Consider the following 121,896-nt stretch of genomic DNA (forward strand, 5'->3'; position numbering starts at 1 on the left):
AGGTAAAGATGAAGTAGTAGAGGCACCTATTCCCTACCCACCCCCATCAACAAGTCCTTACTGCTTCTTCTGATGAATCACGAGTGCTGGACTTGGCGTCAGAAAACTTCAGAGATCCCTTCCAAATAAAGATCTGTGGGCCCATGATTCTATGACCTGTGTTCCCAGTCCAGCTCTTCTACTTATCTCTATTTGTGAAAGTAAGCACATTTATTTACTTGTCTTGGCCCGGGTTTCTTCATCTATAAAATGAGAAGGTCATGCTAGATAATGTCTGAGGTAGCTTCTAGCTTTCAATCAATGTGTAGCAATCATTTGAGCTATCCATCCCAATTTGTTCTTTTAAATGGGTTCTCCAGGAGAAGATCCTCTGTGGATTTGCACTATAACTGTAGCTCACAACTCCCCACCAGTGAGTTTACCTTTAGTTAGTCAGTAGGGGTGTATGGGGTGTTCAGGGAGGACTAGCACCTCTGGTGTGAGGGTTTGCTGAACCTTTTGGGGGGGGGCTGCTCAACCACCTTTGGTGTCCAACCGGGCACCCAAATCTCACCTGTAGCTCCAAGAAGCTGTAGCATGCATAGCAGTCGCACCCAGTAAAACTCTCTCCAGATGAACTAAAACCAGGATGAGGGTAACTAAGTGGCCACAAACCTGTTGGTGAATTAGGAGGATGTCTCCGAAGACTTCTCCAGGGAGAATGGGCACATATGGATAATTTGTCCTAATGGTCGTGAAGGTGGCTGAGGCTGGCACTGTGGAACACTTAGAGTTTGGTCAGATGTCAAAGGCACCAATGTTATCCACTACATCTTGGCCCATTGCCAGTCATCCTGATTTTTGTCTTACCACCGGACTTAAACTCTGGAAGAGAGCGTAAGGCTGACAACGTTGTGCAATTCTGCCTCACTTCAATCCATTTCACACAGGAGTCAAGGCATCACCCTGTGAAGCCATTGGTCCTCTTTGAAAACAAAGGACAAAACAACAACTACAGTCAGTCAGCTGATACTATGAGATCAAAGCAAAAGCATTTTTTTTGAAATTGCACAGTATGAACAAGAGCAACAAAACGTCCTCCCCATAAATCTGGGACATACTCTCCAACAAATAAACACTGATAGTGGAAAGAGTGAATACACAGACTAATAGAGAGAGGCATGCATAGGAAATGCATGTGGCCAAGGCAGCTCACATCTACAAGGTCCCAATATCTTTTTTTTCCTCCATTATATTATCTCATTCCTCCCTGCTGAGTGCAGCATCTTGAGTGGGTGTGTCATTCTGATCTAGTATCCCCAGCCTCTAGCAGTACTGAGATCTTGGAATAGGGTATGGCTACCCTGCTTTCACATTGTCTCAGCTCTGGGGCCTGCCGTTTCTTGAGCATCACAGACCAAATTTCCAATTCCTTTTACTGACTAACTGGACTCAGCTTTGCATCTGGATGCTCTGAAACTGTTCTCTGCCAGACATGGTATCTCTTCTGACTATGTGTTTCTGCTGTAAGACACCAGTGCCAATGACAAGTGGGAGAGAAAAGATTGTCTTCTCTGCCTCCCCCTTTCTCCCCTTTGCTATACTGTGGGAAGGAAAAGGTGAGGAGCAAACTCCTTCAAGAACACTCACTGTCTCAGATGACTCCAGACCAGGCTAACCTGCTTTTTTATATAGGCTCAAGAGGCATGGCTGATCCTCTCAGCTAATCACCAGAAGCTCCCAGTGTGACATCAGTTGCCTCATCTAGTCTTAGACTTTCTATAATCCCATCAAGCCAATTGAGAAACTTAGTCATGCCTCTGAAAGTAGTGGAGTGTTATAACTCCTATACATTTGATGGGGCAGCAATGACAACCCTACTTTGCAGCCCTGCTTTCTGTCACTTATGGAAAAAGAAGCTATCAATTAACAAATTAATCACTTAGGGACTGTGGTATATGATAGATAGATAGATAGATAGATAGATAGATAGATAGATAGATAGATAGATAGATAGATAGATAGATAGATAGATGATAGATAGATAGATAGATAGATAGATAGATAGATAGATAGATAGATAGAGAGAGAGAGAGAGAGAGATGGATAGATAGATAGATAGATAGATAGATAGATAGATAGATAGATAGATAGAGTGCCAGACCTGCAGTCAGGAAGACTCATCTTCCTGAGTTCAAATCTGGCCTCACACAGTTACTAGCTGTGTGACCCTGTGCAAGTCTCAAACCTGTTTGCCTCACTTTCCTCATCTGAAAAATGAACTGGAGAAAGAAATGACAAACCACTCCAGTATCTTTGCCAAGAAAACCCCAAATGGGATCATGAGGAGTCAGATATGAATAAAAGAACTCAACAACAACAAATACACACACACATCCCTATATATGTGTATCACTATATGGTTTGCAAATATATGGTGGCCTTTATCCATATCAATAGATCTATAGATCAGAGATCTAGATAGATATAGATCAACAAACTATAGATAGGTACAATATAGATTGGCCACCAGGTGGCACTGACTTCAGTCCACCAGCCAAGTTGCTTCCTGAGTGGGTATTCATTATATGTACTGGTTTTCTCCAAGGCTGCAGTATCTTCACTACTCCCAAGAGACTGCTCAACCAAAAAAAAAAAAATCTTAAACTGTATAACTTATTTTGAATTTCTTGAGTTCTTGTGGGTGGGGGGTGGGAATGGAGGGGGGAAGAGAAGTTGGAACACAAAGTTTTTTAAAAATTGATGTTAAAATTTTGTTTTTACATATATTTTGGAAAATAAAATTCTATTCAAAAAATAAAAAATAAAAACTACTCCCTGTTCCCACTGCCCTGAGCTTATACGATTGATCAAAGCTGGACACTGGACCAGTTCAGTGTATGTCTAAGAGGAGTGTATAGAACATGATCCCAAATAACTAAAATAAAAAGCTCTCACCTCCTCTCTAGCTACCACCACACATCTGAGAAATCTGCTCTCAACTAATCAATTTCATTTACAAACTCAAGTGACTGACTTTTTTTTAAGGCCACATGGTTTATTAAAACAGTCAAGGAGCTATAAAAGAGCTGGTTTGTGGCAAAATTGTTAAGAAGCTGTTTCATCCAGTCATCTCCCCTTCCAACTCTCCCAACCTCCCTCGTTGGCCAAGGCATGTGGGGAGGATTAGGGAAAGGAGCTGAATGAAGCTCACAAATATCAGTTCAGTGACCCACTGAAGAAAATGGAGAAGGGCTGGATTTGGGAAAATCCTTCTACTTAATGTCAGTCACTACAGCTGTGGTTTCAGAGAAGCTAATTTATCCCGTTCACTTTGACTATATCATCATGCATCTAAACTCCTGATCCCACCTCTGCTTCCACATCTCTACCATGACCACCATGGTTCTCCAGGATCTGTCCCAACTCAGAAATTGTGGCACCCAATTTGGGATCTAGCCATAGTAGCTTACATAGTGGTAGAAACCACAAGTATCAAGTGGCTCTAGGCTGCCTGCCCCACCAAGTGTTCTCCCATCTCTGAAACCTCTTGGTTCCTTGTTCTGTGGGTTGGGGATTGAAGTGGGGGAGAGAAAGGAAGACCAGATGTCTTTTCAAGGTCAAAAAAAGAGAAAAATTCAAAGGCATTGGGAAATAAATACCTGTTTACATCTCCTACCTTTCTATGGCTTTGATGACTCATTACTATTTCTTCCCAGGCAACTTCCAGAAGGAGAATAAACATTTTTATATAGTTCCTACTATATGTCATGGCACTATGCTAAGTGTTTTTACAAATATTGCCTCACTTGATCCTCTCAACAGCCTTTGGAGAAAGGTACTGTTATCATCTCCATTTTCAGATGAAGAAACAGAGGCAACAGAGGTTGTGACTTGTCCAGAGTCATACAGCTAGTAACTATCTGAAGCTGAATTAGAACTCAGGTCTTTCTCACTCCAGGCCTGGTGCTCTATCACCTGTACCACCAGCTTCCTCTAAAAAGGTATTAGAAGAACCTGTAACACTATGATATTATGTCTATATTTATGTTTATATATTATGTTCCAACACCTCTCCCCCCACACACACATGCACCATCACTACTGGAGTAGAATATAAGCTTTTTGAGGACAGGTGCTGTTTTAGTTTTCTTGTTTTGTTCCCCAGTGTCTAGCACAATGATTGGCACATGATTTGTATTTAATAAATGCTTGTTTGATTAGTTTTGATTATACCTTATCACTAATTTTATATTCTTTCTCTTGTTAGAAGTTCATTATCATCAATTATTCAGGTTCGATCCTCCCCTCCTCTCCTCCCCTCCCCTCTCCTCTCCTCTCCTCTCCTTTTCTCTCCTCTTCTCTCCTTCTCCTCCTTCCTCCTCCCTGCACTTGCCTTCTGCCTTCTCTCCCTCCCTCCTTCAGACAGTGGTATGCCTGCAGGGACTCTGGGGATTTGTGGTCTGGATAGAAGAGGAAGTAGGAGATAGATCTGAGACACAAAGTCTCCTCTTGGCCCCACCCTTCCTAAACCCAAGGCCAGCTGACTTCCAATGTAGCTCTTTTGTTGATCCTCGTTGGAAATATGCCCCCTTCCAAGACTGGAACTTGCCTGTGGTTTGATCAGCACTCTTCTTCCTGGACTGATGCACCCCTCTCCTTTCAAGAGCACTAAATTCCTCTTAAAGAAAGCAGTCAGTGCACTCCTGTTGATGGTAGAGAATGAAGTGGGACCCTCTCATACCCCTAAGTTGGTAAAAGGCAGCAGCATTTTAAGGGAAAAAAAATCCTTGGCAAGATATATAAATACATTATCACACTGGCATGCTATTAAAATAATCTCAAGTGAGAGCAGAACTCTGAGATATACTTTTAATGAGGCAATTAATGAAAACCATAGGGCACAGCATAGAATATAAAATACTAAATACAGTTCCTAAGGGGGGTTGTAGCCAAAGGGCAACTGGATTGTAGTAGAAAGTGCAGCCACACTAGATGCTATACCATTAGGAGCTCAGAGTTGTTTTCAGCCCTTGACCCACAGCTGGCTGCTCTCCAGTGGTAGGGAATCAGAACTTAATTATTTCATCTCTGTAGGTCTGAAAATATTTAAGGAAGGAGGAGATAAAATATCATAAAGATAAAACTTGGGGCCAAAACCATGAACTAAAGTGACTTTTTACAAGTTGGAGAAGTAGATTTCTAATCAGGAAAAGGTTGACGGTTGCTGTCCCTTTTTTCCTAATTTCCAGATTTTGTCTCTGTTTTCCAGGTCTGGAATTTTAAAGGTCAAGTGATCCAGGGTTGATCAAAGCCTGGGAAGAACTTAGCTTGTGCTATCCACATTTCGCCAAGTCAAGTCAACAAGCATTTAGTAACTCTTACTATGTGCCAGGGACTATGATGGGAATACAAATACAAGTGAAAACGAAGACTGTTCCTGCCCTTTTAATGAGAGAAGGCAAAACATAAAAGGGAGCTGAAAAGGGCTGGGGGTAGGGAATAGATTGACATGTTGGGCAGAGGGTTGGTAGAGAAAGTCTACAGTGTCAAGTGTATAGCCAGGAAAGGAATGAAAACTGAGGTTCTGGGAGCAACCAGTCCATCAGGGGAAGAGGCCACAGAGTTGTACTGTACATCCAATGTGAGAAATAGTCTGAGGGGCAGGGCGGGGGACGGGGACGGGGGGGAGGGAGTGAGCTTCCAGGGGTTTCTAAGGCATGGCAGAGACTGTCCTGTGGAGATGAGTCAGCAGTGCAGCCTGGAGAGGAAAGGATTGATTTACATTGGAAAGCCAATTTAATCGTTAATGATGAGACCTACAACTGCCAAGTGAGTGAACCAAAAATTTATCAGTGAGCACATTCTCTTCACAGCAAGGGAGCCCATCTGGGAACCCAAAGTAAGGTCAGAAGATTGCCAAGGGAGGATCTTGAATCGTCAGTCTCATCAATAGCAAACATTTATTGAGAACTTACTATGGGTAGGGTACTGGGCTAGACCCTGGGACTAAATGATGTGTAAGGTGTCTGTCAGGTGCCCATCTTTTGCAGGGCTACTGTTAAGTTGGGAAGATGGAACAGAGACAGGAAATGGAAAGGATCTTCAAGGTCATCCAATCCAATGTCTTATTTTATAGAGAAGGAAACAAACCTACAGGTATTAAATGACTTGCCCAAGGTCCCACAGATATTAAGGAACAGAGTCAGTATTTGAACCCAGATCTTTTAACTCCAGTCCCAGCCTTCTTTCTATTTCACTAAGGAGTCCATAATCCTTCACATCTAAATAGCCTTTTTCCTACCCACCCTCTCACTTGATCCACATTACACCCCTGTGAAAGACTGCCTGAATAGTATCCTTATGCCCCTTTTATGGAAAAGGAAACTGAAGATTGGAAAAATGAAATAACTTGCAAGGACATATGGCTCCTAAATGACCCAACTCATAATGGGTAAATATATTTCTACTCCATCACAAAGCCTTAAACCAAAGAGTAATGCTTGTCCATCTATTTGTTTCTGTGAGGTACCCAGTGCTAGGCCCAGTGGACCTTGTGCTTCCTCCATGTAATACTCTTCCTTCTGGCTGGTTCTGGATCCAACCCCACAAGCCTACCACAGGGTATATCAAACTCACAGCGATTTTTCAACTCTTATAATAGACACTTCTGTCTTCTCCTACAAAGAAAGACTCTTTATTGTGGGATTGAGAGGAAAGCTCGAAATCGTCAATCTTTATGTTCACTCAAATTTGGGACCTCCCTGGCCTTTTCTTTAGCTTCAGCCTCTGGGAGGGAAGGAGTTACAACTGCCTGGGGTGATTTTCCCCTCCGGAGACATCCCATTAAAATGTCCAGCTCACTTCCCTACCCCCCCATCAGTTCTCACTCCATCCAAGCTAGCTCAGGCAACTGAAAACCGTAAAACATAGCGGAAGGGCTGATTTTTTTTCTGCTAATTAAAATCCATCCAGAAAGGGCTTTGCTGGAGTTATTTTAGTTCTATGGCTAAAGCATATGCATTAAGTAATGCCAGGCTTTCCTTCCAAACAAAACCCAAGGGGGGGGATATTGATAATAAGGGCAAGCAAATAGCTATTAAATTTGAAGCACCTTGGAATAGGTCCCAAGTGGGTGGCTTGGGCTTGTTAATAAGTAGGGCATGGTCAGCGACCTCCTTGGAAGGCAGTGTGCAAACATTAATTGGCTTTCCATGAGAAGATTATGTTCCCATTCCTTCTGCTAAAGACTCACTTGCTTGGTCACTTTGTTAATAACCCTTTGTCCCATCCATCCCAGCTTGCCCAGAAAAAATGGAGGCACAGGAAGGAAATGCTTTACTACAGCGGGGCCCATTTCCTTTTGCTGAGGGACAACTCAAAAAAAGAGCAAGGCTTGGAGAAAATTGCATCCTTAGGAGAAGACATGGAATGAGGAAAAGGAGGAGAAGGGAAGAAGAGAGAAAGAAAAATGAGAAGGATGAAAAGGAGTGAAGGAAAGGGGTTGAAGTAGATTTGGATGAGGTTTGGGATCAGAAGAGTTTGGCTTTGAATCTGCCCTGCCATCATGAGTAGAGAATGATTCCAGTAGAGAGAAGCCCCTGAAGAAGGACCTTTTAACTAGAAGGGGTAGGGACACAGTTGTATTTAAAGAATGGCTGCAACTTATGAGTTCAGGCCCTAGTTCTGCCACTCTTACCCTGTGACACTGAGTAAACCACTGCAACTCTGTGTCTCAGGATAAGAAAGTAGAAGGGTAAAGAAAAGAGGAAGAGTGAAAATGAAGAATAAAGGGAAAAGGAGAGAAAGGAGAGAGACAGAGACAGAGAGAGACAATTTGGGGACTCATGAAACACCACAATCTCATAAGAATTACAATGACCAATGATCTAAACAAGTGGAAGGGGTAAATAGGCTTCACCAAGCATATTTCCAACGCTGACTTTTGTTAAGAGAAGTGGTATGGAAAACACCATTAAGGAGGATGAGCCTGGCCAGAAAAAGTGTGCCAACCACATCACAAAAGTAAAGATGACAGATGGCCAGCCTGAGGTTTCATGGGTATCTATGAAAAATTAAAGGAACTAGAAGAAGGCCTACAGCACATCCCAAAGCTCCTCCATAGAGGATTCCTACAAAGACATGGTCAAAAGGATGAGTAGGTATGGGAGGAGGGGAAAGGGGAGGGGCAGGTGATAATAATCAGCATCATTGGGAAGAATGCCTAAATGGATGGGCTTGCAGATCCATCAGAGTATCCAAGAAAGCAAAGCAAAGGGCATTGGGCAGAGTTTATGTGTGATTTGTGTCACATAAATGTTAAAGATTTATTAGGCCAACTCTGCATTTGAACGCTTCACAAATTCACGTGTCATCCTTGTGCAGGGGCCATGCTAATCTTCTCTGTATCGTTCCAATTTTAGTATATGTGCTGCCCAAGCGAGCACCCAACTCTGCTTTTGGAAAAGTATCCAGATGGAACATAATATAGAGTTTTGAAGTAAAGGGCTACACAAGTAATTAGATAGACTATTGGACTGGTGCTCTTTTTTTTTGTGGGGCAATGAGGGTTAAGGGACCTGCCCATGGTTTGGTGCTCTTCATGTTTCTGTTTCTCCATTTGTAAATCAATCAAACCAAAATATCTCTTTATATATTATAATAAAACAGATTTTTATCAAGCATGCATTATGTGCTGGGCATCCTTATAGGCACCAATGATATGTGGTACACTTGAAAGAGCGAAGACTTTGGAGTCAGAAGACCTTGGTTCAAATGACCCCTCTTATACTTATTGCTAGTGTAATCCTGAACAAATTGCTTAAACTCTCTGGGCCTCAGTTTTCTCATGCTGTTAAACTAGACATGCTCTGAATTGTCTTCTAGCTTCAGATCTATGAGGTATATGCTATGAGAATAAAAAGACAAGATATATTCTATGTGGGGAATAACGTGTGTATATTAATATATAGAAATAAATATGAGATAATTTGGAGGAGGGGAGTTGGGGCTATGATCTTCACCCCCTTCCCCCTTCCATAGATGCTGTGAAAAGTAAGAAGGGTTTCTTCTTTCACAACATGACTAATATGGAAATATGTTTTACATGATTGCACATATATAACCTATAGAAAAATGCTTACTGTTTTAGGAACATGGTGGGGAGAGAGGGAGAAAATTTGAAAATCAAAATTTTATGAAAAATGAATGTTAAATATATAACCTATATCAGATTGCTTGCTGTCTTGGGAAGGGGGGAGGCAAGGGAGGGAGAAAAATTTGGAACTAAAAATCTTGTAAAAATGAATGTTGAAAACTATCTTTACATGTAACTGGAAAAAATACTATTAAGGAAAAAATATGTAATTGGGAAATATTTAACAAAAAAATAAAAAGACAATACAACACAAAAATGAAAGTTAAAAATTGTCTTTAGGGGCGGCTAGGTGGCGCAGTGGATAAAGCACCGGCCCTGGATTCAGGAGTACCTGAGTTCAAATCCGGCCTCAGACACTTACTAGCTGTGTGACCCTGAGCAAGTCACTTAACCCCCATTGCCCCGCAAAAAAAAAAAAAAATTGTCTTTACATGCAATTGGAAAAAATAAAATACTATTTAAGGGGCTAAAGAAAAGTAAAATGGGAGGGAGCCCATTGTATTGAAAAGAGCACTTCTTTGAGAGTTGGGAAATTGAGGTTCTGGGCTCAGCATTTCTATTAACTGAGTGACTTTGGAGTGGCTTTCTCTTTCTAAGTCTGGCCTTAGTTTTACAGTCTATCAAAGGGTGTGGTCCTTTTCTAGAGCTAGTATTATACAAAGGAAAGGATGCTGGATTTGGAATCAGAGGCCCTGGGTTTAAAGACAGGGCTTTATCATTTACAAGGGGGAAAGAAGAAGCTTTGATTAAGTATATAGTATGTGCTTGGCATTGGTCATGTACAAACATGACCTTGTTCATTCCTTACAATAACCCTGGGAAAGTAGGTACTATTATCATTTATCTCCATTTTTACAGTTGAGGCAAACAGAGGTTAAGTGACTTGCCCAAGGTCATACAGCTGGTAAGTATCAGAGGCCAGATTTGAATGCAGGTCTTCCCAACTCTAGGCCGAGCGATATACTCATTGCACCACCAGTTGCCTCTTTACTACCTGTATAAACTTGAGCATGTCCTTTAATTGTTCTGATTCCTTGGTTGTTTCTTCTACAAAAGAAGGTGAATTTGGTCTAGATAAAAGCTTCTTAAACTGTGGGTATCCACCCCATATGGGATCACATACCTAAATGTCATGAAAAATTTGGCAACAGTAAAAGGTGATGTATACCTATTTTATATACCTATATACCTGGGGTCGAGTAAAAATTTCTCTGGTGAAAAGGGGTGGCAAGTAGAAAAAGTTTAAGAAGCCCTGGTCTAGATGACTTCTAAGGTCCAATTTGAACTCCAAGGTCTATGATTGCTTCCAGTTCTAACCTTCTGTGGGCTTATGTTTGAAGATGGTCTAAGGCTTGGTTTCATAGAATCAAAGTCCCTAAGAGATAAAACAGACTTTCTTTTCACACAGATGGAGCCAGTGTTGTCTCCAAGACATTTTGGTTGTGTGGATGAAAGGACAGCTCTTCGATGCTCCCTCTCCCCCTATCTTCCTGACCCCTCCCATCACCCTCAAGGGAAAGGGTTAGTGTCATAAAACAAGCTTGCTCACTGCTTGAATCTGTAATGCCCACAAAGGGCTATGAGATGGGAGAGGAGAACCCTTGTACCCTAAATCCTTTTTGCTCATTCTCATCATCCTGGAGGCTACCCTTTTAAACTCCTTTTTCTCTATCTTTAAAAATCTTTCCACTTCAAAAGGGAAAAATTTTTTTAAAAGACTTTTATTCTGTAAGGTTTTTTATCCCCTCCCTTTTTTTCTTGGCACTGAGTCTCTGAGTAATCTGAGGTAGAGAGATATGGTAGGCACAAATGAAGGGAAATACTTTTTTAAAAAAAATCTAATCTATAGTGCTATCTTTTGTTTTTACACCATTTTCATTTCTAAATATATTCTTCCCCACACCCTTACCCAACAAGACCATCATTTGTAAGCAAGATTTTTAAAAAAAGATTTTACATAGCAGTTAAGCAAAATCAACCAACCCATCAATTTTATTTGACAGTATATATATTAAACACCCATAAGTGCCTCACATCTCCAAAGAAAGGAGGGAGGTACATTTAAGAAAAGGATTTTTTAAATTGAAATGTCTTATTAAAATCCTAATATTTAACACCAACACAACCAAATAAACTCATTATTATCTGCTTACTTTTAATTTAATTTCAACATATAAAGTATCATAAATTTTCTAGTCACTCTAAGTCAAAAAATAAAGGTTTTGTTAATGGGGGAAAGCAATGTAGTACAATGGACAGTGAACTAGAGACAATGTGATAAAGGGCAGAGCAAGAGTACTAAGAATTATGAGACTTGGTTTGGTGTGGGAACACCATCTCTAGAGTATTATAGGAATAAAACTAGCAAAGACCTTGATGGCCATCTAATCAATCAATCAACAAGCATTACATACCTGTTAAGTTCCAGGCTCTGTGCTAAACTTTGAGGATACAAATACAGAAACATAAAATAATTCTAATAAAACCCATTTGTTTTGCAAATGAAAAAATAATTGAGGTCTGGAGAGGTAAAGAGATTTGCCCAAGGTCATAAAGGTAGTTGGCTGCAGAGGTGGGAATAGAAGGCAGGTGCTCTAAATAAAAAATCAAGGCTTTCCACTGTACCATACACCTTGACCATGTGCTTGGACAAGACATTTCCATTTTCAGGTGCCTCATTTGTAAAATGAGAGGGTTAGACTAGATGATTTCTAATGCATCATCCAACTCTAACATTCTGTAATCCTGCCCAGGTGAGAAACATGAATGGCAGATGAGGAATTTTTAGGGGAGGAAGTGAGAGAATGAGAATGGCAGCTTGAGGCTAGGAGTGTGGGAGAACTCCTGGTGCACCTCACTAAAGGCTCCCTTCTTTGGCCCTTGAGAGTTCTGAAAAGTCATTTAAGAGGGTTGGGCTGGAAAGACCTGCATGCATTGATGCTGAGTGAAATGAGCAAAACTAAGAGAACACTGTACACAGTATCAACAATGTTGTGTGATCAACTGTGACAGACTTAACTCTTCTCATCAATACAATGATCCAACACAATGCAAAAGACTTATGGTGGAAATGCTCTCCACATCCAGAAAAAGAACTGTCTGTGGAATCTGAATGCAGATGGAAGCATACTCTTTTCACTTTTATTGGGTTTTTTTGTTTTTTTTTTTTGTTCTTGTTCTTGTTTATTCTTTCTTGTGTTTTTTTTTCTTTTTGTTTGATGCTTCTCTTTACAACATGACTAATGTGGAAATATGAAAAAAATTAAAAAATAAAAAAGAAGGAAAAAGAGGGCTGGGGCAGCACTGTTACTTTCTCAGTGAGAGAATTCTCTTTTCTAAAAGTGATAGATGGAGACAAGGGGGGAACACAGGGGTTGGGGGCAGAGTGTTGGTGGTTTAGGAGTCAGGAAAATATCAAGACGATAACTTACTTTTTAAAACAATAATTCAAAATAAATTAATTGTCTGAGGAATGGGGGTGGGACCTCAAGATGAGCTTGCATCATTGAATCTTTGCAAAGAGGAGCTCAGAAAATTTAGTATCTTAGTGCTGCAAACCAGCCCCTGCACTCACTTCCTTCTTTACAGGGCAAAAGATGCAGAACAGATGGAGAAGGTTTGGGAACAGCTTTTCTCTAAGCTGAAAAAAACAACAACCTAAGAGTAACACAGTGAGAAAGAAGCTGCTTAGGGGAAAGGGGGAAGGAACAGGCACTTATTAAGCACCTACTATGTGCAAGGCACTGTGCTAAATGCTTTACAAAAGATATTGTAGGAGCAGCTAGGTGGCCCAGTGGATAGAGCACCGGCCCTGGATTCAGGAGGACCTGAGTTCAAATCTAGCCTCAGACACTTGACACTTACTAGCTGTGTGACTCTGGGCAAGTCACTTAGCCCCAATTGCCTCACAAAAAAAACACCAACAAAAGATATTATATTTGATCCTCACAACAATCTATTATCCCCATTTTACAGTTGAGAAAACCAAGGCAGACAGAGGTTAAGGAACTTGCCCAGGGTCACACAGCTAATATGGGTCTGAGGCTGGATTTAAACTTCCTGACTCTAGACCCAGTGTCCTATCCACTGCACCACCTAGCAGCTCTAGCACTGTACCATAGTATGTTACAGGATTTGGAGTCGGATGATTTGGCTGCTATTTATTGTCTATACCATCACGGATAAATTACTTTACTCCCTGAGCCTTGATTCATTTCCTCATCTGTAAAATGAGGGGGTGAGGTGGGGTTGAACTAGAGAACTTCTGGAGCCCTTTCAAAGACTCAATCTATGATCCTATAACTATAGGGAACTAATACTGATGGAAGTGGGGAATGAAACACCTACTACTGCATTCTTCTGCAGAGCTGCTTAGGACAGGTGAGTCACTGTCTGGAAGATATCACTGACACCACAGATGCAAAAGATGAAATGGAAGTGGGGCAAGGGAAGGGACAAGAATTTAATTTATCTCCATCCTTACCCTCCTACCCCATGGCAATTGATTTATTGATAATATTAAAAATAATATTAATATTGATAATGTTAATGAGGTCTTCCATAGTGACAGTTACTGCCATTCCTGTCACTGATCTATAGTGTCCAACACTTTGACTATGTTTCCTTCTCCAATGTTGTCAAATCTTGGCCAGAAAATGTGCTTTTCCAAATATTCTTTCTATAGTGAGATGCCAGCTTCCATTCTGTCCCTTGGATCCATTCCCATGGGCATGAAACATCTTTAGTTAGAGGACTGGCAAGAGGGAGGGAGAGGGAGGAGGAGCCTTCATAGCCTTAAGTTCTTTAAAAATGTTTTTAAATGATTTCTAGCAGTGGTTGGAGGATGGTGGTAAAAGGTGTTGGGCAATGACAATGACTAGCTACAGATATCTTTTGTCTTTGCATCTCTCTCATTTCCCAATATATCCCTTTCCTCCCACTCTCTGGGAGCCATCTCTTATAATGAAGAATGAAAAAGAAAGTGGGGAAAAACATTTCTGCAAAATTAATCAACACATCAACCAAGTTTGACATTATATGCAGTGTTCCACACCCACAGTCCCCTATTTCTGCAAAGAAGGGAGTGAAGTGCATTTTGATAACTCTTCTTTGGGTCCAAGCTTGGTCATTATAATTTTACAGTATTCAATTTGATTTGTTTGTTGTTGATTTTTCCATTGACATTGTTGTATTTGTTAAGCACTTTTTTTCCTCAGTTCTGTTTACTTCATTTTGAATCAGCTCATACAAGTCTTCCCATGCTTCTTTCTATCATTCATAATCATCCTTTTTTTAACAGAGCACTAATATTCTATAACATTACTGTACCATGATTTGTTTGGCTGTCCCCCCCAGTCTATGAGCTTCTGATTTGTTTCCACTTCCTTGCTGCTACAGAAGCTGCTATAAATTTTTCATATGTTGGGTCTCCCTATCTTTGACCTTCTCAGAGTATATGTTTAGCAGTGGGTTCTTTGGGCCAAAGGCTATGGATATTTTAGACACTTTTAAAGCATAATTCCAAACTACTTTCTACAAGGGTTGAACCAATTCACATCTCCACAGTAGTATAATAGTGTACCTATCTTTCTACAACCCTTTCAACATTGATAACTTTCATCTTTGTCGTTTTTGGTAATTTCCTATGCATGAGGTTTTGGTTCACTTAACCTGTTATTAGTGAGTTGAAGCAATATTTATGTAGGCTGTTAATAGTATGCATCTTCTCTTGTGTACTATTTGTAGTTAGGGGTGTACCTGATGCTGATACCCTTTTAGTTCAGGTTCATGTTAGGTAGGAATTAGGCAATTGTAAATCATTGACAAATTAACAAAAGGAAGATTATCTAGCCCCAATAGAGCAAGGCTACATAGTAAGAATACAGTGGTACTTAATGTCTATAGGCATGCCCCCATTTTCACCCTATGGAAACATGAATAGAGACAGCAGGACAGATTGTGGTGATTTGAGTCATTTTTAGATATCCACCAAACTGGAAGGGCCCTCATCCCATATGGGTAGGATCTTTTATGTCCTTGAGTGACCAGGAAACCAGATCAGCACAACCAGAAGTCACCAGGAAGTTGTATCAAGGGAAGCACAGTTTGAGCCTTGCTCCAATCAATCAAGGTTTAGCGTTGTCATTTTTTCCTAACCTATGTTTGTGGAGAGGGAGGGAGTAGACATTAGTAGGTATTGATCTTCTCACATATATTCATATCTTTTGGCCTTAATGAATGCCTATTGACTTGAGTTGACCATTTATTCATTGGGAAGTGACTTTTCAACCTTAAGTTTTTTGTTTTTTGTTTTTTGTTTTTTTAATGAGGCAATTGGGGTTAAGTGACTTGCCCAGGGTCACACAGCTAGTAAGTGTGTGTTAAGTGTCTGAGGCCAGATTTGAACTCAGGTCCTCCTGACTCTAGGGCCAGTGCTCTATCCACTGCGCCACCTAGCTGCCCCCCAACCTTAAGTTCTTTTTTGTTTGTTTGTTTGTTTTTGTTTGTTGTTGTTGTTGTTGTTGTTATTTTTTTGCAGGGCAATGGGGGTTAAGTGACTTGCCCAGGGTCACACAGCTAGTAAGTGTCAAGTGTCTGAGGCCAGATTTGAACTCAGGTACTCCTGAATCCAGGGCCGGTGCTTATCCACTGCGCCACCTAGCTGCCCCCCCAACCTTAAGTTCTTAATGGTACCCTGGTGGTCCAGGTTCCCTGAGGTTAGGGAGACCAATTTATGAGACAGGTTACTATATGCATCAGGAAGAAACAGAGCTACCCAGAAGGCAAAAATAATCTACACAGTTGGCCTTTTTTCAAAATTCAATTGAGGAGTGATCTGAGCCTCTCTCCTATGACCTGTCATCTTGGGAATTGTCCTAGATGGGTTTATCTTTCTCAGGGGAGGTTAACCTGCCTTGTGAGAGTATCTCATGGATCCTCAAAGCATCTCTCATGTCATGAGAGGATAATGTGGGTGGTTTCAGCAAATCTTTCCTGGGAGAACCTATCTTACTCTGTTTTTTTTTTCTTTTGTTTTTGTTTTTGTTTTTTGTTTTTTTTGGGGGGGGCAATTGGGGTAAAGTGACTTGCCCAAGGTCACACAGCTAGTAAGAGTTAAGTGTCTGAGGCCAGATTTTAACTCAGGTCCTCCTGAATCCAGGGCCAGTGCTCTATCCACTGTGCCATCTAGCTGCCCCTCTTACTCTGTTAAAATATGTTCCCTTACCTCTCTTTTTTCAGAGAGAAGTTATCTTTTTATTGGGCTGGAGTAAGGACTTTGATATCCAAGTAGAATGTCAACTTTAATAGTAAATAATATAATAAAACAAATATCTATTATAAATTTATTCATAATAAACATGAATTCATATTTATTATAAATAATATAGAATCAATATAAAAGAACAAAATGGTAATTTAATAAATAATAACAATAACTTGTAGTGCATTTAGATAGCACAGTTAAGGTTACAGAATATTTTTCCTCAAAACAAAACCTCTGGGAATAAGAGTTTATTATTACTTATTCACATTTTATAACTGTGGAAACTGGGACTCAGAAAGTCTAAGAACCATCCCCATGATCACAGTGTTAAAGCTGGGAATAGAATCTAAATCATTTGATTCCACAATTTAAAATTCTTTCCACCATATCTTGCTGTCTCTAAGTGATGCTATGAAATAATGGGAACCTCAGAAGAAAGAGGAAATTTCATCTCAGACTTTGTAATAGTAGATCTAACCAGTTTTCCAGGAAGACTGACCCTTTTTCAAGCAAAAAGGGAAGGTTTTCAGTGAGTATATTTTGGAAATGAGGGTCCAAAGGGACATCATAGTTTCTCTCACCTGAAGGGGAAAGGATTGGAGGAGAATGCCATGCTGAAATGTCTAAGCAAGAATTGCAGCTTGGAGAGAAGCAAAAAGGTACTTTGAATAAAGACCAACAGTGAAGTGTTTTCTTTCTACTCTGTGTATTTAATATCTGAGACCAGTGAAGGGACAGAAAAGATTTAACTTCCCTCCCTGCTTTCCTATGTCTACAGTTGGCAACCATTTTCTATACTTTTAAAATTCTTTAAGCTGTTTCTAATTCCTGATTTTGTCTCATATAAATTATATATGGATATAAATGCTCTGTGACTCATGTCTGTTAATTTATTGCAAACAGACGGACTGTAATGGAGGAAGCCAGTGAATAGCTTAGAATGCATAGAATTAAGCAGGACAGAGGTCTGAACCTCAGTCTGGAAAAAAAAATAGCTCAAGTTTAATATTGCTTTTGGGTGTTCTGAGCTGAAATCATGAGACTTTTAAAAAAGTGAATAATTCTCAAAGGCTCCTAAATAACATGTGGCTCAGAAGAATTCATCCTGTATGGTACTGAGTCATGAATAAGCAAGATTCAGGTGGAATCCACCAGTAGACACCTCAGTGAAGTTTACAGCCTCTGGAGTGAGAGGCAGAGTAGAGGTGTGGACCAAGAGAAGGTCCCTCCTGCTGGGTTACTTGTTGGGAGGAATGGCCAAACCTCAAAATTCCAAATCTGGAGACTACTCTTTCAAATATATAATCAACCTTAACAGATAGTGAAACTTGCTGGTTATATAGAGAAGGGATATTTTCATAAAAGGGGGAAAGATAGACATTAGAAACTACAGATTGGTGAATCTAATATTGATGGCTAAAAAAAGTATAGAAAGGAAGCCATTCATTCAACTATCATTTTTTTTTATGAGGCAATTGGGGTTAAGTGACTTGCCCAGGGTCACACAGCCATTAAGTGTTAAGTGTCTGAGGCCAAATTTGAACTCAGGTCCTCCTGACTCCAGGGCCGGTGCTCTATCCACTACGCCACCTAGCTGCCCCATAACTATCATTTTTAAAGTGACTAGCATGTGCCAGACCCTGTGTTAGACACTGGGGATAAAGTATAACACAGTCCCTGTCTCAGTTGATTATCAAAGGGACCCATGGGTGAATGATAGTTCAGGGTCATTGTAGCTGGCTGCTGTTTTAATAGCTCCAAAGCAGGTTCCTCAAAGAAAGTTTTAGATTTATTTTCTATTGTTCCAGATGACAGGACTAGGGTCAAGATAGTGGACTTGCTGCCCCTCACCTCATTGGTCAAGGTCAGAGAATTCAAATACTTCTTGCTCCTCTTTACTGCTTCCAGGTTTCCCCTTAGCTCCATCGATCTGAAACCTCTCCTCCTTTGAGGTTCATGCAATTCATATCTATCACCTGGTTACAATCCTGGCAGCTACTGTCTACAGACCCCCAGGGAATCCCCCTTCTGTCCTCAATAGGTTAAGTACCCGGCTCACAATTTTTTTTCTCTTCCCCACTCCTCCCCTCATACTTGGGGACTTTAACACACACATACACACACACACACACACACACACACACACACACACACACACACACACACACACACACACACATATTGGCTTTCCCTCAATCACCCTAACCAATGACTTCCTATTCACCTCCCAGGAGCTACTCCTCCACCCCACCTCATCTACACATAAAGTTGGTAATGCCTTTGATCTTGCTATCACCTACAGATATACTACCTCCATGTTCAAGAATTCTGAAATTTGTATCTGATCATAATCTACAGGCATTCCACCCTTCCCTCTGCCTTCTCTTACCAAATCCTGCTTTGTCCACACTATGACCTTCAATCCCTTAAACCCAGGTGATCACCCATGCACTAGCCACTCCTTTTTTTCTCTATCTTGACCCCTTTACACTGTCCTCCTCTCTTGAGTCCCTAACCCCCTTATCATTTCACCAGTTTTACTCTGCCAAACCTCCGCCATGGATCAATTTCACCACCTACTGCCTTAGCTCCTAAATACTTGCTTCTAAATGAAGGTAGAGAGAATTGTGCAACTGTTCTGACTGCATCCACTCCAAATTTATGTTACAATCTCAACTGAGCCCTCACTGCTACTAGGCAATCCTTCTACACCTCCCTTATAAACTCACTATCCCATTTCCCAAAGCAGCACTTCCAAATCTTTCCAACCCTCCTCAAACTTTCCTGGCTCCCCCTACACCCTCAGTTAATAACCTTGCTGAACATTTTACAGAAAAACAAAAATTGAGAGCATTTGGCTGTCAGCATTTTCTCCTCCTCTCTACTTCATTTCATATCACTCAGAAATACATCACTATCTCCTACTATTTCCCACTTTCTGCCACTGTCTCCTTCACCCCTCTTTCACATGAAGAGGTAGCTTTATTCCTTACCAAGGCTAATCCCTCTACCTGCACAAGCAATCCCATCCCATCCTCTGTCCTCCATCATATTGCCCTCTCCATCATCCCTACTCTATCACTTATTTTCAATCTCTCCCTATTGGTTCTTTCTCTACTGCCTACAAATATGCCCATGTCTCCCCCATTCTCATAAAAACTCTCCTTTGATCCTCTCATTCCCATGATCATCTCCTATCTCTTTTATCTTTTGTGGATAACTGCCTTGAAAAGGCTGTCTACAACAGGTGTCTCAACTTCCTCTCCTCCTATTCTATTCTTATAATTTGGCCTCCAATCTTATCATTCCACTGAAACTGCTCTCAAGTTGCCAATTTCCCAATTGCCGAATTCAACATCCTTTTCTTAGTCTTTATTTTCTTCAACCTCTTTGCAGCCTTTGACAGTGTTGATTGCTCTCTTCATCCTGATACACTCTTTGCCCTGGGTCTTCAAGACACTATTCTCTCTTGGTTCTCTTCCCACCTCTCTGTCCACTTCTTCCCAGTCTCCTTTGCTGAATCCTTATCCAGACCACATCCTCTAACAATAGATCACCTATTGTTCTTCCTGGGTCCTCTTCTCTTCTCCCTTTATACTACTTTCCTTGATGATCTCATCAGCTGGGATTTAATTACCATCTCTATACCGACGATTCTCATATCTACCTATCCTGCCCATCTCGGCTGACCTCCAATCTCCCATCTCCAGTTGTGTTTCAGACATCTTGAACTGGATATCTAGGATTCATCTTAAACTTAATTTTGTCCCAAACTGAACTCATTATTTCCCCCCTTAAGGTTCCCCCCTCAACCTTCCTATTATTGTTGAGAGCAACATTCTCCTCTTAGTTCCTCAGGCTTGCAAACCCAGATGCCACCTTCCCCTACATTGCTAAGACCTATGGACATCACCTTTACAACATCTAATGCTCACCCTTCTCTCCTATCACATTGCTGTTCCTCTGATGAAGGCCCTTATCACCTCATGTCTATACTATTGCTTATGGGTCTGCCTGCCGCAAGTCTCTTCCTACTCCAATCCATTCTCTATTCAGTCACAAAAGTGATTTTCCTAAAGCACAGGATTGACTGTCACCTCTTTGCGCAATAAACTTCTGTGGCTCCCTGTTGCCTCCAGGATCAAATAAAAAATTCTCTATTTGGCCTTCAAAGCCCTTCATACCCCAGGACCTCCCTCCTTTCCAGTCTTCTTAAAACTTTCTCTTGTCATGTACTCTTCAATCCAGTGACACTGACCACCTTGCTGGTCAATGAACAAGATACTCTATCTTGCAGCTCTGGCCATTTTCTCTAGTTGTCCCCATTGTCCCCCATGCCTGAAATGCTCTCTCCTCATCTCTGCCTACTGGTTTCTCTGGTTCCTTTAAGTCCAAACTCAAATCCCATCTTCTTCAGGATGCCTTCCCTAACTACTCTCAATTCTAGTGCCTTTCCTCAGTTAATTATTTCCTACTATACTGCATATAACTTGTTTGTACATATTTGTTTACATTGTCTTCCTCATTGGATAGTAAGTTCCTTAAGGACAGGAACTGTCTTTTGCCTCTCTTTGTATCCCCAACTTAGCAGAGTATCTGGCACATAGTAGGCATTTATTAAATATTTGTTGATTGACTGGACAATGTGGCATCAATGGGAAGAGCACAGACTGGAGAGTCCAGAGACCCAGGTTCTAGTCCAATCTCTTCCACCAACTAGCTGTGTGACCTGGTCAAATCATTTCACTTCCTCCGAGTCTCATTTCCTCCTGTTTAACATGAGTAGGTTAGACTAGAAGATCTTTAAGGTTCCTTCCACATCTACAATTCTATGGAATTATAGGGAGGTTAGTTAATTCCAGCTCCATATAAGGAAGAGCATTTTAATAATTAGTGCTAATGGAATGAGTTGCTTCAAAAAGTAGTGAGTTTCCCATTAATGGAGGTGCTCAAGCAGATGCTGGATTTCTTAGAGATAATTTAAATACTTTGTTAGGGATAATATAAAATGGATTCTTGCACTAGCTGGAAGATTGATTAGATGAACTCTAAGAGCACTTCCAATCATAAATTTCTATGACTCAAAAGGACCAGGTATTTACTTTGTTGTTGTTGTTGCTCATCCAGTGAAAACAGAATGGCGTAGTGGATAGAGAGCTGACCTTGGGGCAAGGAAGGACTGGGTATAAGTCCTACCTCTGATACAGAAAGGCTGCATAACCTTGAGTAAATCATTTCGCCTCATTCCTTTAGGTAATTCCTTAAGACTAAACATTATGGAGAAGCTGCCAACCTGAACTGGGAGAGGGAGTTCCCTTTATCAAAGAAATACCAGGTCTGATCCCTCTCCCCATCCAATCTTGACATGTGTTTGTAGATGATTCTTGTTACTGCCACAGAGCCTTCTGACCAGTTATCCACCTATTAAAGTGAAATAGTAGAGTGAACATTTTGAATTGATTCACCAAATGATGAAGGAACTCATGGATGAATGAATGATCTTTATAGCTGCCCACTGTTTTGTTTGGGTGGGGCAATGAGGGTTAAGGGACTTGCCCAGGGTCACACAGCTAGTAAATGTCAAGTATGTGAGGCTGGATTTGAACTCAGGTCCTCCTGAATCCAGGGCCAGATATAGCTGCCTACTGTTGCTAGCTCTGCAGCAAAAGAGTTCAGGAGAAGGGGTGTTGGGGAGACAGTGACCTAGACAAGGTAGGCTACACTGATAGGCTATACTGATAACTCCCATTTACACAGTGCCTCAAGTCTTTAAAAGGACTTTCTTCACAACAACTCTATTAAATAATGCAAATATTAATATCTCCACATTACAGCAACAATAGACAATTGTTCATTGTCATAAGAGACTTGCCATCCCTCTCTTGGCTCACACTCAAAATTGTTCCATCTAAATAGAATCTGAGAATCAAGGACTCCATCTATGGCATAAGAAAGCATCAGAAGAAGTCTTTGGTGGAGATTAAAGTCCAAGACAGCTACTAAAAAGGACAAGTAATGTGTGATTTGGCAAATGGGGGAATGGGTATGGTATATGGAATAATTTTAAATGAAAGACAGAATAAAAGATAGTGAATAAATAACACTCTCAAAATATATTAACAAAGATCAAGAGAGAATTTGAAGGAATGCAAATAGTGGAGTTCACTTTGTTCTTTTGGGGCAGTATTTCCCAAATTCATAATAATTTTTTCTCAGGGTCAATCTTTCATTACTTTTAGATATATCTATGAAGATAATGTTGAGAAGCACTATGGTATAATGGATAAAGACCTGACCTCATAGTCAGGAAGAACTGGCTTCAAGTTCTGCCCTTGGTCAGATACTTAGCTTATCAGTCCTCTAGTCAACTTATTCCCTAAGACTATATAGGCTTCAGAACAGGTGCCAACCTGTTAAGATATCTGGGAGTTCCCTTTGCCAATGAAATTGCAGATCAGGGCACTATCTTATTACAACAATGGTCTAAGAAGTTCCAGCATGATCTGAGACCAAGGACTTGGCAAAATAGTGATTCTTTGTATATTTAACATATTCCAAATTCAATTTGGAAACATATGCTTGTGTTGTGGACATACTTTTTGTGTTAATTTGGGCCATCCCTTAAATAGAGTTGTGACCATTACCTAAATGGACTCTTACAACCCACTGAGAGCTGTAGGCATTTACATAATGAGATTGTTTCTTCAAATAAATAATGAATCTACTGTAATACAGAACTCATCAAAACTAAACTGGATCAACACAATATTTACTGACTTCTCTACTTTGAGGAAAGAGTCATGTTAGACACTTCAAGGAAATTCACAGAGTTAATAGATAATAGATAATAGTTTGGGGCATTCCACTACCATTAAGCAGGGAAATCTTGTACATCTATTCTCCCCCATACAAAAAAATGGAAATATTGTGGCTTGAAGGTCACCATACTTTGGCTTTTTGAATTAACCCTCTGAGTGGGAAAGAAGCCTAGGCCTAAAAACATTTTAAAAGCTGGAAAGGACCTTAGAAGCCATTTATTTAGTCCAATGCAGAGGAGGAAACTGAGGCCCAGAGAGGCAAGACATGTCCAGGCTATAGAGGTAATAAGCAGCAGAGCTGGAAATTCAACACAGGTGCCAACTCCAAATCCAGTGACCTTTCCACTGGACCAGTACTACCATCATCCACCTTGATGTTCATCCAATATGTAGGTAAGTGAAATAGGTTCTTCCCTCGTCGATCCATCCTCTACACAACTGCCAAAATGATTTTCCTAAGTCACAGGCAGGGCCAGGGTGGCCCTGATTAACTCAAATGCCAAGTAGTTCCTTATTTGGGATGGTATAGTGGTTAGAGAGCTGATCTTTGAAATCAGGAAAACCTGTAAACACTGAGAACATGAAGTTCATTTGTTTGTTTTGGACAGTATTTCTCAAATTTATAATTCTTTTCTAAATCAATCTTTCATTCCTTTTAGACATATCTATGAAGAAAATGATGAGAGTCACTTTGGTGAAATGGATGGAGACCTGGCCTTGATCAAGAAAAAATGGGTATGTCTCAATTCTGATACAGTGACCTCAAGGCAAGCCACTCAGCTTCTCAAAGGTCTAGGAAACTCTCTAAGACTAAGTTGTAGAGAAAGTGTTAACTAGTATTAGTAGAGTGAGTTTCCTTATCTGAAAATTTCTATGACCAATGAAATCATGGGCCTAGTCCCTTTCCTCATCCTAAAATTTAAGGACCTCTACAATCTGTCTTTCCAAACTTATTTTACATTACTTTCCCTTCAAGGACTCATTGTATATTCCAGCCAGATTAAACTGTTAATATTCTCCCCATATTCCATGTCCTAACTCCATGAATTCATGCAAATTGCCTGAAATGTACTCTCTCCCTCCTCATGTCTGCTTCTTAGACTCTATACTTTCCCTCAAGGCTTGGCTCATTCTTTTTCTGTTTCCTCCCCGGCCCCAAACTGTTATACTATACTTCTCTCTATACATGCTGTAGCTCTTCCCTCTACCCCCCTCCCCCACCATTATCCAGCACAGAGTGCAACTGGTCAAACTGCCCCCGTAGGTGCTGGAGCTCCCTCCTCCTCAGCAGTGGTTAAAGACTCAGGAGGGAAAGTTCTCACCACCTAAGTCCTTGGATCCATCAAGTGGTTTAGCATCAGAAACCAATATGATTTTATCAGCAGAAATGGGTTTTGCTACAGGACAAGAAGCATGGGGTCTTTCCATCTGCCTTGTAACTGAAATCTGTGCTATCTCCCCCATCAGAAGGAGAGCAGGCATTGTCTTACCTTCCTATTTGTGTCCCATGCATTAAGCACAGTTCTCTGCATAGTGCAAATGATTAATGAATGCTTTTTCCCCATTAATTCATTTGTTCATTCATTCAAATCTGGAAACTTCAGTGAGCAAGAAACTAGTTATCACACCCACTCTGCCCACCTTCCTTGCCTCTCTGGCATCCAGGGACAGGAACTGATGGCAGTTGATGAGATATAGACAAAGTACCTGGGAAATGATCCTTAGAAAAGATGAAGTTTTATTTCAAACTTAAGTCTCTAGAATCTGGAGTCAGGAAATAGGGACTGTATGGAGCTCAGAAAGGTTGGCTTTTTTCAATTTCTCTTCTATTTCTGCAAAATATTTTTTTCCTCAGTAGGTCATATGCATATGCCTCTCTCTATATATACATATGGAGAGAGAAAGGAGGAGAAGGGATGGAGGGAAGGAGAGAGTGAGAGAGGAGATTGTGAAACAGAAAGGGGGGAAGAGAAAGAAGAAAGAGGAAGATAGAAAAGTGAGACAGGGAAGAGGAAGAGGGGAGAAAGAGAGAGGGAGGGAGGATAGAAAGGAGGGAAGGAAAGAGAGAGGGAAAGAGGAGTGTATATAAGAGAGAGGGAGGGAGGAGCAGGAGGAGATAGAGAGAAATGATATACTTTATCAAGAGATCATTTCCTAAGCTCAAAGGGATAATTTCTTGGCTTCTTCCCTATAGCCCCTGGCTAAGATGCTATAGCTTCTTAAAGGCCTTAAAGGCAGGAGAGGCTCTTCAGTCATAGTGTTTTTCAAGAGATGAAATGAATTTGCAGACAGAAGAGGAAGGAGGTTTCTATACGGACCTTAAAGGGTCTGAAGTTTTCCTTCTTCTCTTTTTTAACTTGCAGGACAAAGACATTTGACTACCGAGAGCATGTGATAAGGCTACTCACTGTGCAGAAGTTCAGGGAAGCAGACAACAGGCTCCAGGTGGGTCAGAAATGCCTTGCAGGCAGGAACTCACAAGGGGACAACTAACTCCTATGTTTTATGCCAGCATTTAACAGCTTTCCAAAGAGAAAATGAAACTTGAAAAAAAAACCTGCCTCACCTTGAGAGGGAGACAACAGAGTGACAACAAGCCCATCAGACCTGGAGTCTGAAGGCCTAGGTTCAAATTTTGACCATTTATTGCCCATATGATCTGTGGCAAATTGTGTCCCCTCTCTAGGCCATGGTGTTCTCATCTATAAAAATTAGGAGGTGGGATTAGATGACCTACATCTATGTTATCTTTCAGCTTTAAAGCTTATGATCCTTGAGCAAATAATAGCCTCACCTTAACTCAATATTTTCTCTGGATGACTAGAATTTAATGTTTAGGGTAGTCCAATCTAACCTGGAAAGGAGGCTGTTTTCTGAGGAGGAAAAAGCAGGATTTTATTTTCTCAAGTAACTTCAATGAAAAAAAGTTTCAACCTAAATTGGGAGCTACCACCCAAATAGATGCTCAGACACCTAAATTGGGAGCTACCACCCAAATAGATGCTCAGACACCTAAATTAGGATCTGCCACCCAAACAGACGCTCAGACACCTTACCTTCTGGAAGTATACCTAGCTTAGGGCCTGCAGCAACCATCTCCTGAGGTTAAGCCCACCTACTTCCAAGAATATCCAGGCAAAACATTTAAGGTTGTGTGGGAAGGAACAGAAGAGTCATAGAATTATAGATTTGGACCCAGAAGGGAGCTCAGAACACATTTAGTCCAATCCTCTCATTTTACAGATGAGGCAACTGAAGTGGAGAAATTAAATGAGGAAATCAAGAAATCAAGTCATACAGGCGTTAAGTAATTGAACTGGGAAGTAAACTTGGGTTCTCCAACCAGAACTCCAATGTCTTTCCACTGTCCATCAGGACATCTGAAGGTTAAGGTGAGTCACACTCTTCGAATTAAGATTTGGTTTAATAATGCCTTCTTCATTGACTTCCCTGTAATTAAGTGGGAAGATGTAGTAGTCTCATTCAATATTTCCTCAGGCCCCCTTCCTAATGGAGGTCAAGTTCACTGCCTTGACAACAGATCCATTAGTTAAGGCCATTTCTTTCCACAGAAATCCTATTCACCTTCATGGCAAAAGATTATTTCATCCATCCACCTGTCTTCAAGCACCATACCACAGTTGCCACTTTTCTTAGTGGACAACCTATATCATTCTGATCAACTCACAGGCCTTTGGTGAAGAATTAGGATAGGGAAAGGGATAGGACCTATGATGTCATTGATGTAGAGATTTCTCAGGTGAGGAAATTCCATCTTTACCAATATAGGTTGGCATCTTCTGTGTAACATCTAGTCTTATAGAGTTGACTGGGACAGTGAGAGGTTAAGTGACTTGCCAGGGGAACATAGCCTCTATATGTCAGGGATGGTACTAGCATCCATGTATTTCTGCCTCTGAGTCCAGTTCTCCACTCACCACTTCATGCTGCCTCTCATTTGGTGAAGAACATGCTTAGAAAACCTCTAAGCTCTCTATAAGTATAGGTGATGATCATTATTGAAGTGGAAGGAGTCAGTTATAATCACTGGCAAGACCAAAGTATGGATACATGGAGGAGAAGACAAATGTTCAAAGTTTATTAAACATTAAGAATAACAGACAAAGGTTTGGGTTGAACAACATATATGATGCAATCCTGTATCATGACGCACAGTTTCAGCTGATCACCTAGGTGAATGCAAGTTATTTAACAGATGCAATCTTGTGGTGTTCCCCAAAATTACAATGGTTGATCACTGAATAAAGTTTGGTCTGGTGGTCTCAAATGAAAGGTCCCAGTGTCCCTAAGTATCATAAAAGAGGGGATTTAAAAGAACAAAAGGGCACTCATTTTTCCAGTCAAATACAAGCCACCAAGCCTACAACAAGACTTGTTTCTGTTGACTTTCAATTCACTCCCAGATGCAGAGAGGAGACCTTAGCAGAGACCTCAGGTCTTATGGAAATGTAGGAATGGAAGAGCCGTAGAGGGGAGCTGGCAACATTCAGGGAAGAGAGTGAGTACCACCTATAGAGCTGGCAACTTAGCCTGGACTCAGTCTTGTCACCACCTGATTAAAGTCCTAAATCTCTGACGTTGTACATGGGCAAAACTCCACCTCCTATGGCATTGCTCTAATAAGAAATAATGCTTTCCCCTTATAAATAAAATTTAAAGTACACTATAGCCTTTGAGGCATCGGTACTTCCTCTACCAGTGGAAATTTGAATCCATCCAAACCTTGGGTGACTGATGAGATCTATTATATAAGTTCTTACTTGAGGGAATGCCTATTATTCTGCCCTGTTGGCTCCATTCACAGTGACTATCTCAATCTGGTCAAATGTGCTTTTCACATGGGCCAAAAGAAGCCACAAAAATAGAATGAAGAGTATTTACTTGTTGAAGGAACTTATTGGTGTCCATAAATATCCCCCAGTGAGAGAGTGGTCTGGCTGCTAACTTGGTCTGGCTGATAAATTTTGGAGACTTCTCTGCAAGTCTAGTCAAAAGGAATTGTCCAGGGATGCTGCCAGCAAAGTTTCTGGTCTGTAGACTCCTATTTCAAGCTTCAACTTGATTTGTTTTGGGGTGATGCAATTCTTCAAATTAATTCTAATGGCAATTAATCCCTGGAAGGTGTTGGATGAAAGTGACAATGTGATTTTTGTAACAGAACAATGTTCAATCAACATTGTTGTAAGGGCAACTGAATTGAATCTGCCCTGTCCTGATTGCGCTAGATCTCACCGAGTCAAAGCATGGGATTACTTTTACTTCAATGACCAGAATGATTAATCGTCCTGGCATGATTAGCTCAACTGGGAGGTAGAGGTGGGAGGAAAGACAGAGAAGGTGAAGGTAAAGGTAAAGGAGAGGGAGAAAGTGAGAGTGAAGGTGAGGGAGAAAGTAAGAGTGAAGGAGGGAGAGGGGGAGAGAGACACAGGGAGAGGGAAGGAGAGAGAAAGGAAGGGGGGAGGGAGAGAGGTGGGGGCAGGGAGGGAGCGCAACAGATATAAGGCACCTGTGCAGACTCAGAAGTGTTTAACTGTAAAGACGAGGTAGCTGCTTTAAACCTCTCCTGGCACACAACAGAAAGAATGTGGTGGGTTATTTTTTCCTTTTCCATAGAAAACATCTGTGATGTTCATTCCTTACAAATAAGCCCATTCCAAGAAAGACCAATGTTGTTTGCTCAGCTGCCTTTTTATACTTTGATAAGTTAGGATGGTCCAAAATGCAATCCACCAACACTTTTCCACTTGCAAGATATAATTTCTGTCACTGACTTCACAACTGTTAATTACGGCCATTTAAATGTACCCATATTACTAAGAATATGTCAATTACTAATTCCACTGCAATTAACCACTGCCTCAAAAAGAAAAAATGTGAGTTCATAATCATTGGAGTTTGAACTAATATACTATCCCATTCCATTCTACCTTTGGGAAGCCAAATTTTCAGATGCTAGTTAACATGAATTTCCACTCTACTCCCTTACCCATCTCCCTCCATGAACCACTGCTTGGGGACAGAGTGAATGTCAGTAGAAGGCTAAGAACCTAGCCAGTTTATCCGTTTTGCCACATTCACAAAGATGTTAGTACAAAGACATTACTAAAGGATCGATAGTGAGACATCACTGAAGAACTGGGTACCCAGGAGGCAGGAAATTAGAAAATCCCATTGAATAAAAGAAAAATTTAATCTAGAACAAAATGTTCCATCTTTTTTTTCAGTAACATTGCAATCTGTTGACATAATACACTCCAGTGAAACAAGGAACAATCTTTGTTAAAGAAGAAACATCTAGCGAATTATGGACCAAACACTTAGCACCGATATTCACCCCACATATCAACACCGTATTTGAGACATGTGTCTGCAAGGGAGAATGGGACTGTTCCAAATACTTGCAGTAGGAAACCCATCCCGGCAATATGTCATTCTAGAGTGAACATGAAAATTTTGTGGCAGATGCTTTTCCTAAAAAATACTGTTATCATTCAATAAATATTTGACTAAAATCCATTTTGTGCTTCTGGGTGATATTGACTGACTTACTTTTTAATTCCTAAAAGAAAATACGAAAGTTCCTTATGTGTTTACAAGCATGAAGCATTGTGGCAAGTCTCAGTACTGTCAAAAATTTTCATTTACAGCAGAAAACATGCTGATGAGTCAGTGATTGGCTTGAAATAGTAAAGATTTCAAAAACCCCAAAGCATTCCTTCTCTGTACAATAATGGTGAATATATATATTTATATATATATATATATCTTTGCTATATAATTTTAAAACATGGAATAATTTTTTTTCCTTTTCTCTTTGCTATATATAATATATGTCTTTCAAAATACATGGTCAGTATTTGTATCTGAAAAATACTGTACAAAAAAAACCTTCCTATAATTACTCTGTATAAACATTAAACAACTTTTTAATAATTTCTCCTTTTGGTCTAGAGTAAACATTCAAATCGATTGGATTAACCACAGTTTATGACAACATCATCCCCTTCTGAGATACACCAGTGTCTTTACATTCATTTTTTTCAGAAGTCCACTTTATAACAGAACTTACATCCTAAAGCAAACAGCAATAAAGCAACAAAGGAAATTCCAGAATCGTCATTATTTCATGAATAATTTCAAAACACCAGGGTAGGGAAGAAAAGGAGGGGCAGGGTTTAAAAAACATCTAACTTACTAACTTAATTAAAATCATTTTTAGAAACAGCAAGAGAGAGAGAGAGAGTTCACAAAAAAATATATATGTATATGTATTTTACAAAAGTGAAAAAAACAGATCTGAAACCATTGAATTATGTTCCGGATATCTGTCATATTCAACTGGAACAAGGGAAGAAAAATGCCAAAAGAGGTGTGTGTGAGGGAACAAAATTATACTCCTTTTGGTGTCAAAAGCCAATGAGAGCAAGACTTGTTATTTGGCTCTGATACCACTGAATCGCCCATTTTCTCATAGACCCAGCATCTTCCTCGGCCTCTCTTATTTGGGGATGTTCTGGGCATGCTCAAAATGCGTCACTTTCCTTTTTTTTTTTAAGACAATGAAACTCTCAGGTAGAGAATGATCCTACATCCACTTAGTAAGACTCAGGCAGCATGCTATCTAGCATACAACAGGGTTATTGCTTTAGGAACAGACAGTGCAAAAAACACTCTGTGTGCCTTAGTAATGGTGTTCTTACATAGCCGGGGCTCAGAGACTCAAAAGGAAACTTAGCAGATACAGAGAAGTAAATTGGGGGGGGGGCCCTAACGAATCTAAACAACACTTGAGATTTGTAGACAAGTATTCACCAGAATTTTAAAATATGAGGAAAGCAATCTCTAAATTAATATTTCTGCAGTGTAGCACTAAGTTATCCTGTGCACCTTATTAGCATGTTAACGTTTGATTAAACATAAACAATAGCTTGTACTCTTAAAAACTGAGATCTACTTTTTTTTTTTAACTGGGATCTTTCTGTCTAAATCCAAGGAAAGGGGTCAAAAGAGTAATAAAGGTAGAAAGGGAAGCAGCACTGACTGGGGTGAGAGGGTCAGGGTGCAGGAGACAAAGAAGAGAGAGAGAATAGCCACCATTGTTCTCAATAGTCCAAGTAAAAATGTGGCACTTTTAAAAAATCAAATGAAAAGTCAGGGCGGGGGAGAGGAATAAGGAGGGTGTTTCATAAAAATGGGAAATGCACCCATACTCATTCTCCCACCTAGGTGCATACAAGGTACACGCATGTGTGTTTGCACACACACGGCACACACATACAGATACACACACATACATAAACACACACACACACAAATGCAAGTCAGTTTTTGTTGATGCTTCTAGTAAAGTGCTGATGACAGCAAGGTTGGTTTGGATGTGGTGTTATCAAACTGTCCATCTATTCAAATGCCAACCCACAAAAAATGCCATCCTACAGGGGGCCATGCCTGGCCTCATACTTGGCAAGTATGTTCTTGCATTTACCCAACTCTTTCCGCAAGTCAGCCACCTCCTGGCGGAGGGCCGAGTTCTCTTTCTCCAAGAATGAAGCCCGGATGGCAATCTGATTCTCCTTCAGCCTCCGGGCATCTCGGGAGCGCTTGGCAGCCATGTTGTTCTTTCTACGCCTTGCCCAGTACTTGTCATCCTGCTCATTAGTTACAGAAAGAAAAGAAACAAGATATTAGATTTCAGCACAACCACAAGAGACCCAGGACATCCGATGGGCAGATTCCACCCAGGACTGAGGACAGTGGGGTCATTCTTCTTGACGTCCTAGTGTGTGCTATCAGAAACTCTTAGGACTTCAGGGTTTATCTAGTCCAACTCTTACCTAGAGCTCTAAAGAGGAGTTTTTGAGCCTAGAACACTTGGGAGCAAACAGCAAAAGAGTGTCCTTGTGATGAAGCAAGGGTGGGCATCAGGCCATTTATTGTAGTTTATCACAAGTCCTGCCTGTGCCCTAAGCCAAAGGATCAGTTGTTCAACCCTGGTTATGGTTCTGACCTTACATAATGTTTTCTTCCTGTCTAGCGGGGAACAAGGCACCAGTCTCCTGAAAGGCTATCCTTCCTTCTTCAGAGATTCATGAAAGGACTAGGCATGTGCCCATAAGGGAAGGGGTCACAGTCCAAGCAAGAAAAAGATGTTACATACATTTTTTTTATCTGACCTATGATGTCACTGATGTAGGGAACTCTCCGTGAAGAAACTTCTTCCATCAGCAACCTTTCTAAAACTTAGAGTCTCAGAGAATAGCCTGGGGGCACTAAGGGGTTAAAAGACTTGCCCAGGATCACCAATATGTATCATAAGCAAGACTTGAACCCAAGTCTTCATGATTCTAAGGTCAGTTCCCTATCCACTAAGCCATGCTGGCTCTTTATCTCTTATATGTATACATGAATATGAATATATACAGAACAAAGATATAGGTAGCTATAAATATAGAGATATATGGATACATAGATATATGTATATATGCATTCTTCTTTTTTTTGCGAGGCAATTGGGGTTAAGTGACTTGCCTAGGATCACACAGCTAGTAAGTGTGAAGTGTCTGAGGCCGGATTTGAACTCAGGTCCTTCTGAATCCAGGGCTGGTGCCCCTATGTATGCATCCTTAATATCACTTTCTCTCTCTTCCTTTCTCTGCCCCCCTCTTTTTTCCTCTCTCCCTCTCCTTTGTTCCCTCTCACTCTTTCCTCTCCTCTCTCTCTCTCTTTTAACTAAACAAAATGTCAGAAGGGTGATGAGGAAGGTCTTTCATAAAAACAGTAAATGCACCCATACTCCTTCTCTCACCTAGGTGTACACACCCCATATGGGCACATACATACACACACAGAAAAGCAAGTCATTTGATGCTTCTGATAAAATGCTGCTGACACTCTCTATCCGTATGTATGCATGAATAAATGTATGCATATATACATGTATGTGTATATATTCCTAATTCTATATATAGTTCCATCTCTAAATCTGTGTGTGTATTTCTAACTCCATCCACATTAAATATAGCATTAAACATTACTGACAAAAAAGTACAAAGTGAATGTTATGTTATGGATATGCAGGGGCAGCTAGGTGACACAATGAATGAAGCATCAGTCCTGGATTCAGGAGGACCTGAGTTCAAATTCAGCCTCAGACCCTTGACACTTACTAGCTGTATGACCCTGGGCAAGTCACTTAACTCCAATTGCCTCACCAAAAAAAAAAAAAAAAAAGGATATGCAAGAGTTGACAACATGATCTTTCCACTAGGAACCTCAAAGAGGTACACTATATTGATCATCACCCTAATGTTTCTGTGAGATTCAGAGTGACCAGGGAATATTCAGGTAAACTGAGACCCAAGGAGATGAAGCAACTTGTCCATGGTCCAACTTTCCATACTCATCGTTGAAATTCTTATCACTAGGATCCTTTTCCTCTCTCACCCAACATTAGCAAACATGTATATGTACACATGCAGATGCGTATACACACACACACACACACACACGCATGCATACACATATACAAATGATTCTCTACTTTCCTGATAGACCTTTCTCAAGGACCTTATTTAACCCGGTTGATACTTAGATACTGTAGTGGTGGTTGATATGGAAGCAATCCTTCTTTCCATCAAACAAAAATAAAAGAAAATCCGCTTAGTTTTGAAAAACACCCTGCATAAATCTTGCTTTAGAACTTTCCATCTAGGTCCCCCCCTCTTCTCAAAATCAGCTTTAGGCAATTCATTTATGATGCCACCTGAGCCCCATCCCTCTTTATTTTAACAAATTGCAACAACAAATCTCTTAATCCGAGACTGAAAGGGGGCAAAGCTGATGTCTGCCATCACATGCTATCCAGGAAGCCCTGAGGGACCTAAGCTTCTTATTCTCTCCTGGGACCATAAGGGTCATGGTCAATGCATGTGATTATGTCAGAAGGGCCCAAATTATCCCTAGGTCTGCTCCCAGTACTTTGGGATCTGTTTTTCATGCCCAAAGCCTTAGGGGAAAGAGAATTATCTTTGAGGGGCATGCTATAGAAACCACAGCTGAGGCGGCTGCTGCCACAGCAAACAGCATTGATCTGAAACCAGGAAGACCCGAATTCAAATCTAGACTTAGACACCAGCTATATGATCCTGGGCCAGTTAGCCTCTGTTTGCCTCCGTTTCTTCAACTATAAAATAGCGGCAATAACAGAACCTACCTTGCAGGGTTGTTGTGAGTATCAAATGAGATTGCAGTTGCAAGTAAGTCTTACCAGGGTATCTGGCAAATAGTAGGTGCTTAATAAATGTTTATTCCTTTCCTACTACTCCCTATATACACATACCTTCTGCTTGGCACATAGAAGCTTGCCACAGCTCCCATTCCCGCCAATTGCCCCAGGTACCTTATATACATCACCATGAGGTGTGCTCACAAAGAATTTCTTAAGTATGGTCAGTATGGTCAATATAGTAGGGGATGGGGGGCAGTTAGGTGGTGCAGTGGATAGAACACCGGCCCTGGATTCAGGAGGACCTGAGTTCAAATCCGGCCTCAGACACTTGACACTTACTAGCTGTGTGACCCTGGGCAAGTCAATTAACCCTCATTGGAGAGAGAGAGAGAGAGAGAGAGAGAGAGAGAGAGAGAGAGAGAGTAGGGAATGAAGGGGAAGAAGGGAGGGGAGGAAGCTGTTGCTCTGGGGCTAGTAGCCTGTCCTCACTCTCCATCCCAGGACCACAGGATAGAGGTCCAGCTGTCAGAGAGTTCTCACCTCCCTTTCTGGAGCTCCTTACTGAGCGTCTATCTTCCTCCCCCAGGAAATCACTAAGTTCAGGCTTCCCCAAACCAGCCCTGCTCTGTCCCAGAGTGCTTCACATTCCAAAATTACCTCTGTGCCTCCCACCCTCCAATCAAAGCTCTCATGCCCTTCTCTGCATTAGAATAGTTTAAGCAGCTTGCTTTCCTAACCAAACTAACTGGCCGAATGCTAGCCAGCTTCTTAACTTTCCCAGGAGCCTTTGCTCATTCATCCTTTAGTGTTGTAACTGGACAAAGACTTTGGAATAGGTTTGCCTTCAATTAAACTATCCTGCTACTCACTAGTTGAATGACCTCAGATAAGTCACTTCATTTGTCTGGGCCTTGGTTTCCATATGCAAAATGGGGGTGTTTGGATTAGGTCGTCTCTAAAGTCCCTTCCAACTTCTGAAACAATGATTCTATGATTCATTCCAACTGCCTTAGAGGAAGATGAGGAAAGGAAGGGTGGGAATAAGAATATGGCCCTAGGAGGGGAAAGGAGGCAAAAGAACCAGACTTAGGCAACATATCCACATGTCTTTGCCCCCTTCCCACTTTCATTTCTGTACCCCCTTTCCCTTGTCATCTCTCTTGGCTTCAGGGTAAAGTACTTCTCCTGCTGCCCAAAGCTCTCCCTTTAAGGGTCCATGTTCTTAAATAGTTGCTGCCATTCCCCAGCCCCATCATCACACTTCTTGTGATTTCAGTTGGTGTACCCTGGTTTCATCACCTACAAAACAAGGAGGATGTAAGATGGTATCTCTAAGATTCTTTCCCAACTCTAATATTCCATTTAAATGATGAAATTGATTCATACCAATGGAGAGTCTCCTCCCTATGATGTTTGCTCATCAACTCAAATGAATTCATAATTAGTAGAATACTGGTAGGTCTCATAACCATGGGAGAGTTATTTTCAGTTTGGGGCTCATAAATCAAAACACATAAATTTTTCTTGAAAACTTCCTAACCTTATTCATTCTCTGAAAGTAGCTTAGAACATTGACCCACAAATTCTCCTTTCTGGGGTTCCTGATTTCATCCCCCTTCTTAATGGGGAGGAGGGTTGAATCCCACTTTTTAGCACAGAGGGTCAATAGATCTCATCCAAAGCCAAGCTTGGCCTGCTATAGTAGAGGCTGTCCTATCCTGACCTCTTCTGCCTTAAGGACTGAGCTTCCCAGAACCACCAGCCCTCAAGTATCTGAAACCTTCCAGAAAATGGTTAAGACCTGGCATTTTTGTCCTCTTGAGTTAAAGGCTATGATTCAATTATTCTCTAATGCTATCCTCCTCTCCTCTTCATGACCTTAAAAGTGTGGGGCTTTAGGTTTTGTAAAAGTATTAGTAATTAGCCATTTCCATAAACTGCTTGCCATTTATGCCTAATCCCCACCCAGTATAATAAAAATTATGCATCTATTAATTAACTTTATTCTAAGTTTTATCTGATTACAACATTTGTTCTTGTTCATATGTGTTCAGTCTTCACAGTTTTTTGCTCACATTGCCTTATTTGTTTACTTTTAGTTTTAAACAATTACAAGAGGGAGGGGCAGCTAGGTGGCACAGTGGATAAAGCACTGGCCCTGGATTCAGGAGGACCTGAGTTCTAATCTGGCCTCAGACACTTGAAATTTACTAGCTGTGTTACCTTGGGTAAATCACTAAAACCTCATTGCCCCCCCCCAAAAAGAAAAAGAGCAGATCAACAAATTAGATATGCAATTTAAAATTTAAAAAAATAAGAAAAATAATATACTTTAAAAAAAAAGACATCTAATAAAAAAAACAAAACAAAAAGAAAAAGAAAAAATGACAAGGGGATGGCAGCTAGTTGGCATAGCAGATAAAGCACCGGCCCTGGATTCAGGAGGACCTGAGTTCAAATGTGGCCCTCAGATACGTGACACTTGCTAGCTGTGTGACCCTGCACAAGTAACAACCCTCATTGCCTCACAAAAAAAAAAAAATTAAATTACAAGGGGCAACTTGTTTTTGTTGGGAAGAGGGGTATAATATGTGACAAGGAATCATTTTACCATCAAGAATACTTGCCATTGGGGCAGCTAGATGGCGCAGTGGATAGAGCACCGGCCCTGGAGTCAGGAGGACCTGAGTTCAAATCCGGCCTCAGACACTTAACACTTACTAGCTGTGTGACCCTGGGCAAGTCACTTAACCCCAATTGCCTCACTAAAATAAAAAATTAAAAAAAAAAAAGAATACTTGCCATGGGGGCAGCTAGGTGGTGCAGTGGATAAAGCACTGGCCCTAGATTCAGGAGGACTTGAGTTCAAATCCAGCCTCAGACACTTGATACTAGCTGTGTGACAGTGGGCAAGTCACTTAACCCTCATTGTCCCACCAAAAGAAAAAAAATACTTGCCATCTTTGGCCATTACTTCCTTTACCTACCAAGTCATTTGGGTCTTAGGAACTCTCTTTAGGGTTTCCCCAGGGGTGGGACATTCCTACTCAGTAGCACTTTGGGAAACTTTCAAAAATGCCTTGGAGAGCTGTATTAAATGGGCTCTCCTGCTTAAGTGCAAAAGATAAGGGCCTGAGATATAGATGGAATTTAGGTAATAAGAAAATAAATTAAGGAACAGCAATCACTTGGAAGAGGACATACTACCATTTCAAATATCAGCCCCACTAGACTGTAAGCTCCTTGAGAGTAGGGATCACATTTTATCTTTGTTTCTCCCTCAGTACCCATAACAATTGACTCATACTTATGACAGAGTAAATATCTGCTAGAAAAAAATCAATATATTAATGTATTAATGACTACAAGTTTCCAATATTAAGTAGCCATCATTTCGCCTTGCTTTTTAGCAGATTCACCTGTGTACCTTAATGTTTTCTATCTTGCCCTAAGGATGGCAGAAGCTGTCTTCTCTGTCCCTTCAAAATCTAGTTTTCAACCTGAGATTCAACTTGAGATTTCAACCAAGATTCAGCATGGTCTTACACCTGAAAATGTCATGGATTAAAACGAGCCCCTTATAGGAGTTAAAACTGTTATTTCGCCCCCTAGCCCCCACTCCCCAGAGATCATTCTAGACATTGAAGGTGGAACTATTAGCATAAATCAGGCCTGGAGAACTCACAATCCCCCTTATTCCAACAAAAGAGTTTTCTACTTTGTGTACCATATTTGGGTTTGGATAAGTAGGAATGGGGAGGAGGGGGCAGAGAGCTATTTTTATGGATCTGAGATCTCATTGCTCTAGTTATTCTTTCCAGTGATACAAAAGATTACATTCCCCTCCATGGCCTGTTTATTCTATGTGACTCTTGTACATTTCCTTCCATAAATCCTCCAAGGGAGGTCTATTCAACATGGTAAGAGCCCTTCTCCAGATTGTCTGACTCTGAATGCCATGCATCTCTTGCTCTCAGTCCATGACCAGCCCACCAATAATCATTAATTAAACTGCTTAATGTCATTATTTTGAATTTATAGAAGTCAAGTATCTTAGAGCAACCCACATGTAGGCAAGAATGTCTGGTTTCCAAACCCCAGATAATTGAAAACGTCATTTTATTTGGCTTTATATCATATGTATTCCAGGAGCAGATGTGTTCTCCTCATTCTATTTTCATGCAGCAAGGCAGAGATAAACCAATTTGGGATTAAGCATTCCTCCAGGATAAACTATAATGTGAATATTATATAGTAGATAACAAAGTGCTGACTTTATTATCTTTCTGCCAATCAGAAAACTGTTTAAAATGTTGCTGATTCTCCTAACTTTTTTTGTGAAATACAGAGTGACTGGGGGTTTTCATGAATGGAAGAAACTGAGGCACAATAAAATGAAGTAATCTGCCCTCTTCCCAAAGGAAGAAGAACAATCAAAAATCCATGCCTCCCAACTACAATATGTCATCACCTTCTTCAGGTAGCCCTTTGAATTTTTCTTTTTGCAACCTAGTTACCAGTTCCAACTTACCTTCAGATCTTCGGGGATGAAGACTTTGCGAGCTTTCTTAATCATGGGCTGTGGTTTGAGTTCCTCTTCTGAGAATTTGCGTTTTCGAGGGTCAAACATTTCCTGGCCAGGGATGCTGGAGAGAGCCAAGTCAGCTGGGTCTGGTTCATAACCCACGGGGACCTGGATGGTCTCAGGGTCAATGGGACTTGGCGTGTTGCGGTTTGCGGATAATATCTGACCTGAAATGATATAAGAGGAGTTTTGAAGGAGAAATGGCCCACTTTTCTAGGAAGAAGCAAAATTTATAACAATCATACATTTTGTTTCTTTGGTGCTTGGGAATCTATTTTGCCTGTCTCAAAATATTCTCATGAAAAGGGCAAGATTAGTAGAACTTTAACCATATTAATGATTACAAAACTAGGGTCCATGGAGGGAAGTTGACCTGCTAAACTTCACACAGTAGGTCTAATCCCCTGTGTATCTACAGAAATTTAAGATTCACAAATCTTGACCCACAACTTTATGAGTGAGCTAGGGGGACCAATGCATAGACAGATGAACCTGGATTCAAATCTGGGAATAGAAACTTACTAGCTAAATGACCCTGAGTAAGTCACTTAATGTGTCTGCCTCAGTTTTCTCAACTGCAAAATAGGGGTAATAGTATCTACCTCCCAGGATTGTTGTAAAGATAAAATGAGATGATATTTGTAAAGAAAGTATAGTGCCTGGAACTTAATAAATGGTTATTACCTTTCCCTGAGGTAGGCAATGCCAGTATTATCTCAGTTTTAGAGAAGAGTAAACTGAGACTCAGAGAGTGACTCATCTAGGCTCAAACTACCAGTAAATGTTAAAGCCAAGATTGAAAACCAGATTTATTCTGAGTCTTAGTCCATAATATAAATAGGAGTTTATAACTTTAGGGTCTGTAAATGTTTCAAAAAATATGGTGGAGAGGGGAGACCAGAAGAGCACTGACAACATCTCTCTCCCAATTATACCACCTTGGAAGCACCCCAAACTTGCAGAGCCTCCCAGAACTAGCTCTGAAAACAGAAGCACAAGAAATCCTAAAGCTTGGGACAGTGCCTTCCCAACTCCCAGTTGAGTAGAGCCCAACTTTAATATAAAATTCAAAGTTAAGAAATAGGCTGGAAAATGAGCAAACACCAAAAAGAGAATTTGATCATAAAAAGCTACTACTGTGGCCAGGAAGTCAAAGACATAATCTCAGAAAACAACAATGTGAAAAGAGTTACAAACAAGGCCTCAAAAAATTGCTAACTGGACCCAAGCCCAATAAAAATTCCTAGACAAGTTCAAGAAAAGAGATGAGTGGTAGAGGACAGATTGGTTAAAGAAATGAGAGTGATGCAAGAAAATTATGAAGGGAATGAAAAGTAAAAGAGGTCCAAAAAATATACTGAAGAAAACAACACCTTTCAAGAAAAGCACAAGCTAATGGCCATCACCACTTCCACTTTCTCATGACTATCTTGGAAGAATATGGAAAATTCCAGGGGTAGTTGTCTCCTCTCAATGTGGATATAACAGTCAGTCATACTCCTCCTGACCTGTTTGTAGGACAAAGGTCTCAGATCCCCTCCTCCCCCTCAGGTTAACAAAATCTCATGGTTCAAGGAGCCCTGGTCTCAATAAGGTCCGCTCCTGAGTTATGCCCATACAAGGAAGAGGGGTGGGAATACTGCGTTCTGATTAGCTAGTTTTTGCGTGCAGATTGTAACCCTTGAGTAATCAGACCAGTGATGAAAAAGGGGAGGGTCCATTCGCGTTAGGGACTAGGGTATAAAACAGGGCCTTCGAGCCCCGTTTTGGGGCACCCACTAGCTGCACACTAGGGTGCCTCCTTCTCATGAGAAGGAAATAAAGAACCTTTGCCACATCAAAAAAAAAAATGGGAGCAACTAGGTGGTGCAGTGGATAAAGGACTGGCCTTGGATTCAGGAGGACCTGAGTTCAAATCTGGCCTCAGACACTTGACACTTACTAGCTGTGTGACCCTAGGCAAGTCACTTAACCCTCATTGCCCCACCCTCCAGCCCCCCCCCCCAAAAAGGGAAAAAGTAAAAGAATTGGCCTAATGGTAAAAAAAAAAAAGGAGCAAAAATCCACTGAGCAACTACTTATAAAGAATGGGCTAAGTGGAAAAGGAGGCACAGCAATTCATTGAAGAAAAGAACTCCTTAAAAAACAGAACTGGCCAAATGGAAGATATACAAAATCTCACTGAAGAACATAATTCTTTAAAAATTATAATTGGGCAAACAGAATCTAATGACTCCATGAGACATAAAAGAACAATAAAACAAAGTCAAAAGAATGAAAATAAAAAAAGAAAACCTTAAATATCCTCATCAGAAAAACAACTGACCTGGAAATAGATTCAAAAGAAAGAATTTAAGAATAATTGGATTATCTGAACCCCATGACCAAAGAAAGAGTCTAAATATCATATTTCAAGCAATCATCAAGGAAAACTACCCCAATACCTTTGATCCAGAGGGTAAAATAGAAACTGAAAGAATCCACCAATTATCTCCTGAAATAGATACTAAAAGGAAAACTCCAAGGAATATTATAGCCAAATTCCAGAGCTCTCAGGTCAAAGAGGAAATACTTCAAGCAGCCAGAAAGAAACAATTCAGATATTGTGGAGTCACAGTCATAATCACACAAGATTTAGCAGCTACTACATTAAAGGGGTGGAAGACTGGGAATATGATATTCTTTAAGGCAAAGGAGCTGAGATAACAATCAAGAATAACCTACCCAGCAACTACATATAATCCTTTAAAAGAAAAAAAATGGATATTTAATCAAACAGAGGACTTTCAAGCATTTCTAAGGAAAAGACCAGAGCTGTATAGAAAATCTGACATTCAAGCACAAGACTCAAGAGAAGGATAACTAGGTAAACACAAAAGAGTAATCATAAAGGTCTCAATAAAGTTTAAAACTGTTTACATTTGTATATGGAAAGATGATACATGTAACTCCCAAGAACGTTATTAAAAGGACAAAGATATGAATCATTTATGTCGGAATTATCTCTGAAAAAAAGGAAGGGGTGAGAAAGAGGGATATACTGAGAGATGGGAGGAAATAGATATAGAATGGGGAAATTTTTCTCGCATAAAAGAGGTGCACAAGGGTGAGTTTTTATAGTGGAGGGGAAAATAGGGAAGAGGATGGCAGGTGATGCTTCAACGTCACCCTCATCAGAACTGGTTCAAAGAGTTGGAAGAATATAAATACACACTCAGGTATAGAAATGTAATTTACCCAACAGGAAACTATAAGGGGAAGGGGATAATAGGAAAAGGCAGGGGATAATAAAAGAAGACAGATTAAGGGATGAAGCAAAATGGTTAGAAGCAAAATAGATTTTTGGGAAGGAAAGAATAAAAAGAAAGAGAGAAAAAGAAGAAACAGAAGAAAATGGGATGGAGGGAAATACACAGTAATCATAACTGAATGTGAATAGGATAAGCTCACTTATAAAATGGAAATGGATAGCAGAACAGATTAGAAACCAAAATTCAATATGTTGTTTATAAGAGACACACTTGAAATAGAAAGATATATAGACAGAGTTAAAATAAACAGCTGGAGCAGAATCCAATATGCTTCAGTTGAAGTAAACTAGGCAGGGGTAGCAATTATGATCTCAGACAAAGCAAAAGCAAAAATAGACTTAATTAAAAGGGATAATCAGGGAAACCAAATTTTGCTAAAAGGTACCATAGACAATGAAGTTATATAAAAATTTTTTACAGTAAGTTTCTCTGATAAAGTATACACCTCAGTCAAATTTATAAAATAAGAACCATTCTCCTCTTGATAAATGGTCAAGGATAAGAATAGATAATTTTTAGAAGCTATTTATAGTCATATAAAAATACTCTTAATCACTACTGATTAGAGAAATGAAAATTAAAACAACTCCAACATACCACCTCACTCCTACCAGAAATGATAAATACTGGAGGGGATGAGGGAAAATAGGTACACTAATGAGATCTGTAGCCACCCCTCACCCAATTCCTCCAGTCACTACCAGTGGGGGATGGTCCTCCCTCACTAAAGGAACTTTCCACAGGCAGATGGTCCACCCTCATCAGCCCCCTATAAAAGTACCTGCCAGTCTCCTGCTCTAGGAGATTGATACCTCTGAGCCATGTGCTTTGTGCCTATCTCCCCATGAGAAGTCTGAGGATTTCTTTCATGGTTCCCTTCCCCTCCCCCCTTCCCTTCCCTTGCCCCTAAATAAACTACCATCTTATTCTAACTACTTTTGTGTGCAAGAGGGTGTAATTCTTTAAAGAGGAATTCCTAAGAACCCCAACCCCTAACCAACCCCATACCCCATTTTCCCCCATTACACTAAGTTTTCCTGAACTGCCAAGGGGATCCATTACACAAAAAAAGTTAAGAGTCCCCTGGACCAGACTATGTTGCCTCATTAATGGAGTCAATGGATTTCCTGCTAAAAACAGAAAGTGAACCCCCAGGGCTGACACCTCCCCCATCCCTAACACGCGTAATAATGTCAGGAAATGGTTTCATGGAATTTCTCCTATATGTCTTCGTGGTCAGGCAGGGATTAGGAACAAAAAGCGTTATGTCCTGGGAGCTTTGGGTCCTGGCTGCAGAGTTTAATCTGAACTTTATAGCTGCTGCTTTCAAATTCAAAACATCAACAGCAAGAGTCTGGGGTGGCTGAACTTGCCTCACTCCTACTGCTTGTCACCGCCAAGGTGTATGAAAACAGAGAGACTCATTCAGCTTTCACTGAAATGTGTTCTGGGCAGAAGCAGGAAGCCCACAGGTTTCTACTTGGCTTGTGAAAGTCTGCATATGGCTGATTCAGGATTGGGGGTGCAGGGGCGGGGAGGGGATAGAGAAGGGGGTAGTGGACAAAGCCAAGGCCTCCAGATGACCTTTCAGTTCCTCGTTTGGTTTTAAGTCTACTTTGCTTCCTTGGGGACAAAAGGGAAGAGCTGTGCCCTAGAGGTCCTATCTCGCTGAGGACAGCGTTTTCTCATCAGCAAGGCGGCAGTGAGAAAGAAGTTGCTGCCTTTCCAGTTAGAGAACACATTGCAGGTTTTGATCTTGTGTTTCCTGACATTGGAGAGAATGAAATGTGTTTGAAAGTATACCCCAAACGAATTTACCCATTGGAAACAGTCCTCTATACTAGCCAATGAGATTCAACAAACACATAGGAAGTAGGTGGAGCAGTGGATAGAGGGTTGGAGGTGCTAGGTAAGTCACTTAACCTCTCATTACCTCAGTTTCCTCATATGTAAAATGGATATGATCATACAGCATGGTTATAAGGATCAAATCAGATAACACATGTAAAGTTCTTTGTAAACCTTTAAAACATTCTATAAATACTTACCATTATTCTACTAGTACTATTATTATTATAGTGAACACACACTCACCTTTTTATCTTCCTCCAGGAAGTCCTTGATTAGTCAATCAACAAGCATTTATTCATAGAAGGATTAGAATTTAAGAATACCTCACAGGATCATGCTGTGTCAACTGAGAGAGGGTATTATTTTTTAAATTCATAAGGCAAAGAAAATAGAGATAGTAGGGATAAGAATGTTTATTTCAAAGTAAAATTATAATATCTGCTTGTAATTATTTGCATTTAAAGTATATCTGCACAGAGAAGAGAAATTATAGTAAATTATTATTATTTAAAATTGCATCAATGGACAACTAATCCTTCTAAGTGTTAAGCCTTTATTGAGTGCCCAAATACTGTGCTGAGCTCTGAAAATACAAGACACCATCCCTACCCACAAGGAGATCACCTTCTAATGGGAGAGACAATATACAAAAAGCTGAGTATGTACAAGAGGTATATGCAATGTAACTAGAAGGTGACTGCATAGGGAAGTGATGGTGATGGGATGGGGTCTGGGATTGGTGGCCCAGGAAAGGCCTCATATATACAGTGGGAGTTTAAACTGAGTCTTGAAGGAATATAAGGAAGTCACAAGTTGAGAGGAGAAGCCAAGACAGGAGAATCTGAGGAGCAATGACCCTCATGACAACAATGTTCTGTAATAAGAGTTGGCACGTATACAGCACTTTAGAGATCTGACAAACCCTTTGCACATTTGATCTACACGACAACCAGGAGAGGGAAAGGCTTTTACTATCCCCATTTTTCAGATGAGGAAATTGAGGCTCAGAAAAGTTAAGTAACTTGCCCAGGGTCACACAGCTAGCAAGGAAGGGAGGACACAGACATTTATTAATCCTCTACTATGTGTCAGGCACTGCACTAAGCACTTTGCAAATATTATTTCATTTGATCCCCACAACAACCCGGGGAGGTAAGTGCTATTATTATCCCCTTTTTACACTTGAGAAAGCTGAAGCAGGCAGAAGTTGAGTGACTTGCCAAGGGTCACACAGGTAGCAAGTATCCGAGGGGAGATTTGAATTCCAGTCTTTCTGACCCCATGTCCAGCACTCTATCTCTGCACTTTGTATTTCAGCCAAAACTTTCAGGGAGTTCTAAGAACTCTGATTCAGTGTAATACAAATATCCTACCCCACCCCAGCTGACTGGGGGGAAGACATTGGAACCACACATTAGATGGCTAAGGTGGCCTGCTCTGGGCTCCTAGAACCTTATGCAGGCTCTGTGGAAAATGAAATTTGCAAGTGCCAAAGTTCCCACTATGCCTTCTCTGAAAACACTGTACATCTGCATTATCACTTCCAAGCAGGAGCCCAGCCAAGCAGGCAGATTTTTGCTCTCAGAGATGCAAATGAGGTCTTGCAGGCCTCCCTCCTTCTGCAAGCCACATTTGCTAATTAATTATGTGAGACTCGCTTTCCAAAAAAAAAAAAAAAAAACCAACCCAATAACAACAAAAACCAAAACAACAAAACCCAAAACATGTGCTCTAGTGTTTTCTCTGGTCTGAATTAGAACTGGGTTCTGCAGGGAATTAAGACCTAGAGGGGAGATGAGGACAAAAGGCATTCTTTAGCCTCTTTTTCTTAAAAGGGTCCTGATGACAGAGACTTCCAGGAAGGGCTGGGGAGGATCTGGGAGGGGAAAAAGAAGGTGGATCAAAGGGAGCAAAGAAAGCTGGAAAGACATCAGTTCTCCCTGAAGCTGGCTTTCCCTTCTGTCACAGGACTGGACGTGTTAATTTCAAAGAAGAGTGCTGAAAACTGGATGCTTCCTGTTATACATGAATTTTAAAAGGAATTTTGCAGCTCATGTCCCATTAGCCAGTTGATTAATGTTTATCGATGACCGGCAAGCCAAGTCAATTGTGCCCATGTTGACACAGACTGATAACTTACTGACTTATGACTGTAGCAAGGTAATTAATTATACTTTGGTTTACTGCTCTTTCTCCATGGCTAATTATTTCCCTGAGCCCTACCTTTGGATATATCCCTCATTAGTCAGATAAACAGAATATTAGTTTTGGGAGCACTAGCAGCAACACTCCAGTCCAATCCAAGTGGCTGATAAAGTGAAAAGAATATTTGGGGGCCTTAAAGTCAGGAGATTTAAGCTCTCATTGAGAAGGAATTGTTCCACTTTTTGTACTTGAATTCTGAGCATCTGGCATATAGTAGGCACTTAATAAATACATGATGAGGGCTGATGGATTCTAATTTTGGCTTTGCCACTAACTAGCTGTGTGACCTTGGACAAGTCAACCAACCTGAGTTTCACTCTCATCTCCTCTAAAACAAGGGTACTGGTCAAGATGATCTTCCAAACTATCTTCTAGCACTAATTTGCTGATCTTTAATGGTCGTTAGTCCCTACAAATATCTCAGACTAAGGCTGAAACTCAAGAACTAATTTAAAGGATGATGCCTCTTTCTGCTCAGAGGGCTTTTTAACAAGCTTTGGAGATCCCCGAAACTCTCAAAACCTCATCCTTAGAATTATATATTTATAGCTGAAATGGACCTTGGAGACGGTAGAGTCCAACCCGTAACCCCATCACTTTGTAGATGATTATTAAAATGAATCCCAGGGAGGTGGATGACTTGCCTAAGTGTGTGGTAGAGCAAGAATTTGAACCCAAGTCCTCTAACTCCAAAATCAAATTTTTTTCCACCATCCCCTTCTCCAATCAAGCTCCTGGGGGAAGCCAGACTCCAAGACACAGAAGCTATTTAGATTTAGGCAGTGACCCCATTCATCTTTGTACTGGGAAACTTCTTCAAGGTTTAGAGTCCCTTTATCCCACTCTACAAAAATTTCAAAGAAACTCAAAATCTCTTACAGTGCATTGGGGCTACTTTACACCCTGGATTTTGTGTGGCACTCCAAATTTCAAGAAAAGTCTACTTTTTAAAAAAAATTTTTTTGCAGGGCAATGGGGTTTAAGTGACTTGCCCAGGGTCACACAGCTAGTAAGTGTCAAGTGTCTGAGGTTGGATTTGAACTCAGGTTCTCCTGAATCCAAGTCTGGTGCTTTATCCACTGCGCCACCATCTGCCCCCAAGAAAAGTCTACTTTTAACAAAATTTTGCAAAATGAGTATCACATCATATTCTCCAAATTTTAGTTTGGAAAATATGACTCCCAGATACCCCAAAGAACTGAAATTTAAGTTCACCCCAAGGGTAACTGAGAGGCACATGATGGTCACAAACAGGCAGCAACTCTTAAACAAGGAATTGCAAAGGAGAAGTAGAATGAAAGTTGTCCCCCAAGAAACAAAGGAATAGGGGCAGCTAGGTGACACAGTGGATAGAGCACCGGCCCTGGAGTCAGGAGGAGCTGAGTTCAAATCCGACCTCAGACACTCGACACTTACTAGCTGTGTGACCCTGGGCAAGTCACTTAACCCCAATTGCCTCACCCCCCCCAAAAAAAAAAAACCAAAAGGAACAAAGAAAAGAAAAAGAAACAAAGGAATGAGAAAGAAACTGGGCTGGTCACGTGGTCAGAGAGAGGTCCAACTGCTGGATGATCCATGTGCTCCACTCCACAGGTATCTATCTACCTGATGTCAAGAGACAGTAAGGGCAGACCTCAGCACTTCAGGTGGACTGGACCCCTTGTGACAGACTCATGGGAAGACATGGACAAGAGGTCCACTCAAGATAGACAAGCACGGAAGGGCTGTGTCCTGCATCGCTGGAGAAAACACTCCCATTAACAAGATCACAGATAATCTGAGTGTAATTCAACATTATATTGCAGCATCAAAAGCAGGTATTCACAACAAGCAGACCAAACAGGATCCCATTTATTTCTTGCAGGCTAAGTTGATTTGTAGAGGTCTCTTCATCTCTACAGCAGTAATAAGCTGACCTCCCCAGAGACAATCTATTTAGTGGGAAATTCCCTCCCTGGTGACCACAGGGCTCAAAATAAGCTACGCTTCCTTTTGAATTGTCTGGTTTCAGAAGAGGACATACAGGGCTATTGGGCAGATGCATACATATACACCTTTATTTATTTTTTTGTGGGGCAATGAGGGTTAAGCGACTTGCCCAAAGTCATATATGCCTTTAAATTAGGGGTTCCTGACCTGGGGCCTGTGAACTTTTTTCAAAAAAATATTTTGGCAACCATATTTCAGTTTAATTGGTTTCCTGTTACCCTACATATCTAACTATATGCATTTAAACACACAATTCAGGAGGGGTTCACAGAATTCTGAAGGGAGCCATGACATAAAAAAAGTTAAACTCAGCAGTTGAAATCCTAGTCTCTTTCCTTCACCTCCTCCACCATCTTATTCTCAACTCTAATCAAGCTGCTGTATATTATATTCTTTGGGGGGGGGGCAGCAAGGGAGGTAGAGCATGGTGAAGTGGAAAGAGTGTCCAATTTAGGATCAGAGGACCTGAGTTCAGATCCTGCTTCTGTTATTGTGTACCTGTGCATCACTTGACCTCCCTGGGAGTCTATTTCCTTATCTAATAAAACATTCAAGGAGGGGTGCAAGGGATAAACTGGAGGATATCTAAAGTCCCTTCTAGCCCTAAATCTACAATCCTTTGATCTTGGCATTTCTCCCACCCTACCTTCCACCCCTCAGAAAGGGAATATGACCTATGAACCTGTCCCCAATCCTCCCAGGATCATTTTTGATGCTGCCCTCCAAGAAAGAGCCTGCCATGCATCACTGGCATAGCGTGAGCTGAGTTTAAAGAAAGGCTTAGTTGAGGATTAAGTTTGGGAATGGCTCCTTCTGGACAACATCTGGGTATCTGGGAGTTTTTCTACCTCATTTCAAGTCCCCATAGTCCTACATATTTTGTAAATGTTCTTCAACAATAAAGGAACAGATCTTTGTATGTGGTTAGGTGTAGGTGGCATAGTCAGACATCCAATAAGCATTCATTAATCACCTTCTATGTGCCCAGCACTGGGTCCCAATACTGAGAATATAAAGGAAAGCAAAAGACAGACCCTGCTCTCAAGGAGTTCACAGTGTTATGGAGGACATGACATACAAAAAATCTATGTATAAATAAGCTACAGACCGAATAAATTAGAGAATGAACAGAGGGAAGGTACTAGCATTAAAGGGAATCAGGAAAAAATATAGAGTTGCAGTGTAGTGGGTAGAATGCAAGACTTACTGTCAAGAAGACCTGGGTTCGAATTCTGATTCAGATACTTAATAGCTAGTGACATTAGGCAAGTTATTTAATTTCCCTGAGCCTCAGTTTCCTCATCTGTAAAATGAAGGGACTGAAATTGGTGACTATTAAGATTCCTTCCAACTCTAAATCCATAGATTTATTATTATTTATTATTAACTATTATGAAAGGGCCTCCCATGAGGTAAGTTAAATAAACAAACCATTCATTTGGGAACAAAAGTCCAATCTAGGCAGCTGCTTTAGTGGAATGAAAAGTCTGCAGATTTGGATTTCAACTAACTAACTGTGTGACCTTGAGTCAATTAACCCCTCCGAGGTAGTATTTAAAGTCAACACAGAGTCAATCAGAGTTATTTTCCATGCTTCCCTTTGGCTAGGATCAAGTTGAAGGCACAAAAACAAGCAAAGGTGTGATGTTAGAAATTTAGCCGAAGGTGTGAAATGTAAACACTTACTATGAAGCATGTGTCTGTCACTATTTGTAATAGGTAACTAGGCTATTTCATATGCACGTGGGAACATTCAGTAAAAAAAAAAAAAACCCTCTCAAATTTAGAACTTATTGGGGGCAGCTAGATGGTACAGTGGATAAGGCATTGGCCCTGAATTCAGGAGGATCTGAGTTCAAATCTGACCTCAGACACTTGACACTTAACTAGCTGTGTGACCCTGGGCAAGTCACTTAACCCTCATTGCCCTGCAAAAAAAAAAAAAATAGAACTTAATGAAAAAAGCCAGGGTCCTTAACTCACTGACTGCCAACAACTAGTTTATCAAGTCTTACTCTACAGAGGGACCACTCTGAGGGAGTTGGGAAAGAAAGGCCCCTAGCTTGTGTGCCCCATCCCACTACACCTCCTACAGGCTGGGAAGAGCCAGGGAACCACCATCTACCTGATTTGAAGAGCAAGGAGGCAGCGGCCTATGCTCATTCTGCCAATCCCAAGAGAGGCAGAAACTGGTATCAGGTAGTCCGGGGAGTCCTCTTTGACAAGAGGTAGCAGGCAATGAAAAGTAAAAGCTAGCAATCTCTACCTTATTCCTCATTTTTCATCTCCCTCTACTTATCCTTGGTCCTCCCCCTCCCCCTAAATCACATCATCTCACAAGTGGAAGGTACTTAAAAGATCACTTAACTATCTTGGGAGGTAGCACTGAACAGAGCAGAAGGAGTAGCATTTGGGGTCAGAAGACGCGGGTTCAAATCCAGCTCAGCCAATTACTACTATGATGTTGGCCAAGTCACTTAACATCTCTTAGTTTTCTCCTCTGTAAAAAGAGGAAATTAGATTCAATTGTCTCTAAGATCCCTCCCAGTTCTAGATCTGTGATTCTATGATCTTCATTTCCATCTTTCTCCTCTTCAGTGATTGTATATGCCTTAATCTCAGTGAGTGCACACTATAAACCCCACTGACAGGAAATCACATCCTCTTTACTTCAGACTCTTCCTCAATACCAAGGACAGTACTGTAACGATTGGAATGACGCCACCTGCTGGATACTTACTGTAGAAGAGTTCTGCCCATGAAGCGAAGGTCTTTGAGGGCAAGACCAGGAGTCTTTTCTTTGGCGGGAGGAAGTGACGCGGACTAGTGGGAGGAGGAAGGAAGAGACTGGCGCTGACTCTGGGGCTCTTTCCTTTGGACTCTGGTGGAGAGCGGAGCTAGAAATGTGCTCTCCCTTTAATAGATAGGAATCTAGGCCTTTCTCTCTCTTTACCAAAATTCTTATTCTCCTTAATAAATGCTTAAAAGTCTAACTCTTGCTAAAGCTTATAATTTATTGGCAACCACTCATTAGATATTTTAGACAGTTTAGCTAGAATTTTAACCCTTAACAGTACCCTAAAAAATGTAGCAAATTATATACTTCACATTTTATGTAGTGCTTTGCAAAAGGCTTTGCATATGCTATTTCATTTGATCCTCACAACAACCCTGGGAGGTGGTGGTTATTATTATTCCCCATTTTACAGATAAAGAAATAGGATGCAAGAGGTTTCAGTGACTTGCCCAGTGTCACACAGCTAGTAAGTGTCTAAGGTGGGATTTGAATTCAGGTCTTCCTGACTCTGGGCCCAGCATTCTATCCACTGTCACCTAACTGGCTGGAATTTTTAATAAATGTCTTTTAAATAAATTAATTCTAACATCTTTGTGGATGGCACGCATTACAAGACCTCTAATTAATAGTAGGCTTCATTTACCATAAGCATTTTAAAAATAAACATGTTGGTAGATCAAAAGAAGCTTCTCATCAGGAAAAGGATGCAGGACCTTGGCTTGAGTGTTTGATATATGCAGTTATGAAGGCGTTTAGAAGCTGACTTTATACTTTGCATTTCACATGAGAGACATGTTCTCAATGCCCAAATCACAATACAGTTATTCCTTCCACATCATGGGGATTAGGGGTCTGGTGCCCCTGCGATCTGGAAAATCTATGTCAAAATTCTTCCCTTCATACCAAAGAAGTCTGCATTTTTCCTTTTCTTTTATGGGGTATTTATAGTACCTTATTGTAAAATTTGGGTTAAGTATTTGGTCATAGGTTCTGTGTTGTCTGTGGCTTCCTCGAAAGTCCCCCAAAATTCTCATTCAATTTCTTAGACTGACCCAAGGTATATTGAGACCTGTGTGGAGAAAGTTACCATGTGGAAGGGATAACTAATTAACACTCCATTTTGGCTAGGGAAAAGAAATGCATTTGGTGTATTCCTACTTGCTCTAGGTCCAGCAACTTCTCTTCCTTTCCCCATCACTCTTCACCATCTGTCATTCACCTGCAGCTCTCAATGGAGCCAAAGACTGAGAGAAGACTTGCTCTTCTGGTATGCCCCAGTGATACTCAGCATCAGGGCTCCATACAGTACATCTGATTGACAGCAACTCGTCTTACCTACTAGACCAGAGTTAATGGCGTGTGTGTGTGTGTGTGTGTGTGTGTGTGTGTGTGTATGTGTGTGTATCACTGCTGCTTTGGCCAACAACACTAATGAGAATTCTATCTCTCTGGACTCCAAGACTGATGGAAACAATGAGAGACCAAGGCAGAACTGAATCTTCTATTAAGGAATCAGACATGGCATCAAGGGTGAGGTATCAAGGAATGAATTTAGGGAGATCAGAACAGCCTGAAAGAGACCTCTGATATAGAGAGATGAGATACAGTTGACCAGGCTCCCTGACTAACCTCCTTCTCTGTGGTCCCAGAAGTTTTTGTTGTTCAATTTTTTCAGTCATGTCAGACTCTTCATGACCCCATTTGGGGTTTTCTTGGCAGAGACACTGGAGTGGTTTGCCATTTGCTTCTCCAGCTCATTTTACAGATGAGGAAACTGAGGCCAACAGGGTTAAGTGACTTGCCCAGGATCACACAGGGGACAGAGAGTATGAAGCTGTGGGTACAAGGGCCATGGTGGGGGGCAGCTAGGTGGCACAGTGGATAGAGCACTGGCCCTGGATTCAGGAGGACCTGAGTTCAAATCTAGCCTCAGACACCTGATATTTACTAGCTGTGTGACCCTGGGCAAGTCACTTAACCCTCATTGTCCGCCCCCCCCCAAAAAAAATCCAAAAAACAAACCAAAAAACTCCAAAAAAACAAAGGCCATGAGTCCTTCTGCTCCAGCTGTCACAGCATCTGATGGCCGCAGAGGTCAGCAGATCTAAGGGGTTGCAGGCATATGAGGTAGGAGGCTAGCCAGAGAGAGAATGAACAGTGCCAGATGCCAAGGACAGGAGGAAGTGTATTTCAAAGCTGGTGACACGTGCACTCTGGAGTGGGAAGCGGGAGGATTTGCCAGTGAGGAATAACTGGGGCACTGTCTCACATCGCCACACCCTGCCACACATACCCCTCCTCCTCCCTCTTTTTTTTTCCACCTCAGCTCACTCCCAATGTCCCTTTGCTATTCAACTGGATGACAAAGCTAATATCCAGAAAAGATACAAATAGCCTACTGTTAGAGATGGCAAGGTGGGGAGTGGCCAGGCCCAGTGGAAATAACACTGGTCTTGGAGTCAGAAGACTTGACCCAGTCCTGACTCAGAAAATTACTAGCTGTATTATTCTGGACAACTCACTTAACCTATTTGGGCTTCACTTTCCTCATCTGTAAAAAAAAAATGACAAAAATCATACTTGTGCCACCTACCTCACAGTGCTGCTATGAATAAAGTGTCCTATAAATGTTATTAAAGTACTTTATAAATTAAATATAAGTGTATTATGTATAATATAAATCGTTACTGCTGTTACTACTTTTACACATCCCCCACCTTTTCATATCTACACAGGACAATGGAAAGGACAGTTAGGAGTTTCAAGATGGGGATTCCCAGCTCCCTCATGGGTTAATGTAAAGCCCCCTTGTGATACTTTCCCCGCCCCTATAAAATGGAAGACTAATCTCTCACAGGGTTGCAGTGTAGACACATGAGGAGATGTGGAACAACATCCTCAAAAGCCCAAGGACAACCTTTCTTTCCTGCATCTTAAGAGGGGGAGGTGGCATCTGAAGCTTCAGGACTTCTCCCCAGTTTCCTTTCGGGGGGCCTTGTCTATGTATGCCCGGAGAACATGCTCAGGTTAGAAAGAAAGGTGGCGTGTTTGAGGACAGAGGCTAATGACAAACAGCACACTGAGTCCTGAAGGCAACAGATGAAGGGCTCAAGACAGTGGCAAACACTCCACAGGACCCCAAACCAAACCCTCTGGGAGGAGCTGCTGGTTATATAAGGAATAGTCTACATTAAAACAGTGGGATTTTTCTTTTTAAAGTTCATTCATTCCTATCATTTCATTTCATTCTCCCACGAAAAATATAAGGTAAGTAGGGCAAACATAATCATCCCCACTTAACATAGGGAAACAGACTTAAGAGGTTTGTTCTTTTATTTTCTTTTTTTCTTCTTTTTTTTTTTGGGGGGGGGTTGGGCAATGAGGGTTAAATGACTTGCCCAGGGTCACACAGCTAGTAAGTGTCAAGTGTCTGAGGTTGGATTTGAACTCGGGTCCTCCTGAATACAGGGCCGATGCTTTATCCAGTGTGCCACCTAGCTGCCCAGCCAATTCACTCTAAAGAAATGAACAACGGGGGCAGCTAGGTGGCATACTGGATAAAGCATCGGCCCTGTATTCAGGAGGACCCGAGTTCAAATCCAACCTCAGACACTTGACACTTACTAGCTGTGTGACCCTGGGCAAGTCACTTAACCCTCATTGGCCTGTCAAATATATATACATACATATATATACACACACACACACACATACACATATACATATATACATACACATACATATATATACACACATATATACATATACATATATATATATACACAGAGAGAGTTGGCTAAAGTTATACTATGATGGACAGTCACATAAAACTCAGATGCATTTAAATTTTCATAATACAAGGGCCATTTTGGGGTGTATGTTAATGTACAGGAGAAGATTCTCTCTTTAAAAAAATGTTTACTGGCTAGACAATCTTGGCACAATGAAGACAACTGAGCACGCCACCATTATCATCATCATTTTATTGTTGTTGAGTCATTTCAGTCATGTCTGACTCTGTGATACCATTTGGGGTTTTCTGATTAAGATACTGGAGTGCTTTGCCATTTCCTTTTCCAGTTTATTTTACAGGTAAGGAAACTGAGGCAAGCAGGGTTAAGTGACTTGCCCAGGGTCACATAGATAGTATCTAGAGCTGGATTTAAACTCGGGTCTTCCTGACTTCAGGCCTGGTGCTCCATTCACTGCCCCGTTTAGCTGCCCCCTCATCATCATAGTTAGCATTTATATAAGAATTTTAATTTTTGCAAAGTTCTTTACAAATATAATTTCATTTGATCCTCACAACAACCCCGGGAGGCAGGTACCATTATTTTACAGATGAGGGAGCTGAGGCAAAGGTTAAGTGACTTGCCCAGGATCCAGTAGCTAAGTGTCCAAGGCTTATTAAAACTTTTCTTCATGACTCCAGGCCCAGCATTCTATTGTGTCACGTTGCTGCCCCTTTAGAATCTCTAGCTTCCTTCAAAGCTCAGTTCAAAGAACCACCTTCTCTTCATTAAAGGCTTTCCCTGATTCCCTAACCCACTCCTAGCCTCCCCCTACCTTAATTACTTTGTGTTCACTTTGTATCTGTACTAGGTAGATGAGAGAGAGAGAGAGAGAGAGAGGGAGAGAGAGAGAGAGAGAGAGAGAGAGAGAGAGAGAGAGAGAGAGAGAGAGAGAGAGAGAGAGAGAGAGAGAGAGATTCATGGTATGGAATGCTTCCCCTTGAGTAGGGGTATGCTGGTAAATATTTAACAACCAGGTCTCTGAACAGAGGGCAAGTTAGGTGGTGCACTGGATAGAATGCCAGGTCTGGAGAGTCAGGAAACTCATTTTTGTGAGTTCAAATTGGGCCTTAGACACCAGCTATGTGATCCTGGGCAAGTCACTTTATTCTGTTGGCCTCACTTTCCTCATCTGTAAAATGAGCTGGAGAAGGAAATGGCCAACCACTCCAGTATCTTTGCCAAGAAAACCTCAAATGGGGTCATGAAGAGTCAGACACAAAACAACAACCAACAACTACTATTTTTATTTCAGTCTCACATCAACCCTGTGATGGTAGTGCTACAGGTTATCATTTCTACTTTACAGATGAAGAAACTGAGGCTGAGACAGTTTAAGGGATGTGTATTGCATGGATAACGCAACTAGTGAATGTCTTCCGCAGAATCCAAACCCAGTGTTCCTGACCCTAACTCCAGTGCTCTGTATGCCTCGAAACTAGGCCTTTCATTAACATTAAAAGTCCAAATCAGGAACAAACTGTACACACCTTCCTTCCTCCAACCCCACCCCGCCCTCCCCCATTAATCACTAAAGGGAAACCAGGGTTTCCTTTGGCTTCTACATTGCGCAAACACGAAACTGAAATTTACGGTTTTCTAAGGTTCCTCAGGGAGCCCAATAAATCTTCCCTCAAATAGGACCGGAGTGCTTCCAGCCTCCTATTCCTGGTAATTCTCGGACAGCAAACTTCAGACTCTCAACCTCCTCGATCTTCTTGTTTTGGCTTGCTGTAATCCCAAACACACACAGGGATTGTTAACCTGAGGTTCATGAACTTCAGTTCTGTTGTTGGTAATATTCTGATCACTGTATTTCAAAATAATTGGCTTTCTTTGTAATCTCATGTATCTGAAACGGAATTCCTCCTCTTTTACCCCCAAACCAGATTCCCCTCCTTCAGGTTCAAAAACATCACATCATCCGTGGCTCCTTCTTTCCCATCTACCCTTAGGAGGTAGTCTGGGATATGGAAAAAGGGATTTGGAGCGGGAGCCAGGAGGTTTTCTAGTTCCTGCTCTGCCCCTAATAAACTCCGTGAAGGGGAAAGCAAGGAGGTGGGAAGGGGGGGAGAATGAGCATTTCTGTAGTGCCTGCTAAAGGTCAGATACTGGGCTGAGCACTTTCTACAAACCTCATCTCATCTGACCTTGGACACAATCCTTTATACCTCTAGTACCTCCTGAAAGAGGGGACTGGATTAGATGAGGTGTTCTTAACCTGGGGGGGGGGCTGTGAATTTGTTGTGGGTTTTTTTTATATTTTGATCACTGTATCTCAACATAACTGGTTTCCATAGTTACCTTGCGTATTGTATTTTATGCATTTAAAAAGATTACTCTGAGAAGAGCTTCATAGGTTTTACCCAGGGGGCCATGCTACTGAATAAAAAAAAAGGTTAAGAACCCCTGGATTGGATGATTTCCAGAGTCTCTTCTTGCTCTCACACTCCCGGAGCCACGTGGGCTTTTCCTTCACGATGTTTCTCATGTACTCTCTCCCTTCTATTCTGGTTACCACCCTGCTCTAGGCCCCCACCACCAGATGCCTGGACGATTACAATAGACTCCTGCCTCCCCTGCCTCCAATCCATCTGGTATACAGCTGCCAGATCACTTCAATACATGAAGGATCTGTGATTCTCTTAGGGTGGGGGAACTTCTGGTGTGGGTGTTCTTTCTACCAATGTGGATTAATATAACTTGGGAGATAAATCTTTGGGAGTTAAGTTGCCCGAGGCACCCAAGAGGTCAAGTGATTGGCCCAGGGTCCTAGACCAAGGTAGGGTTTGAAGTGAAGTCTTCCTGGGTGCCAAGCCCACAACTCAATTCACTGGCCAGAGGACACTGGATTAATCTTTCTAAAATTATAAAAGGCCTCTTGAGGTCATAGATGACCTACAAATGAAGAGTAGACCCCTTCGTTTTATAGACAGAGAGCATAGATTTAGAGTTGGAAAGGACATTAGAGGCCAATGGGTCTAACCTTATTTTAGGGAAGAAGAAATAAGGGTTAGATGACTTTTCCAAGGTCACATAGAGAGATGATGCTTTATACATCATGCCACAGTTTGGAAACCTTCAAGGGCTCTCGGTAAAGTCTACTTTCCTTAATCTCACCCTCAGGCTTTCCACAATCTAGGCCATTTTTTTCTCCAGGGAGACTCTGGCCAAAATACTCTTATTGTTTCCCGGATACATCATGTGAGATCAGCCCGGACTACAGAAAAGGAGAAGGCTGTACATGCCATTTCTCCCCCGTGACTACTCCAACAAAGACAGAGGTCCTAGCCCTCAGTCATCTCTGGATTCTCTCGCAGCGTTTGTGGCTTGTACTCATTTGAAACTGAGTCTTGGTAGAGCATCTTCTCTCATTGCTACCTATTGCTGCCTCCCTCAGTAATATGAAAGCTACTTGAGACCATAATACCCTGTATTATGCCTCTGCAGCTTCCAAGATAATGATGATAATAACTGACATTCATACAGTGCCTATAATATGCCAAGCACTGTGCTGAGGGCTTTACTAAGATATCATTTGATCCTCAAAACAACCCTGAGAGGTAGGGTGTTATTATTATCCCCATTTTACAGATGAGAAAACTGATGCAAGTAGAGGTTAAGTGACTTAGGGGCATACAGCTACTACTTGTCTGAGGCTGGATTTGAACTTGGATCTTCTTTTCTCATATCTACTGCACCACCTAGCAGCCCCCAAGTATTTGGCAAAATGCCTTTGTTCTGTCTCCTGGATGGTAAGGAAGGCGCGGTGTAAACTGTTAAACCCTCTATAAATACCAATAATCATTATTATCACCCACACCATCTCCTGTAGCCAGCTTCCCATCTTGTGCCTGAGGAGAGGGAGGCGTCTGGAGGGAGTCCGGTCCAGTCTGCAGCTGATGAGAGCAGCGCTTCCCTGTATAAATCTAACTAGCCCCTGGTGTATTCCTACACTTCACCTCAGCCTCGTTAGCACATTGTTCCAACAGAGCAGGCTAGCCCACACCTACTACCCAGCTCCTTCTGCCCTATGCCAAGGACTCTACCAACTGAATTTTGATATGAAGGTTTTTTAAAAGGACAGAATAATCCTGAGGTTATTTACTTAGTTTGCACATATGCCCCTTATCACCTTTTCTAATAACCCCTTATAAAAGAAATGGAACAAAGCAACAACAACAACAAAAAACCCTACCACATCACCAAGGTGGCACTTTGGACACCATTTGTTTGGGGATTTGCAACTTCCCCCAACCTGCACTTTATCTCTCTTCCACCTCCTTTGCTCTCCCTACCAAACAAACCTCAGAAAAATACTTTACAGAGAGTCCAGGGGCTAAACAAAACCAAAATCGATGTAAAGCGTGCCTAGCCAAGCAAAAGACTGGTTTTTGTTTTTTTTTCAATTTGAAAGAAGTATGTGTTATCTACATTTCCAACTCCCCAAATAAAACTAAGCCTAAAGACTATTTGTATTCCCTCCCTCCCCGAATGTAGCTATAGAAATAGAAGTTGTGATCTTATTGTGTTTCTCAATTTTCTTTCTTGACTTATTTTCCTTGGCAATGATTTGAAGAATGAGAACCTGAGGCAAAATGCTGGCTCATCTCTGTGGCTCTGGCCTAGTTACTTAATCCTCTCTGGGCCTCAGTTTCCTCCTTTGTAAAATGAAGGGGCTAGACTACTTGCCTGCTCGGGTCCCTTCCACCTCTAAATCTCTGTGTGATCTATGATGTGTGATATGATAGGGGCTCAAAGAGGAGAGGTGACAATTAGATAGAGCCCACACCAACTTCAAATGAGAAAAGGGTATATTCTATTTCCTTGGTTCAGCCTAAAGATAGTGAATTTAAACTTTTCAGAGTTTTCTCTCTGCTTGTGGCAAGTCTGTTCTGCTGAAGGATAGATGCTCCCTACTAGTGGAGTTCTAATTCAATGCCTCCTCATGGAGTAGAATGAAGGGGTGGGAGTGGGGGGCTGTGGTTTCTCTCTAAGGCTATTCTGAGGTTTTATGAATGCAGCAAAAGTTCCTTCAAAGCTAAGACAGTTTTCAAGAATGAGAAATTGGCTTTCTTCAGAGAACAAGCCTAGCTAACCTCAGAGACACTCATCAGTGATGTCTCATTCAGTAGTAGCGGCACCTCCACTGACCACCCACTAAGACAGAGAGGGGGTGATCTGGGACAGTGAAGGGACTGTGCAGACTAAGGAAATCATGAGTAAAATCTACAATAACTGCCATTTATATGGCATTTTGCTTTTTACTATGACTGCTCCTCACAAAATCCCCATGAGGCAGATATTGTAAGTATTAATCTTCCCATTTTATAGATGAAGAAAGGATGTTTGAAATACATGTGGCGGCTGCCATTATTACTAGTTCATCCCAGACTCGCATTCCTCCTTTTTTTCTTTTCTTTCTCTCTTTCTTTTTTCTTCCTTCCTTCCTTCCTTCCTTCCTTCCTTCCTTCCTTCCTTCCTTCCTTCCTTCCTTCCTTTCTTTCTTTCTTTCTTTCTTTCTTTCTTTGGGCAATGAGGGTTAAGTGACTTGCCCAGGGTCACACAGCTAGTAAGTGTTAAGTGTTTGAGGCCAGATTTCTTTATCCACTGCGCCACCTAGCTGCTCCGACTCGCATTCCTCTTGATCTTTTCCTCACCTGTCCACCTCTGCAGCTCCATCCCACTCTGTTTTCCTTTAATAAGGTTTTATGTGACAATTAGCTGAACAGGGAGAGGTTTCTTATGGCAGGGATTGTTAACCTGAGGTTCATGAACTTCAGTTCTGTTGTTGGTAATATTCTGATCACTGTATTTCAAAATAATTGGCTTCCTTTGTAATCTCATGTATTTTATGCATTTTTAATATTTTATTTTCCCCCAATTACGTATAAAAATAATTTTAACATTCTTTTTAAAGACCATTTTTGTACACTCTTTCCCTCCCTTTCTCCCTCATTGCAAAAGAAAGCAATTTTATTTAGGTTATACTATTTTATGCATTTGTAAACATTATTCTGAAAAATGGTCCACAGGTTTTAGCAGAAATAAACAATCCAGCATCAAACTGTGTGTGTGTGTGTGTGTGTGTGTGTGTGTGTGTATATTTCTTCCCCTGCCTTTCATAAAACCCAAAAGGTAAACCAGAGGTTTTCTTTGGTATCTACATTGCCCAAACATGAAACTGAAAAAGAAGGTTGTCTAAGGTTTCTTCAGAAGGCCAAGAAATATTCTCTTTCCTGGGTAAGCCTCTCCCCAATAGTACCAAAGGCTTCCATCCTAGTATTCCCTGTAATTCTTGGACAGCAAACTTCCCAGTGAATCTCAATGTCCCCCATCATCTTCTCTTGGCCTGTTCTCATCCCAAATTTGCCGTATTTAAAAATGAACTTCTCATCTGCTCCCCCAAACCAGCTCCCCTCCTTCAGGTTCAAAAACATGATCATATTAGTAAATCACTTTGCAAACCTTGAGGCACTTGATAAATGTTATCTATTATTATTGTTGTGCCCTAAGCTTCCTTATCTCAATGGAGTGGGGGGGGGGGGAGAGGGAAAGAGAAAGGAAAAAAAAAGGAAAGAGAGGGAGTAGGAGGGAGACACTGCCTGTGTGTGTGTTCATGGCGGAGTTTACAATCAGAGATGTTAATGCCTTGGGAAAAAAACACACAGCATCTCTGCTACTGAAAGGTAGTAACCCACAACAGCTGCATCTTTTTGTCTCTATTAGTAGTTAATGACAATACTTAATAAGCTGTTGCTAAGCAATTGGGGCCACTCAGGGAGCATACATTATTAGGGTTATGGAATTCTTTGTGCACACATTCATGCGTGCATACACAGAAAGCAATAAAAAGGGGCAGGGGGAGGTTAGTTTAATTCCACAGAGTGATTCCTCAGCCAGAAGAAGAGATGGGAACAACCACTTATTAAGTACCTACTATGTGCCAGGCACTGTGCTAAGTGCTTTATAAATATTATTTGATCCCTACAATAATCCTCGGAGGTAGGTGTTGTTATTATCATAATTTTACTATCATATTATTATTGTTATTTTATGTTATATGATGTTATTATCATTCTACAACTAAGAAAATTGAGATGGAGGTTAAATTACTTGCTCCAGGTCACACAACTGATGTGTGTCTAAAACCGTATTTTAACTCTGGTCTTCCTGTCGCCTGGCCCAACACTCTACCCCTGTGCCACTTAGCACACACACATATACATATATATACATGCATTAATACATACATATATAAACAGATGCATGGGGGTTTTTTGTTTGTTTGCTTTTTTGGTGAGGCAACTGGGGTTAAGTGACTTGCCTAGAGTCAAACAGCTAGTAACTGTCAAGTGTCTGAGGCTGGGTTTGAACTCAGGTCCTCCTGAATCCATGGCTGGTGCTTTATCCACTGCACCACCTAGCTGCCCCAGCGTTTGTTTTAAGGACTCTTACTTGGTGATAACAATGATAATGTAAAAGCAAATTAGGGTAGTGTCATGCTTTGCAGTAAACACTAATAACCTCTTATGCCAAGATTTGCCCAGGTATCCACTCCAAAAAATTCAACTTTCATTTTATATGCAACATCACCAGAAGGCCCAGGCATCCTTCACACATACTCCTCTTCCCACACTTGAGACTTGGTCAACACCACAAGAGAGTTGATTTAACATACAGATAAAACATATATTGTACATATGGACTGAACCTGTGGTTTCACTGATATAGGGAACTCCCAGCTGAGGGAACATCCTCTACCAAGACACGTTGACATCTTTTCTGGAAGAGATGAGTCCTAGAGAGTTTCCAAGAGCAACGAAAGTTTAAATCATTCATCCAGTTACACAGCTGTTTCATAGGCAAGACTTGAACCCAGGTTTTCCTAGTCTTCTATACAGCTACCTTTTCTATGCACAGGTTTCTCAAGCATAAAGACAAATAAGGCACAGGGATACCTTCATTAGCAAAGAAGAGAGAGAGAGAGAGAGAGAGAGAGAGAGAGAGAGAGAGAGAGAGAGAGAGAGAGAGATGGGTGGGTATGTAGACAGAAAGACGGACAGATAGACAGCAACATAGACAGATGGACAGATAGATAAACAGACAGACAGATAAATGGACAGAGATAGGCAGATGGGCAGATAGACATCATAAAGAGATGATAGATATAGATCTACATGCCTCTCTACATAAAAATATATGTGTGTATGAGCATCTATCTGTATAAATGCTTGTTATTCAGTCATGCTCAGTGGATTAAGGCAAACAGAGCTTAAGTGACTTGCCCAGGATCACACAGCTAGTAAGTGTCTGAGGCCACATTTGAACTCAGGTCTTCTTGACTCCAGGCACAGCCCTTTATCTCCTGAGCCCTCCTAGCTGCCTCCTAGGCAAACAGAGGTTAAGTGACATACCCAAGGTCACACAGCTAGTAAGTGTCTGGGGCCGAATTTGAACTCAGGGGCAGTAAGGTGATGCAGTAGATAGAGCACTGAGCTTGGAACCAGTAAGACTCCTCTTCATGAATTCAAATCTAGCCTTCGTAAGGCCAAATCTGTGTGACCCTGGGCAAGTCACTTAACCCTGTTTGCCTCAGGTTTCCTCATTTGTAAAATGAACTGGAGAAGGAAATGGCAAAACACTCTAGTACCTTTGCCAAAAAATAAATAAAGAAATAAATAAAAATGGAGTCACAGAGAGTTGGACACAACTTAAAAATGACTTAACAATTTTCTGACTTCAAGGCCCAGTGCCCTATAGGCTGTACCATCCAACTTTCTCAAACATGTGTATATATATATATATATATATATATATATATATATATATATATATATATATATACACACACAGCTCTCTGTGGATAGACACATATACATATCTCAAAGCAGCTAGGTGGCATAAGTATAAGTAGGAAGTGAGAAAGCATAGGCAAAGTCCTCTGGAAACGTTGAAGTGTCACATAAACACTTGCCATGATGATTTTCTGTATAAGAAGCTGGGAGCTGGCCTTGCAGTCAGGAAGAAATGGGTTCTAGTCCAGCCTCCAACACATACTGGCTGGGTAGTTGTGTAACAACCTTATTACTGAACTTCTCAGTGACCTAAGCAACTTTCTAGGACTGTTGTTGTTTGTCCTTCGTTTTGGAAGAGTACCATGACATTGGGAAGATGTCATGACTTGCACTGAATTGGATTTAAATGAGGGTGTGCAAGGTCACCAACCTCAATCTCTCCTCCAGAGCCATCTGGGTCCAGTAGCAAGATATATATCTAGGACTGTAAGTCTCCAATGAGTCACCAATCTGCATTCGTGAAAAGAGTTTCCCACGTGGATAAAATTATAGGTTTGGAAGAAAAAACATTGTGTGTGAGTTTGTGTATATATATATATATATATAGTGTATGCATATATATATGGATAAACATGATTACTAACGTCTAAAACAACTTCTAATCCAAATTCAGATTCATGAAATAATCTGACACAGGGTAGTAAGATATGGTTTATTTTGGGAATCCAACTGTAAATCAAACCTTTACAAAGGTTCCCCCTAAAGCTAACTCTAAATCCTATATAACCCATAGTAAAAACACATCTCATAAACCTGGTACATTTTCCACTCGTTTAATCATGAGAACAGTAAAAACTGCAGGGATTTTCCCCCTCCCTTTATCCACAGTCTACATAAGGGAGATTGATGATATTTAGTGCTTATATAAAAGGCTGCCTTAAGTTTGCCTCATTTATATTCACACCCTACCCTAACATACACTTAAGAGATGTTCTAGACTAGGTACCATCTTCGAACTGTATTACTTCATAGACCAAGATTTCCCGGTTTGCTTCAAGTTAAAGGAACATTATTGGGATTCCTGGGCACCCAAACCCTGTCCCTACCTCTAGTCCTCACCCCCAATACTCACATAACTGTAAGAGAAAGATAAGACCTATTCCAAGATTTGCAGAATATTCCCACAAATATTCCGTGAGAGACAAGGAAACAGGAGTTCCCATCTGTAACTTCTCTGTTATCTTCTTAGTCTTAGATTGATCTTGGGAGTGGTGGGGAAGGTCCCAGTTTTCTTCCTAACTTCACCGTACATGTCTTTATTATTACCAGTCTTACTCAAGGTGAGTCAGTACAGGTTCAAGGTTAGGGTACATGATCATCATGATGATGGTGGTGATGACGACAACGACAACAATAACGTTAACAGGAATAACAATAACTAGCATTTACACAGCATTTTTGAGGTTTGTAAAGCACTTTGCAAATATGATCTCATTTGATCCTCACAGCAACTCAGGGTTCTCCATTTGACAAATGAGGAAATTCAGATAGACAGAGGTTATGTGACTTAGCAATCTTATCTTTAACAATCAGGTCTTCCTTATTTCAGGTTCTGCATTCTATGCTCTGTGCTCTCTGTCTGTCTGTCTGTCTGTCTGTCTCTTACTCATTCTCAAGAGGCAGCCTGGCACTGTGGAAACTTGGAAGTCATAGTATCACAGCTTCAAAGACAAAAGAGACCTCAAAAGCCATTGAGTTCAACCCCTTCATTTTACAGAAGAGGAAACCGAGGCCCAGGGAAGTTGGTTGACTTGCCCAATGTCACAAAGGTGGTAAGTATCAGGTCCTAAGAGGTCCTTAAACTTAAAGTCTCTGACTCTAACATTCCACCAGCTGGGTGAAACAATCAGGAAGCCCTGAGCTCAAATCCTGCCTTAGATGGCCCTGGCAAGCTATGTAACATTTCTCAGCCTCAATTTCCCTATTTGTAAAATGGAGACCATAGGGGCAGCTAGGTGGCGCAGTGGATAGAGCACTGGCCCTGGATTCAGGAGTACCTGAGTTCAAATCCGGCCTCAGACACTTAACACTTACTAGCTGTGTGACCCTGGGCAAGTCACTTAACCCCAATTGCCTCACCAAAAAAAAAAAAAAAAATGGAGACCATAACAGCCCCTACATTTGTAATCTCCACTTTATAAATGAGGAAACAGGCTGAGAAGTGTTACTTTATATAAAGAGGTTATATTAATAAATAGGGCTTACAGTCCTCTATAAATGCTAATTGTTGTTATTAACCTATATAAATTCAGTTATTACTCTTATTATTACTAGATAGCTAGTCTCTGTTATATCAACTGCTGCCATCCGTAGAATTCCTTCTTTGTGTTGATTCTGGGTAGAAATCTACATAGGGCAAGAAACAGCCTTTGACTACTTCTCTGGCCCAAGGAGCAGTCTGCATGCCTCCTGGGTAAATAGAAACTAGACACTATGTAATTAGCAAACACTTCTGTACCTTCTTTAACGTTTCTGCATATTTCTTCTCTTGCTTTTCAACACCTGTGCCTAAAATCCTGTGAACATGCTGGTATGCTCCCTCCCACCAAGGCACTTCACCAGGGAGAAAAATCTTGGCAGGCCCTTTAAACTAAGGAGAAACCACTTCATATATCTGCTTAAAAACCTTGATATGTTCTGTTTAAATAAGTGTTTATAATTTTAAAATTCCAGGAACTTAGCTTTTGTAACTCTTAAGTCCTTTAAGAAAAACCTGTTTCCAACAATTCAACTCAGCAAGCCTTAATTTAGTGCCTACTGTATACAGGGTTAATCCTGTGAGACTTTGGAGGTGACCAAAGAAAATCCTTCTGGTCAGAGAAAATGCAAGTTCCCACTGCCAAAGGCAAGGAGGTGCTCTGCAGAAATGCAATTTCTTTTTTTTTTTTCCCTCCAGCAGCAACAAAGTAGGTAGGGAGGCAGGGGAGGAAAGAAGATTAGCTTGAAAAGAAAATGGACCTAGAACCTTTGGGAAACTTTCAGAAGCAGAATGTGAGGGCCAGAAATGAGAGGAATAATTCCTTAGGCTGAGGCCCTCTAAGGGAGCAGAGCTGCTGCTGCTGCTCTCTTTATCCCTCCCCAGATGTTTTTAACTTCAGCTAGCTCAGCAAGGGAAAAAAGACTGAGTTTGCAGGTAACCACAACCATGGTGGAGACTCAAAGGGTTTTAATAAAGAAAGAATGGTGTATACGGGATGCAAGAAGTATCAAAGATTTCTTTCTTTAAGGCTATAAAGGGAAAGAAAGGCAAGAGTTAAGAATCATTAACGTAGCGAGAAAGGCACTAAATGGTCATTGAGGCATTTCAAAAAGGCTTTCTCTAATTGTGCATCTTTATAAGCATGGGATCCTTTAAGGTTTATGCATAACGGTTTTAATAAGGCATCCTGTTGTAACAGGAAGAGTCAAATTGCATGAGCCTAGTTAGGACAAATCTAAATGGCCTCAATGTTTCAACCCCAATGCCACAGCTGAGATACCAGTCTACATTCAGTAGCAGCACATCCTAACTGCAGGCCACATACCTGAGAGACAGACTTGCAAACCTACATTGATGAAGTAAAGTTTGAAGTGGCAGCATGGTTGTGGGGAGAGTTGGCCTGGACTGGGAAGGGGCAGGCATGATAGGGGAGAGGCAGCTTGGTCTGGGATGGTTTGGGGGAGAAGCAGCATAAAACTGTACTTTACAGAAGACCAGAGTTCAAATCCAAACAGTTACTAGCTAGCCATGTGACATATGACTTAACCTCTTGTCTGCTGGAAAGAAATATCACTGCAAATTACAAAAGTGAAAAATTAATGTTAATTACTTTAGTGATTATTACTATACTGATTACTTTAGACCAGAGGTTCTTAACTTTTTGTTTTGGCAATCTAGCCAAGTTGACAAATCAGTAAACATTTATTAAGTGCTTACTGTATGTGTGAGTCCCTATGCCTAGTACTGGAGATACAAAGAAAGGTATAAAAACAGTCTCTCTTCAGGGATGATAACATGCAAACAACTGTATACAATCAAGATATACATTTTGTAGTAAATGGAAGGTAATTACAGAGGGAAGACACTAACATTAAAAGAGACCCGGGGGGGGGGGGGCAGCTAGGTGGCGCAGTGGATAGAGCACCGGCCCTGGAGTCAGGAGTACCTGAGTTCAAATCTGGCCTCAGACACTTAACACTTACTGGCTGTGTGACCCTGGGCAAGTCACTTAACCCCAATTGCCTCACTTAAAAAAAAAAAAAAAAGAAGAGACCGGGAAAGGCTTCTTGCTTTAGGTGGGATTTTAGTTGAAACTTAAAGGAAGCTCACTCAGGATAATGTTTTTAAATACCTAAAATAAAATGTATAGGATTAGAAATGAAAATCAATTATACTGAAATACAATTATCGATTTATTTTATTTTATTTATTTATTTTTTGAGCAGCAATGAGGGTTAAGTGACTCGCCCAGGGTCACACAGCTAGTAAGTGTCAAGTGTGTGAGGTCGGATTTGAACTCAGATCCTCCTGAATCCAGGGCCAGTGCTCTGTCCACTGCACCACCTAGCTGCTCCAATAATTATCGATTTAAAAAAAAAAAAGATCACAAACCCCCAGGTTAAGAACCCTTATTTTAGGTAATTCCATTTCAAATGGGAAAACTATGGAGCTAAGAATACTGTTCTAGAACCATCACAGCTTTTTATCACTGGAGAAAATTCCGTTCCTGTTCCTAAAGTATGCTGTCTAGACAGAAGACACCACTGTGGAGTTGCGCTGGCCTTGGTTTTCCTAGAAACACACAATAAATCACTCGATTTATTCATATAAAAATTAGGAAAGGTTTTTTGTGAGAGGTGTTAGCAATTTTCACTATGTTCAAATCTCACCCTCTACCCACTCTGTTACCAGGCATCTGCTTTTGTTTACTCATTTCTTTATCTTAAAGGGGGATCAATTCCACAGAGGCAGCTGGCAAACAGCTGGATGAGGAATTTGTCCTTTCATCTCCTAAACCTTTGGCCTGAAGGACAGGACACATTGGGAGAGCAGAGCAGCAGAGGGCACTGATCATTTATCCCTGGAAAAGAGATGTGGGTTTTACCTTATATTCCCGCTGCTGATGATTTTCATCAAGTGGGCGTGTTGCCACGGCAACTGTCATATCACATCAATTATGCCACCTCTAACCTACAAGCGTGTCTTCTTCAACCATACCACCCTAGAGACATATGCCTCTGCTTCTCTGGAGATGTTAGATTGGTGTTTTTTTCTCAATAAATAGTCAAGTCTCAATTACCCACGTATAGTTCATCCCCTTAGCAGATTATCTGTGGCATTATAATGTACCTTTTTTTTTATCCCAGGTTTGTTGCCATTACCTTCCTCCCCCATCCTAACCAGAGCTTAGCACAGTGCCAGGAACACAGTAAAAATGTTTAATAAATGGATGTTGACTGCATGTCATCATTGCAATCAACATCCCTTGCCAACAAGTCCCATAAGCCCCAGGAATATAACTTCAGTTTTTAATATCTGCTCCAGAAAAACCTAATTTGGAAGATAAAGCTGTTGCCCTTGAAAAAAAATCATATTAACAACACTCCAAAGATCAAATGTCAAATAGTCTGGTATTCTCTACCACTTTGGATTACTGCCTGTATTACAGCTCCTTCCCATTAAGAGAGTTCTAGGAATGTGAGATGGTTAACTGACCTGCCCAGAGTCAAACAGCTAAGAATGATCAGAGTTGAGATTTGAATGCAGGCCTCTCCAAGTCCAAGTCCAGCACCTTAGACACTAGGTCATATTTTACCTATGTACCCAATATTCCCGGTCGACTTCGCATATCCAGTTACTAACTGGGCCACCATATATGAGACCAGACACAAACTAGAGTAAACAGGATGGTGGCCTGGTCTTCAAGGATTAAGAGACCGCATTAGGAGGGAGAGTCAGCAGTTAATGGGATGTGCCATGCATCTGGCCCAATGAGGTCAAGATCTAGATAACATGCTCACAAGGAAATAGGCTGGTATGCAGGCTAGTAGCTCTGACTGTCACTGTCACTCTCCTTATAACTTGTTTTTACAGATTCCACTGCCTAAGAGTGGGGGAGGGGAGGAAGAAAGAAGAGGGGCATAGGCTCTAAAAAGCTAAGCAAGTGAAATACAACCTCATGATAGGAGCAGGAATCAATCAATCTCTCTCCCTTTCCCTTCCTCTCCCCTCTCCTCTCACATCTTTCTCTCTGTCTTTCTCTCATATAACACACACACACACACACACACACACACACACACACACATATGCAGTCCCTCCTGTTAGAATGCAAGCTTCCGGAGCAGGGATCACTTCAATCTAGCTCTCTAATCTCTCCCATGAGGGTGAGCTGCCCGAGAGGGAAGGAGGTGCTTTCGCTGTCTTCAGGCAAGGCAACCTCACATCTGGTCCCCACTTGGAGAACGCAGGACAAGATACATCCTCACCCTCACACGCAGATCTATTTTGGCACATGCATTCTGGGATGCCGATCCCTCTCTTCAACAACTCTCCACGCATGAGAAAACTCCCTTCTGCGGATGCTATCTGGAGAGAACAACTCGTCTTCCTCGGGACTGCCATCCCTTTAAGGAGGGAAGGGAAGAAGGGAGAGAGCCTATCCTTGAGTTTCCCCAGCTTCCTTCAAGACCACAGCTCAAATCTTACCTTCTTGAAGGAGGTCTGTCCTTGTCCCCCAACCTGCTGATGTCTTCTTCCTCTTTCAGGGTGCTTTCATATGCTCCTGAGTATGTGATTGCCTTCACAGATTCAGAACACACATGACTTAAAGTACACATCTAGTTAAGTGAAGTTGTTCAGTCGCATCCGACTGTGACCCCATTTGGGATTTTCTTGGCAAAGATGGTGGACCAGTTTGCCATTTCCTCCTCTAGCCCATTTTACAGATGAGGAAACTGAAGCAATCAGGGTTCAGTGACTTGCCCAGGATCGCTCGGCTAGTAAGTGTCTGAGGCCAGATTTGAATTCAGGAAGGTGAGTCTTCCTAACTCCAGGCCTGGTGTTCTATCCACGGCACCACCTAGTTGCTTCCAGTATACATCTTACACGTACCTAATTATTTATAGTTGTCTCTCCCATTAGAATGTATATTCATTGAGGGTAGGGGCTCTTCTTGCCTATATTTGTTTTACCAGTATTTGGCTTAGTCAATAACCATTTATTAAGTGCTTCCTAATGTGGCAGGAAAACGTTGTGAGTACTGGGGATACAAAGAAAGGTATCCTTGCTCTCAAGCTGGAACACAGTAAGTACTTACTGATTGAACTCCATCAAAATGCCAGGCAGAAAAAGGGCATGGGAAATAAGGGTCATGTGCCACTTTTCCTTTCTTTCTGAGGATTCCCCAGTCAGTTTCCCCTAAGGATGCCTGAAGGGAAAACCCCCTAGTGCCAAATAGATGGTTTTATTTCACACATCTCCAGATAGTAATGGGGCAGATCAGTGAAGTAGGCAACTCTCTAAGACTTAGAGGAGACACTTCATACAGCGGAAAGTTTCCTGGATTTCAAGTCAGTCAGAGGCCCTGACTTCAAATCTTCATCCTGCTACTTACTACCTCTCTGTGGTCTTGGGCCAGTGATTTCACCTCTCTAGGACTCAATACCTTCTCTATAAAATAAAGGGTGTTGATATGGATCAGAGATTCTTTATATTGAGTCCACCAATTTTTGTGGGTTTTTAAAAAATATATTTTGATAATGTATTTCAACGTAACTGGTTTCTCTTTTAATTCTGTGTATGTTGTTTTATGCATTTAAAAATATTATTTTTTAATGGCTTCACCAGAGAGCCAAAAGGGGTCTATGACACCAAAAAGAATTAAGAACCCTTTCCCTGAATATTCTTATATAAATATAAATAAATAGTATTTATTTTTAAAGAGAGGATAATTTTTTAAATTATTTTCTTTTCAATTCATGACCCTTCCAGTTCTATTCTAGGAGAAAAGCAGGATTGGCATGAGTCTTTTTTTTCTCCCAATCTGGGCTGGCTTCAAGTTAGAATTAAGCGTTAGACTCAATCTCGACTGCCTCCAATTAAATTTCCCAATTCAACAAGTATATATTAAGATCTTTCTACTGCATGTCCTCTGTCTCTCCTAACGACGATGGCTGCCCTCCAGTTACGCCTTATTGGTAAGGTCAGAACAGAAGGCCCTCCGAAATCTGGGGACGGGGGAAGACAGGAAATTAAATTTTAAATTAAACTCCTAATGCTCACTTTTAAAATGAGCCCTGCACTTTAAAAACAAATCTTTTCTCCCTGCTCTTTACAGAACAGATCCCCGGAGGCATTCCACTGATGAACTTTCTGCCAACCTGATCCAGCATATGGACTCTGGTCTCTGGCATTTTTTTTTCATCATCCCCCTCAGTACTTAATGTCCCTGGTTTGTTTGCTACTAATCTGTGCTTATTGATATGGGACTGTGTAAGTGGTGTTTTAGCTGTGATCGATGTAACTAACGATACTGCAGATTTCCCAGTGGCAGAGTGTAGCCATCTATTTCTCTTGTATGCGCTCACAGCCCTTATTAGGGTACTCAGAACCCACTGACTGGGTATCAGGGTTTCATGCCCCCCGGGAAGGAAAGACTTTTGGAAACTTGGCTCTCTTTGCGGTGATCCGGATAACTGTTGGCCCTCAGACCAGACAAGCTGACATGTGAAGATGAAGCCATCCCTGCAGGGCTTAATTTGAGCCTGACTCAGTAGTCCTTTAGCAAGCCAACTTCATGCTGCACCAAACCTTGAGGGCATGTTATGTCACTTGTTTTTTTTTTTCCTTGAATGCTGGATGGTGAGATGAGTTTTCCCTCCAGGTTTTCTAAGGAGCATTCCATTCCCATTCTCTAATCACCAGAGACCCATCTAACAAAGCATAACTAGAAAGGAATGCACAGCACCGGTGAACTCAGCTGCTTTTAGCGGGGTTTTTTCTTTTGATTTCTTTAAAGAGAAATAAAGCTACTTTCTGTGAATATTTGGGGCATAGAGAAAGGGATAAGGACCAGATGGATGATTTTCAGTTGGTCCAGGGACTTCCAGGTGAGGAAACCCTCTCTACCTATGTAGAGGCATCTTCTGTGCAAATTATAGTCTCAGAGAGCTGCTTAGAGAACCGAGAGGTTAAGGGGGCTTGCCCAGGGTCACACAGCCAGCGTGGGTTAGAGGTAGGACTGCTTTTCCCAATGGGAGGCTGCCTCAGACCCCATCTAGGGCACTTGAAGGTCCCCAGCCAGAACTGCTGCCCAGCTAGACCCCCACTTCTGGTTCACCCACAAGCCAAGGATTCAGATTCCATAAGCAGCTCCTGGAGGGTCGTTGTTGTTGTTGTTGTTGTTGTTAAAGTATTCCAACTTATTTACCCAATATTAACTTAATAAAAATAGGCACTAGGTGGCAGAGAGCAGGCGGACCTGTAGTGAGGAAGGCTCATCTTCCTGAATTCAAATCTGACCTCAGACACTTACTAGTTATGTGACCCTGGGCAAGTCACTTTATTCAATTTACCTCCGTTTCCCATCTGTAAAGTAAACTAGAGAAGGAAATGGCAAATTACTTCAGTGTCTTTGCCAAGAAAACCCTAAATGGGGCCACGGTCAGAAATAACTAAACAACAAACTTAACAAAGGGTCATTAATATTTGCCTCACCAGCATAAACTCCAAGTAAAGAAGATCTAAGGTAGAATTGGCATTCCATAGATCCAAGTTTCCAATCTCCTACCCCAGAGACCCTCCCACACACACATACGTTCCTGCCAGTGTCTCCTTCATCCTTACCACATGACAGGACACTGAAACACCATCCCCACTCTGTCAGGGACAATCCATTCTCCACTGCCACCCTTATACTCCCTCCCTCACTCCCCTTGATAGAACGCTAATCCTCTAGGACTTAAATTCTGACTAAGGACTCCCAGGTCTTTCCATCTCCCTATGGCTCAATTCTTCACATGCTATCCTCCCCCAACGTCCCCAAGAACAAAGACTATCTTCTTTTTTTATTTGTATCACCAGAATAATACTTAGAACACAGTAAGCACTTAATATTTGCTTTTACATTCTTTCATTCCCAGCTCAGAGACAGGCTCTATATCCATATACCGCACTCTCTGAAAATATATGACATAAAAAAAGTGATGCAAGGTGATGGTATCTAGCATGGTGCCAATACATGGTTGACACTGACATAGCACTTTGAGGTTTCTAAGAGGTACCACAGTACCCCAGAGCCAGACCTGGAATGACCTGGGTTCAAGTCCCAAATCTTATGCCTATTGGCTGTGTGACTCTGAGCCAATCATATGACTTCACAGGGCCCCAGACAACCCTCTAAGACTCTAAGTTGTGGGGAAGGTGCCAAATTACATGAATAGAAGGAATTTCCTCAACAAGACTTTCTACTATAATAAAATCCTAGGCTCAATCTAAAAGGTTGCTAAAACGACTGACATACATTGCCTGATTTGATCCTCACGACAACTCTGTGAGGTATATCTACATCTATATCATCTTCATCATCAATCTCCTCCTCATCCTCCCCCTCACCACCTTCATCATCATCACTTCCATCATTATTACCACCACACCTAGTATTTATACAGCATTTTATTGTTTGTAAAGTTTTTACAAATGCTATCTCATTTTACTATCACGATAACCCTGGAAGGGAGGTGCTCTATTATTATCCCCATTTTACAGATGAGAAAACTGAGGCAGACAGAAGTGAAGTGACTTACCCAGGGTCACTCAGCTAGTAAGCTTCTGAGGCCATATTTGAACTCAGATGTTCCTGACTCCAGGCACAGTGCTCGATCTACTGCACCATCTTCTTGTTGTTCAGTTGTTTTCAGTCATGTCTGACTCTTCAGGACTCCATTTGGGTTTGTTTGGGGTTTTTTTGGTAGAGACATTGGAGTGGTTTGTCATTTCCTTCTCTAGCTCATTTTACAGATGAAGAAACTGAGACAAACAGGGCGAAATGACTTGCCCAGGGTCACACAGTTAATATCTAACTCAGTTAAGATCTGAACTCAGGTCATCTTCCTGACTCCGGGCCCAGCACTCTATCCACTGTGCCACCTAGTTACCCTATAGTTTACATATTATAGTTATTATAATCTCCATTTTATAGTTGAGGAAACTGTGGCTAAAGTGACTTGCCCAGGCCCTCTATAGTGTAAAAAGTGGGATTTGAACCCAGTTATCTGCAGAGTCTAACTCCTATACTCTTTCTAGTATATCATCCTACTCAGTATCTAGCAGTTGCTTGAGGAATAACTGTTAACTTGAAATGAATTAAAATTGCTATGGCAGGTAAAGAATTTACAGAACTCAATGGACAGGGGAAGAGGGAGAAGGGAACAAGCGTATATTAAGAACCTACTATGTGCCAGGCACTGTATTATGTGCTTCACAAATATTATCTCATTTGATCCTCACAACAATCCTAGGAGGTGGGTGCTATTATTATGCCCATTTAACAGTTGAGTAAACTGAGGCAGGCAATGGTTAAGTGACTTCCCCAGGGTCACACAGTCAGTAAGTGTCTGACTGAACTCAGGTCTTTCTGACTCTAGGTCCAGTGCTCTATCCACTGTACCACCTGGCTGCCTAATAATATGGAATAAAAAAAACTAAATTAAACTAACAAAACCCAATATCCTGAATTAACCACCTTCTTTATTTTAATGGGAAACAAAAACCCTTGTTCATCTACACTGGCCAAGTGAGGTATATGACATTGCTGGTCTTCAGTCATTTTAGTTGCACTCTCTATGACCCCATTTTGGATTTTTCTTGGAAGATACTGGAGTGGTTTGCCATTTCCTTCTTTAGCTCATATGACAGGTGAGGAAACTGAGGCAAATAAGGTTAAGTGACTTGCCCAGGGTCATTGCACCACCTAGCTGCCCCTATATGTATTGGGGAAGATACTATTGAATTATTGGTCTAATGACATGATTATGAATTTGCCTAAGTTGAGGGGAGAGTCTTAAAAACTTCTGGATTCTGTAGGAAGGCTCCCACTGTATTCTTTATCATAGACCAAGATGAGAATGGAGGAATACAGAGCTTTTTGTGATTCTGTTAGTACACAGGCCTCCCTGTGTGGGAACTTCCTCCACTAGTGCAGATCATAAGCCATTTATAGACCTGTCCTAGGATACTGCTTGAAGTACAGAGACTATAAATAGTAAAGGGAGTAGGCAGTAGAATTCAGAATATTAGGTTCTGATAGATGATAGATATGAGATATTTATCATATATCATGACAGATAACATGTAATGCATACCTAGTGACATGTATCATAATGGATGACAGATATGCATTATCTAAGTAATAACAGACATACATTATATATTGAATTTTCTAACACTATGCCAATTCCTTGGATGGGGAGCTAGCTCCCAGGGTTCAGTCTGTTGGCTTTCCCATAGCCTGAACAAGAGAGCAGCACAAAAATCTGTGGGTCTGGAACCATTCTTGGTAGTCTCTTTACTATATGAAATGCATGTCTATTGGGGAAAGGGGGTGGGAAGGGTGGGGAAATGAATTAAACAGGTATCAGCAAAGGAATACAGACAAGGTAGAGAAACATTATCCTACAAACCCACTTGAATTTGGATAAAGCAGATGGCTCTGTGGGTAGTGTTGGACTCGGAGTCAAGAAGACCTGAGTTCAAATCCTACCTCAGATACCTACTAGCTTTTCTCTCTGAGAATGGCACTTCACCTCTACCTACCTCAGTTTCCTCATTTGTAAAATGTGGATAAGAAAAGTACCTACCTCACAAGGTTGATGTGAGGATCAAATGAGATAACATACGTAAAGTGCTTTGTAAACATTAAAGTGCTGCCATCATCACCACCACCACCACTACTGCCATCATCATTATTGTTTCCACAGGAATTTTCTCCAAGAGTGCTGGATTTGCAGTCAGAGTAACTGAGTTCAAATCCTGGCCCTACAACTTACTACTTTTGTGTCCATGGGGAAGTCCGTTTCCTCTTCTATAAAAACGAGGAGGGTGGACCAGCAAGCATCTAGGGAACCTTCCAGCTGTAAATCTATGATCTGATCTCTCTATGTATCACATTCACATGAGAGAATACTGCCCTTTTAGAAAAACCTGGGGAGACTTAAGTGAACTGATACAAAGTAAAGTGAGGAGAACCAGGAGATCATTGTACACACAGCAAGAGCAAGACTGTATAATGATCAGCTGTGAAAGACTTGGCTGTTCTGATCAATACAATGATCCAGGATAATTCCACAGGATCCATGATGAAAAATGCTATTGTAATGACTGGAATGACGCCACCTGCTGGAGACTTACTGTAGAAAAGCTCAGCCATGAGGTGAAGGCCTCCGAGGGCAAGACCATGTGGTCAATGTCCTTAGCGTCAGGAAGTGACATTTGCTCGTGGGTACTGTCTATCAAGGCTACCAGCCAATCAACTTGAGGAGCCCCCCATTTCTGGGAGGGGGACATGAAGTAGGAAGCAGACACTGGCGGAGGGGTTCTGTCTCTTTGGTTCCTGATCTCGCCATGGTCAGATGATAGGGTCTCTTAGAAATAGTTAGATTTTTACCTTTCTCTCAGATCCTAATGCTCTGTAATAAATATTTAAACACTTAAATACTCTTGCTAAAGCTTATAATTTATTGGCAACCACTCATTAGATTTTAGATAGCATAGCTAGAATTTTAGCCCTTACACTATCTATCCACCTCCAGAAAGAACTGATGATGCTTTCCTTCTTTTTCTTGTTTGTGTGTGTGTGATTTCTTTTGCAACACGGCTAATATGGAAATGTTTTGCATGACTTCACATGTATAATTGATATCACATGGCTTGCCTTCTCAAGGGGTGGGGGAGAAGCAGGAGGGAGGGAAAGAATTTGGAACTCAAAATCTTTTTTTAAATGAAGGTTAAAAATTTTTTTAAAAGAGAGACTACTTCCTAGGCAAAGGATTCCAAGTAGTTCTTTTAACAAGGTGACAAGAAGATAATTGTTTTCCTTAGTGCCATGTTATACTACCCCCTTTAATTAAGTAGTTAAAAGATCAATTAAAAACCTGTTGGATGACTTTAAAAGCCTCTTGCTATTGATCTGGAAACATCTAGATGATAACTTCTGAAGTCCAATCATGTTTTCATCATTGAAAGACAGCAAATTTGAGAGCAATTGTTTGCTTTATTTTAAAACACTCTTCAGGAAGATACTTTATTCTATTATTAAGGCACCAATCAGAAAATAATAAAAACACAAATTGGAATGAATGGCTGAAAAACAACAGGAGAGGAACAACACAGAACAATTAAACAAAAACTGGCTCTAGCATAAGAGAAGCTGGGTTTAGATTTGATTTCTGACATTTACTAACTGGGTCACCTTGGGCAAGTCACTTATCCTCCCAGGGCCTCACTTTTCCTCATCTGTAAAACTGAGGCGTCAGACTAGATGGCTTTTGAAGCCCTTTCCAGCTCTATGATCTATGATCCCATAAATTAAAGAACACATACATGGGGAACCATATAATTGAAACCATGTGACTGGAGGTCTATCCATACAAACTGCCCACACCAGCTCAGTTCTGGATGAGGCTGGCATGAGCAAGGTGATATCCTTTCTCTTAACATTCACCACCTTGCGCGTGCACACACACACACACACACACACACACACACACACAAATCTGCCCCCAGCACAGAAGGCACAGAGCCAAGTGTGTCATCTTCAAACAATATTAGGAGGGAAAGAGCCCTTTTTCTTTGTTTTAAGCAGAAGAAGGAAATCCTTAAATGTTAGGATACATCTCCTGGTATCAGGATTGGTTAAAATAACATTCCAGGGGGGAAAAATTAAAAAAAAAATACCAGGGTCCAAAACATTGATATTCAAAACAGTATCAATATAGTTACACAAGCCCATGGAATGAGTAAATCACAAAGCACTTATTAATACAGTACCTGGCACACAGTAGGTGCCTGAAAAATGCTTGCTTCTTGCCTGCCTTCTTTCTGTGAGAAACTCCCAGAATTAGAAGTACCTCTCTCAACAATGAAACCTACTTGAGACTTAGGAAATACTCTGGAGTTGCCCGAGGCTCGGTTGTCCAGGGTTATCCAGTTAGTAAGTGGCCAAGAAAGCAGGATTGGAATCCAGGTTTCCTGGGCTACAGGTCCAGCAATCTATCCACTATAATATGGGGCCTTTATCAATCCAGCTAAATGTTGGTAATTCATCGACAGATTACCCACAGCAAATTATCCTGTCCTTAGTGGAACTCACTCAGGGAATGGATAATGTATTGCTTCAGTTAACACTAAAATAAGTTTGCCAACCTTGGGCACAGAACAGCTATGGCAAGGGGAGATATCCTGTGGGTGGCAGGGCAAGCCAGCCTGGGCTCAAATATTTACCCTGGATACTCCAAAGAACAGATAACCTCTACACAAGGAACAGACAACTGATGGCACAGAAAACTAAGATGTAAAGTCCAAGCCCCTTGGCCTGGGATTCGAAGCTTCATACAACGTGATGCTGACTTTCTTTTCCAGCTATATCTCAAACCAAGTACTCTACATTCCTGAGCACACTAATTGTTGATGCTCCAGATGTATCAGATCTTTCCTGACCTCATTTGGGGTTTTCTTGGCAAACTGCCATTTTCTTCTCCAGTTCATCTTATAGATGAGGAAACTAAGTCAAACAGAGTTTAGTGACTTGCTCAGGGTCTCACAGACAGTGTCTGAGGTCACATTGGAACTCAGGTCTTCCTGATCATGACACATTCTCTACCCACTGTACTACTTAGCTGCCCCACAATATGACCCAGCCATTCCTCGTTTACCTGAAATGGACCCCAGCCGTCCATCAGTACCTACTGAAATCCTACACATCCTTCAAGACTGGGCTCCTCATGACACATCTTCCCGACTGCTACCTCCTCCCCCCAACTTCTCTTTCTCCCACGAAAGGAAATGGTCTTTCCTTCGTCCCTCCAACTTCAAACAGCCCTGTTTATGCCTCTCACATATTTCCTGGGATCATAGATTTAGGACCAGAAGAGACCTTAGTAATTCAGTCCAATCTCCACATTTTAGAGATAGAGAAACTGGAGGCCTAAAGGAAGTTTTGGAGCTGGAAGGAGCCTTGGAAGTCATCAAATTCGTGTCCTCATTTTACAAATGAGGAAACTGAGTCCCAGAGAGGTGAAATAACTTGTCCCATGTCACAGAGCTAGTAGGTATCCAAAGCAAGATTCGAATCCAAGTCCAGCCTTCTATCCATCGGACCACACCACTTCTAAGTTACTTGGCCCAAGGTCACACAAGGTTGTAAGTGGCATAGCTAGGACTCCAACCCCGGTGGAGATACCCCAGTGTTCTTTCTGCATAACCACCTCTCCTAAATATGTGTACAATAGCTTTTTGGGGGGTGTACATATCATGACTAGACTGTAAGTTCCTTGAGGGCAGATTATTTATCTTAGTCATCCTGATACACCTTTAAATGCTGAGGATGTCAGAGCTTAGTACCTGTCCAACTGTTGTTGTTGTTTGTCCTTCATTCTCGAAGAGGACCATGATACTAGGGTGATGTCATGACTTGCAGTGAATTGGATTTAAGTGAGGGAGGGCTGTGTAAAGTCACCAGCCTCACTCTCTCCTCCAGAGCCATCTGGGTCCAGTGGCAAGATATCTATCAGGATGAGAAGAGATGGCCCCAGACGCAGATGGAGACCTTGGCCTTTTTTAAGCTAAGGGCTTTCCTGGGTACATATCTAACTATGGAGTGGTTGAAAGAGAAAGCACGGCTCTTAAAAACGAAGGAAATTGATCTCTTTATGGGGCAGGAGGTGGGAAGACTTCAAAGAGACTTCAGACCGTGGCAATAAAAAATAAAAAAAAAACAACCCGCTTCCTAATGAGCTTCTGAATTTGTACAGCCGCTGCAATGGAAGAGACCGCTTTCTCAGCTCACCTTATCTAACCTCACCTGGGATGAGGAAGCTCATTTTGACAGCTGGGAGAGTGCAAAGCCTGCTACCGCCCCACCCCCCATCTCCCTATCTCCAGGGCCTCCTCTCCCATTGGCCCCTCCCCACAAGCTCACTTGTCTGCCAGGCATGGAAAGGCCTCCAATTATTTTTACGTCTCATAGCTGACACGTTTCTAAGATGGGGGAGGGGGGGTGCCATTTCTCACCCGACATTACTTCTGCCTGGTAAATCAGGCTAACCAGTGGACCAGTGGATTCCCTCTGTAGCCCTGGGTATATATGTATCCCCTGTAGGGAGAAAGTCTCCCAGAGGCTGCCTCTAGGCCCTTTCATCCAAAGAGACTGAAATCTCTGCCAAATAACCTAGTGCCAGCAAAGCTTTCTTAAAACGAGACCAACTGCTCCCTGGCCTGAGGGTGCTGACAGAAAAAAAGCAACTTTCCAAGTGGTCAATGAAGGGACCAGACAAGCAGGAGGGCAGCCTAATGACACAGGAAATGCTTTCAAAGTTGGGAAGACATGGCTCTTCTAACAACCTGGGTCATCTCAGTCAGGCAAGTCCCTTCCCCTCCCCAGGCATCAGTTTCTTCATCTGTAAAATGGCCTCAGATGCTTACTAGCTGTGTGACCCTGGGCAAGTCACTTAACCCTGTTTGCCTCAGTTTCTTCATCTGTAAAATGGCCTCAGATGCTTACTAGCTGTGTGACCCTGGGCAAGTCACTTAACCCTGTTTGCCTCAGTTTCCTCATCTGTAAAATGAGCCGGAGAACACAATGGCAAACGACTCCGGTTTCTTTACCATGAAAACCCCAAAGGGGTCACAGAGAATTGTATACGACTGAAAAACAAGTATAAAATAAATGATCTCTCTGTATCCCAAACCTTCTTAGGTCCCTTCCCAGCTCCAAATTATAAATTGTACAACCTGATGTGCTGTTTTTCTTCTTATTTCCAGTCCTCAGCACAGTGCCTGGCATATAGGAAGCATATAATAAATGTTTGTTGACTGACTGATGATGGTTGAAAAACTTTGGGAGGTGGGGGCAGGGGGAGAGGTACAGCACTTGTTACAGTACTAAGTGAAGTAAACAAAGTTTCATTTCCCAAGAATTCTGGTCTTTCTCTGAGGATGCTGGACAATCCCAATACGGCTTTATCCACCCCCTTTCCCCTTTCCCAAATCAGCCCATAGGCAGATACCTTCAGAAATCAAAAAAGGGATCAACCCTCCACCCAAAAAGATACTTCTTGATTTCCCCCAACTTCTCTTTTCCCAAGATAAGATACTTCCCCGTCTGGAAGGAATCAGAGACTTAGCTGCAGCCCAGAGGCCAAGTGAAGATAGACTGGGGAGAAGAGGGGAGAAAAGTATAGAGTAACTCAAGCACAATACCTCCTTTTCCCCAAAACGGAAACTGAGTAGAAAAATTCAAGAGGTTCCCTTGAGGATTTTAACAGCCCCCTCCTTCTTTTTCTGAACCCAGAACAATGGGAGAGAGAGGTCTTTAGATCTTCGGGAAAGAAAAACCCTATTAGAGCCAGGGAAAGTGTGTGGTTCTTTCAAGGATCTCAGAACTCTGAGATCGATGTGTAGCCATCCTGGGACTCAAACCTTCTGGGAACTTTACAGGTCGAGCCAGGAAAAGAGGGTGAGTGAGGAGAGTCTCATCCCAAAGTAGTGCCCAACCAGGAAAAGGAAAGGAAATAAGCATTTATATAGTGCCAACTATATGCCAGGCACTGGGCTAAGCGCTTTACAAATTCTCTTTCCTGGATACACCGATGGAGGCAAAGTCCTGCATGCAGACACCCACAAGAGGGAAACAACACTCCGCTGCCTTACTCTCCAAATAGACACCACCACAGATGTTCTGCCAAGGAGTTGATGTGAGTGTGTGTTCCAAGGCTGGCCAGGCGCCCGGCTTTCTGCTGTGTTATTTTTTTTATTTTTGCACAGAGAGCTGCAGTCTGGCAGCAGCAAGGGAACACATTCAGCTCCACGTGACAGCAGAGAGCCAGGCAGGGCTAGCTGGTCTCCTTGAGTTGGTTAAATGTGATCTCTAAACTGTAACACACCGACAGGCCTGGCAGAACGTGAGAACATGAGCAGGCACCCAGGAAACCCCGGACGCTGGAAGGGGGGGGGAACGGGCTCTCCACTGCTCTGGGTTGATGAGAGGGCATTCAGAGCCCAGGAAAAGAGAGGAAAGCAAGGTTAGATGCCCCTCAAGAACGACAGAACCAAGCTCCAAGCTGGGGGAAGCAAGGGATGGTTTAGAAAGATTTTTAGTCATGGCTCTGACTCCTTCTTTGTGAAAAGATATTGTCAGACTGGGCTAGAGGTTCTTTATCTTTTGGGGGGGGTGTCAAGAATCCATTTGGCAGCCTGCTGAAGTCTCCCCACCCTTACTCAGAAGACTTTTGGGGGGAGTGAGGTAATTGAGGTTAAGTTACTTGCCCAGGGTCACACAGCTAGTAAGTGTCAAGTTTCTGAGGTTAGATTTGAACTCAGGTCCTCCTGAATCCAGGGCTGGTGCTCTATCTGCTGTGCCACCTAACTGCCCCAAAAGACTTTTTTAAATGCATAAAACCCACAGGATTACAAAGGAAACCAATTATACTGAAATAAAGATCTAATTTTATTTCCTCATCTAAATTCACAAATCCCCTGAAATCTATCTACAGACCCCAGGTTAAGAACCCCTGCATGATGGTGAACTTCTGTCTTCCAGCTTTAAAAATCTATGGTTCAGTAGCCTCATCAGAGGTAGGCTGGTGCAAATTTTAATCCTCTGTTAGTAGACTACTGTCTAAAGCAGGGAACTGCTCAGGGTTTAGGCTGAAATTTGGGATTTGTTGAACCTCTTAAAGTAATGGGATAGCAAACAGAAGAGACTGACTGTCCTGCAGTGAAGGGTTTGTATGTTGTGTTCTCAGGGGTGGCATGATATAAAGGTGCTATAGACAGACAGAAAGATGGACAGACAGATGAACATAAATTCCCATTCCTCAAGTCCCCCCCCCTTTTTTTTGGTGAGGCAATTAGGGTTAAGTGACTTGCCTAGGGTCACACAGCTAGTAAGTGTTAAGTGTCTGAGGCTGGATTTGAACTCAGGTCCTCTTGAATCCAGGGCTGGTGCTCTATCCACTGCGCCACCTAGTTGTCCCAAGTCTCCTTTTAAATGTGTGGAGACTGAACTTTGGAATTAAATACAGAGTGCCTAAGTATGTGTGGTCAAGTTCAGTGAAGTTCTTTCTTACTTGATCCCAACAGTCACAAGTAAGGACTCCTTTGTACATTCTTAAACCTGAGTTCAAAACCAGCCTCAGATACTTACTAGCTGTGTGGCTCTGGGCAAGTCACTTAACCTCTCTGCCTGTTTCCTCAGCTGTTATGTGGGGATAATAATAGCACCTACTTCCCAGGGCTGTTGTGAAGATCAAATGAGATAATGTTTGTAGAGCACTTAGCACAGTGCCAGGTACAGGGTAGGAGCTTAATAAATGCTATTTTCCCTTCCTCTTTCCTCCTTCCCTCCTTCCCTCCCTCCCTCCCTCCCTCCCTCCCTCCTTCCTTCCTTCCTTCCTTCCTTCCTTCCTTCCTTCCTTCCTTCCTTCCTTCCTTCCTTCCTTCCCTCCCTCCCTCCTTCATTCCTTCCTTCTATCCTTTCCTTCCTTCTTTATTAGAAAAGCACTTCTTCAATTCAATTCAATAAGCATTTATTAAGGCACTTCCTTATGTGCCTTATACAGATGATTTCCCAATCCATATGTCTAACCTTAATCTCTCTCTTGAGCTCTAGTCCCATATCACCTCTTGGACCTCGTCAATTACCTCTTGGATATATCGGCTCTTGGGACATCTTCACCTATAACTATCTCAAATTCAAGATGTCCCAAAATGGAACTCAATGCTTTCCCAACAAACCCTCCCCTTCCCCAAAATTCCTATTTCTATCAAGGGCAACACATTTTGGGGGACCAGGATACTACTGATAAACATGGGGAGATGTGTGTTAAAGGCTCACCCCTTTTTTTCTCTTTTTAAGGTTTTCCCCTTTTGTTAATGCAGAAATTTGTTTAATGTGATTGCACATATATAACCTATATCAGATTGCTTTCTGTCTTGAGGAGGGAGGAGGGAAGGGAGGGAGGGAGAAAAATTTTGAATTCAAAATCTTATAAAAACAGAAGTTGATCCAAGACAATCCCAAGGGACTAATGTTGAAGCATACTATACACTCCCAGAAAAAGAACTGATATTGATTGAACACAGACTAAAAAAAATAAAAAAGAGCACTTGTGGATTGTACATATATAACCTATATCAGATTGGCTGCTGTCTTGTGGAGGGGGAGGAAAGGAAGGGAGGGAGAAAAATTTGGAACTCTAAATCTTATGAAAATGAATGTTGAAAACTACCTTTACATGTAACTGGAAAAAATAAAATAAATGTTTGTTACAAAACCAAAAAACAAACAAACAAAACAAATGTCGAGTGGGGGCAGCTAGGTGGTGCAGTGGATAAAGCATCAGTCCTGGATTCAGGAGGACCTGAGTTCAAATGCAGCCTCAAACACTTGACACTTACTAGCTGTGTGACCCTGGGCAAGTCACTTAACCCTCACTGCCATGGGTGTGGGGGATGGAGGGGGAGAACAAATGTTGAAAACTATCTTTACATGTAACTGGAAAATAATAAAATACTATCAAGATTGAAAAAAAAAAAAAGGCTTACCCCTGCAACAACCCTAGCTAGGGCCATTGTAAACCAGGAGGCTGTAGTACAGACCTGGCACTTTAGGTTAACTTTGTTCCCCAAGTAGATGGATTAATGACCTAAGTATTGGCTCTTTGGTGGGAGGTGGGAGCAAGAATACAAAGGCGAGTTTTAGGACTTTGGCAAAGAGTTTCTGAGACCCCAGGTTCTCTTTACGAATGCTTTTAACTTCTTTAATCTTTCTAAACTTCTTTTAACCACACTGGGAACTGCTTCTTCCTGGGGGTATTGGACTATGGAGTTTTTGTTGTTTTGTTGTTTTTTTGGGGGGGGGCTGCTTGTTTTTTTTAAAGGACTGTTTGTTTGAACCCTCCAGCTCTGAGTGATCTATCTCACCCACTGATGAATTGCAACTGGGACAACCAGTCCCCCAGTCACCCACCCAGGGTCATCCTTGGCTCTTCACTAAGGCATATCCCATGTATTCAATCCACTGCCAAATCACAGCATTTCTACCTTTAGAATGTCTCTTTTATGAGTCCCCTTCTCTCCGCTCACACCGACTATTACTTTAGTACAGGTTTTCTTTGTGTCACACCTGAACGACTGCAAAAGCTGTAGTCTGGTGTCCCTACTCCAATCTAGTCTTCACTTCGCTGGCGAAATGATTTTCCTAAGGCATAAGTCTGAATCGTGCTACGTAACAAACTTCAGCAGTTCCCTATCATCTCCAAAATTCAATATAAAATCTTAGCTTTCAATGTCCATCATAATGGCCCCTTAGGCTACCACTCCATTTTATGTAGGTTCGTGGTAAAGTATACAGAGTACTGGGTTCAAATATAACCTCAGATATCAGCTGTTTGACTCTGGGCAAGTCACTTAACCTGTCTGCCTCAGTTTCCTCATCTGCAAAATAAGGACAATGACAGCACCTACTTCCCAGGATCTTCACAAACATAGTTGTTTTCATATCGTCTCCTCCATTAGACTGTGAACTCCTTGAGAACAGGGGATGTCTTTTGCCCTTCTTTGTATCCCCAATGCTTAGCGCAGTGTCTGGCATATAGTAGGTGCATAACAAATGTTAGCTGAAATATGGAAATATGTTTTGCATGACTTTACATGTATACTGGGTACCATATTATTTGCTTTTTCAATAGGTGGGGAAGGGACTAGATGGTGGGAGAAAATTGGGAACTCAAAATTTAAACAAAAAAAAAAACATGAGGGGCAGCTAGGTGGTGGCACAGTGGATAGAGCACCAGTCCAGCATTCAGGAGGACCTGAATTCAAATCTGGCCTCAGACACTTAAGAGTTACTAGCTGTGTGACTCTGGGCAAGTCACTTAACCCCAATTGCCTCACCAAAACAAAACAAAACAAAACAAAAAAAACCAAACTCCATGATGAATGAATGAATGAATGAATGAATGAATGAATGAATGAATGAATGAACAAACAAATTTAAAGAAAAATAAATACTAGTTGATGGACTAGTCGCATTTGCACTGGCTGCCGCCATGCCTGGAATGCTCTCCCTCCTTATCTTGGCCTCCTAGCTTCCCTGGATTCCTTTCCTTCACGACAGTTCAAATCCCATCCTCTTTCCTGGTCTTTCCTGGACTCCTTCATTGCTAATTTCTCCTGCTTTGAGATTACCTTTCATTTACACTGTAGATATTTTTTATGTATGGACTTATTTTCATGGTCATCTCCCCCTTTAGCATGTGAATATCTAGAAAGTCAGGACCACATTTTTGCCTTTCATTTTGCCCCCAAGGCTTTAGGCACATAGTAAGCACTTAATAAATACTTGGAGTGACGGACTGCAAGGCACTATTCTAGGCACTGGGAAACAAAAACAAAAAGACAAAATAGTCTCTGCCCTCAAAGAGCTTATATTCGACTTTTCTTCCAATTATTCTTACTCTCCACACTAGCACTAGAAGCCATCAATGTGTTCAGAATTGCTAAATTAGGTATTTTCCTTTGAATTCATGAATATGACACAGTGGGGAAAAAATGCTGGATTTAGAGTCAAGGACTGAAGTTTGCATTCTACCTGTGTTCATGTACATGTGTGAAAGAGCCAGAGCGAGCTCGAGAGAGCCCGCAAGCGTGTAGGCCCTGCAGTTGTCCTAGAACAGCTGAGCCCAATTTTCTTCAGCTGACAAAAATTCTTGGCCTCTTCACTTCCCTGTTGTTTTTAAATCCCTAGAGACACAAACTCACATTAGCTCCTGCCAAAAAGCTATGGCTGAAAAGTTTGGGGTGGGAGGTTAAATCTGACTATTGGACACAAGTAGGAATAGAAGTCATCAGCAGAGGAAGAAGGGAACTGTGGTCAGCTCTCAGTGAGCTCCTTTAATGGATTGTTGTTGTTGTTGTCCAATACTTCATGACCCTATTTGGGGTTTTTCTTGGCAGAGTTACTGCAGTGGTTTGCCATTTCCTTCTCCAGTTCATTTTACAGTTGAAGAAACTGAAGCAAACAGGGGTTAAGTGACTTGCCCAGGGTCAAACAGTTAGTATGTGTCTGAGGCCAGATCTGAACTCAGGAAGATGAGTCTTTCTGATGCCAGGCCTGGGGCTCTATCTGTGCCACCTAGCTGTCCCAATCCTTTTAATGGATTATCCTCAGGGAAAATTTGAATCCAAGTTTGACCTCCCAATTGTCCAGCACACTACACTGTCAAACCTCCCTTGTCCCCTGACACCATCCAGATGCCATGGGCTTAGGGGTGGGGGGTGGGCACATAAGCAAATTTTAATATTCAGGTAGCCTGATATAAGAAAAAGAACTTGGTACTCTAAGAAAGAGAGGGAAGCAGGGCAAGGTAAAAACACAAATGAAGCGCATTGTCCTCCTTTGGATTCTCAGACCTTACTCTCTTAGTTCTCCTTTCCTTTGTCTACCTATTTCTTCTGAGTCTCCTTTGCGGGAGTAGCATCCCCGATGCATGAGTATCCCTTAAGGCTCTCTTCTTCTCTACATTTTCTCATTTACTGATCTCACCTCCCTGGAGTTTCATTCTCATCTCTCTACAGAGGACTCCCAAATCTATATACCCATCCCTAATCTCCCTCCTCAACTGTCCTGCCACCTGCTGGCTTGACACTTCTATCTGGATGTCCCCCATCTCAAACCCAGAAAGTGAAGAACAGATGTCATTGTCTTTACCCTAGAACCTACTACCCCATTTGGCACCCCCATTCTTCCTGTCACCCCGATTCAAAAATTTGGAGTCATCCATGGAGTCAACCTTTCCCTCAACCCCTATATCCAATCACCTGCCACATCTTGTCATTGCTGGGTCCCCAAATTATTCCCCCCTCTCCCTCTTAAAATGGCTTTGTCTTTCCTTAGTTGTTGCACACTTGTAACCTGCATACTCAAACATAATCTCCTTCAGGGGCAGGACTGTTATTCCTACTGCCTTATACACAGCGGGTGCCTAATAAATGTTTACGGAATGGAATTTAGTTCACTAACCAAGAAGAAATGACTTTTAATTTACTGGCACAGTGCCTTGTACACAGGAGGCATTCAATAAATGTTTATAGAACTAAATTGAACTCACATACCAAAAACAAAACTTTTCGCTTATCTACATGGTATTTCACTTATCTACACAGCAGATTCTTAATAAATGTTTATGGAATTGAATTCACAAACCAAAAAGAAATTACTTTTACTTATCTGCATGGTACCTTGCACATAGTAGGTACTTAATAAATGTTTATTAAGTTCATGAACCAAAACCAAATTATTTTTTATTTCTCTGTTTTATTTCTTCCTTCTGTTAACCTGGTTAATTGAGAGTTTAGTTGGGTGCAGATATTACATAGATTTGGCATGTTTCTAGTGCCATTTTTAAAACAAATCAGCAATACTATTTATTAAAAGAATCACATAACATATGGGTTCCTGGAGGCCCAACACCAAAGCCCTTTCCTGGGCCAAAATTCCCAGTGAATCTTCTGCACTGACTATTGGATCCGACCTAATGGAGACCATATGCTCTTCTGGAGGGTTCGTCTGGGTTTTTGGATGGCTCTGTTGGAGCAGGAAGGCTCACATCTGTGCCTGACTCATGCATTAAAGAAAACTCCAACTGTGACTGAACCACAGCCTCGTTACACCTTTCAAATCCTGCCCCTGCGATGGAGAAGAGAAAAGTAGAGACTTCCTTTATTCCATCCCCTTTAATAATCCAGTCAGGACAAGGACTCCTTCAGAGGGTAAAAGGATGTGTGCCTTGGGGCCTCAAGGGGAGAACCTGTACTTTTTCCAGGGTGCAGGGGAACAGCACTGGCCTGAACCCTTGATGTTTTGCCCAGTGGCCTGGCACTGTCAAGATCTACTTGGCCTGCTGCAAGGGTGTCCAACCACCCAGAGGTACGGCCAAAGATATAGTTGTCAGCTACTCTTCCAGGAAAGCTGCCATCAAAGAAACCAGTGACTGGCCTTGAGTTTTTCCTCTCCCTCTGGGGCGTGTGTGTGTGTTGGTAGGGCTAATAACATGTCTAAGAAGTCCAACATTCCTTCTTCATAGTGGTTATTCCAACTGGATTATTCTGAGTTACAATAGATTTTTAGATACCATTATTTTCAAAGTCATAATGGCTCCCTCATTCAGCATTAACATTAACACTGATGAGGAAGCTAGCTTTAGTATTTAAACTAGGTTTAATATTTAAAGTCAATCCTTGGGGCCAGCTAGATGGTACAGTGGATAAAGCACTGGTCCTGGATTGAGGAAGACATGAGTTCAAATACAGCCTCAGACACTTGACACTTACTAGCTCTGTGATCCTTGGCTAGTCACTTAACCTTCATTGCCCCGCCAAAAACAAAACAAAACAAGACAAAAAAAAAAAAACCCCAATAAAGTCGATCCTTCCCAGGTGGCAAAAAGTCAGAGATTCTCAAGCCCTTTTCCAGGCATTATCCTAAGCAAAGCCTATTGAGCACTGGCTACTTTAATTTCATTTGCAAAATAATTTGACTGCCTGCCATCACCCTTCAGAGCCTAGCTTCTTAAACTGTGGGTGGTGACCCCATATGGGGTCGAGTAAATGAATACAGGGGTCGATAAAAATTTGGCAACAATAAAAGATGTAAACATATTTTATATACCTATATACCAAAGATCACATAAAAATTTTTTGAGTTAAAAGGAGTCTTGAATGGGAAAAGTTTAAGAAGCCCTGCTTTAGGGAACAATAATATAGCAGGATGACATTGGAAAGGACCTAGAAAGAAGTTCTAGCCTAGATACCTCATCTGAAAGATGTGATTTTCCCCAAGGTAGTAGATATATTTCCTAGCAGATCCATGCAAAACAATAACTAAACTGTCTTAACAGGTACTTTCAAATACTTTATCTCATTTGATCCACAATAACCCTATGAGGTAGGGAATGTAAGTGTTATTTTTTCCCATTTTATAGCCTGAGGAAACAGTTTCAGAAAGAACAAGTGATTTGCCCAATGTTACACAGTTACACAATATTACAAAGTAACAAGACTAAAATTTGGAACCAGATCTTTCCCATACTAGAAAATTCAGTGGTCTACTCTACTACCATATTCTAGGTCTCTCAACTTTTGGTACCTGGGTCAATGTTCCTTTTCACCTTTATCATTTGTCTAGCTTTAAAACAATTTGTCACTTTATTTTCATTTATTTTTTGCTCTTTCCAAGATCATTAATCAAAATATAATAAGGATACCACTGAATCACGCTGATGATACTTTTTTCAAAGTATGTTCCAACTTATTCTTATAAACAGACTAATAAGTGAGGTAAGGCAAGTATAATTATTCTCATCTAACAGATGAGAAAGCTGTGGCATCTGAGAAGTTAAATGAGTTGTCCATTGTCTACAAAAACATTCCTCCCATCACCAAGCTAGGACCCTTGATTCCCCACTAGACTCAGTACTAACATGCTTCTAGGGGCAGAAGCCCTCAAGTCTGGCCAAAAAAAAAAAAAAAAAGACATTAAAAAGATGCAATCACAAATGTATTTTAGTAAGTACTTAGAAAATTACGTTCAAGAACCCCTAAACCAATCTGATAACTGAAGAATGAGAAGAGACTGTTTCTTCATTTATGACATCTCTGAATCTCCCTGTCAGTGCACGTGATGATGCTGCCCTCCTTGAAAACAACTTCCCACTGACCCCCATGTTTCCTGGCCAGAGATTCTGGTCCAAGGTTTTTCAGAGCTGCCCTTTGATCAGAATAAGAAGTACTGAAGAAGAAAACACCAAACTTGGCTAACCTTTCTTCTTCACAAAGGAGAGAAGATACGTAATTATGCTCCCAGGAACAGTCTTAATTTCAGTCATCAATATCCTATTTATATTCGATTTCCTGCATTCTGTTTAGGATTCCATTAGTGGATTCAATGGATTTAAAGTTAGGACTTCTAGTCTCCCCTTTTATCAAGGGGTTCACAAACAAAGATTTGGTTGGGCATGAGAAACATGCCAGAGGAGCTTTAGCAAGGTATTAAACTTCCCTTGCAAAAGGGGAAAAACCTGCCTAGTACTGATGTACTTCGTGATCCCTTAAGACGGCTGTATCTTTAAAAGCTTTATTCCGACACACCCATATTTACAGCACACAATGTACTGTATCAAGGTCCATGCCAAGAAACTCCACATTTCTAATCTGGTTGAAAAACAAAGTCATATCAGGTTAATCCAATTCTTAAATCACTTAACTTCTTGTTTTCCCCCATTGTTTAACACCCCCCCCCCCTTTTCCCAAATAACCTACTCTTGTTTTTCAATCACCTTATGTTTCCACAGAAGGATCTATTCCCCCACACACACACTCTCTTTTGTACTGTGTAGACAATGAACAAGATCTATACTTAAGTGATTTACAGTAGGGGAGACAGGAGGATGGAAGTATTTGGTACATGTTAAGGTAACCTCTGTCTCCCCTACTAGCACTACCACCAGGAGCCAGGTTCACAACTGACCACAGTCTGTTACAGATAATTGAAAAAAATTGAGTCACCAAGCATTTATTAAGCACTTACTATGTGCTGGCCAGTGTGTGAAGTATTGGGGATACAGATACAAGGAAAGACAGTCCCTGCCTTTGAGAAGCTTACATTCTAATGGAGAAAGACAACACATAAAAGGGGTCTGTAAAGGTTAGAGAAGGAAGGTGCCTGTGAGGGGACACAGTAGCAAAGCCCAGAGAGTCAGAAGCATAGCCAGAAAATGAATGAAGGATGGCAGGCATGGGCCCTTTCTCAAAATGGAGGTTGCAAGAAGAACCCATCAAAGAAGGGAGGGGGACATAGGGATGGAAGGATGTTCCAGAGTTTGGAGGTGGAGGGAATGAACTTTTCCTATAAGGCAACCCAAGAACAGCACACAAAAATGTACTCCAAGTTGAGAATGTTCCTATTCATTGGTAGTACCCAATGATCAATCCCAAGCTTGCCCTCCATCATAGCATACATATTGTGTTGTTATAAGTACACTGCAAATGACTATTTGTTCATCGATTCTGCTTGTCCATCACCCTATATGCCTCTATTGCTTTCAAGGCTGGGACCAGTCTATATACTCCACAATCTCAGCAGCTCTCAATAAAGTACAATTTATCTAGCAGCTGTTCAGCTCACAATTTGACAGTGATGAATTGGGGGTACCCTCTTAAATGTCAGATTTGATTATGTCCTTATAATATGGGCTGGGATAATGGAATGAGAAAAGCAAGGCTACCATCTTTCTGAGATGATTTTCATCAAGTCCTAGAAATAATGGAAACACCTAGTGTTATCTCAGACACCCTCTGAGAACATAAAAATTCATTATTTTAGGAGTTGGGATATTGCCTTCTTTCTCCTTTAATTGAGATCACAGGTTAATTTGTAAGGGGCTAAAATTCTAGCTGGTCTGTCTAAAATATCTAATGAGTGGTCACAAATAAATTGTAAGCTTTAGCAAGAGTTTAGACTTTTAAGCATTTATTAAGGAGAATAAGAATTTGGTGAAGAGAGAGAGAAAGGCCTAGATTTATCTATCACAGGGAAAGCACATCTTTAGCTCCACTCTCAACCAGAGTCCTTACAAAAGAGAGCGAGAGTACCAGCCTTGCCCCCTCTTTCTCCCACAAGCAAACGTCACTTCCTGACACCAAAGAAAAGCCGCATGGTCTTGCCCTCAGGGGCCTTCTCCTCATGGCGGAGTTTTCTTACAGTAAGTCTCCAGCAGGTGGCATCATTCCAATCGTTACATCTTCTATGACTTAGTACATTGTCTTTGTGGGTTGCCATGGCCAGAAAAAAAAATCACATGTCTCATCATGAGCTTCTATGAACTTAGCTATGCTGGTCCTCAGAGGAGAAACTTAGAGTTCCTCTCCGGGACTATACCCAAAGGTTGTCCAGCTTGGGGGACCTGGCAGCTGACGTTTCAAATTCTGACTTGGAGAACCCAAAGTCACCTTCACACTACAATGAGACATCAGAGGAAGATTTACTTTGACCAATTGTGAAAAAGTCTGAATTACAGAGTTGTATTGCTGTCGATGTGTAAACCTACTTTAATAAACAGATAGGATTAACCTATAATTAGAAACATCCATTTGCACATAACATGTGTAGCTCATGAAAACAATTTTGTGTTATTGAGTTAAACAAGTCCCCTGAAAATGTGCTTATCCCATTAATTTATTTGATATCATTTTTCCACACAGAGAGTGCAAGTTCAAAAGTGAACCTGAGCCCAGCCAAGATCAAATTACGACAGATTCTGAATTAATGAGGTTTAGCTGTTCTTTGAGCTTAAGGAGAAAACAGAGTGCACATGGCCTCAAAGTTGCTCTTGGACTCCTAGTTTCTAATGCTGTTTCTTTACCAGCCAGTCCCTGGCTCCCAAATGTAGCTGACCACCACTAAAGGAATGGCCACTTTGGGGGTATTTCATCTAACACCTACTCTAGAATAACATTGGAAAACACAGATATGCTAGATGTTCCAACCTGACCTGCAATCTGCCTTGGTCCTCCTGGGAGAGTGCAAGCCAATTGGGAAGGGCCTAAAGTGAGTTTGTGACTCTAGGTGTTTACAAGATAAAGTCAGGAAAGGAGAGAGGGCAAAGATTTGTGTAACCTCTGGAAAAGTGGGCTCCTCTAGGACAGTGTTACTTCAGTGGGATATGTGCTGTGGTCACATACTGGCTCCCAAGGAAGACACCTAATCCAGCAGATTCTAAATACCCTGATGGCTTCCCAGTGCTGGAATGGAGAGCAAGAATAAGCAGAAAAATTAACAGCTGGGTGGTGCAGTGGATAAAGCACCAGCCCTGGAGTCAGGAGGACCTGAGTTCAAATCCAGCCTCAGACACTAGCTGTGTGACCCTGGTCAAGTCACTTAACCCTCATTGCTCTGCACCCCCCCCCCAAAAAAAGAATAAGCAGACAATCAGTAGAATGGAAGTTCCCTGAGGGCAGAAATTCTTTTTCATTTTGCAATTGTATCCTCACCATCTAGTCCAGTCCCATGCACAGAGCTGGCACTTAGAGGCACTGATCCTGGAGTGGGAAAGACCCAAGTTCAAATCCAGCCTCAGATACTTTACTAACTGTGTGACCCAGGGCAAGTCATTTATCCTCTGTTTGCCTGAGCATAATAATAGCACCTAATGAAAGGGCTGTTACAAGGATCAAATGAGATACTATTTGTAAAAAGCCCTTAGCACACAGTAGGTAGATATAAATGCTTTTTTGCTTCTCTTCCCTTCCCCTAATAAATGCCAGCTCAATTGAAAGATCACCAGAGGTTGAGGTCCCATTCTTCTACAATAATAAATACCACCCAGTGGATAAAGCACCACCCTGGATTCAGGAGGATCTGAGTTTGAATCCAACCTCAGACACTTGACACTAGCTGTGTGACCCTGAGCAAGTCACTTAACCCTCATTGCCCCACCCCCTACCCCCCCAAAAAAAACAGAAAAGAAAAGAAAAAAAATTTTTAACAGAACCTCATGATCTACCCTCTTTCTAAAAGCATTCTGTGTCAGGTAGAATCCATGTTCTACTTTTTAAAGGGGGACTTAGGGCTAGGGGGTGGGGTGAGGAAGAGTAAGGTAGAACCTTCCAAACTTTGGGGCAAAAGCCCTGGCCTAGGCAACCTGACTGCTGAATTACAGATGCTATTAGGTATAGTTGGTTTTGGGCACTACTTCCTAATGCTTGAGGCTTGTGAGATCCTTCCTAATTTTTTTTTTTTTTTTTGGCGCGGCAATGGGGGTTAAGTGACTTGACCAGGGTCACACAGTTTGTAAGTGTCAAGTGTCTGAGGCTGGATTTGAACTCAGGTCCTACTGAATCCAGGTCTGGTGCTTTATCCACTGTGCCACCCAGCTACCCTGATCCTTCCTAAATTCAACTGCAGGCTTTCTCTTTTAATTCAGCACTCATTCTCTGTCTCTCTCTCTCTCTCTGTCTGTCTATATCTCTGTGTCTCTCTGTCTCTGTCTTTCTTTCTCTCCCTCCCTCCCTCTGTCTCCATCTCTCTCTCTGAGACAGAGTGCCTGCTACCAACCAAGCATCCCATGGACAATCAGTCCTACTTAACCATTCGCATCAAATTCAGAAGCACAAACCAGAGAAGTGATGAGACTGTCATTCCATCTCTGACCCACTGCCCCTATGCAAGCCCAACAGCAAAGAGATCAGAGGAGCCTGCAGTACCCAGAGCTTATCAGCAAAGGGATCACTGCCATTCCCCATCCTCAAAGAAATCATTGCCAAGCCATTTATTTCTGACGATCCATTTATGTGACTGCACTTTAAGAGAACATTCTGTCACAGGCAATTTACTGATGCAGCTCTCCCAGGCATCTGATTGTGGCATGACTGCACAGGCATGCACACGTGCGCGCACACACACACACACACATACACACACGTGCACACGTGCACAGTACTTTAGGAATATACTCTTTTTCTACGCAAATGGAGAAAGGAAGGGTAGCAATTAACAGAGCAGCATGCCTGACTTAAGAGACCCCAAAGTTCCACAGTGTCCCAGTATTCCCATCAATGGACAAGAGTTCTTAAATCCCACTTTTAAAAAATTAAAAAACAACAACACAAAACTTTGAGGAATGTGTACCAGATACTTCATGTGATTTTTCAGGGAACTGCATTCACACTAGGAATAAGGCTGTAGGGGAGCAAGGGGATAATGAGATCAGCTAAAAGAAAAGGTGTTTTTGTTTTTTAAAGAATTCTTTGCACATTATCAGCCCAGTGTTGTGAAAAGAACAGAAGATTTGAAGTCAGAGGGCCTGGATTCCAATCTGGTCTATTAATTACTTCCCATGAGACCTTGGGCAACTTCCCTTCCCTTGGAGCCAATGTGGGATAGAATGCAGGACTTCTGGGAGGTTTAGGGGATCCTTAGGAGGGTAATGAGTTCAAATCTTACCTCTGGCACTTACTAACTTATATGACTGAAGACATGTCTCTTCATCTGTAAAATAGGGGTGACAATAATACCTATAAGGCTTGCTTCAAAGAGATGTTGAGAGAACAAAATATGATAACAAGGTAAAACAATTTGCAAACTTAAAGTGCTATAAAAATGTAGATTATAAGTGATGGATAGTATTTAGATAGTTTTTTAAACAAATATTATCTCATTTTGTTTTATCCCCACAACAACCATGGGGCTATTACTATTATCAACTCCATTTTACAGATGAGAAAACTAAGGCAGAAAGCAGTTATATAATTTGCCCAGGGTCACACAGTTGGTCAGTGTCTAAGGCTGTGATTTCCTCATCTACAAAAGGATTAAGAGGCAGCCAAAAAAATTTAAAGTCTTAGATTTGGACTTGGGAGGACCCGGTTTCAAATCCTGATGGCCATTTTACCATCTGTGTGGCTGTGAGCAACTCACCTCTGAGTCTCTGTTTCCCCATTTGTAAAATGAGAGGGTAAGACTAGATGACCATTCAGATCACCTCCAGTACTAAATCTATAAGCTTCCCTACAATCTCTAAGGCCTCTTCCAGGGATAATTCATATGGTCAGCATCTGGACTGTTAATATTAACTCTTTTTTTTTTTGTGAAGCAACTGGGGTTAAGTGAGTTGCCTAGGGTCACACAACTAGTAAGTATTAAGTGTCTGAGGTCGGATTTGAACTCGGGTCCTCCTGATTCCAGGGTCAGTGCTCTATCCACTGTGCCACCTAGCTGCCCCTGTTTATTAACTCTTAAACCACCCAGGCTATTTGTAGTCTTTGTCATCCCAGGCACCTAGCCCAGCCAATGGCACACAGTAGGTACTTTATAAAGCTCAATGATTGATCAATTTTCTCAGTAGCCATAGAAAAGCTAAATTCTGCCAGAGTGCCCTTCCATCATCTGTAATATGTTGCTGGAGGTTAAATTAGCACATCAGAATTGTTTCTATTTTGTATTTAAGTGACTAGCCTCAGGTTATGGCAGTTTTGTCAGTAAGTCTGTAACCTTAGCATGATACCACAGTATATGTCATGATAGAAATCAGGTACCTGGACAGAGGTAGGGCCAGGGATTTTTTATTATAGCATCCATACATTCCTGCTGCTGATAATCTCACATGATCAATAACACTGTATAAACCTGAGAAGAAAACTCTTTCAAAAAGAACCATGAAATCAACTCGATTGGCAAGATCTTATAAGCTCTCATAAGATAATTTTTTTTTATTTCAAAGTGATGAATATTAATGAATAGCATTTGTTAAAGTCCCTCAGTTCTCCTGGGATTTGACAATCTCATAAGCTTTTAGACTTTGAAAATTCCACAGACAGGGAAAGAATGTTTGAAATTAAGAAATCCCTCAGGGGCAGCTAGGTGGCACAGTGGATAAAGCACCAGCCCTGGATTCAGGAGGACCTGAGTTCAAATTTGGCCTCAGACACTTAACACTTACTAACTGTGTGACCCTGGGAAAGCCATTTAACCCTTATTGCCTCACCCAAAAAAAAAATCCCTCAAACTTTTCTTTGCCAAAATGTTTCATTTGACAACTACAAATTCTGGCTGCTGATGTGAAAGTTATTCCTGGTGTTTTTTAATTGCATACACTTAAATCATTAGAACATTGTGTTTTATAAGGCTGTTTGATGTCCGAGGAGAACATTTATTTTAAAATGCTTATAATAAGGAAGTCCTTGATTGCCAAAGACAACAAAACGTCAAACAGTTGAAAGCATTTTGAGCCCCAACCTTGAACTGAGGTGGAGATGTTCACAAGTCACACCCCTTGCTCGGATAAAATACCAATATTTTAGCCAGGGGGGTTTAACTGGTTTTGTGTCATGGACCCCTTTGGCAGTCAGGTGAAGCCTAAAGACCTCTACCCAGAATGATGCTTTTAAAGAATTGAAGGACATGCTAAATTTTATTTTACTTTATTTTTTTGGCAGGGCAATGAGGGATAAGTGACTTGCCCAGGGTCACACAGCTATAAGTGTCAAGTGTCTGAGGCCAGATTTGAACTCAGGTCCTCCTGAATCCAGAGCTGGTGCTTTATCCACTGTGCCACCTAGCTGCCCAATATGCTAAATTTTAAATGAGAGGTTAGTGAAAATAAAGATGTCATAGTCTTTTCATTCAAATTCATGGCCTTCCTGAAATCTGTCCATGAAACCAAGGTTAAGAGCCCCTGCTTTGGAGAGACATTCAAAGCCCTCCACAACCTGGCTCCTACCTTTTTTCTTTAACCTTATTTCCCACTATTTCCCTAGCCACGCCCTCAGTTCCAACCACAACAGCCTATTAAATGTCCTCCAAAATACATCTCTGTCTTTACATCTTCAATCCTTTATCTTTTCTCCCTTTAACTCAATAAACTCCAGTGGCTTCCTACTGCAGGATCAAATGCAAAATCCTCTGTTTGGGCTTTTAAAGTCTTGTTTAACCTGGCCCCTCCCTACCTTTCCAGTCTTACACCTTATACTCCTCCACATCAGGTGACAATGGCCTCTCTGCTATTGCTTGAATTTGACATTCCATATCCCAACTCCAGGCATTTTGGTTGGCTGTCCTCATGCTGGAATAATCTGTCATCATCTCCATCTCCTTGCTTCCCTAACTCCCTTCATATCCCAGCTAACATCCCACCTTCTGTAAGAAATCTTTCCCAATCCCCTGTAATGTTACTGTCTTCTCTGCTGATCACCTCGAAATTAACTTGTTTATTTATGTATATAGTTGGTTTTCCCATTAGACTTATGAGTTCCATAAGAGAAAGGATTGCTGTGGGAGACTCAGGGGTCTTTTGCCTTTTTTGCATCTCCACTGTCAGTAGGCGCATATTAAATTCTTTTTGACTTGATTTGACTATATCTTATCCTTCATTTGGTGTTCAAGGCCAAACTCCTATGAAAAGCTTTCCCAGACTACCCTAACCCCTGGAAATCTCCTTTCTTCCAACTCCCAGTAGTACTTGCTTCATAGACCAATTCATTGTTATTCATCATTCCTATTCCCAAAAGTTCAATTATCATCTCATAGATTCCAAAATTATATATTTAACCTAATTTTTCTTTTGTACTCTGGCTCCCTATTACTAACTGGCTGCTGGACATCTACCTAGTTGTGCCCGAGGTTGTAAAATGCAATCCATCCAACCCCCATTTTTCCTCCAAATGTCCTTATTTCTATTGAAAGCACTACAATCCTTCTAGTAACCCAGATTCATTATGTCAGACTTATTTTTGATTCTTCCCTTTCCCTCACTCCCCAATATCCAATCAGTTGCCTAACCCTGTCAATTATAACTCCGTAGCATCTCCTACATCTGCCCTCATTTTTCTACTTTGCATTTTTATAAGACCATCACCTACTCCAGACCCTCATCACCTCTTGGCTGGACTGCAGGAGTGCCCTCCTAATGAGTATCCATCCCATCCCTGCTTCATTTCTTCCCCTCTTCAATATGCCTTCAACACAGTTGCCAAAATAAGTCTCCCTTAAGCATAGGTCTTAACTGCCCTGCTCAAAAATCTTCTGGAGTTCCTGATTTCTTCTAGAGTAAAATACAAATACTTCAAGTCTAGCATTTAAAGTCCTCCAGAACCTGGCTCTAACTTGCACTTCCCTGACAAATTTTGTATCATTCCCTTTTATGCATTCTACATTCCTGCCAAACCTGCCTATTACCTGTTCCCTGAATTTGGCATCTGTGTCTTTGCACAGGCTGTCCCCCATTCCTGGAAGGCACTCCCTCCTCTCAGCCAACATGACACTGCCTTTAGGAAGCCTTCCTTGATCCTCCCAGGCTGCTAGTGTTCTCTCCCCCCACCCCAAATGCTCTTGCATTTGACTTCTCTCTGTGCATGTTCTATTCCCCCAAAAGAATGGAACTCTTTCAGCATGAGGACGGTTTCATTTTTGTTTTCATGTCACTAGCACATTAGTGCTTAATAAATATTTGTCAAACTGAAAGATTTCTCTTATGTCCGTGCCAAGACATTTACTAGGAGATTATAAGCTACTTGAGAGTAAGGTGGGTATAACCACAGTCTATTTAGACCATCATCCAGAATACAGAAACTACCTCATAAACCATTAATGATGATGATGATACATCTGGGCTTCATTTTTGTGTACAGCAAGTTAGTGATCACTTTGTACTTTGCTGGGTTTTCAAGGACAACGTAAGACAATTATAATCTTGAACTGATTACATACAGTCCTGCCTGGGTACAAGGGGGTAGAGTCATTCAAACGGATGTCATTTCTCCAACTTTTCCCATTTCTTTTACTTTCTAGGTCTTCATCCTATGATCACCCTACTATCTTTATGTAGAATAATTATTAATAACTTGTTATTTATATTTATTAATAGCTTATTATGAAAATACAAGTGTTTTCTGTTTTGTTTTTTCTAACTAGTTGATAAGCCACTGTCAAAACACCAGAAACAATGAACACTTTTTGATTGCATAACCTCCTATTAGAACTGGGGTTTTGTATTAGTTAATAATCCGTCAATAAACATTAAGCACCTACTTTGTGCCAAGTGAGGCAGCTAGGTGATGAAATGATTCAAACATATAAGAATGAAAACCATTACCCAATTGATAAATGATCAAAAGATACAACAAGTAATTCTCATTGGAAGACATCTAAACTATCAAAATAGTGATATGAAAAAAGTTCCAATCACCAATAATTAGATAATGCAAATTATCTAATGCAAATAATAATAGTAATAGTGCAAATTAAAGTGAGGTTGCACCTCACACCTACCCATCAGACTGGAAAACTTGACCCAAAAAAGGGAAAATAATAACTGTTGGTGGGTAGGGCTATGGAAAAACAAGCAAATTGATGTGAATTGGTAAAGCCATTCTGGAAAGCAATTAGCAATTATGCCTCAAAAGTTACTAAACTGTGTATATACTTAGTACTATACCACATATCCCAACTGTACTACTCCTAGGCTTAGATCCCAAAAAGATCAAAGAAAGAAGGAAATGTGGAAACCAGGAGGCATCCATCAACTGGAGAATAAATGAACGAATTATGGTATATTAATATAATGGAAGACTACTATGCTGTAAGAAATGGTGAAATAGATGTTTTCAGAGGAACATGGGAAAAGTTTTATGAACTGATGGAGACTGAAGTGAGTGTAACCAGGAGAAAAATGTATACTATACAATAACAACATTGTAAAAATTAATCATTTCCAAAGTCTTAAAAACTCAAATCGACATAGGACCAATGACAAAGCATGCTCCCCAACTCCTACCAGAGAGGTGACAGACTAAATATACAGAATGAGAGATGTGTATGTAAATAATAAAGGATTATTTTTTGGCTTGGATATATATAGATGTATCTATATATATAATTTATTTGTTACAAGGGGTTTGTTTTGGGGGGTTTTGGGAAGGGGAAAAAAATGGTTGATAATTGAAAAAAAATTTATTTTAAAAAACATAAATTAGTTTCTTCTGAATGAAGCCACATTCAGATTTTTGTAAACCAGGGGTTCTAACCTTGGGGTCCTTGGATCTCTAAGGGGTCTGTGAATTTGGATGGTAAAAGAAATTACACCTTCATTTCAATATAACTGGTTTTCTTTGTAATGCTCTGTATTTTATCTTATACACTTTAAAAATACTGAGGGTCCACAGGCTTCACCAGATTTCCTAAAGGGGTCCATGACACAAAAAAGATTAAAAAGTCCTGTTGTAAACTTTGTTGGCAAAGCAGGCCGAGAAGGGTCATCAGCATCACCTAACCCAGGAGCACACCAGGATTTGGGAACTTTGAAAGTCAGGTGCACCATGGGCCAGAATATGGGTCAGAAGAAAAATAAAAACATTCTATGGATACACCTGTAGCTCTGCTGTCCCTGAGGCTGTGGGAATGAAGCCTAGCTAAGAAGAGATACCATCTCCCCAAAGAACTTATTTTGTTGTTTGGGATTCAACCAAAAACAACTTCAGAACATTAGGCCTGAAAGCAGGACTCCCCAGGGTAAATGAAATCTAAAGAAACAGTCTTCCAACTCAAGTGATCTTGACAGGCCTGGTACACTGTGGGCCAAGAGGTCCCACGTTCTCAAGGGAAACACTGAGCCAAGTTAGGAAGCAAAAGCTGGGTTAATAGGCTAATGTCTCGGCCCTCTGGAAATGCCCCCTGTAACAAAACGGGAAATGTTAAGTGGAAGAAAAGCATCACTGAAATTTCCCCCATTACAAAAATAAAAAACAAACTCTATACTGTACTTCCTTCTCTTTCAGAGGAACTGGTGCTATAGTTGAAAAAGCAATGATTTGGGGCAGCTAGATGGCGCAGTGGATAGAGCACCGGCCCTGGAGTCAGGAGTACCTGAGTTTAAATCCGGCCTCAGACACTTAACACTTACTAGCTGTGTGACCCTGGGCAAGTCACTTAACCCCAATTGCCTCACTAAAAACAAAAAAACAAAAACAAAAACAACAATGATTTGAAATTGGAAGACCTGGGTTCCAAACCTAGCTCTGTTAATAACTGGCTGAGCGAGGGAGGAAAGGAGGGAAGGAGGAATGGAAAGATGGAAGGAAGGAAGGAAGGAAGGAAGGAAGGAAGGAAGGAAGGAAGGAAGGAAGGAAGGAAGGAAGGAAGGAAGGAAGGAAGGAAGGAAGGAAGGAAGGAAGGAAGGAAGGAAGGAGGGATAGAAGGAGAGAGGGAGGGGTGGATGGATGGATTTATTAAGTCTCTACCAAGTGCCAGGCTCTGTACTAAGTGCTTTACAAATACCATCTTATTTGATCCTCAAGACAGGTCGGAAGGTAGGTACTTTGTGAATAAGAAACAAAGTACCTTCTTTACAATTTGCTATTATTATCCCCACTTTACAGCTGAGAAAACTGAGGCAGGCAGGAGTTACGTGACTTCCCCAGGATCACACAGATATTACATATCTGAGGTTAGATTTGAGCTCAGGTCTTCCTGACTCCCAGCCTATCACTCTATCCTCTGTGTCACCTAAACTAGCAAACTAGAGGGTAGGTCAAATGTCACAAAGGGGTTTCAATATTTAATACCTCTTTTATTTTTTGTTTTTAATTTACAATACGATACATACATCATATACAGTATATATATATATATATGAAATTAATTTATGTTACATGTAAAAGATCAAATCTCGTAAATAGCAAAAAATAAAGAAAAAAAATAATTTTCAACTTTTGGCCCAACCTGTACTTTCTCTGGGCCTCGCTTTCCCCCATCTTTAAAGTGAAATGGCTAGAAGAGGCAATGCTATAACCAGAATTGGATAAATGGAGCTTTGTCCCATAGAGAGGTGGCATTTTTAAGGGGTGAAGTGGCATTTTTACTATCTCCCCTGAGACCTGTCACTGTGAGGCCCTCCTTCCCCCCAACCTCCCTTGCTCCACCCCTGCCTCATATCGGGGACCATAACTGAACCATGAGGTCAGAGCATCCTCTCTGCCCTACTCCCTCACACTTAACTATTTCTCTCCCAGATGAGAATATTCCTGGGTACAGCAACAAAAGATAATCTGTCTAGTCTTCCCATAGCTAGAAATTCTTACAATTCTAGGAATTCTCCAGTCTTTCTATGTTATTACCTTCCCCAGGATAGCTAGGTAGAACAGGAGGTGGAGGGTGGACTTGATAATCAGGACAACCCGAATTCAAATCTTGCCTTAGACATGTATTGTGTGACCCTGTACTGGTCACTTACCTTCTCCCAGCCTCGATTTCCCCATCTATAAAATGAGGGAGATATCAACCCCTCCCTTCCAGGGCTGTCTTGAGGATCAAATGAGTTAACATCTGTAAAGTGCTTTGCGAAGCTACCGATTGTGCCCTACTATCCTCATTCTCCCCATCATTGTTTACTTAGGACATTAAAAATGGTCACAGAGTAATAATAACCCCACATTTATGAAGGATTTTCAAAGTGTCTTCTTCACAATGATCCCATTAGGGGGGAAAATGCCTGTGTTATTATCCCCAGTTTGCAGAGAAGTAAACTGTGATCAAAGCGATTAGTCAAAATTCAGAGGAAAGGTAGCTGAGAACCCTCATTTAGAAGTTCCAGCCCTCCTACATGAAACTTCCATGACCAATTCCCTCTCACTCTTTCCCCACTTCGGCTATCTGTCTTTGTATCGGTGTGCCTGCCTCTTCATAGTCTTCTCATCTGAGATATGTAAGGCTACAGAGAAAATGCCATCATGGCTTTTGAAGTGGAATGACTTCCAAAAAAAAAATCCTGGACATCTCAACAGCACTAATCTACTTAGGCCCCTGTCAGCCTGAGAGAGGAGAGAGGAGAAGACATGGGCTTTGGATGTGGCCATGAAGGGGAGAAAAATCTCTCTGGAGGAGGAAGAGGCGGGGGCCTAGCTTGATTTTTCCCTCTATCAGTTTGACTCTGCTCTCTTGGGGGAGAATCATCCCAATTAGGGGGGAAGGACAGAGGGATGGAGGGAGGGAGGGAGAGGGGGGAAAGAGAGAGGGGGAGAGAGAGAGAGAGAGAGAGAGAGAGAGAGAGAGAGAGAGAGAGAGAGAGAACAAACCATCACCCACAGTGTCTCAGACTCCAGAGGGCATGGCCACGTGCCCATGGCACATGGACCTTCAGGCAGCCTCTGCTGCCAGGGCTCACGTGAGCATGGGTGTGCAGGGAGGGCAAGAGAGCTGGCAGAGCTCATGCTGGCAAGGAGCAGGAGTGGATGGGCAATAGGGAGGTGTCCAGAGGATGCCCCAGGGAGGGCGGGGGAGGGTAGGTCAGGCAGGGGCAGTTGGGGACATGATTCAAAATGAAAAGAGCATTCTGGGAGGTGGAACAGGAGGGAGAGGTCCTGTGGGTCAACTCCAGGGGACTGGGGAAAAGAGAGAAAGGCAACCACTCTACTCCTTTCCCTGATTCAAACACCGAATAAGCATTTGTCTGTGGGATCCCTAGCAATCCTGTTTTAGAGCAGTCTGGAGAGTGCAGGGGCTCTGTCATTCTGTTTACCTCATGGTGCCAAGCACTGGTGCTTACACACAGAAGACGCTTCATAAATGAACACCATCATAAATCACCCTAGTCCAGGCCCTCATCACCTCTTACCTGGATTACAACCATAGCCTCCTATGGGTCCCCCTGCATACATGCTCTTCCCTTTCCAATGCATCCTCTATGCAGCTGCCAAACGTATATTCCTGGTGCCTGTGTCACTTACCTGCCCTTAGAAGTGACTGTGGCTCCCTACTGCCTTTAAGACAAAATACATCCTTTCTCTTTTCCTTCACAACTTGGCTCCAGCTGATCTTTCCCTGATGATTTATACATTACTCCCCCTCACACACTCATATCCCCAGCACTTAGCACAGTTCCTGGCACATGGTAGTTGCTTAATAAATGTTCGCTGAATTCTACACTCCAGCCAAATTGGCCTACTGCCCACCTCTGCATATGACATCCCATCGTTTGCCTTTTGGCCTTTGTCCAGGATGCCTCTCATGCCTGGAATACTCTCTCTTCCCATTTCGTTTTCTTGGTCCATCCATTCAAGAGTCGGCTCAAGGGACACATAATTCAACACCTTCTCGATTCCCTCCCACCCCCCCCCAAAAATCTAAGTATTTATTTTGTATATACCTTGTAGTTACTTATCTGTGAACACACTGTGCCTATCCCAGTAAAATGGAAGCTTCCTGAGCTCAGGGAATATCTATCTAACTTTTAAACGTGTGTCTCGGTGCCTAGCACTGTGCCTTCTGCCTTGTGGACACTCAATACATGCCTGGTGACTGATGGTTATACTGTGCTTTTAGTTTGCAAAGCACTTTATATACATGACACCATTTAAGTCTAAAAACTCAGGGAGGTTGGGATGACAGGTATTATTACTACTCCTATTTCACAGATGAAAAAACTGAGGATCGGTGAGATCAGTGATATTAAGATTCTTTGGGACTACCACACAGGTAACAAGTACTTACTGAAATAAAACCCAAACAATGCTGAGGAATAGCAGGGTGCAGGGCCTACAGGAGGGCCTGACTGGGGAAAACCCGAATGATTCAGCATGTAGAATGAAGGAAGCTCACCTGGCATCCCAACAGTCCAACTAAAACAAAGTCAGCTTGATCCCCTTTGAAAGCTCCTTGCTGCTGATGGATTAGAGACACTTTTCCAAATACTAGAAGGGAAATGTACCCGCCATTCCACTCCACAGCAATCATTCATCACTGCTGCCGCCTGCTTGTGGAGGTCTCATTATGCCTCCTGGGAAAATCTATTAACTGCAGACCTTCGAGAGAAGGAAGACATTGGGGCTACAGGTCACAGCTGGGGTTTGGGGGGGGGGGTTGAGAAGCAAGCCAGAGCAGAGATCTTGGCAGGGCCTCCTCTGATGGCCCCAAACTGGATAGCTCAGACCGCACACATCTCCCCCACTGCCAGGGGCCCATGCTTCGGCCAAAGAAGATCAGCAACGTTTTGATCCTTCATGAAAAGTACAACGAGGTTCTTCTATGCCCCCCAGTCCTTCGCTTCTCTCTTCTCCACCCACTTGCTCTGTTCCTCAGGCTTCTGCCCAGATAGATAAGGCATTTTTTAAGTATTTCCTATGTACCAAGCACCGTGCCTAAGCTCTGTGGACACAAATAGAAGAGGACAAGATAGCCCTTGCCCTCAAGGATATTACAGTCTAACAGGGGCGCTGGACAGGGATGGGAGGGTACCTGAGAAGTCACATGTAAAATGTTCAGCTGTCAGTAAACAAACAAGTATTAACTGCTTACTATGCACACTAAACACTGAGCATGCAAATATAAGCAAGCAAGGAAGGGTCTGCCCTCGAGAAACTGCTATTCCACAGCTTGTAAAGGTGTGTTGGAAATCATGAAGCATGGAAGAGGAAGGAACTGAGAAATCCCACGTGAGAAGTTCAGCAGATATGTTTGACTCAGTTTATCACTACACGCTTACCAGCTAGAGCCTGGCCTTGGGATTTTTAAAAAACAAACCCGGGGGCAGCTAGGTGGCACAGTGGATAAACCACTGGCCCTGAATTCAGGAGGACCTGAGTTCAAATCCTGTCTCAGACACTTGACACTTACTAGCTGTGTGACCCTGGGCAAGTCACTTAACCCTCATTGCCTCACAAAACAAACAAACAAACAAAAAAAACCCCAAAAAACCCAAACTGAACAACAATAATGACAACAACAAAAACTGCGTTCTAGTCCCTACTCAGGCCCTTCTCTGAATCACAGAATTTGACAGTTGGGAAGGACTTCAGTGGCTTGCTAATTCAGTTCATATATGAAAGGAATCCCCATTACAAATGAACCAGAGAAATGGTCATCCCAAGTGTACTTAAAGACCTTCAAGGAAGCCACCCCCTGCACTTTTAGACAGTCTGAAACCCTGAGAAGTTGGTTTTTTCCTGACAACAAACCTAAAATGGCTTCTTTATAGCCTCCATCTTTTGCTCCTTCTACCCTCTGGAGCCAGATAGATCCAAATCTGATCCCTTCCTCCACATGAAATCCGTCCTCCACTTGCTTGATGTGTGACCCAGAAAAAGCTGTTCCATCTCCTTAGGTCTCAGTTTCACTGGACTACATGGCCTCCGAGGTCCCTCCCAGCTCCAGGGCTATGTGCGACCCCATAAAGTTCTGCTGCCACAGGGTTCTGATCTGACAATGAAACCTTGTTCATTCCCCGTGGAACTCAAGCCTGGGGAAGATAGAGTTGAAAGGCAAGCAGGATGTCCCTTCACTTTCCTACCAGGGCAGGCAGGATAGTCCTGACCATGCAAAGACAAAACAAAACAAAAACACACCATACCACAAGGAACCAATTTAGGAACTGGCTCGGCTAGTCTGTAACAGACATAATCCTGCCTTTGTGTGCCATGGATCCCTCTCCTCCATGGAGCTGAGGTCCTAAATCAACCGCTTTTCATGGCCCAAGTAGACAGAGTCGCACTTTTTGGGAACGCAGCTCCACCTCCCCACCACTTCCTTGTCTCCACAGGAAAAACAGGGAGCCTGGGCCTTGTGCTCTGCCCCTGGGAGTAAAACAGTCAAAAGCAGTGCAGTATGGACCACCTGGGAACCTCTGGGAGGGCGGGCACCTTGGGAGCCAGAGGGGAAGGAGCCTTTCAGCATATGTTGGCATCTTTTCACTCATCATTCATTACACTGAACCCTCAAATTAACCTGCTTGTCATGTATCACCTATATCAAACTGCTTGCCTTCTCAATGGGGGCGAGTTGGGGGCGGGGGTTGGGGGGAGGAAGAGAATTTGGAACTCAAAAATTTAAAAAACAAACGTTTAAAGGTTTACATATAATTAGAAAAAATATATTTTTAAATTAAAAAGAAATATCCTCCTTGTTGGCCCCAAAGATAAACCGTACAGATTTCCCCCCAAAAAATCAGGGAAATGAGTCATATACATTTCATTGCATCAGTATACTACTGGAGAAGGTAGACTCCACTTGGTCTGATAGGGGTAGGTAGGAGGGGGAATTGGGGTCAAATGGGGGTGAGATGGTCCTCCCCAGGAAGCTCCTTTGGCTATTCCAGAAAGGACTGGGGATTGGAAAAGACATATATAAGTTGTCAGCTTGCGGCTTCATTTCCTCTCTCCCAACCAGGCACCATTGGTGACATGGTGCTATTAAGCATGGCTTAAAGGATACATGCTGAGCAAATAGCAGAATACAAATGTTTAGTAAAACTGCACTCTAATTATCTCCAGATCAGCCTGACATCTTAGTTTTACCAACATGCTAATAGAGGATAAGTACATTTTTATTAGGATCACATACCTTCCTGACAGCCATTAATGACTCCTGACATTCCTGAAAGCTAGAGAATATATAGATACCGGACCTGTGGTGTTTTACAACCGGCTCTCTGGGAGAGGGGAATGAACTCTTCTCCAACACTTTCTTACATCTAGACAACCAACCAAGCCCTGATTTGTAGTGTCTGATGATTTCTGGGGCATGAATGCTCATGCCGAAAATTTACATGCCAGTTCTAGGATACCACATGGTAGAAAGAAATTTCACAGGAGTAAATGCCCTCTGCCAATGCAGGTTGGCACCTTCTTTGCAACTGATGGTCTTAGAGAGTCGTCTAGGACACTGGGAGGTTGTGACTTTCCTGGGGTCACACAGCCAGTAGGTTTCAGAGACAGGACTTCACCCAGGTCTTCCCGGCTTTGATACCAGCTCTGGATCTCCTAAGACACACTTTTTGGTGACAGGAATTAGGATCTAGGTGGTTGTACTTTGCAATACCCCCCAACTCGACCTTTCCATGCTATTTCCCATGCCTAAAATGTTCTTCCTCCTCATCTCCACTTCCTACTGGCTTCCATCAAATTCCAGCTAAAAGCCTACCTTCTACGGGAAGCCTTTCCCAGTATCCCTCGCTTCTAAAGCCTTCATTCCAATTTATCCTATAAATAGCTTGTTTGTACATAACTGTTCTCATGATGTCTTTGTCATTAGACTGGGAGCTTCTTGAGAGGAGGAACTATCTTTTACCTGTCTCTGTATCCCCAACACTTAACATAGAGCTTGCCACATGGCAAGCCTTTAATAAATGTTTCTTAACTGGCCTCCCATGTTATTTTGACCTCCAATACTTAATGGCCCTGTGATTTCATCAAAGTAGATTTTCCCCTCCAAGAATGCATATGGCAAACTATTCATGCCTGCTTATCCTGTGCAATTCTCATTCTGGCTTTCCTCAATTTCTCTAGTCATTTTGAGAATATTTATAGAATGTGCTACATTCTTTAAAATCAGCAGGGAACTATTATTCTAACCAAAATTAATGTATTTGAAGAAAATAACTATTTGTAAAGTCTTTTTTTACTAAAATTTATTGTTAGGATTTCAGTGTTGAGAAGAAAATGAGTTTCAAAGCATAGTTTACCTCTAGAAAAAAAAAAGTCTTTAAAGCCTGTTTGGTTGGGTTTTTTTAATGGACAGGCATGAAGTGATACACTTTCATATTCAAGTTTTCTAATGCTATGGGGTGGAACTCTGGGATGGCATGAAGGCAGAGGGAAAGTGGTGACAAAGCCACCAGTGACCCAAGGTCACTAAAAGAACCAGCCCCATGGGAAACAAACGAAGTCTGCCAGGTAGTCACCAAAGACATCGGTTTCTTTTCAGAGTGTCTGGGGAGGAAAGAAATCATTGTCTTTTGATTCTCAACAAGAATGGGCATGGGGAGGCAGGGTCAGTCTTAGAGATGTCAAATGTTAGGATGCACTTCAGACAAAAGAAAGACAATTTCCCATGGAAACTACACACCCTAACACAGGAGCTATTCAATAAATACTCATTGAATGACAGATTACAAGTCAACCAGGTCAAAAGGCAAAGGGGCGTAGTGCCTGTTCACGCATTAGTGGGACTGAAATACCCCAATAGTTCCCCTGCAGAATGCACTCTGATTTAATTCTGGAAGGAGCTAATTGCCCTGCCTAATAAAAGTGAACCAAGACATGCCCCAATCCCTCTAAGACAGGTGCTAAGCCTTCTGAAAAGAAGGATACAGGGAGAACAACTTCAGGGCAGACATCTAGTTCTGCTTAGACATTGGCTTTTCCTCTGGATTTTTTTTTTTTTGCTTATGCTTTTCTAATTTTACACGGCTATTGATTTCTCTGGTCATTCTTCTCACAAGCTGATGCCCCTGACAATAGCACAGTCTATTCTCTACAGCCCACGCTCACGTCCCAGGAAAGGGAGGGGCTTCCCAAGGCTCTGCTGGAGAAGAGGTAAGTGGCTTAGAGTCAGGATTCCAACTCGGAGAGGGAGGAGTTAAAGAAATTTCTGTCCCCCCCCTTCCCCCCCAGACCCCAACCCCAGATCCACCTTAAGAAAGCAGTTTTCTTATTCACACAGTTTCCTTCTATTTTCATTACTCTCTGCTTGTGTCCCAGAAATTGCTACATGGGAGGAAGTTGTGATAAAGGTCTCTAGTACAGCCCATCATAGGCACATGCCCTCCAGACTCCACATCCTGATGCCTTCTCTGGCTGCATCCTTCTTCCTAGTTACGTTAAGCATGAAAGCATCCTTTTTTTTCTCCGTTCTGCACTGAGCAAGAACTTTGGAGGTATGCAAATTTCTTTCTTTCTGCCTTTTATGTGCAGAAGGGATTCTAAGCACGAGATATGTCCCATGAAATTCTAGGTAAGGACACGACTGCAATTACTGTGAGATTTTTTTTTTTTGTTTGGGGGTGGGGGCTTCCTTCCATGAAGTTCCTTTAAATACTAAGCACCCACAATGAACCTTAAAATACTACTCTTTTTACCAAACGCTGTATTTATAGACATTTTTCAAGAACAAAGCAGGGTTAAATGACGGGATCTGGTTTTTGATGAAAATCTAAGATGAGGCATCTGGCTTATAAGAAAATGGCTAAAAGTTATCAGAAGAGTGAGGGAAATTGATTCTAAACTGACTAGTAAAAAGGTCAAACCTCCTTTTCTGACATTTAAATTTCTCAGTCAGGCTACCAAGAACCAGAGACTGAAGGATACAGTTTCTCATCCCCCAATTATTCTCTCTCCTCCCATTTCTCTTCTTTAAGACAAACCTAAAGAGCTATGAAATGAAAGGCCAGACACCAGAACGGAGGCATTGTAGCAAGACCATCTGAATCATTCAGACAAGAAAATTCAATTAAAAAAAAACACCATTTATTAAGCACCCTCTGTGTACAGGACATTAAGCTAGGCCCTGAGAAAGATACTTCTTTCTACCTACTATCTAGGCAATTTGGGCATTTAAAAAAAAAGAGATTTGTGAGGACTGGCAGGTTTTCATAGATTTAGAGTTGGAAATGACCTCCTGAAACATCAAGTCCAACTGCTTCATTTCACAGATGATGAAACTAGAGGCCCTGAACCTGAGCCATGGAAGTGACTAGCCTAAGGTCACACCGGTAATAAATATCAGAGGTGGGATCTGAACCCAGGTCCTCTTGATTCCAGAGCCAGGGCAGTGTTGCCCTGTACCAAGCGTCTCTCCGAGCTGAGGCCCCAGTGGAGGCAAGAGTCTGGACTCCTAGTTCTCTGCTTCCTGGGTATGGCCAAGAAGCCTCCATCTCCCCCCCCTCCCCACCCTGTGGGGGGGCAGCCTTCCAGGAGGTTTACCTGGTCTGATGGGGCTCTGCAGGCAGTTCTGAGAGGAGATGCTGGGGTGCACTGAGGTGGAGGCCCGGCTGCTGAGGTCCATGACAGAGGGGGCGACTGAGGTTGCTGGCTGCAGCCCAGGGGGGTGGGGGCTGTGGTCGTGCTGAGAGGGGCTGGGGGGGATGCCATTTTCTGACAAGAATTCTTCCAAGTCCATATATTCCAACTGGAAAGTATCTCCATCATAGGGAAGGGTTTTGTCCCACAAGGTGGGCCCCAAGAAAGCAGACTGGGGGACCATAGGGCTACTGTTGTCATCATCCAGCTTCTTCTTGTCTTTTTCTTTACCAAATGCTATGGAAGAAAACAAAAGTTGATTTTTTTTTCTTAAGGAAAACTAATCCTGCTCCTTCTCTATCCCACTAGTCTCCCCTTCCAAAAAGCGCTAGGGAACTTTTCTCATCTGAAATAACACTATGTCCCCTGCATTTGTCCTTAGGTAATCCAGAGTTAAAAGTAAGGCTGGATGTGGAGTTCTGTCTGCTTTTTGTAATGTCCCTATTTACTTTGGAAAGAGACAACTGCTTTACTGGATGGGGCTTCAGCATGAGCTAAGATAAAAGCTTGCAGTCTAAGACTGATCCCTGAGCGCCCACAGTGGGGCAATCAGTGGTACAGTTGAGTTCTGTCTGAGGAGATAAAAAAATTACATCTATAGTAGAGGAGAATCTTCACTGTGATTACTTACAACCACCTTTAAGGCTAGCAATATTTGGATTTTTACACACACACACACACACACACACACACACACACACATATTCACTCACTCACTACACAGGTAGGTATATTTCAATTCCAATAATCCAGATTTACAAAACACATTAATTATCCAGAAGGGTTGTTTGATAAAAGGCTTCTCCTTATAAGAGGCCAATAACATATTCCTTCGAAATGCCAAGTACCCCAGGGTATTTTAAGATGATTCCATTAAAAAAAACACACACAGTATTTGTATACAACTTTTCAAGAACACAGCTGTTGCTTATCAGAAAGATAGCACCAGCATGCACAAGGTACTAACACGTGTGCATGTAGCTGTCTTGTATAGACAAATACTTGCTATTTTATTCAATTTATAATTCATCCTTTGACATTTGCCAATTTCAACCACACAAAGTCCCCTAGGAGAATCTGGCTCCTAAGTACCTGGTTTTCAACTCTCTAAGCACCACATTCGTGGATGATGTCGATTTCCTGACAGCTTGGATTAAAATACCGAACACAATCTGGCTAAAATATATTATTTCTTTCATACGTCCTTCTCCCCCTCCCCCCACCCCCACCCCGACCAAAGCGGGTAGGGAAGGGGGATTACCGGCATTCTGCATTTCGGGAATTTAACAAGTCCCTTAAATTCGTAGCAACAAGTCTAGATTAAGCAAAGAAGGCATAAATCTCCTGAAATCAATTTTAAGAAGGGAGCCATTTATAAGACTTTAAACTACAAATGACTAGACTTACTGTTGTGATTAGCTGGGAAACAGAACTGCAGAAGCCTTAAATCGCAAATCTATCACATTTCCAGCATAATACACTTTCTTGGCTGCAGACCAGAGAAGTAGTCAGTGGTGCATATGCCTCAGACTATCTTTCCCCAACACCTTTAATGCCAGAATGCCATGAGAGTTGGTCTTACTTTACACGTGAGCATCCTTTCAGGTTCTCTCCCGCCAGGAAAGGTGGAGGGGGAAACTGATCAGAGAAACTGGCCATAGGAATCAGCTTTCAATAGAAAAAACAATCTCTCCCCTACTACAGCCCTTTCAACTTCTGAAAGTAAAAACGCCTCCCAAAATTCCTTCCTTATCCACACCTTCAATTACTTGATAAAAATAAAAACAACCAAGAAAGAGCCCATTACTATGACATTACGCTGCTCATGGACGGCTGCCTGCCAGCCTCTCTCCAAGAGTCCCTCAAAATCACGTCAAGTAGAAATTTACACTCTCACCTCTCAAAGCTCCCCTCTTCTGCTAGTTCCCTTAAACTTTACTCGTGGGAATAGCTAATGGGGGTGGGGGGGCTTCCCCCCATTCCACTCCACCCCTATTTTAAGTTGCATCAGCTCCTACCTGCACAGCTGAACAAACCACAGAGGTTGGGCACTGGCTCCCAGAATTACTTAAAATAAAGCGGAAAGACGATTCAGGGGTGGGCGATGGAGGAGGAGGGGAGAGAGGAGAGCGAGTGAGAGAGCCAATCCTCAATTGCATCCAAGCTGAGGCAGCACCCGGTTTGGCTCTGGGGAGTGCAGGAGAGGGTTAGAGAAGATGGGGAGGGCAAAGTGGGGGTGGGGTGCGGTGAGGGCGGCTGGAGATTCAAGGTGGGTGCCCAGGAAGAAAAAGCAAAGTCGGGGAAAGCCCCAGCCGTGGAAGAGGTCTCTTTCGCCAAATCAGGGGAACCCGAGAAAGCCAAGCAGCGGCAGCGGTGTTGGTGGCTCTCACCGTCTTCGGGGTGCAGGGGCAGCTTCAGGGGGTTCTCCAGCAGGGACTTGAGCACGCCGTAAGTGGGAGGGATGAACGTGGGGTTCAAGGGGAGCGGTCGGGACATTTTCTCCATCTCGGTGTACTAGGTGTTTTTTTTCTTCTTTTTTCTCTTTCCAAAAAAAATAATAAAAATCCTCCCCTCCCCCCAAGCCCCCAGCCCCAATTTGGTTTTCCTTCCTCTGTCAACGTGTCCTCCTCCCAGGCGGAGGGGAAGCCAGGAGAGTGTAAGGGAAATTATGCTAATATAATCAAGTGCATAGACACACACACAAAAATGAAAAATACAGAAGTTTCAGGAAATAGCTGGTCCTGGGCAAGCGGCCGAAGTGCAAGACGGGCTCCTGCAAGACCCTCCTCAGACCCCCTCCCCTGCAAAATCTTAGGGCGAAAATTGCAAAAACAGCGGAGAAGACTGTAAAATTTTAAAACGCACGGACAGCCTGATCACCCGCGCCCCAAAAGCTCGAGGCCGTGCGTGCTTCCCACCCCCACCCCCCCCCTCCCCGAGGCTGCTGCTGCTCCTGCTCCTGCTCCTGCTCCCAGCTCTTGGCCCGCAGCAGCCCGCTCAGTGCATTCGGCAGCCCATGTGCAGGGACGCAGGCAAAAGTGACGTCAGGGCCCGCACCGCTCCCCCATAGGCGTGCGGGGGCGGGGCCACTACCCCCTCCTCCTCCCCCGGTTCCCTGCCTCTGCCTCCCCCCCCTCCCCCCCTCCTCCGACCACCGCCACCACGATACTGAGTTTGGCGTCGTCGCGCGCGTCCTTCCCCCGTGCTCAGTCACTAGGACCTCGGGCACGGGGTGGGTGGGACCCCAAGAGGTTTTCAGTCTGACTTTCCAAACTATACGTTGGTGGAGGATGCGGGAAAGGGCGGTGGGTAGCGAGAATGGAGGAAAGGAGACTCCTGGACCCGCCCCCCTTTAGCAGCCCTACCTCCCATCCTTTCCCGTGGAAAAGCTCCTTAAAATTAGTTAGGAAGAGGAGGGAAAGGTGGAGCGTGGGGTGGAGGTGGGAACCAAGCTAGAGGGAGTCGTTTCCAGGGCATCCTGGAGGTGCCTTAAGGACTTTGTATGATGGGCTTGAATCATGCCCCACGGAACAGAGACAGGCTGCGCTTATCAATGAATGAATCGAGCAAGCAAGCAAGCAAGCAAGCAAGCTTGCATCTCCTAAGTGTTTACTATGTGCAAAGCACCGTCCTAAGGTCGAGAGATACAAATAGAATAGCAAGACAGCTCCTGCTCTCAAAGGAGCTTTCATTCTTATGGGGGAGACAACACATATGGAAGGTTTCAGCTTCAAATCAGATGGAAAGGTCTCATGGTCCTTAGGGTGCAGGGACAAAGCAGATGGCGATGCCTCTTTAATGCCATTTCCACTGATAAAAATCCTCTCAGTTTCAGGGCGATTATTAGCATGTCAAAAAACCTAAGGAGATCTAGAGATAGGAATAGGGACTTTATTAGTGTGGGAAGTTCCCTCCATCAATACAGGTAGCCACCTTTTCTGTAACTTATGGCCCTAAGAGTATAGTGCTTTTAAAAGGCTGCAAAAAAGCTTCATCTGAAGGAATGGGCTTTTTTAGCATCCATCCTCCAAGAATCCAGGCAATCGACGTCTGTCCATCAGATTGTCAATCTACCCATCAGATGTCTGTCAATCAGCCCCTCTTCTGTTGTAACCAGGACAGGTCCAGGAGGGAGGGGAGACAATGCTTCAATACTGGTCCATTGGTATCATGAGAGAACATGAGAAGTTGGTATAACTTAAGCAGATTTTCTCTCATCTTCTTGCTAAAGCCAGGATTGAGATAGTCTCTCAACATGCTTGCAAAGCTTGCTTGGGGTTATAGGCTGGTGTAGCAGAAGGAACATGCTTTGAATTTTGTCTGCCTCTTGTTAGTTGTATGACTTTGCAAAGGTCACTTGACTGGGCCTCTATTTATGAAGAGTTTCTATAATACTAGGTGATTTCCAACTTCTCTTCAACCTCTAAATTCCTATGAGACTGTATGGTCTCCAATTGTATCTCCAACACACCCCACTGGAATCTTGGGATTCCACCACTGGCTTCTCCTCCTCATAGGTGAAATGTTTGCCTTATCTTCCTGGGTACCTCACCAGACCTCAGGTTGGGTATTCTCCTGGAGGTGCAAATCTGGTCTCAGACACTTACTAGCTGTGTGACTCTGAGCGAGTCACTTAACCTCTGTCTGCCTCAGTTTCCCCGAATGTAAAATGAAGATAATAATAGCACTAGCTCTCAGGGTTGTTGGGAGGATCAGATGAGAGAATATTTGTTTTGCTTTGTCTTTTTAAAGAACTTAGCAGAATGCTTGACACATAGTAGGCAAATATGTAAGTGTTTATTCTCCCTCTTCCCCTTCCTCCCTCCCATCCTTTCCAGGATCCCTTTAGTTATCTTCCCTCATTAGAATATAAGCTTCTAGAGGGAAGGATTATGTTTTCTTGTATTTGTGTACCCAGAATTAACACAAAGCCTAGCATTGTAAATAAGTGCTTAATAAATATTCTCTCTCTCTCTGTCTCTCTCTCTCTCTCTCTCTCTCTCTTTTTCTCTCTGTCTCTCTCTCTGTCTCTGTCTCTCTGTCTCCATCTCTCCCTCTCTTCTCCCTCCTTCTCTCCCTCTCTCCCTGTCTCTCCCTTTGTCTCTCTCTCTGTATCTTTTTCTGTCTCTGTCTCTCCCGTTCCACCTCCCCTTCCCTCTTCTTCTCCCTCTCCTCCCTCTCCCTCTCTTCCTTGTCCCTCTCCTACCTCTCCCTTTCCCTCTTTCTTTCCCTCCCCCTCTCCCTCTCCCTCTCTCCCTTCCCATCCTTTTCCCTAGGTAAGAAGACTGATGTCTCTATCTCTGGAGACTTTTTACTGTCTGATCAGGATAACAAGTATTCAATTGCCTAAGGCAGGAGTCAGGACCAGATAATTACATTAAAATAAAGATGTGGTTTTCATCTCACATCCAAGTTCATAGGACCCCCTAATCTATCAATGACTTCTTGGGCGGAAAAGTCCAACTGCAGCCTACTGGCTGCTAGGAGCCCCACAAAACTCAGCCTACCTATGTGACCAGGAAATGTTTATCAAAATCAATTAAAAACACAACCCAAATAATGTTAATTTATGATTATTTTTCAGTCAATATGTGGCCCACAGGGATCCATTTCTATTTGAGTTTGAATCTCAACTCAAAGAGTGAATGAAAGACTCTTTAACTCTTGTATAAGGATTCCTTTTGTAGAAGTTTTTGGTTTGGATTTTTGCCTCTGAGGACATTGGGGCTGCTCTTCCTGGGGGCATGGGTAGAGCAGAGCAGAAGGACTGGGGTGATCTTGGTTATAATTATCAGCATTCAAGCATTTTTACCTGTCCATGTATTCATGACACCATATAAAAAAAGTAAGGTAGGCACTTTAAAATAATTTGCTAATTAGTTCAATATAACTCATTCCCTTTGTAATTTTATGAGTTTGGTATTATATATTTAAAACATTATTTGGAAAAGGGGTTGATCAGTTTTAAGGGACTGTCTAAGAACCCATGATATGCAAAAAATGGTCATGAATTCCAGCCCTAGATTCTTATCTCAACCAATAAGATCAACTTCTTACTTATAAACATCAGGGTGAACCATGGATCATTGTGATCATGGACTCCCAGTGCTTAGCACAGTATTCAGGAAGAGTAGAAATATAGTAGGTGCCTAATAAATGCCTGTTGACTTGATAGCGCTTTGTACATCTTTAAAACACTACATAAATCGGTAATGGTGATTGAATTTTTTCTTCTGTGTCAGACTTTCATGATGGCCAGGTCCCAATCTGGAGGATTTTCTTACCCTCTTAGAGTACCCTTCCAGCACATGACCCTGTCTTAACCCCGCCCCCAACCTCTCTACCTCCCTACCTTTCAGGCTTTTTCCCAATTTGTAGGTACATAATTCACAAAATTGGGGCAGCGAGGTGGCGCAGTGCACAGAATGCCAGGCCTGGAGTTAGGAAGACTCATCTTCCTGAGTTCAAGTCTGGCCTTAGAAACACACTAGCTGTGTGACCCTGGGCAAGTCACTTAACCTTGTTTGCCTCAGTTTCCTCATCTGTAAAATGAGCTGGAGAAGGACATGGCAAACCACTTCAGTGTCTTTGCCAAGAAAACCCCAAATGGGGTCACAGAGACTCAGTCACAAATAAAACGACTGAACAGCAATAACAATTCACTGTATTACAGAATAAAGTTTTATTCAAACAAAACAGATATTCTTGATTGAGTAGTCATTAGCCCCAAATGAGTATGTAAATCCCTACAGTGGTTTCCACCCCTGAGCATGAGGGCTGTTCTCATGAAAGCCCTGCCCCACTGCTCTTGTTGGGGCCTGTGGTTCCCTGGCCCTACAAGGGGGTGGGGTAGCAGTAGGAGTGTTTGCTTCAGTCTCTAACTTCATGCCAATATTCATGGCTCAGTCATCCACAATCCACCAGTTTTTCAGGTGGAGACCTGTACTTCTTTAAAGTACTCCAACCTTTGATTGCATCTCTTTGGTGCAAAATGAGGACACAACACATACCCTCAATAACTTCCTTCTTTTTACCCCTCCTTTCTTACCCCTTAATCCCTTTGCCCTTCTACTTGTTGTAGATAGGCCCAGAAGTCACTAGGAGATCAGGTTTGTTAGTATTTAGTAATGTTTTCAAGGAGCTCTGCCACAAAAGTCCATCTTTTCAACCCAATGTTTTTCCTACTGAGCCCCTACAGATGCAGATCTTGAAAAGAACCATATTCACAGGTGACCCAAAAATCAATGCAATGATGTATAGAGGAATCAAGCAGGCTGCAGAATATATCAAATAATGAAACCAAGAGCCACACTGGTACCTACAAGAACCAGAGGAAAGCCTCTAAATAATAATAGCTTATATTTCCAGTGTTTTAAAGTTTGCAAAGGGCTTTAGATATATATTATCTCATTTGCTTACTGATTGATTTGACCCTCACAAATCACTGAGGTAAGTGCCATTATTATTAGCCACGGTGAACAGATGAAGAAACTTAGGCTAACTAAAGGTAAGTGACTTACCCAGGCTCATACAGCTAGGGATGATCTGAGGACATGAACCCAGGGCTTCCTGACTCCCAGTCCAGTCATCTGTCCACTATGCTAGGTTATATCAAGTATATAATGTAATGTGGGTCTTCAATGAAAGATTTACAGAAAATAAAAGACAAAAATGGAATAAGACGTGAGGGTGCAGAGTGGTTTCAATCTTTGATTGCCCAGATTTGGGAGGTTCTGAATCTAGAGAAGTACAGGTATGACCTGGAGGAGGCTAGAATAGTGCTTTCCATCAGTAGAAGGCTGCTCACAAAAAAACTTCTTCATCTTCTTAGCCCTTACTGTCTCAATGATGCTACATGGCTGCTAATCACAGAGCACTGTGATGATCTCCAAAGAATAACAATTTTAAGTGACCCAAAGGACAACAGAAACATGCATTATGCATATAAGGAATATGAAGCATGTAAAAGGGTCTGAGTTCTCATTCTGGCTCTGATACTTTTTTTACCTGTATGAACTTCAGCAAGTCACAGTCTCTTGCGGGCCTCAGTTTCCCCATCTGTACAGTGACAGAACTGGACAGGATGATAGTTAAGGTCATCCTAGCCCTTCATTGATGATCTTATAATTAAGGCCATGTATTAGCAGAAAAGGTCATAGGTCACACATCTGGCAAGGGTGAAGAATAACTATTTTGATCCAATTACACACACACATATATATATATATATATGTATATGTATATGTGTGTGTATCTGCACATATATATGCACATGCATGGAGGTGGGCACTGGAGTCCCAGGAAAGGTAGTAACTCCTGGACCCCCAGTCCTGCTTCTAGCCCAGTCTTTACAACCATCATTCAGAAAACCAATTCCTGTGAAGAAAGGATCAGCCATCCGCACTAAACACTCCACAGAAGGGCAGGCAAGCCAGCCTGGCTGAAGCAGCATGGC

General features: G+C 41.9%; 1 protein-coding gene and 1 non-coding gene across 5 annotated transcripts; both read right to left on the reverse strand.

The window, feature by feature from the left end:
* Positions 1-8,319: 8,319 nt before the first annotated feature.
* LOC122726912 lies at positions 8,320-8,426 on the reverse strand. The gene has a single exon (XR_006352903.1). It is a non-coding gene; the product is annotated as a U6 spliceosomal RNA (small nuclear RNA).
* Positions 8,427-29,410: 20,984 nt separating this feature from the next.
* Positions 29,411-116,441, reverse strand: HLF (HLF transcription factor, PAR bZIP family member). Of its 4 annotated transcripts, none has more exons than XM_044002962.1 (4): positions 115,832-116,441; positions 113,346-113,678; positions 38,998-39,218; positions 29,411-31,890 (listed from the first exon to the last, which is right to left on the reverse strand). In XM_044002962.1, exons 1-4 carry the CDS (start codon positions 115,944-115,946, stop codon positions 31,672-31,674), a joined length of 888 nt encoding a protein of 295 aa, XP_043858897.1. In that variant the 5' UTR covers positions 115,947-116,441; the 3' UTR covers positions 29,411-31,671. The 4 variants fall into 4 exon arrangements, with proteins under 4 accessions (XP_043858897.1, XP_043858898.1, XP_043858899.1 ...); XM_044002963.1 differs by having other exon boundaries at positions 29,411-31,887; positions 115,832-116,434; XM_044002964.1 differs by lacking the exon at positions 115,832-116,441 and adding an exon at positions 115,460-115,792.
* Positions 116,442-121,896: the final 5,455 nt, after the last annotated feature.

This window comes from Dromiciops gliroides, chromosome 4 (genome assembly GCF_019393635.1).
Source record: "Dromiciops gliroides isolate mDroGli1 chromosome 4, mDroGli1.pri, whole genome shotgun sequence".
Lineage (NCBI taxonomy): Eukaryota > Metazoa > Chordata > Mammalia > Microbiotheria > Microbiotheriidae > Dromiciops > Dromiciops gliroides.

What these genes read in the sequence shown, in the direction of transcription:
- HLF (XM_044002962.1), bottom strand. Translation starts at nt 115,946, where the DNA reads ATGGAGAAAATGTCCCGACCGCTCCCCTTGAACCCCACGTTCATCCCT. An exon ending in GCAGAGCCCCATCAGACCAG is followed by an intron (nt 39,219 to 113,345) that starts GTAAACCTCCTG and finishes ATATCATTTCAG; the next exon opens with GTCAGATATTATCCGCAAAC. An exon ending in TCATCCCCGAAGATCTGAAG is followed by an intron (nt 31,891 to 38,997) that starts GTAAGTTGGAAC and finishes GTAACTAATGAG; the next exon opens with CAGGATGACAAGTACTGGGC.